The sequence below is a fragment of the Arvicola amphibius genome, chromosome 2 (assembly GCF_903992535.2).
Source record: "Arvicola amphibius chromosome 2, mArvAmp1.2, whole genome shotgun sequence".
Lineage (NCBI taxonomy): Eukaryota > Metazoa > Chordata > Mammalia > Rodentia > Cricetidae > Arvicola > Arvicola amphibius.
Genome location: NC_052048.2, coordinates 185,439,792 through 185,583,970, shown reverse-complemented (window position 1 = coordinate 185,583,970; position 144,179 = coordinate 185,439,792). Strand labels below are relative to the sequence as shown.

Here is a 144,179-nt window from a genome sequence, read left to right as displayed (position 1 = left end):
TTTATGTTTGGAGGATATCCTTAATCTCACTTAAAAAAAAAAAAAAAAAAAAAAACATTCATTTGGGTATCCGTGCCTAAGAGTACTTACTCACTGCTTATGAAAGAGTAATCTGGAAATCCTTTCTTTATTCTAGATATTTCTGGCAAATGAGAAATAAAATGAAGTCAAGATTTAACCCCTTACAGTTCTCCATCAACAAATGTATCTGTGAAGGGAAATTACTCATTGTAATTTCAATCAAATTCAGAAGTTAAAGATCCCCTGTACCATTTAAAGGGGGGGGGCATGCTTTCCAAGAGACAGTTACCACCTCCCTATGAGAATATGCCTCTTGTAAAAGATTTTCTTCACCCCTCTTCAGAAGAGAAGAGGAAATAAGAAAAAGCACCTGATACAGAATCCCAATTCCTACTTAATGGGTGTGAAATACTCAGAATGCCATAACATCACACAGGTCTTCAGCCCTGCACAAACAATAAATAGCCTTGTGTTGGCTGTCACACTGTCCTCTCTGTCAGCCTAAAGGCAGAAAGAAAAGCAAGGCTTATAGAAGGATGCTAATTCAGGAGGAAGTGGCACTGAAAGTATTCTAAATCCCAACTCCATAGGGGAACCAATCTAATATGCCCATTTTAGATAAAAAATAAGTAAATAAATAAAAGGGGAAGAAAAAATACAAACAAACCAAAAAAATCCATTGTTGGCCTAGCTTTCTGATACACATCTATGATTCAAGAACTTGGGAGGATGAAGGTCAAAAGTTCAAGGTTACCAGTTTGAAACATCAGACACTGCCTCAAAAAACCAAAAACAGCCAGGCGGTGGTGGCGCACGACTTTAATCCCAGCACTCAGGAGGCAGAAGCAAGTGGATCTCTGTGAGTTCGAGGCCTACCTGGTCTACAAGAGCTAGTTCCAGGACAGGCTACAAAGCTACAGAGGAAACCCTGTCTCGAAAAACCAAAAAACAAACAAACAAAAAAACAACAACCAAAACAGTCGAGCAGTGGTGGCATGCCTTTAATACCAGCACTCAGGAGGTAGAGATAGGTGGATTTCTGAGTTTGAGGCCAGTCTGGTATACAGAAAGAGTTTGGGGACAGCCAGGACTATATGGAGAAACCCTGTTTAGAAAAACCAAAATACAAACAAAAAACAACCAACCACCACCATCACCACAACAAAATAGCAGAGAACCTGGGATGTGCCTCAGTGGCTAAGTATGTACTTAGAATGTGCAAGGTTCTACGTTCATCTCTAAGACCAGAAGAAAAGAGAAAACAAGAATAACAAAACCAGTAGAAGAACGGTGGGGAAAAATGGAAAAGACAACTACTTCTGTAAGGAGACCCATTATTGAAATTAAATTATCAGTGGGAATAAACAAGCAATGAAAGGGATGCAAATCTTTTCTAACACTGTTAAAAAAAAAGTAATTTGACAAAAATTAAGAGTTTACCAAGAACTTCATTTTTGTAGCACACTAGTAAGTAATAAAACAACTTAACCACGTACAGTTCCAGAAAGGACATCATGGGGACAACAGTTGAGAAGGTGGCTCTTGCATACTCTGTCATCGCTGAATTTGATTCGTTGTCGAGTAGTATCTCCTGTAATATAGGAAAGTTAATAATACTCAAGGTTAGACAAACAGTGTTTATATTCTGAAAGTCCTAGTTATTACTAGCTTTTGGTGTCTGACTATCTACTTACAGACACTTATAAATCAACCCAGGAGGGATTAGTTTTTTATATGCCATCCTATAGAAAAACTATTTTAGACAACATGCAATTGCAGTATATGTACTGCAAATGTAATTCAAATAGTCAAAGTGGAAAAGCAAAGCATTCTGTTAAATAAAAGTACTTCAGAAAAGCATAGAATTTTAGAGCAGGAATGGACTTTACTTATAGGTTATCAAGTCCAACTCCTTTATATTGCAGATGAAAAAAATGAGGCCCCAATAGGTTAAGCAACTTGCAGCAGACCCAGCAAGAGTTTCTACTGGTATACAATGGTCTCTTGACAGTAAACACTAATTTATTTTGTAATTATTTACATTAATTGAAAAACATAAAAAAATAATCTTGCAAACATTGCATACACACTGCGAATCCCCACTGAACCCCAGACGCCATTTCTTCCACTATTTTGTTCCAGTTGAAGTGTCTCCCTTTTGCTGCTGGGAGGAGTTAGAGGGTAGAATAAGGTGTTTAAGAGTGTACAAACCTGGAAGAAGGACTTACACACCAGTCAAACAAAGGCACATTGCCTAAATGAAATGTTAACTTTAATACCTCTAAAGATTCCATATTCCACGTTTTATGTGGTCTGTGCTACATTGCCAAACCAGGCAAAATAAAATACATTCTGTGCTCACATAAAAGAACACAACTCCTAAACAGAAGCAACCAACCTGCTTATCAAGTATAGCTATTTACTCAAAACCTTAAAGAGTCTAAGAAAAGGAAAGGTAACTAGCTAGAGTACAAAATACAAATGTTAGTTACAACTTTTTTTTTTTTGCTTAGAATCTTTGAAGAAATAAAAGAAAAACTCACAGGGTCGTTTCCTTTATGTAGAATGATAAGCCCTAAAGAATGTGGTTTAGCCTTAAATTGGTATCACTGATAAATGAAAACCTACTGGTGAATTACTGAAGCGAAAACTGTTGAAACAAACCAAGAGAGATTGTAAATACCTCTGCAGTTCACATGATACCTAAAGTACTCCAAACATTGCAACTAGGAAGCAATTCTTAAATTAAGTTCTGTATTTTCATATGTGAATACCAAACAAAAAAACTGTTCAAACTTTACCCCCTTTAAGTGGTCTTATATTGAAGAGCTTAACTTAAAAGTCAACTAAACACTATGGGGTAAGATTTTGTTCAGATTGTTTTAGCTTGGTTAAGAAGATGTAAAGAACATTCTGATTTGCAACTAGGACACATACATTTTTAAGAAAGATAATTTGCTAAAATCATAGCTTCAGAGCATTTCAACAATAGGTTTTCTGAGGCTAATCTCGAGTATGTTATTTGTGACACAATTTGGAATAATCTATTTAGTGTTCAAGCCTGCTACTATAATATATTACTTTGATGGACTTTTATTTCCTTTTAAACACAGCTGCTGTTCCACATTCATTAACACATCTGAAAAGTTAGTGATAACTCACGGCTCGGCGAATGCGGGGCCTTTCTGAAACTCCCTTGCAGATTGAAGTAGGCAGGCATAGATACATTGAACCTTTACAAATAAAACAAGGGGCCAGATTGTTCAGTTTGTATAGAATAGACTCTGCCAGCAATTTCAATACAGCACCTAGAAGTACATGTTGACTGTAAAGATTCTTGTATATGAAAACAAAAGTGAACAAAATCAGAGTGTTCATTTTCTGTTTTGTTTCTACAATACTGACTTAACAAGTATAAGCCCAGAAAAAAAAAAAAAAAAAAAAAACATTACTGAAGATAGCTAAAGCCCAAGACTGGAACTCTACAAGTGGACCTTGGGTTACATGAGAAATGTTTCTTTCAAAGTATGTTTCAAGGAAGACAAGTTGAGTGCCTCAAGCTCATTCGAGAACCAAACACCACAAGCTCACATGAGAAAGCTAAAACTATAATAGAAGCTTTTTGATCCTAGAAAGGCTTTGCTTAAAACTCTACTGTGATTATGTTAAGAATTTTTAAAGTAATAAACGTCTAAGGGTGGGGGACTTACTAGGACTCACCCACTACACTATCTAAGCTCTGGCAATGAAACAGCAGTGGCAGTTCAGTCTATTGCCAAACATGACTCCTGGGTACAAGGGGTAAAAATGAGGTCTTAGACTAAGTTAAAATTTACAGATGTTTTATTAATCAAACGTCTTATTTAACAGGGTGCCCATTTTTGCTTAAGAAATCACATTAGGTGTATTAACAAGGGATACATGCCCTGAAGAACACTATCAGAAAAACATGAACAATTACAAATATATAAACATAGTAACAGTAGCCCTGGTGAGCTTTAAAATAAAGAAATCAATTTCTATAAATGCCAAAAAAGCATCTAAAATATTCCATTACAAGTAATCAGGTATTCCATTAACACTTGGTAACTGTAGAAAAAAATATCAAATATAGCTTTCAAATATTAGCCATTATAAAAATCTTTTTACTAAAATAATAAAACTAACAGTTCAAAATAAAACAATACTCTGAGAAGGAAATGTAAATGAGGATCTTTCTATTGATATTTTAAAAGTTCTACTTAGGACTTTATGGCTAATATTTTCAAACAATTTGGCTACAAAAATACAAAGTCATGCAGCATTTGAATAAATTTGGGCTTATGACATAGTATAATTTAACTACACAATTTTAAAACAGAAATGCTTGTATTTTTATCTTTGTCACAACATCTGGCCCAAACCATGTTTTTCAAAAGAAACTAGGTAAAAAACAAACCACTTAAGAGAAAAAATAAAGGGAAAAAAAATAAGACTACAAAGGGAATGACAAAAGATCCTTACAATACAGGATTTTATCAATTTAACATGCTTTATGTTTGTGTTTCCTGGTCATTGAATCATACAATAAAATATGACTTAATTCTCCCAATAAATCTTCACATGTTTAAATCTAATAATAAATTATGGGGGAAACTATCCTGTCACAATGATACTAGCTAGATCCTAATCATTGAATCAAGCCTATTAGTTACTCTATCCTCTGTGCTACAAAATGGAGTTCCAGAGCCCACATTTTCACTAGAGAAATAGAAAATAAGTAACAATAACACAAAATAACATGATTCAAGTGTCACAGGGATATTTTGAACATACTAGAACTACCATGTAAAGGTTGGAGAAACTGGGAAAGGCTTCAGGGAGTAAGTAGAAGCCAAAATCTAAACGCAAGACTTAAGAGGAAAGAGGAACATTCCAGATCAGAATAGTATCTTTGACAAAGTTTACAAGGGCTTGAAGGTTTGGGGAACAGTAAGTAAACCATAGTCAGCTTTGGCAAATAGCAGAGTATGTCTGGGAATACAAATTGGAGCCAAGGGTACAATTTTGGGAAGGTGAAATTTGGTTCTTAAGATCTTTCTTCAATATGTATTTAGGCAGAGACAGGCAAATCTCAGCAACATCAGTCTGGTATACAGAGAAAGTTCCAGTAAGGCCATGGTTATACAGAGACCCCAAACCCTTCCTTGGAAGAAAAAAATTTTTTTATGAGGCAGTGATTAGATCAAGTATAGTTAATAACAAAAACAAATTATTTTACCTATAAAAACATGTCTGTCTGGCCCATGGCCTCCACAAAAATTAACTAAGCTTAAATTAAATTACGTATAACCACAATGCAAGATTTTAGAATGAGGAATTAGGCTTTTTATGCTTAAGTCAGAGTCTCATGTAGCTCAACTAAAATAATTATATAGATAAAAAATTATTACAATTCTGATGCTCCTGCCTCTACCTCCAAAATTCTGGAATTATATATAGTCATGTAACACCACATCCAGTGAGGATTCTGATTTAAAATTTTGGGTGTCACAAATTTTTCATTTGAATAGAAGCACCAAAAGTTCTATTAATAATGTCCACCAAACATCTTCAGAATTACAACTTCATTGCCTTCTTTTGTACAATCCCTTCTTGGGTGTTATAAATTGTAAAACTTGAAAACAGCTGGGTCACAAGTATACAATAAAACTGAAATGCATGCTACTTAATTCTCTAGTTAGAAACTGAACATAAGGTGATACTGAAGCATCAGTTTCACAGGGGGAAATAGAAAGAAAGGTCTCTTCTAAAACCAGGGTTCCCATTCAAATGTATCCAATATTGCTCTCAAAATTCCCTTCAATCTGCTGTGAAGGAAAATGAGCCCCACTCCAATACCCAATATTGAATTATGATCCTATGACCTGATATAGATTTTATTAGTAGCACATAAAACCTTGGCCTAAAGTGGTATCTGACATTATATACAGTGCATGCTATTTTCCCAAAACCCACCCCTCCCCCTCAATTTCTCCCACCCTCTCCCTCCCTTACAAACAATAAACCAAATCAACTTTCATATATTTAGGTGCTATTTTAAAAACATCAAAATTTTACTTTACCCATTCTCTCCGATGCTCCCTGTATTTTTTTAAGCTGTGAGTGGATGACCATGCTATGTGATCAACAACTGTGAAGTTAGCAAAAGTGAACTGAGTTTAGTATGGTAATTTCAAAAGAACCTTAAAGTTTGTAATACTTGACATATTTAATGGTATGCAGAATCCTATCTTACTGTATATCATCAGGCATTAATGGCAAGCATTATAAAAGCAGTCAATATTTCTTTGTACAGATTTAGCTCAGAGCTCAGCTTAGGAAAAACAAAGAGTATAGCAGGAAATGCATCAGCATACAAAGCAATGAAAGTATCCCAGGTCTAATAGTAAAGGCAGAGGCAGAGACAGGAAAGTTCTCCCACATTTTCTAGTATAACAAGCAAAGTGTTCACCACCACCATCTGTAGGACCTTTTATCACTCAGCTTGGTACACAACAGGCTCCTTCCTTCTGAAATAAGACCTACACTCCTTCAGTGATAAGAAAACTAAAGCTAGAAAGAAGTATAGTTGAAAATGCTTAGCTTCTTGTTTGCCTACCCTCTTTTGAATCCCCCAAACACAAAGAGAAGCTATTAATACTCTTTCTTCTAATATAAGCTGCACATTCACATTAATAGTGTAAGAATTACATAAAAACCTATATTCAGTTTCTCAACTATTCCAGGGCAAGGAGATAATTAATTTAAGAAGTGCACAATTAAATAAAACCTTGCATCTTCCCACGAGCAAAGCTAACTACTATCTACTATATTGAAATCACTGATCACTCTTATAATTCAGTCCTCCTTGCACCTTACAAATCTCATTTATCTTTAAATCCTTTAACATTCACTTATATAAACCTTTTTGCAACTGGTTTTTGCTTTTAAAACAGAGAAGCTAAGTTAGTGCCTCAAACTATAGCTCATGATCCTTCTGCCTCAGCCTCCTCATGTGCTGGGATTATACCTTATAATTTATTACTTGTGCTCTTACTTTTATGTGTATCTATGTGTATGAGTATGCATGTATGTATGTGTATCATACTTGTGCCTGGTGCTCTTAGAGGTGAGAAGAGGACACAAAATCCCCTGAAACTGGAGCACAGATAGTTGTGAGATGTTATGTGAGTACTGGAAACTGATACAAGAGCACAAGAGCAGCAAGTGCTCTCAACCAGTCATCTTTCCAGCCCCTAATTACTTGTTTGGGGTCTTCTGGGGGGCTGGAGAACAGTCTCCTGTAGCCCAGATGCCCAGAACTCATTATCTAGCTGGATGACTTTGAATTTCTGCTCTTCTTGCTTTCACCTGCCAAGGAATTACAGTGTGCATCACCATGCCCAGTTTTTTTTAGCTACTTTATAAAATATGTTTTTCCCTACATGCTACCTTAGTAAATGTATTCAGTCTGAACTACTGTATATTTAAGCAATTTACATTATGCTTTATAAAAGGACTCACGACATCTAAAGAACATCATATATTTTATACAAAAGCAAATAGTCCCAAGTCTTCCAATTGAATGTCAAGATATTTGTTTCTGAATGTATAGGTCACACTTAGTAGTAGCAGCATTCTCTCTTCAGAAAATGTAAACATAAGGCTATTTAGAATTTAGAAAAGGCTTTGATTAATATAGTCCTACACTTTATTTTTTTTTTGGTTTTGCGAGACAGGGTTTCTCTGTAACTTTTGGAGCCTGTCCTGGAACTAGCTCTTGTAGACCAGGCTGGCCTCGAACTCAGAGAGATCCGCCTGCCTCTGCCTCCGGAGAGCTGGGATTAAAGGTGTGCATCACCACCACCGCCCGGGTAGTCCTACACTTTAATAATCACCAATAGCTACTAGTATAATTCCAACCATAATCCTCCTGACAAGCTTAAAAACTTTCAAATAATTGTATTTGAAGGAAGAAAAAAAAAAAAAAACTACCAAAGTAAATATTTGTGGGAGTTGGCGGGGAAGAATAGGGGTTAGAAATAGAGTTTAATTATGCAGCCATGGTTGGTCTCAAACTCACACTTTCCTCCCCAGTCCTCCAAATTCTGGAATTATAAGCATGTACCATGCCTATAGTAATTTCAATGCTGCTGTATATGATCAAAGACTTCTGATGTTTTACAAACTTTAAAAATCCCAATCACTTATGTATGAAAACCCATGTAACAAAATTATTTTAAAAACTGAAGTTGGGTGGCTGGAGAGATGGCTCAGTAGTTAAGAGCAATGGCTGCTCTTCCAGAGGTCCCAAGTTCAATTCCCAGTAACCACATGGTGGCTCACAACCTCCTTGCCAGCAGTACATTGTATGCTTAATAAATAAATAAATCTTTAAAACAAAGCAAAACAAAAAACAAAAAAAAACCTGAAGCTGGTCAGGAGGTGTGACACATGCCTCTAATTTAGGAGGCAGAGACAGGCGGGTCTCTATGACTTCAAGGCCAGTCTGGTCAACAGAGCTGAATTCCAGGACAGCCAAGGCTACACAGAGAAACCTTGTGTCAAAAAAAAAAAAAAAAAAAAAAGGTAAGAAGCTGTAGAAGCAAATTTAAGATGCTAACAGAAGCCGGGCGGTGGTGGCGCACACCTTTAATCCCAGCACTCGGGAGGCAGAGGCAGGCGGATCTCTGTAAGTTCGAGGCCAGCCTGGTCTACAAGAGCTAGTTCCAGGACAGGCTCTAAAAAAGCTGCAGAGAAACCCTGTCTCGAAAAACCAAAAAAAAAAGAAAAGAAAAAAAGATGTTAACAGAACAGTAATGATGGAAATATAAGAACAGGAATTCTAAAGAAACTAACTCTATTCCGGGTTTGGAGAGATTGCTTAGTGGTTGTATATTTAACACTGACTGTTATTCCAGAGGTTCGGTTCCCAGCAACCACATGGTGGCTCACAGCCATTTGTAACAAGATCTGGCGCCTTCTTCTGGCCTGTAGGCTTACATGCTGACAGAACACTATACATAATAAATTTATAAATCTTTTAAAAAAAGAAACTACATTCCAAAGCTACATTTCACCTACTGCTCCAATCTAGTCTTCTCTCATTTATACAAATCAAAGGGTCTTGCCAAATAACAAAAATCAGTGCCATTATATTCTTGGGGACATCTACTTTAAGAGCTTTTTATCAGCGTACTTCTCAGATTTAAGAGACACATTACAAAAGCCTAAATTGTTACCTAATTAAACTATCAAGTAGATTAATACACAGCCAGGCATAGTGCCTCATGCCTGCAGCCTCAGAATTTGGCAAGTTGATGCAGTAGGACTGCCATTAGCTTGAACACAGTGATATTACATAGTGAGTTCTAGAGCAAACTGAGGAGCTACAGAGTAAAATCTTGTCTCAAAATAGTTTAAGCTTATACAGAATTAATATACATAAGCACATGTCAAAATTTGCAGCCTACTAAACTTTTTTTGATCAGAACTGCAGTTCATTTCTGATACAGCAACACTTGTACTCTGATTATTTGGTGTCTTCTATCTAGAATTTTCTACATAAAAATTAGAAGCAACAAGCTACCTTTTCACATTTTTAGTATCTTTTGAGACAAGGAATCTCTCAATGTAGACCAGGTTAGCTAGAATTTGTGATTCTTCTGACTTAGCTTCCCAGCTTCTGGAATTATGGGTGTATAGCATATCCAGATTAAAGGCTATTAAAGAAATAGCTGAAAAGAACCAAAAGATGATGTGATTGGCTGATTTATCCATTAAAAAGACTCCCAAAGAGCTGTGTATGCTGGGGCTCACTTCTAATCCCAGCACTCCTGAGGCTGTTTCAGGCTATCAGGGCTACTTTTGAGACCTTGTCTCAAAAAAAAAATCAAGCTCCCAAATGTTCGAAATAACTATAAACATCCCCAAATCAAAAATCAACAAAGGAAAGAAGAAAAAAAAAAAGAGTACTGAAAAACAAGTGGCAACCTAAGGACGACATAAATTGAAAAATACTGCCATCAGGAAAGAGGTGAGTCCTGAAGCTAAAAAACAGGACAGCAGAAAAATTGTGTAAATCATATTCACAAGGGTTGTCTCTGGGGACTCTGCCATTCTTTTTATAATATGACCAAAATATGCAAAGTATTACTTGTTTATTAATGTAAGTGCTTGTTTTCATGCCGGGCGGTGGTGGCAGGCGGACCTCTCTGAGTTCAAGACCAGCCTGGTCTACAAGAGCTAGTTTCAGGACAGGCTCCAAAACCACAGAGAAACCCTATCTCCCAAAACCAATTAAAAAAAAAAAAGAAAGAAAGAAAGAAAGAAAGAAAGAAAGAAAGAAAGAAAGAAAGAAAGAAAGAAAGAAAGAAAGAAAGAAAGGAAAAGAAAAGAAAATGTGTTTGCCAGATGGTGGCGGCACACACCTTTACACCCAGCACTTAGGAGGCAGAGGCAGGTGGATCTCTGAGTTTGAGGACAGCCTGGTTTACAGAGTGAGTTCCAGCATAGGCACCAAAACTACACAGAGAAACCCTGTCTCAAAAAACAAACTAGAAGCCGGGCGATGGTGGCGCACGCCTTTAATCCCAGCACTCGGGAGGCAGAGGCAGGCGGATCTCTGTGAGTTCGAGGCCAGCCTGGTCTACAAGAGCTAGTTCCAAGACAGGCTCCAAAGCCACAGAGAAACCTTGTCTCAAAAACCAAAAAAAAAAAAAAAAAACAAAAAAAAAAAACAAAAAAAAAAAAAAAACAAAAAACAACAAACTAGAGTGTTAAACATACATGTTTGTAAATATTCACATATTAGATTTTTGGTCTTTCTAGGATTACTGGTAGAGCTCATTCCTATGATCCAAGCACTCAGGAGACAGAGGCAGGATCACCACCTAAATTCAAGGATAGCTTGGGGGAGAGACAGAGAAACAAACAAACGAATGAATCAAATACACCTCAAATTTCTAGGAAAAAGAATTAACTTGAAGAGAGGCAGGCAGGTCTTTGTGAATTTGAGGTTAGCTTGATCTATACGGGGATTTCCAGGGCAGCAAAACATCACAGAGACCCTATCTCAAACAAAACAAAAACACAAAGACAAAAGCAAACTGGGGAGACACCAAGCAAAGTAGTTGAGATTCTATTGCTATCAGTGAATTATATCCTAAAGTTTGTCGACCAACGATCAATTAAAACACTACTGTGGGGCTGGAAAGATGGTCCAAAAGTTAAAGAAACTTGAATGTTCCTGAAGAGAAAACCTAGCCTTGTTTTCCCACACCCACATCAGGCAGGTCACAACTGCCTGTGACTCCAGTTCCAAGGGATGAAATGACCTTTTCTGCTCTCCTCTGGCACTGCTCACATGATGCACATACAAACAGGCATACATACACAAATAAATTTAAAAGCAAAAAACAACACAAGTATCAAAAAACCACCAGCCATAAGTATTTCCTCTAATACTACAAATTAAATTGTGACAGGGATTATCATATTATTAAGTTTCTAGTGTCTTAGATAAATCATCTCTTTCCTAGGAAGTGTGTCCCTCTGTCCTCTTCCATAAACCACAATCACGCTCTCCCCGGGGTTTCTATTGTCGTGTTCCTATTTCACATTGCCACTGTTAGTAACGTCTTAAGAAATGATGACTCTCATGAACCAAAACAATGAAGAAAAAACTGAGAAGCCAAGTTAAATAAAGTGATTTCATTCTGCAGGTCTAGATGACCTATAACTGAGAATGCTCCATTTCAAAAGTCTGTCATTTCTGGTTAGTCATTCCTACTCATGGGCCAGGATATACGCTGGATATATACTGACAAATAACTTTACATCTTTTTTTTTAAAGTTATAAACTGACTGGCCCATTAGCTCAGGCTTCTTATTAAACTTTACATCTTATATGAATACCTAGAACAGTATTTTCCAAAATATGGAGTTGGCACAAGATGATTTGGGGTGTTTTTCAATTTTGTCAACAAGATACTTACCACACAGAAAGAAACATTAACTCAACAAAGAAGTTTCTACTTGGCAACATTATTCTATTTCATATACCTGACAAATTCTAACCTTTAATATATGGAATTCTAAGTAACAATTTAAGCATGGTAATGTATTCCCTCAATCCCAGCACTTGGGAGGCAGAAACTGGAAGATCTATCTCTGTGTTGAGGCCAGCCTGTTCTGTATTGAGTTTCAGGCTAGTGAGAGCTACATGGTGAAACTGTCTCAAAAAGGGGGAGGGGGGAACAACTGTATAACATGCTTTTTCATTTGTATTTATTTTTACGGCAATACAAATATCTTTCTATAAAAATAAAAAAAAAAAAAAAAAAAAAAAAAAAAAAAAAAACAAATATCTTTCTATAATTAACTTAAGCAGGGGTTTGAGGCACAGGCTTGTAATGTCAACTGCTTGAAGAATAAGTACAATTTAAAAATCTGCCTGGAACTACAGAGGATGATAAAGGCCAATGTGGTAAACACACTGAAACCTTGCCTTAAAAAGTAAATAAATAAACAAATCCAACCAGCCAGCCAGCCAGCGGTGGCGCATGCCTTTAATCCCAGCACTCAGGAGGCAGAGGCAGGCAGATCTCTGGGAGTTTGAGGCCAGTCTGATCTTTAGAACGAGTTACAAGACAAGCTCCAAAGCTGCACAGAGAAACCCTGCCTCAAAAAAAAAAAAAAAAAAAAAAAACAAAGCAAAACAAACAACAACAAAAAAAAAAAAAAAACCCTCAAAAACCAAGTGATGGAATATAATACAAGCAGTGCAGTGTTCTGAGTTGAAGGGCAGCCAGATCTACATAAGGAAAACCTGTCTTAAAAACAAACAGAAAGAAAAAAGAAAAATTATTAATACAAAACAAAAACAAGCAGTAAGGGTGGGAAATATTTATCTACAATAGGATTTCTTGAATTTTTAGTTACATCAAAACTGTAAGAGCAGAGAGAGGCAGCCTGTAAGTTCGAGGCCAACCTAGTCTACAAGAGCTAGTTCCAGGGCAGGTTCCAAAGCAACAGAGAAACCCTGTCTTGAAAAACAAAAAATTTTTCTTTTAGAGGCTGGAGAGATGACTCAAAGGTTAAGAGCAACAGCTGCTCTTCAAAGGGTCATGAGTTCAATTCCAGCAACCACATGTAGGCTCACAACCATCTATGGTGAGATCTACCGACCTCTTCTGGCACGCAGGCATACATACAGAACACTGTATACATAATAAATAAAATCTTTTTTGAAAAAGCAAAAACAAAAACTTTAAGAGCCAGGCATGTTATTGCATGCCTTTAATCTCAGCACTCAAGACACAGGGAGAGTTGGATCTCAGTTCTAGGCCAGTCTAGATTACATAACGAGTTCCAAGGCCACACAAACTCAAGTCTCAAAAAAACAAAACAAAACAAAAAAAAAAAAACTTAAACATAGATTTCTGGCCCCCACCTCAAGGTAAGAATTTGAGATTTGAGCTGGGCGGTGGTGGCCTGTGCCTTTAAAGAGGCAAGAGGATCTCTATGAGTTCAAGGACAGCTTGGTCTTCAGAGCAAATTAGAGCTACCAAGAGAAACTATGTGGGGGGGGGGGCGGCGGCGCGGGGGGTTAACTGTGTATGTAACTGTGGCTAGTCTGAGACCAAGAACAGTAGCCAACAACTGTTTTTGATTTGGGGGGTTTGGAGTTTGAGACAGTCTCACTCTGTAACCCAGATTGGCCTCAAACACAGAAATTCTGCCCAGCCTCCCACTAGGCAGGATTACAGGTATGAGCCACTATATCTGGGAAATGAGTGTTTATTTGTAAAGTGCTTGCCGAGGATTATAAGAATTCATACTTCTAAAAATAAATAAGTTTAAACCTTTATTTAAAACATCTTTAGGCACTAACAGCAAAGGGCATAATATATAAACAGCATGACAGTTTACAGTACAAAACTTGGTACAATATGCATCCTCCATAACTATCCACCCTCCCTACTCAGAAGCCAAGCGTAAATAAAATTGAGGCCTACAAAAATGAGGTCTCAAGAAAATAAAAACAAACAATTTACCATATTCTTGAGACAGGACAAAAGATTCAGCAATGGCAGCTGGGTAAATTCTTTTCACGATGAGTCAAATAGGTCAAACATCAGTTGTACATGGTTCACAACTAAATTAAAACATATGGGTCAATAGTGTTTTCTACAAAAAAAAAGTTCTTTTTCTGATCAATGTTAAGAAATAAAATATAACATTTAATCAATTGACTGAGCGGTATGTATGTCACTTTCTGATGCTTTTGACTTGTTAAGTTATTCAGCTAAATCAAAACCATGATGTAAATTTTAATTTTTAAAATATTACTTCCTCTATATCCTCAATAATACTACAAAATTAATCTATTTTAGACTTGCCTTCCCATTTCTACCCAAGCATTCACTAGTAAATTAATTATCATTTAAACCCAAAAGAACAGGAGTAGAACAATGAATGGCACTTGCCTCTCGTCCCAGCTATTTGGGAAGCTAAGGTTAGAGGATTGCTTGTGTCTAGGAGTTTCAAGACCAGTATAAAACAAACAGCTGGAGCAATAACTTCATTGCTAAAGTGCTTTTCTTCAAGCACAGTTTGATCCCTAGAACCCATGTAAACCAAAGTTATCCATAGTGGTACACACTTGTAAATAAATGCCAAACTGCCTAGAGAGACACAAGACAGGCCAGTGGTCCTGGCGACAACACCAGAAGTTTTCTCTGACCTCTACACATACACACCTGCATGCACAGACACATACCCACACATACCAAAAAAGGAACAGATTTTTGTGTGAGAGAGGCCAGGGTTAGGGTGTTAAAGTGGTAAGATTCCTATCAGAAACTTACCCTGCAGAATTCTCTCCCTCATTTTTTTCACCAACAAGATGTTCTAACTTCTTTCATCTTCTTGCCTACAATTTCTTCATATACTGATTAGGGTGAGCAGAACTGTTTATGTTTCCTCAAATTCAGCACTGACCTGCTTCAAGCATCTTTTTAATTTTTTTTTATTTGTAACCTAGGCTAACCTCTCATCATCTTCCTGATTCAGCCTCCCAAGTGGTAGAGGATTAAAAACGTAATCCTTCCAGGTTTACAAGTTCACCTTTTTGGGGAAGGGGGATTTTGCTTTTTGTTTGTGACAGGCTCTCACTCTGTAGCCCAGCCTGGAATTCTAGGAACTCCTGCTTCAGCCTCTCAAGTGATGGATTACAGGTGTGTGTCACTTAGTCTTGCCACACTTCATTCAGTGTTAAGCCATCTATGTACATGTTCGGTTTCACTGCTTGTCTGAACCCTCAGCAACTTCAGGTCTCACTCTTAGCATGTTACTGTACAAAGATTCAATCAGCCTGAGCATGATAACACATACCTGCTTTTGTAGTCCCCATTCTAAATACTTTTTAACCTTAGTTGACATCCTTCTTTACCTAAAAACATACTTGCCACTTACAGTGCTTGCACATACACACAAAATAATCTTTCTTCTTTTTATTTTTACCTGAAATATTGTCTCAGAAACATAGGCTTACTTGAGGACTGCTAAACTGCAGAGTTCCAAGACAACAGTTCTATAAAGTGAGACTGTATTGTTTTCTGGGCTGTTCTGTAGATAGAAATATTATTTAGAATTCAAAATGCAAAATGAGGGGTGAAACTTTTAACTGATCAATGTTTTGGAGATTCCTGAACACTGACAAAATCAGTTACAGACACTGGAAAACTGGCCTTAGGTTTACTAAATTTTTTATGTTAAAAAATGAACATGCTCTAGACTATGAAATATTCTATGATTATTGTTTTTTAAAATGTGTACTTGGACAGTAAAAGGTGTACCTCTTTTACTTAAAATGAAATGAACCAAGTATAATAAAAGGATGGCTTACAACTGACCAAGATATGATTCATTAAGATGAGAAAAAAATTAAGAGAGTATGTGTGTTGATAACAAGAGAAACTCATATTACAATAAAGATGATTTTACAATGAAGATAACCCACAGGAGAAAAACACTACAAATCTTTAATTCAATAATTTTGCAAAGGTACTGTTCTATCGACACAGATATAGATGCATTAGTTAAGTATTATTAAGCTTGTGTTAAGAACAGGTAAGTTACTTTCTGCACAGCACTTTCCAAAGCATATTACCTAAAATGACTATCCTTTCGATTTTATGTTATCACACAATTTTTTATATATATAACTGAATAGCAGTTAAGATTAACATCCTGTATTAACTGAAGTGTTATCATACAACTCAATAAAATTACTACCCCAAATAGTTAAAATTATCTAAATTTTTTATATGTTTTTGGTGCTATGCTGATTTGGTTTTCTGAGATGGTGTCTCATGAAGCCTGGGGTAGCCTCAAATTAAGTATGTAGCTGAGTCTGGAGCACTCCTGATCCTCTTGCTTCTGCCTCCCAAATGCTGGGATCAGGAGGGCCCCATGCATAGCAATCTTCATCTTCTACTCCAAGAACATTGCCTTGACAGGAGAGCCTGGTGGAGTCACAGAGCCACTGGAGCACCCTTTGTCCCCCAGGGGACGATTGTTGCACATGCTAAGAAAGTACTCCACCACTGAGATACATCCCCAGCTGAAGGCAACTTTAGTCTGATCAAAACAGTCCATCATTATGGATGATACCACACAATTCTGTTTCTATGATCTATACTATAGGCACAGCTAAAGATACCTCACCATTCCTCATTCATTTTAACCCTTCAGAAATGGTTTGTGCTCCCTTTTAAGCCAATTTTAAGACATGGTACCTTCAGAATAACCTTCTGTAACTTCACACTTCTACATTTAGGATGTAATCTAGGCCCAGGTCCTAGGCCTAAGGGTACAGTTCAGTGGTTCTGAGCTTCCCTAGCATGTGCAAGGCCCAGAGTTTGATCCCTATCACTGGGGATGTGGGTGGTATTCCAGTCCACCTCAATTTTGTTTAGTTCTCATTAATTGTACCTTCCTAAGTCTTTCTGGAATCATGGCCAGAGACTTATAACCAAACTATGTGCTCACAAAGAGACTTTATGCCAAGGGACATTCTTGCAGTTAATTCTATCTAGTCAAAATGACTATGGTCTGTCTGAGGGCACTGGACTGTTTTCTCTCAACTGCCACAAAACAACTCTCAAAATGTTCCTTTAAATTTCCTATGTGGTCCCTCCTGCTAGCATCTGGAATAAGTTCAGGGAAAGCAAATTATCTCTTTTCTAAAAATGAGATTTTTAAAATATAATTAATCTTAAACTTAAGGTAAAATATTAGTAATGGTATCCGCTTGTGACTTTTTCAAAAAAATATTTATTCAATATTTTTTAGTGTTAACATAAGAAATTATATGGTTTTCCATATAACAAATCATAGATTTAACTTGAAGGAAAAAGGTTATGTGACTTACCCAAGCTTCTAATTAGAAACCAGGTCTCCTGAGTCTCAGACCAGTGTTCTTTTCCTTAACTTATGATGTATTATTAGAAAACTCCAAATATAGACAGACCCCCAGTTACATGGGTTTGAGTTACACTGATTCACATATACAAACTTTATATAGTGTGACCAATGTTTCAACTCACGCGGTACCCTGCTTCCATTTATGCAGTATGCCAGGCATCGGCACGATTTTCAGTGGCACACAGGCGGTTGCCACCACCAGGGCCCTAGGCAAAATTGCAAAGAAGGCAAAGTTTGTCTTTGGCCCTCCCATCTCCCTTATGCATTTCTTTCCCACCTCCTGGTCATCCCCCTGCCCAACACCTCCCAATGCCACCATGCTGCCCTTCTGACTGTCCAAACCTCCCCCCACTCACCAAGGACTATCCTTTCTTGAAATGCCCAGTAATCCAAGTCATCTATTTTACTACCACCATAACTCCTATTCCTGATATGCTAATAAGGTTTGAGTCACCTAAGTGATTAACTGATTTAAGTAACTGAAGATGCACTTAACCAAGAGTTAAAACAGAATTAAAAACTCTTTTAGAAAAGTGAGAGGGAAGAAATCTTTGCAAAGGGGGAGCAACATTTTTCCAGAGACCCAGGATTCCTTTACCATTTTAAATTCCTTCATAAATCCAAAACTAAAGGATAAGGGGGTAACTGCCACCTTAGGTACTCTACCCAACTGCTCGTTTATAGTTAGGCTACAGGGACAAACAAAGCCAAAGCGCCTTTAAATACCCACCCTCACCTACCTTTCCATCTCTCTCCCACTTTCTGGGTCCCCAGACCAAACACACAAACAGCATTTTTGGTAAGCTGTCCGTGTATATAACACAAATTTTCTACTAGATGGTTCAAATTACATGATACTATTCAGTGATATAGTTCCCACTGAATACCCCTATACTTCCCTATCCTTAGATAACTTTAAGTTTATTGTATGACAAAACAAAATCATGAATTACATATTTATTAAATATGCAATAAGAAGGAAATGTAATATATTATCCTGCATATATGAAAGAACAGGGGTATCTAGAAAGTCTTTTTCGTTTTATTGAGTTATGGCCTCACTGCACTACCATACCTGGCTAAATATTCAATCATTTCTTCCCACTTTTCCATACATATAGTTTGCTCCTTTTTTGTTGTTGTTCAAGCAGGGTTCTGCCCTAATTCGGACTAGACTGTAGCTATGTAGCCTAGGCTAGCCTTGAACTCACTGAAATCCTCCTGCCTCAGTTTCCCATCAGGCCAGAATTGATGCTTCTTCTGAATCAACACAGCACTGAAAATGGAATCATTTCAACTAAATACTATTGTTTACTCATAAACATGAGTTCATCCATAAGTTCAACTGGTCTGGAGAATTAAAAAGATATCCAGGGACAGAGACACAAATGTAAATTTAAATACAATGAATTTTAATAATCCAACTTCCTGCCAGTACTACACAGAAAGAAATTTATACATATACATACATATTGTATTCAGTTTTGCAATGCTAGAGGGGCTGTTATCAGAGAATTGTTACCTTGATAGTTCATAGTTGCCTTGCTCCAACTACCCTCTGGAGTAATATAAGGGAATCCTATCTATGCAAAAGATACCAATAATGGCATCGATCCAAATTAAAAAGGACTGCAAAAAGTAAGCCTCAAAGTTTCTAAAATGTTATTACAAAGATGAATTGTTAAGATCCTATATGAAGCTCCTTCTAAACACCCTCACTCTGGATAAAAGAGGTACAGGTTACGATGTTAAGACATGCTGCAATTACAAGCATTCTTACCCAAATATGAAAAATTAGGTTATTCCAGTGGTGTTTTTAATTAACGTTAACTTTCAAGGGATTACTTACTAAACACAAATAATTCTTAACTTTCTTTCCAATTATTCCCTCCTTTATATAGAATAAATCTGTTATCCACCTCATTCATCTTAATGTTCTAGTAAGAAAAGTTCCCAGTGAGTTTTATTAAAACTTAACCATTCACTGAAAGCAGTGTCAGTATTGCTAAAAAAAAGATTTGAAATAGGTTTTATCTTCTTCCGTATTTTGCGGCAGAGCACTCAACATGATTTACAACTAAGCTAAATATATATATATACTTTTTCTGGTAAGTCGAACAACTTATCAAAATATATTTTGATTGCTAAAAAAATTTGCCCAAACGAGTTTTTAGAAGTCATGATTTGGATTGGTTTTTTGTTTGTTTGTTTTGTTTTTTGAGGCAGGGTTCCTCTGTAGCTTTGGAGCCTGTCCTGGAACTAGCTCTTGTAGACCAGGCTGGCCTCGAACTCACAGAGATTCGCCTGCCTCTGCCTCCCGAGTGCTGGGATTAAAGGTGTATACCACCACCATCCCGCTTTTAATTTTTTTTTTTTTTTTGAGGGGAGGTTTCAAGACAGCATTTCTCTGTAGCTTTGGATCCTGTCCTTGAACTTGCTCTGTAGACCAGGCTGGCCTTGAACTCACAGGGACCTGCCTGTCTCTGCCTCCTCAGTGCTGGGATTAAAGGAGTGCACCACCACAATTTGGCTTTGGATTTTTAAGTACTGAACTTTGACATTTTTGAAAATACGATACTAATTATCCCCCAAAAGTAACATTTCATCACTTTAGAAGTTATCTAAAACAAAGAATAATTCAATGCGTAGATGACGCAATATAAAAATTCTAACCTAACTGCATTTTTAAAAGCCCTTTGTTTCCTTCAATTCTACTTCGGTAAGCATCAAATTTCCAAAGTAGCTGTGTTAAGGGCACATGTAAAATCTGTCAATATTTACTAAAAAAGCTGCTATTAAGTTGTCTAACAAAATGGAGGTCTCCCGGGAAAAAATAGGCCTAAACACTTTCCTACTTACAAAATGGGGTCAAACACGCCCACTTTAAGAAACCATGGTTTGGGTCAGATTTTCCACCAAAAAAAAAAGGGAGGGGGGAGAAAGAAAAAAAAAGGTTGATTCTGTAGGGCTCGACGAGGCGTCCCTGGAACTGGTGGTTTTATTTTAGTAAAGGTTTCGGAGACTCGGGGGAGGGGGCGCTTCTCCGCACACTCTAAGAGGATGGCGACGAGGGGTGATCTTTCCGAAATCCCAGGGTGAAAAAACTAGACAGAGCTGGGGGCGGAGGCCTTAGCGCTCCGCCGGTCCCCGGTCAGCAGTCAAAACTGACCGCCCCACTAGGCAAGACAGCCTTGCGAGCTTCCACACCCGGCCAAGTCAACAGCAAAAAAAGCACAAACTCTCCTTTCTGCGTCCAGGCCCCGCCTCGCCCCATTGGCAGCCATTCCCGCCAATCCGCACGGACACCGCCCCCAAGCCCGCCTGTCGAGCCCTGATTGGCCTGGATGGGAGCCCGGGACCTCGTGTTACCAATCTGAGAGTCCCCTTACTCCACCGCACGCGCGCGCCCCGGTGCTCCCCCGGAGGCCTCCCCCGCCCCCCGCACCGGCCGTGTCCCCTCCCCCACCCCCAGGGCTCTGGCAGTGACTTACCGTCCCGGGAGGTGCCCATTAGCTGGTCCAGCATCGCGCGCATCTGGGCCTGCGCCGACATGGCGGCGGCGGAGCGGGCGGGCGACTTAGCGGGCGGGGGTGGGGCGCCGAGCGGGCCCTGGCGGGCGGGGGGGACGAGGGGAAGGGGTGGGGGAGGTGCGGCGTTGTCTCGGTGGCCGCCGCGGCCTCGAGGCCCTGCGAGTGGGGAGACGGAGGGGTCGCGGGAGTGTCCGGGCTGCGCTCCTCACGACGGCGTGGACGCGGAAGGTGGCAGCACCCTCGAGAGCGAGCCCTCGCGTCCTCGCTCTTCGTCAGGTTCCTGAGACAGGCGCGACACGGGCTTAGGCCGACTCTCGCCGCCTCCCGACACCGACACCCGCCAGAAGCCGTCAACCCCCCCTAGCGAGCTCTGACGCCGCTCGCCACCGCCGCCACTGCGACGGGAGCGCGCACGTCGCTCGCGCCGAGTCGTTTCCGTGAGGTTTCGGCCAATCGCCACGCAGCTGGCTTCGCCCCGCCCTGCCCCTCCCGCTAAGGGGTCCGCCCTAACGCCCGCTGGGCGCGTGCACGCGCGCTGGCCCCGCCCCTCCGAGCCCAAGTCTCGCGAGAGCGTCGCTCTTTTGCCCACCGTAGAGCCGGCTGGGCCCCGGGGAGCTGGTCTTTCGCTGCAGACTGCAGGGCGGCATGTAGGCCCTCTCTGCTGGCTGCGCTGGCGGCCCAGCCCCAAATTAGCAAGTGCCAAGCTTAGAGCGAGTCGGAGTAAGAAGTTCGGCCGAAGTTCTCAGGGTTGGTGCTCTCCTGACGGACGCTGCCGGTGTCGCGAACCCGTAGGAGGGCCCGGGCTGAGCCGAGGACGCCTAACCTTTTCCTCTGGCTTTTTGCCACTGCCCCTCATCTGTGTCCTAGCTGGGACACGTCAGGTTCAGGAAATAACACGCGAAATCAGCACACTGGAGAGCAGGCCTCCCGACCCTCTTGCTACGTTCAGGACAACTGGAAGCTGCTAGTCTACATTCGTTCGAGTCTGCAAGTGAGAACTGGGGCAGGCCTTAGTGCACAGCGGCGTGTCGGCGGCAGGGCTCTCCGGACAGCCTCGTAGCTCCCTGGCAGGCTGGCACTCTTGCTAACTGCGATAGTTGATTTCTTAATCTCACGCCTGGTGGGGTGACAGAACAACTCATTCTCGTGAGGCCCAAGTGAGCCAACGGGAAGGGAACACCTAGGCCACGACTGCGTGCTGGTTTTACAAACTGGCCAAAAAAAAAAAAAAAAAAAAAAAAAAGGTGAAACGTCAGTACTTTTTAGATATTTACAATTGCACACACATTGAGCAAATTAAGTACATACTGGACCAATAGAAACTGTAGTAATGCTATCTTAAGTAATTTGCAAAAAAAAAAAAAAATTATTGCCTGCCGTGGTGGCACACGCCTTTAATCCCAGCACTCGGGAGGCAGAGGCAGGCGGATCTCTGTGAGTTCGAGACCAGCCTGGTCTACAAGAGCTAGTTCCAGGACAAGCTCCAAAGCTACAGAGAAACCCTGTCTCAGAAAAAAAGAAAAAGAAAAAAAAGAGAACTACTTTTGAGATAGGGTGTCACTGCTGTGATTTTGAAAAGTGGTCCTCGTGAAATAAGTGCAAATGCTGGAGACTCAGCGAACATAAGAAGGAATGAGACATTACTTTTCAGTTCTGCAGAAAGCTGAACATCACCCTGATACAAAAGGCAAAACTGAGACGCTAATTTGAATAATACTTTTTTTGTTTTGGGTTCTTGTTTGCTTTTTAATTCCCTAGTTGCACGTCTCGCCATCCTTTAGTTTTCATTGGCTGTATTTTTAGGGACATAAAAATCTTCTCAAATTCTAATATTGCACCTTCCTCAAATTCCTCACCCTTTTAGTTCAAGACACAAAACAATCGGTGAATGTCTTGACGACCAAGATTTCCTCTTCTGATTTGTGAGCCCACTCAGGTAACCTACTGTAACTTTTCAACCCTGGGATCAATCAAGAGGGACCAGACAGGCAGCCAACTGCCAATTAGAGAATACAGAAGCCCAGGGCCTCCTGCTTACCCGATTCCATAACGAGCTTTATCTAAATTCAGCTCATGCTGACAGAGGACCAAATGACTTATTCCTTACACTGTGTAGCTCAATCAAGCTGCCCTGAAACTTGCCTTCCAGCCTCAGCCACACTAGGGTTAGGCGTGTGCCACAATGTCCGGTTCAAAAACGCTAAATTCTAAACAATTCTAAACAAATACTTGAAGATTTTGAAAATTGTTGTACAAAAAGGGCTGAAGAAAGCCTTAGAGATTAAAAGCATCAGCTGCAGAGAACCCAAGTTCTCAGTTCCCATCAGCCACATGGCAGCTCATAACCCTGTAACTCCAATGCCAGAAGATCTGATATTGTCTTCTGGCCTCTAAAGGTGCCATGAATACATTTATGGACATACATACACTGAAGTAAAACACTCATACATAAAAATGTTTTTAAAAAGGAAATTGATGTATAAGTGGTAGAAAACTGTACAAATTAAATATATTCTAGAGAAATGCACTGTTATGAACAGTATTATCCTGAGAAATGAATTCTTAGAAAAACCACTAAAAGACTAATTGTTTGAGGGGATTTTGGTGGTTTTTTTGAGATGACTTCACTATGTAACTGTGACAGGCCTGGAACTAACTTAGACCAAACTCAAAGAGATCTGCCTGCTTATGCCTTATTACCAGGTGTTTTGGTTTGTAGGGTTAAATCCAATTTAAAAAAAAAAATACAGGGCAGTGGTGACATATGCCTTTAATCCCAGCACTTGGGAGGCAGAAGCAGGCAGATCTAAGGGTCAGCCTGGTCTACAAGAGCTAGTTCTAGGACAGGCTCCAAAGCTACAGAAAAACCCTGTCTCAAACAAACAAACAAACAAACAAACAAAAAATTTATTTTGTGTTCTACAGTGTAGGGATCCTGAAGGGATCAGGACAATTTCAGAGCTGATTCTCTACTACCATGTGAATCCCAGGAATCAAAGGTTGGCAGGCTTGGTGGCAAGCCATCTTACTGCCCCAAATCCAGGGTCTTGAGCGTCTGAACACGCCTTCTGTCATTAATCTGCACCCACCTTCTGTTGTGTTTTATGTGTTCGGTGGCCATATAATCACTTTCCTTTTCCTCCCTCCCGACAACTCGGCCTTTCCCATTCGGGATCATTTGCTTTCGTTCGAAGATTTCTTTAGGTTCTGCAAACCTCTGCCCAGAAACTGAATACACACCACTGGCTTGTTTGGTTTGGGGTTGGGAGAGTCGCTCTTTTGGTTTTGTTGGTTGACTGGTTAGTTTAAAGTAGGGTCTCACTTTGTAGCCCTGGTTGGCCTGGCACCCACTAGACCAGGCTTCCCTCAAACTCATAGAGATGCACCTGCCTTTGCGTCCCAGGTCTTGGGATTAGAGCTGTTCAATACTATGCCTAACTGCTTTTGAATTTTGTAAGACAGGGTCCAGGCTGAGAAACCTGCTGTGTACTGGAGGATAGCCTTGAAATGGTCATGTTGCCTCCATCTGTCAAGTGCTGAGATTCCAGCTCAGCGGTACCGTGTTTCTAATCAACTTCCAGGCTCACTCTGCTATCTACACTAGCTTTCGCCCTGTAACCAAGAGTTGTAAGGGTATAAGACACTATACTCTGTGACCTGCAAGACTTATTCTTTGCAGACATTTACCTCCCCTGCTTCAAAGTTTGCTTTTGTTTTGGACTGCTAGTAAATTTCATTTTTGTTCATCTGGAAAGATGTTTATTCTGTTGCAGTATTAGATAATTTTTTTTTATTCTGCTACTCCCAAGAAGTCAGGTTTCAGGTTATCCTCATTCCTTAATGTTAGCTACTTAAATTTTGGGGGTTTTGAAGTATACATGTTTCTTCATTCTTCTAGGAGTTCAATGACAATTGTTATTGAGAATCCACAAACCCCTTTTTCCCCCTGTCCCGCAAAAAAAAAAAAAAAAAAAAAAAAAAAAAAAAAAAAAGCCAATCCTGTGACAAATGTCTGTAGCACTTGAAAAAAGGAAGAATGAAGATCAGAAATCCAAAGCCAGCCTTGGCCTCATAGTGAGTCCACCAATCCAGGTTACAGTGAACTTGCCTTAAAAAGAAAGAAAAGGAAAAGAAATTACCATCTGTGTGATGGTATCCTCCTCTAATCCTAGCCCATTTGGGAGACTGAGGCAAGATGAACAAGAAAATAAAAAATCCAAAGTGCTCTGGCATTGCCCACCTGAACTGATAGGAACATGTGTTGAAGGTGGTAAAAGTGCTTGTTGTGCAAGGCTAACAGCCTGAGTTCAACACCCAGACCCAACGGGAAGGAGCGAACCAACTCAGGAAAGTTAGCATTGACTCCAGGTGCCCACATTCACACACACAAACATAAATACAATTAAAACCAGGTGCTGGTGGTGCATGCCTTTAATCCCAGCACTCAGGAGGCAGAGGCAGGCAGATTTCTGTGAGTTTGAGACCAGCCTGGTCTACAAGAGCTGGTGTCAGGACAGGCTCCAAAGCTACAGAGAAACCCTGTCTCGAAAAACCAAACAAAAGAAAAAGAAAAGAAAATGTCCTGTATACAACAAGAATTATGCTGTCTACAATATTTATTATGTCCCGATGGGATCCTATTTTTGTGAGTCATATTAGAGGTCATACTCAACTACCTGGACCCCTGGCCAAGGGTAATCAACTCACAGATGCATATACCTGAATATTATTTGCCAGCCCCGAAGAAAAAGCTTCTAAACTCCATACAAAATATCACTTAAATGCTCGTTCTTTGCAGCACCATACTGGTTGCTTCAGAGCCACTGCCTTACAAATTACTACCCAATGTTCTGCCTGTGCTCCTTTTCATAATACACCCATTGCTGGAGTTAATCCTTGTGGACTTAAACCGAATGGCATTTGGCAGATGGATGTTACCCACCTACCCTCAGCTGGAAAGCTGAAATATATGCATGTTTCAGTAGCTACTTACTCTAAAGTAGTTTTTGCTTCGTTGCATAGTGGAGAGAAAATTAAGGATGTGATAGCTCATTGCCTGCTGGGTTTTGCTTATATGGGCTTACCTAAAATTAAAGACAGGTAATGGTCCTGCATATACTAGTGGAAAATTTCAAACGTTTTGTGTAAATAATGATATTAAACATATTACAGGTATTCCATATAACCCTACTGGACAAGCAATAGTAGAAATAATGCATATGGTTATAAAACAGTATTTCACAAAAATAAATAGGGGGGAGTATATTCTCTCTCCCAATAGACAATTGGCTTCTGTTTTATTTATTCTAAATTTTTTAACTGTGGGTTGTGAGGGTCACTCGGCCATGGAAAGACATTGGAATAAAAGTTCTCAGTCCTTAGGACGGGTAGGATGGAAAGACCTTCTTACAGGACGGTGGAAGGAGCCCACACCCCTGTTGGGGTGAGAGGAGCTGTTTGTGTTTTTCCTCCAGGAACAGACAAGCCCATTTGGGTACCAGAGCGATATGTTCGGGCTGTGGAAAATGATAAGGATCCTGTGATGAGCCTGAGAATGACACCTGTCATTCTCTTGATGAGCCTCCTGGTGAGTCCCAATCAAGTGGAAAGCACTGTGTGAAGCTTGGTAAGAATCCCTTGTATTTACCAGTGAGCCAAGCTAGTTCTTTGTATTCATCTTTCTATTCCTCAAACTATACAGCTGGAACTGCTTTAAGCAATATGGTGATAGAACAGGCTTCTATTAATCAAACCTTTTCCTTTGTGAATGCTTTACGCTTTGTTAAATTTTTTGGGCTATGAATATTACTTTAAAGGAATCCTATGCAAGTGAGTGTAGTTCCTATCTTTCTTTTATGGAGTATTTCTCTGAGAGTCCAGGCACTATTAAATCCTGTGTTTGTTTTAGTTTTCTTTCTCTTTTCTTTTCCTTTTTGTAGTATGGAATGGCACCATAGAGGCTTTACTACACAGCCGTCGATGGCCCACAGGTGAAAATCCCATCCTCTGCTCCTCTAGGCAAGGCACAGCTTCTAGTAACTTCAATTAGAAGGCTCTAGACAGGGAAGAGCAGCTAAAGGCCAGGACTCAATTGGTCCTAACAAGAAAATAAAAAATCAAAAAAGGAAAAAAAAAATAAAGACAGTTGGGCAGTGGTGGTACACACTTTAGTCCCAGCGCTTCAGAGACAGAGACGGGCAGCTCTCTTAGGCCAGCCTGATCTACAGAGTGAGTTCCAAGACAGCCAGGGCTGCAAGGAAAAACTCTGCCATAAAAAAACGAGAGGGGGGGGGGGGAGGGGAGGGGGGGGGGGAGGGGGAAGAGGGAGAGTTCCCCCTTTCAAAATAGAAACAAAACGGTAGAGCACTTGTTTAGTACTCGTAAGGTCCTGGGCTCAATCCCCAATACCACGAGAAAGAAAGAAAAAAATACTGTACATAACAAATTAGCCTAAATTAACTTGTTTATAGTTCAAAAGGGCATTGGTTTCTTTCCCCTCCACAAAATTGTAGAAGGTGAACATCTGATTTATTATACATGTTTTTATTTGTAATTCAAACTCCCTACACCAAGAAAACTAAGAGCAGCCTGGTGGTGGTGGCCACACCTTTAATCCCAGCACTTGCTTGCTTCTGTAGCACTTACACTGCAATTGAACAATACAGAGAGGATTAGCATGGCCCTGCACAAAGAGGACAAGCAGATTTGTGAAGTTGTCATATTTTTTAAATCAGGTAAAAATTATAATATATATTTCTTTCTTTCCTTTTGGTTTTTTTGACACAGGTTTTCTCTGTGTAGTTCTAGCTGTCTTGAAACTCACTCTGTAGACCAGGCTGGCCTCAAACTCGTAGAGATCCACCTGTCTCTGCCTCCTGAGTGCTGGGATTAAAGGTGTGCCACCACCATCTGGTTCAGTAGTCTATTATTTCTACACTTTTTTTCTTTTTTCATTTTTCATTTTTTTTTGTTTTTTTCAAGACAGGATTTCTCTGTAGCTTTGGAGTCTGTCCTGGAACTAGCTCTTGAAGACCAGGTTGTCTTTGAACTCACAGAGGTCTGCTTGCCTCTGCCTCCCGAGTGCTGGGATTATTTTGACTAGAGTAAAATATTTATTTATGAATGTAAATTACTATTTATAATATCAGAAACATCACGCAGTTGCATAAATATAAGTTCTTCTATGAACTATTCAGTCAAAAAATTTTAAATTATCCATTTTCCTGAAATGCTAGTTTAGTCAATCGGTTTCATTGGGATTGGTACTAGGAATACTAAAAGTTAAAATTCCTTTCTATGTACAAGGAAGATTGAATTTTAAGATACTTAAGGCATTTAACCTTTATGTGACTTCTAAAAACAGCATAGGAATTTGTACTCAGTAACATTAAATTTATATGTTCCCGTTACTGGTTCTGTTTCTCTTTATTCTTCTGGTATTGGCGTCTCAAAATTCTTTTTTGTTTTGTTTTTCGTAACAGGGTTTCCTGTAGTTTTAGAGTCTGTCCTGTGACTAGCTAGCTCTTATAGACCAGGCTGGCCTCGAACACACAGAGATCTGCCTGCCTCTGCCTCCCTACAGCTGGGATTAAAGGTGTGTGCCACCACCGCCTAGCAGCTTCTGAAAAATCTGTATTGTGTATCTTCAGTATTGGAGTAAAGAATTGTCAGTAAATAATTTTTATCAGAAAAAGGGATTCTTAGTGCTTGAATTGAGGCAGACGAGTGAAGACAGAGGAACAGGAAGGAACTAGGAGATGCAGAAGCAGATTGTGGCAGAATAAATTTGGAGAGCAAGGAGACCTATACCAAACAGGCCAAGTTTTGGATTGGGTTAGCTAAACACATTAGGACCATTGGTTCAAGTGCAGTTTAAAAGGAAGAGTAAATTCACAGTAGTAGGCGGGAGATGTTCCGGTGTTCGTGCTGTTCCCCTCTTCCTGGACATCTATGGGCTGGGGTTCAGCTGTGGCTATCATCCTTAGGAGCCATTGCTTCTCAGGCCTAAGGAAGTAATACCCCCTACTGTTATTAGCTTACTGCTTGACATTACTTAATTTTTCCCAAATCTTCACGCATCCCTTTTAACTCTTCTCAACCTTATTCCATCTGTTTCCTGTCAGGACCCTAACACATCACAGCTGTGTACTTTTTCTCCCCAAGACAGGTTTCTTTGTAGCTTTGGAGCCTGTCCAGGAATTCGCTCTGTAGACCAGGCTGGCCTCAAACTCACAGAGATCCACCTTCCTCTGCCTCCCAAGTGCTGAGATTAAAGGCGTGCACCGCCGCCACCACCTGGTTAGTTGTGTACTTTTTTTTTTTTTAAGATTTATTTATTATGTATACAATATTCTGCCTCTATGTATGCCTGCATGCCAGAGGAGGGCACCAGATCTCATTACAGATGGTTGTGAGCCACCATGTGGTTGCTGGGAATTGAACTCAGGACCTTTGGAAGAGCAGCCAGTGCTCTTAACCACTGAGCCATCTCTCCAGCCCCCAGTTGTGTACTTTTATAAAAGACACAGGGGACCAGCACGTAGGTAAAATCACTTGGAGCATAAGAATAAGGACCTGCGTTCAAGTCTCTGGATCCCACTGTGGAAGGAGACACTGACCCTAAAATTGTCCTCTGACCTCTCTGCCTGCTTGGTGGTGCACAGACACCTGCCTGCATACAAATCATACAGTAAGAAAAGAGAAGTTTGGAAAGATGCACACCCATGCAGTGGTGGCACACGCCTTTAATCCCAGCACTCGGGAGGCAGAAGCTGGCGGATCTCTTTGAGTTCGAGGCCAGCCTGATTTACAAGAGCTAGTTCCAGGACAGCCAGGGCTACACAAGGAAATCCTGTCTCGAAAAACAAAACAAAACAAAAAAAATTATAGAATTTTTAGCTGGGCGGTTTTGGTGCACGTCTTTAATCCCAGCACTCGGGAGGCAGAGGGACCTCCGAGTTCAAGGCCAGCCTGGTCTACAGAGTGAGTTCCAGGACAGGCCCCAAAGCTGCAGAGAAACCCTGTTTTTAAAACAACAACAACAACAACAAAAAGAATTCCTTAGGAAACTGCCGGGCAGTGGTAGCACATGCCTTTAGTCCTAGTACTCAGGAAGCAGAGGCAGGTGAATCCCTGTGAGCTCAAGGCTAGCCTGCAAGTTCCAGGACAGGCTCCAGAGCTTCACAGAGAAACCCTGTCTCAAAAAACAAAACAAACAAAAACACCCAGAAAATTCCTTAAGACATTAGACTTGCATTACTTATTATTTTTATATTTTAAAATATTTATGTTCAGAGCTCAGCATGGTCGTACTTTAATTCCAGCACTCTGGAGGCAGAGGCAGGCAGGTCTCTGAGTTCAAGGTTTGCCTGGCTTACATAGCAAGTTCAAGGCCAATCAGAACTACATCATGAGACCCAATCTCAAAAATAAGCAAAAGCAAAACAAAAAATTATTTTTAGATTATGTATATGTGGAGGCAGGACAAATGACTCGGTGATTAAGAGCACAGATTGATTTTCCAGAGGTCCTGAGTTCAAGTCTCAGCAACCGCTTGGTGACTCACAACCATCTATAATGAGATCTGATGAACTCTTCTGGCGTAAGCGTGTACATGCAGATAGCATTCATTCATAAAATATGTGTATGTGTATGAGTGTGCACACATGCGCGCAGGTGCCTGTAGAGCGCAGAGGTCCTAGATCCCTTGAAACTAGAGTTAGACAAGTTGGTTGTTAGTACCTGACATGGGGGCTGCAAACCAAACTCATCTCACTCCTGACCACTGCGCCCATCCCCATTTGTTACTTTAAAAAAAGAAGAAGAGCCGGGCGGTGGTGGCGCACGCCTTTAATCCCAGCAGTCGGGAGGCAGAGGCAGACGGATCTCTGTGAGTTCGAGGCCAGCCTGGTCTACAAGAGCTAGTTCCAGGACAGGCTCCAAAAGCCACAGAGAAACTCTGTCTCGAAAAACCAAAAAAAAAAAAAAAAAAAAAAAAAAAAAAGAGGAAAAAAAGAAGAAGAAAAGGAGGAGGAAGAAGAAGAAAGAAAAGAAAAGAGAACCCTGGGTTATAAAATTAGACCAAGCCCATCAGGGCCGACGGGATAGGCTCTCTGGTTAGTTTGCACAGATCCCTGGCACCCTCGTTAACAGTCATGTTAGTGGATGCTTCTAATCCCCAAGCTGGAGAGCAGAAAGGATCCTGATGACGTGCTAGTCAGTCTCTGGACCGACAAGAGTGAGCTCTATTCAGTGAGAGAGACTGTCTCAAGAAATAAGGCGGGGACGTACTTGAGGAAGGCATCCTCTTGTCAACCTCTGGCCTCCACATGAACCTTCATGTGCAGAGCACCGACACCCACAACATCAATTAATACAGTGTCAAAAAGTTCAGCAAATTCATTTGCAGACCCCTCCAGTTTTATCTCCCTAGCCACTCAGTCAACAAAAAATACAGGACAAAACAACAAAAAACTTAACAGTTTAAAAAATATTTAATGATAAATACATATTGGTAGAAATGGTTCAATTCTTGAATGAAGGGACATCCGAGGGCTCTCTCCATCACGGCTCCCAGCCCTTCCCTCCAGGCTGACGGGGCAACTGGAGGCCCACCAAACCAGCAGACTCCTCCACTGAACGCTCACCCTTGCCATGAAATTCCTGATGAAGAGCTACATGCTGCCGGATGCTACGTAAGAGGCAGAGATAGGTGGCCGCTTGGAAGTGAAGCTCATGTTGGGCTCGGCACAACTTCTCGCTGGTGACCTAAAAAGTAATTAACAAAGTCAGACGTCTGTTAACACCCCAAAGTTTCCACAAACCCACAGGGGAAAGTTAATACATGAGCTTTTCTACAACATAGACAGAAAATACAAACATGCTTGTATGTATAGTCAATGCCATCATAGGCGCACTGTGTAATTAGGAATGCTTTTGTCGTTGTTCTACCACATAAAGAACACATACATGCCTAGGGTCTGGCTCCTACTACATGTTTTTATTTGTAATTCAAGCTCCCAACACCAAGAAAATTAACAGCAGCCTGGTGGTGGTGGCCCACACCTTTAATCCCAACATTCAAGGCGGCAGAGGCAGTTTGATCTCTGTCTGAGTAGGCCAGGCTGGCCTGGAACTAACAAGCCTACCTATGCAGGCATTCACGGCCATCACAGGACTTATTGTATCATTTTTATTGTGAAAAAAGAGAGAAAATATTCATCTGGAAGAGTCCATAGCAGAGAAAAAGATGCAGTGGGCTGAGCATGGCCAGGACCATGAGAGAGCAAGAGATAGTGGGTTGGAAGGAGAATGAATAGCTGGGGGAAGGGAACAGAGTGAGCTGGAACATGCATGGGTGGGGGGGCAGTTAGCAGGGCCAGGATGCTAGCTAGCGTAGGGGCTTGGAAACATACAAGTACTTACGAATAGGGACTGTGAAAGCCAAGGGCTAGCAGGGACTTTGATGTGCAATCACAGATGCAATTAAATGGAGAACAAGTCTCACCTCCCAAGAGCAAGGGAAATGACTCCTTTGCGGGGTAGAAAACCCCGGTTCACAAGTTTCCGAGGAATACTGGCTTTTATATAACGTACAAAAATCCTTCTGTAGCCCAGTTTGAGCTCATTTCTGGATATATGGACTTCCTAAAACCTAACACCTTTTACTACAAAATCAGAAACTTATCTCAAAAATAATGGCTTTGTATTCAACAGTAGCAACATAAAGATCATATGTATGGGGCTGGGGAGATGGCTCAGAGGTTAAGAGCACTCACTGGCTGCTCTTTCAGAGGTCCTGAGTTCAATTCCCAGCAACTACATGGTGGCTCACAACTATCTATAATGAGATCTGCTGCCCTCTTCTGGCCTGCAGGGATACATGCTGGCAGAACACTGTATACATAAATAAATAAATAAATAAATTTAAAAAAAAAAAAGAAAAAAGATCATATATATGTGAAGTATGTTTTTATATTAAACTTGTTTGTACAGTTTAACCATCTGGAAAATCTGGATTCTAATGACTTGAACAAGCTAAAAGGTCCATTATCAATGTCTAGAGTAACTCAATAGCATGCTTGTTCTTCATAATACTTGATTTTTAGTACTCCACCCTTAACTATTTGGGATTCCAAAGTTGTGAAAAAGGAGCGGGAACATCAAGAAATTGTGTACGAATGGAGATGTGTTTTACCCCTGTGAATATCCACAGTTAAAATCTGAAAACTCAAGCCCGGCATTAGTGGCATAAACTGTTAATCCCAGCACTTAGGAGGCAGAGGCTGGTAGAGCTCCATGAGTTTGAGGCCAGCCTAGTCTACAAAGAGAGTTCTAGGGCAACCAGAGCTGTTAGACAGAGAAACCCTGCCTCAAAAATAAATAAATAAATAAATAAATAAATAAATAAATAGAAAATCAGAAAACTCAAGCATGTAGTATTTAATGTACTACCAGCAGCACTCACCTGCTAGAATCGGAATGTTTTTAGAGACAAGGTCTTACTATGTAGCATGGACTGGCCTGTAATTCCATCTTCTTCCATGGGTTTTACAAATGCTGAGATTTGCAGGTATGTGACACCATAATCACACTGTCAAACTTGGTGTGTGTGTGTGTGTGTGTGTGTGTGTGTGTGTGTGTGTGTGCATGCGCGACTGCTTTTTGAGAAAATGGTCTCACTATGTATCCTAGCTGGCTTGAAAAATGACTGTAAGAAGCCAGGTGTGGTGGCGCACACCTTTAATCCCAGCACTCAGGAGGCAGAGGCAGGTGGGTTTCTGTGAGTTCCAGGCCAGCGTGGTATACAGAGCAAGTTGCAGGGCAGCCTAGGCTACATAAAGAGAAACCCTGTCTAGGAAAAAAAAAAAAGACAAACAAACAAAAATAAACAAAAAACACACAAAAAAAGAAAGAAAAAAGAAATTCACTGTCAGTAGGTAAGAATACTTGCTGCCAAACCTGGGGCCCTGAGTTCAGTCCCCCAGAACCCACACAGCAGAGAATAAGGACTGACTGCCCTACAAATCGTTCTCCAGCCCCCACATGTTTGGCATGCACACCACCCCAAAAAGTAGATATATAAATATATTAAAAGATGAAGGTAGCTTTTCCTCCTACTGGGATGCCTTGCCCAGCCTCGACATGAGGGTTTGTGCCTGATCTTATTGTATCTTGTGCCGTGTTCAGCTGGTGACCCAGGGAGTCCCGTTCTTTTCTTTGGGGAGACGAGGCTATGAGTGGATCTGGAAGAGACGGGAGGGTAGGAGGACCGGAAGGAGTGGAGGGAGGGGAAGCTGCAGGTGTGATGTAAAAAGAATAATTTATCAATAATAATTAATCAAGGTAGAGGAAAAAAAGAGAGGTTCCTAATTTCATCATTCTCCCTAGGCAACAGAAAAGATGAGCACAGAAAGCTTCTGTCAGCCCTGAGCCAGGAGGAAATAGAAATCATCCCCCATAGTCTATAATATGCATTCGTTTAGAAATAGCATGGGATTTCTTTTTTGTTTTGGTTTCTGTTTTTTGAGACAGGGTTTCTCTGTGTAATCCTGGCTGTCCTGGAACTATTTCTGTAGACAGGCTGGCATCAAACTCACAGAGATCTGCTTGCCTCTGCCTCCCAAATCCTGGGATCAAAGGCATGCGCCACCACCTAGAGTTGATTTTCTAGTGGCCTCAGACAAGTACTTTCCTGCCGCCACTTACCATCAGACTTGACATTTCCGAGGCTTGTTTTTGTTGTTGGTGTTTTGTTTTGTTTGCTAGTTTCTTGAGACAGGGAAGCTCTGGTTGGCTTGAAACGTTTTTTCATAGATCAGATTGGCCTGAACTCAGGTATCTGCCTGCCTATGCTTCAGAAGTGCTTGGATTAAAGATGTGGGTCAGCCCCAGAGCTTGTTGTTGTTGTTTGTTTGTTTTCAGACAGCGTTTCTCTGTGTAACAGTGCTAGCTGTCCTGGAAGTTGCTCTGTAGATCAGCCTACCTCTGCTACCTCTGTCTCCTGAGTGCTAGGATTAAAGATGTGTGCCACAACAGCCTGGCCAGCTGTGGAGTTGTGAGCATAAATTTTTGGTGTTTTTCTGAGGAGTTCTGCTGTTACTGTTTTGTTTTGTTTTGGAGACAAGGATTCACTGTGAAACTATGGCTGTCCTGGAATTCAACTCTAGACCAGACTGGCCTCAAACTCAGGAGTCTGAGTGCTGGGATGAAAGGCATATGTCACCACTGGCAGGTGCAATCTTACTCTAAATATTTGGTCCAAGTTCTTAATACACACAGTCCCTAACATTATGACTTTCTAAAAGCTAAGCGACTTTAGTTCTAAGGTTTTCCACTGCTCAGATTCAGCAGTTAGATGAAGCTCAAGGACATTAGATTTTCTCCCCTAAATTCTAGTTCTGCTTATTCTTATGCAGGTAACTATCCTGAGCCTTAGCTGTCCAAAGGCAGAGAACTGACTTGGGAAATGAACCACCTTCCTTTCCCTTCGTACTAAGAGGAAATGGAGTGTGGATTTCACAGTGGTACCTAAGGATCACATTCTGTGTGTTTATGTTTGTTACAGCAGGGAAACTTTTAACGTGGGACTGTAGGTGGCTCAGAGGTTAAGATCACTGGCTTTTCTTCCTGAGATCCTGAGTTCAATTCCCAGCAATCACAAGGGGGCTAACAACCATCTATAACGAGGTCTGATGCCCTCTTCTGGCCTGCAGCTATGTATGCAGACAGAAACACTATATACATAGTAATCTTTTAAAAAATACATCTTGTTATATAGCAAAGTAATTAGTAGTGCAATCTCTTTATAGAATACAGGTCATTGATTTTCTCAGTGGTGAACAAAATATTACATTAATAAAACATAGTGCCACACATGAAGAACTCGTCAATATTCCTCACTTCCTTATCTTAAAAATTGTCTTTGTCTAGCCCGTGCCTTCCTTTAATCCTTGAGCTCAGCAGAGGCAACCTGAGTTCAAGGTCAATCTGGTCTACATAGCAAATTCCAGGTCGGCTAATTTAATAGTGAAATTCTGTCTGTCTGTCTGTCTGTCTGTCTGTCTGTCTGTCTGTCTCTGTCTCTCTCTCACACACACACACTCCCGCCACACAAAAACATTGCTTCCTATAAAAACTTAATGCGGAAAGTGTGAGGAGAGGGGATGTTTGTGCCCTTGTGCCTTTAAGGGTAACGACCCCTGGGGCCTACTTCGTACAATGCCCGTCCTTTAATCCCATTCCATAACCGCCTGTACCAGACAAACAAATGAAATCGTCAGAGACGGCTCCATCCTGGTGGGTGGCAAATATGAAGTCCCTAAGAAGGTGCACCCCACGTGGCTCTGGGGTCAGTAGGGGACTGGAGGCACAGGCTAGCCCAGGGCCTGGGTTACGTGGTGAGAACCGCGGGTGGAGGGCAGGTCATCTCAGACACGCTTGCCCTAAGACCTCGCCATCACCCTGCCCAGACCCACCCTCGTCCGCCCTTCCCGAGACCCGCACGCGGCTTCCGTACCCGATGTGCTCGGAAGGCCTTCACCAGGTACCGGTAGGCCGCAGTGTCGCGATACGGTCGCCCGGTGGCCGCGTTCAGGTAGCGCAGCTCCCGCAGAAGGCCTCTCAGAGTGCGCGCCGGGGACCCCAGGGCCGCCATCCTCCTGTCCTTGGCGAGCCGGGTCCCTCGCGGAGCGGCGCTCGCTGGTACGGGCCGCTCCTGCGCGCGCGCTCCACAGCGCCGTCTACCGACCGCCTGCGAGCGAGCGAGCGAGCGAGCGACACGCCAGGGGCGCCCTGGGAAGAGGAGAACCGCAAAGGTAGCGACTCCAGGGGGGCTTCGGACGGCGTCGCTTCGGACGGCGTCGCTTCGGACGTCCTTTAGCCGGTGGCCGCTGACACTCAGGAGAAAAGCGGCTGGCAGGAGACAGTGTGGATCTGACTCAGGTCATGTGAAAAAGGTCTAACCCATTTCTACCAGGGATGTCACCTCCAAACGCATCGACCTCCAAACTTCCTGACACCCGCAGCCCAGGGGAAGAAAATGGGCTTGTATCTTGATGTGGCAAACCGCAGCCCCTCAGCTTCACTAGCTAACACCAGTTTCTCTAGTTTTAAAACAAAATGGCTGGGTGATGGTGGCGCACGCCTTTAATCCCAGCACTCGGGAGGCAGAAGCAGGCAGATTTCTGTGAATTCAAGACCATTCTGGTCTCTACTTAGTTTGTTCCAGGACAACCAGAGCTATGTAGTGAGATCCTGTCTCAAAAATAAATACATAAAACAAAATGAATAATAGATTTGACTCGATGTTCATGTTTTAACTGGAAGGTGCAACAGAAAAAAAAAACAGACCACCCCAGATGGGACTCGAACCCACAATCCCTGGCTTAGGAGGCCAATGCCTTATCCATTAGGCCACTGGGGCTCTCTGTATTGAGGCGCTGAAACACCATAATCAACTTATTTGCTGTTTCGTACGTCATCCCCCTAAAGTTGTCTTTATCCTATCCCTGAACCAAATCTATTATCTGTATGAAAGTGGTGCCTGCTGGGAAATGTAGTTTAGAAACCAAGAGCCAACGGTTTTACCCTGTAAAATAATAGGTGCAATGAAAGCAGAACCGGCTCCTGCCTTTGCTTACGTGTTCTTGTTGCTGAGCGTAGTAGAACTGCGCCTGCGCAATAGAGGGCCTGAGGGGATGCCGTGCCAAATCGGCGACCGAGAAAACTGGCAGGTTCTTCCTCGCTCTCATTTCATTCTTCGTTAAATTTTCCCCGGAAAGCCAGGCCCCTTCCGACTGGGCTATTTTTCAGGGTTTGCCTTTGCTCTAGCCCGTCGTTAGGTGGCGTTTGTGTTGTGGTCAGTTTGTTTCCGGTTGCAGTGCTGCGACCATTTCCGCCGCCAGCAATGTGTTAGAATGATTGTTTCGAAATTTCAAGCTGGCTGTAAATATAAGGCGGCGGACAATTAGTAGTTACTATAGAAGGAACTAATTAGGGATAATTTGGAGTTAGCTTTTCTGCTGGGTTTATTCCTAATTGTATACCTTGCCGAAAACCACTTTTTGAGGTCATTTGGCTCTCCATTTTCTAAGAGACAGTTCTGTCTACTTAAGTCGCCAAACTAGACCCTGTCTCATTAGCTTCTTATGTCTTAACCTTCATCTAGCATCGTAACTTCTTTATACCCGCTGTTCAGGTGTCTGAGCTAGGTAGACTCTTCCCCCAGCCCAACACCACCTGAGTCTGGATCTTCAGCACCCATAACCCCAGCACTGGGGAGGAGTAGTCAGCAGGATCTCTAGAGCTCACTGGCTGCACAGTCTAGCCAAAGTGACAAGCACTAGGTTCAGTGGAGCAAGCCTGTCTCAAAGATAAGGTGTAGAAGAGACTCAGAGTCAACCTCCGACCTCCACTCATGCACACACAAGTGAGCATACTGACACACAAACATGCCAACACACAACTTCCCCCCCCCCTCTCGTTTTGTTTTTGAGATATGATTTCTCTGTGTAGCTCTGGCTGTCCTGGAACTCACTGTGTAGACCAGGCTGGCCTCGAACTCATAGATCTCCCTGCCTCTGTCTCCCAAGTGCTAGAATTAAAGACTTGTGCCACTGTCGCGTGGCGCACACATTTTTTTGAAATAAAGCAAACATGGAGCTGGAGAGATGCCTCAGTTGTTAAGAGTGCATACTGTTCTTCCAGAGGACCTGAGTTCAGTTCCCAGCATGCACGTAAGGTGGTTTACGACCTCCCCTTAACTCCAGCTTCAGGAGACCTGACTTGGGCACCTGCATTCACATGTACATACATCTAACACACACACACACAAGCACTCAATTAAATATAAGATAAATCAGCTGAGCATGGTGGCACAAATCTTAAATCTCAGCACTTAGGAGGCAGAAGCAAGAGGAACCCTTTCTTGAAAATAAACAAACAAATCTATCATCTTAGTTAGGGCTTCTATTGCTGTGATGAAACCTCATAACCAAAACAACTTAGAGGCAAGGTTTATTTGGCTGACACTTTCACAGCATCTTTCATGCTCAAAGGAAGTCAGGACAGGAACTCAAGCAGGGCAGGAACCAGGACTCAGGGGCTGATGCAGAGGCCACAGAAGAGAGCTGCTTATTGGTTTTCTCCTCTTAGCTTTCTCAGCCTGCTTTCTTGTGCAGTTCAGGACCACCTGCCCAGGGATGACACAACCCATAATAGACTGGGCCCTCCTCCATCAGTCACTAATGAGGAAAATGCCCTACAGACTCACCCACAGCCTGATCTCATGCAGGCATTTTTTCATTTGAGGCTCCTCCCTGTCTGGTCGCTCTAGCTGTGTCAAGTTGACATAAAACTAGCCAGTAAAAAAAAAAAAATCTTTAAAAATATACACATAAAACAAACAAGCTGGGCGGTGGCGCACTCCCTTAATCCCAGCACTCGGGAGGTAGAGGCAAGCAGGATCTCTGTGAGTTCAAGGCCAGTCCAGCCTACAGAGTGAGTTCCAGGACAGCCAGAGCTGTCACACAGAGAAACCCTGTCTGGAAAAACCAAACCCCCTCAAAAAAGTGTTATGTCCAGAAGCAGAAGGTGGAATAAAAGGGACTAACACGTGATTTGTGCAGTAACATGAATAGATCTCAAAATCATCACCCTGAGAAAGCAAGAAGCAAAACTTGTAGACATTTGTGTAAAATGTAAATGTGGTGATAGGAGCCCAGTCAGATGACCAAACAGGTAAAGGCACTTGCTGCCAGGCTTAAAGACCTGAGTTTGATCCCCAAGACCCACGTAGTGGGAGTTGTCCTCTGAGCTCTGCACACACACTGTGGCACACACACACCTTCTGTCTTTGTAGTGTTCTATTGCTGTGAAGACACCGTGAGCACGGCAGCTCTTATAATAAAAAACAAAACAAAACAACAACAAAAAACCATTTAACTGGGGCTGGTGTTCAGTTCATCATCATGGTAGGGAACACAGCAGCATGCAGACAGTAGCTGAGAGCTATGTCCTCTCAAAGCAGAGAGAGAGGAGAGAGACTGGGCCTGGCATGGATTTTTGAATCCTCAAAAAAGAAAAAAAAATCCACCCCCAGTGACAAACTTCCTTCAACCAGTTTTAAATAAGAGTTCCTCTCCCTGGTGACTAAATCATTCGAATACCTGAGCCTATTGGGGCCATTCTTGTGCAAACCACCACACCTATACCCCACACATAATAATACATGTAAAAATCTATAGTGACAAAACAGTTTGGTTTTTGATGCTGGTTTCATGATTCTACAATTATCAGGAACCAATGACTAATTCAAATAGAGGACAGTAAATTTTATATAATTTTTTGGTAATTGTAATTTTACTATCCCAAACACACAGGGTACTTGCTAGCTTGTAGTAGGAGAGGCCTCAAACACATAGTGACTTTAAAAAAGAATCTTTTATTCTTTGACAATTTTACATATGTATATAATGCATTTGACCATATGTGTCCCCAGCTCCTCCCTCTCCCGGCTCAGGAGTCCCCAGCTCATCCTTCCCACTTGCCCCAGGAAGCCCCCACACTCCATGTTCTCCCCTCCTTTTTCATCATTCATAATACAGAGTCCGGGCTGGAGAGACAGCTCACAGGTTAAGAGCACTGACGGCTCTTCTGGAGATCCCGAGTTCAATTCCCAGCAGGTTCACACGCATCGATAAAAAGAACTGGTGTCCTCGTCTATTGTGCAAGCAAAACACTGTATATATAATAAATGAACAAATCTATAAAAAAAAATACACAGAGTCCAGCCTGCTGGGATGTTGGCAGCCTTTACTTGGGTTTCGAGGCTGCTGTGAGTTCACAAGAGCGTCTGTCCTCGTCTGTCCACAAGACGCCATTTCATATCACATCTTCCAGACCCAAATTCTTTCCAGTCCTTTTCTGAGATGTTCCCTGAGTCTTAGGGGGACAGGGTGATATATAGGTGTGTGAGTGGGGTGTCTCTGCAACCTTCCTAACCTAAGCAAGCAGAGTGGCATCAGCAGGCAGGACGAAAGCAGCTCATTTTTTTGTTTGTTTTTGTAGCCCAGGCTGGCCTCGAACTCATGATCCTCCTGCCTCTGCCTCCTTCAGCAAATCCTACTCTGCGCCACCACAACCGATGAAGGCAGTTCACTTTAACATGACTCAGTAACCAGTATTGGTTCAAACTTCTGGGGTCTGACCCTGACTAGTTTATTTTAAGTATATTTAAGCACCAATTTGGTTGAAATTATTCTGATAATGATTTATGCAATCACACATGTACAACAAAACAGACATAAATCTTTTCCAGGAACAAAGTAAATATATATCAGATGTGACTACATTGAAACTCCTTGTGAAGGAGTAAAACAAATTTATGATAAAGGATCCAGTGCTGAAAAGGTCTCTGGTCACATAGATAGTGAGGAGGTCGCCAGGGTGGTAAACACATTTGCTCTCAGTCTTCTGAGCAGATAACAGGTATTTCATTCCTTCCCTTGAAGAAATAACACTATGTGCTTAATGTTCCAAGTTCCCTTAGTGTTTATATGTGAGCATAAAGGTATACATATATAGCTGGGCGGTGGTGGCGCACACCTTTAATCCCAGCACTTGGGAGGCAGAGGCAGAAGGATCTCTATGAGTTAGAGGCCAGCCTGGGTTACAAGAGCTAGTTCCAGGACAGGCTCCAAAAGCAACAGAGGGACCCTGTCTTGAAAAACCAAAAAAAAAGTATAGATATATAGATAGAATATTGAGCACTCAGTAGACATATGTCCTCATCACTTTGACCAGCTATAAGTCTCTGCATTAATTGTGGAGCACTGCAGAGAGGAGCTTTTCTTCCCTGGGTTGAGGGCAGCATGACTTTATGAATGCAAGCAAAAATACTTAGGAACTGGTTTGATAACATGTCATTTAGCCAAACAACAGTACTGGTTCCTCCGTATGGCCTCTGACCTTCCAAGCCATTGATCAGGTTTACAGTGTCAAACCTGAGTTCATTCCAGGGGAACAGGCCTCAAATTCAATCCAAAAGCAGTTGGTGCCTAGTAGGTTTTCTGTATCACGATAATAAGTTTCTCCGCCGATGCAGTAAGTCAGATCAAACTGAACTGAAAAGTAAAAGAATGGGTTTATTTAGGCAAAGCAACTCCTGGGTGGGTTCAGAGATCAAGGCTGGAGAAGTCACGTCTCCAAACTAAAGCAGGGAGCTTATACAGCCCAGAGGCGAGGGGTGATGGCATTGTCCACCACAAGTCAGGTTTGTGCCCAAGTGCGGTCAAACCCTGAACATTTTAGTCTAGGACTTGGGCTACTGGAAACTTCAGGGGAGGAGCTGCTACAGTGTCAAGGGAGTGGGGAAAGGACAGACATACAGGCACATGGACCAAAAAGCTTATTGGGCTGATGGAGAAGATGGAGAAGCAACAGTATTCCAGAAGCTCAGCATGTTTATCATATCATATGAGAACAAAGAGACAGAGTCAGCTAATCCTGGTAGGGGCAGTCCCTGTAGGGAGAAAGGCGGTGGGGGACATTTTCTGCACATACTGTCAACATCCACACTTGCACCCGAGGGAAGGCTCCGCGATCCCACTGAGCCTCACTGGAAGTGTGGAGGAGTTCCCAGTTTCCCACAAGGGTAAGGCTTTGGTTCTTGACATGGCTGTGTCAACAGAAGACAATACTCGGGACTTCATTTGTTCAGGGTTTCCTCTTCTCCCCACAAATAGGGTCTTTCCATTTAGTTTCAGTGGGCAACCAAGAGCAACAGCAATAGACTCCTTTCTTTCTTTCTTTCTTTCTTTCTTTCTTTCTTTCTTTCTTTCTTTCTTTCTTTCTTTCTTTCTTCCTCTCTCTCTCTCTCTCTCTTTCTCTCTCTCCTTCCTTCCTTCCTTCCTTCCTTCCTTCCTTCCTTCCTTCCTTCCTTTCTATTTTTGTGGGCCTTTGTGGCCTCCCTGACCAATACTGGTAGGGAGGTAACCTATACATGGTAATGAAATTTTTGTTAGTAACGCATGTCTTCTGGGGAAAATCACTGTCCTCCCATTCAGGATCACAGTAACTTAAACCGTAAAACATCCTTTCTTCCTTAAACAATGGTCAGCCCACTCTGGGGCCAGCAAGGCTAAAGCTCTGCGGATCAAAGAACATTACAAACACCTGCATGGGGTCCTGGGGCCTCCAAAGAGTAGAGCAGAGAACATACTTCTCATTTTGATTATTAAAGCAAGCTAAACATGATGTGGCATTTACAACTAGTTCAAGTACATATAAGTGCAATGAGAGACTATACCTGGTGTTATACTTTATCATCTTTGGTCATGTGAAAAGAGCCAAGAATATTCTTCCCAGGCTTTTGCCTTTCCCACCGAGATAAAGTGGAAATGCCAGGACAGTCCCTTCATGCCCTTGCTTTTAAGAACACTCAGTTATCATAGTTTGTGGGATTCTTTCTAGAAGGCCACCTGTAGGAAGAACATGCTGCACTCTGCCCATAGTTCACAGTATGTTCACAATTCTCTTGCACAAACTCCCACGCATGATGGTCTAGTGATGTGGGATTCCCTTCTGTATTCTGTGAATACCATTGGTTAAAGAAACTGGTTTGACCTGATAGGGTAGAAGAGAACAAGGTGGGGAAAACTAAACTGAATGCTGGGAGAGAGAAGATGAAGTAAAAGAGAAGCCATGGAGTCACCACCAGAGACAGACATGCTGAAACCTTGCTGGTAGGCCATGTAAAATAATGGAAATTAGTTAGATTAAGATGTAAAACCTAGTCAATAAGAAGTTAGAGCTAATAAGCCAAGCAGTGATTCAATTAATACAGTTTCTGTATGGTTATTTTGGGAGTCTGGGTGGCCAGGAAACAAACAAACAGCCTCATACAACAAATTGGCATTGATTAAATCCATGTAAAACCTAAGAAAGCTTGGAAAGAAATTTTAGACACTAAAAAGCAAAATTTAGCTCATTTTCCCCTCTGAATGGGCTTTGCTTGTGGGCAGCATGCTGCGGCTCCTTTAAGAGAGGTCTTATTGATTCAATGGTAGCAGAAAAAAAGCCATGCAGTTTTTGAACCGACTTCCTGGGACATGCTGCCAGTACAAACTTTGACTCTTTCTGGAGGTCTGGCTATGGAACATTTAAGTGGGGTTTGTGGGAAGTGTGTTGTAAGTTACTTGGTGGCAGCGTGGGCCAACTGGATATCAGAGTTGAAGTAGTGAGGACAACTCCCACCCAGCAGTCTCAGAGGCAGTGAACAGACTTCCGCCATGTGGGACTGGGTAGAGCAAGGAGGCAGGGACATATTTAATTTAACAATGCTGCAGCTTATGATTTTAAGAAGTGGTTAGCATTTTAATAAGCAATCCTGGTCAGAAAATAATTGCAGATACACAATAAAGACATATTCAGATAAAAAAAAGACCTCTAAATGGATCACAATGTTTAAAAAAACGTATGTAGGCTTGGGAGAGAGAGGATAACGAGTATAGAGAATCATAAAAGGAAGTAAATGGTTTAGAAAAAAATATAAAACAGAGTCTTTAAAGAGAGAGGGTACAGATAGTCATCTATTAAAGGAGTAAAGATAATAAAATAAATATTAAAAAGTAATAGAGTAAATAAAATAAGCCACATAAAGATGGAAAATACACAAAGAGTCTGGATTATGTATATTATTGTGTTTTCCTTGAATTTTTTGACTATGAAGGAGTTAAGTAACCAACATATATACTTTAAAGGTATCTTGATTTCAAAATATGGATCTAAGTATATATTGCTTTGGAAAATAGGTTCTTCTTTTGTTTCCACAGAGGATGAGAACCTGTGGATTCATTCCAGGCTAATGTGGTTTGATGGACCAAGATACCCAGAAAAGTTGCTGTGAACACCCTCAAAAATTACTTCATTCAACAAAAAACAGGAAACGGTTTTGTAGAGTACTATGCTCAAATTCTCAAATATTGTTTATAAATGTTTGTTTATATTTAAAGGGGGATATGCTATAGAGATTTGTGTTGGTATGGATCTTGGTTTATTGATACAAATTTAAGGTCAATGTTGTTATATTGTATATATATGTATTTCTGCTCTTGATTAAGGTATTGTGTTTGTATAGCTCATTTAAAAATGTAATGTATAATTAAGAAATATATGTTAGCCAGGTGGTGGTGGCACACACCTTTAATCCTAGCACTCGGGAGGCAGAGACAGGCAGATTACTGTGAGTTCAAGGCCAGCCTGGACTACAGAGCAAGTTACAGGACAGGCTCCAAAGCTACAGAGAAACCCTATTTCGAAAAACCAAAAAAAAAAAAAAAAGAAGAAATATATGTTAATAGATAATCATCATACTCAAGCTTGTAGTCATTTAGATTTTCTAGATTGACAGATATGTACTTTAGAGGGATAGGCATTCTACAAACCTTTCAAAGACCTTCAGAATCTGGCATTTAAAATGTTTAAGAATTTAGGACTTTTCATGACTGTGAGACACAACTCCTGGCAGCACCAATTTCTTCAAGAGGAAGATGGGCACTGAAGAGGCTCCTTATAGAGTTTACTAGCCATTTGGAGAAGAAACTGCTCTTGCCTGGACTGCTTGATTTGCAGGACCCACAGAGAAATGACGCTGAACCTGCCTTTGAGATGGTCCTTTGGGGTTCCTGCTTCATGAAAGAGTCTGTCAGATATTCTGCAGGACCAGAAGAAAGTGACTGACAAATTGCCAATATAGGCGGAACTGTCTTTGAAATTTCCTGCTTCATGGAAAAGTCTCCTGGACACTATAGGACTGTGGACTAAAGATGGATGCCCCAGTGATACAGAAAAACTTTAGGTGACAGTCCAGGCAGTGAGATGTCTCTGTCATTTCTAGAGTTTTGGAAGTTGCTAACAAGGCACTTCCTGTTAATTTAGGTAATATTATAACCTTCTGGAGTCTTTGATGGAGTTGAAGAGTAGATAGTAATAATATAATTTTCCTAGTTATGATAAAAGATAAAATAGATATAAATATTGTAACTGTAATTCTTGCTTGATAACTGTTTTATGTAATTTTACTATGTTAAAGTTAAAACATTCCTTTTTATTTAAACAGAAAAGGGGAGGTAATGTGGGATTCCCCTCTGTATGCTGTGAATACCATTGGTTAATAAAGAAACTGGCTTGGCCTGATAGGGTAGAACAGAGCTAGGCGGGGAAAACTAAAGTGAATGCTGGGAGAAGAAAGGCAGAGTGAAAGAGAAGCCATGGAGCCGCCACCAGAGACAGACATGCTGAAACCTTGCCAGTAGGCCACGATCTTCGTGGTAAAATATAAAATAATGGAAATAGGTTAATTGAGATGTAAAAACTAGCCAATAAGAAGTTAGAGCTAATGGCCCAAGCAGTGATTTAATTAGTACAGTTTCTGTGTGGTTATTTTGGGAGTCTGGGCAGCCGGGAAACAAACAAGTGACCGCATACAACAGTCTAGACGTTTTTCTAAGTTCTTAGGGCAACTCTGCCCTAAAACGTCAACATGGAATTCACCTTTCTTTGGTTGTTGCCCTCCTCACCTACCATTTATCGTACGGTCAGAATTGTTTGGTTAACATGTCTACATATCACGTCAAGGGAAGAGATTTCCTTTTGAACAAGGTGCAGAGAGCTCACATCATTCTTATTTTCTCTTTCTTTTTTTAAAAACAGGAGAGGGGCAATGGTGGTGGACACCTTTAATACTAGCACTTGGGAGGCAGAGGCATGTTCTGAGTACGAGGCCAGCCTGGTCTACATAGTGAGATTCAGGACAGTTAGGGCTACACAGAGAAACCTTGACTCAAAAATCAAATAAATAAATAAATAAAGCAGGAGAGGGTGTGAGCACAGTCCTCACCACCACAGATTCTGAAGTCGAGTTTTCCATGTTTTGGGAAATCGCAGGGATCAGCACATCAGAGTACAATGGAGAACTCTCACCCTGGGAGAATCACCTTCGTAGTCATGCTATTGCCCCTGCCAGGCAAGCATACATCATTCCTCTTTTGTGAGAACAAAGTTACACTGTCTCACTCATTAGTTGCACATATAATTAGTATTTAGTAATGGCTAGCAAATGTAGTGACTTATACTTGTAATCTCAGCTCTTGGGAGGCAGAGACAGGAGGATTAATGTGATTTTAAGGCCAACACCCTGTCTCAAAACAACAAATATGGGAGGGTGGTGGTGGTGCACGCCTTTAATCCCAGCACTTGAGAGACAGAGGCAGGTGGATCTCTGTGAGTTCAAGACCAGCCTGGTCTAGAGAGCGAGTTCCAGGACAGCCAGGACTGTTATACAGAAAAACCCTGTCTCGAAACAAACAAACTAACTAACAAAACCAATCCTCCACCCCCAACCAAACCAAACCAAACAAAACAAAACAAAAAACCAAATATTAGTAATCACTAAAGTGCAGCTATTATGGAGGAAAAGGTAAATGTTAGGAATATTTTCTAACAGAGCCTCTCTGCCGGTGCAAAGGAATCCAGTCAGACCAGATTAAACCACATTAAATACCCGAGTTTAATAGACGGCAGACTACCGGGTGGCCGAGAACATGGCGGGGGTGGGGTGGGGTGGGGGAGACAGAGGGAGTGGCACATGCAAACCCAAAACCACGTGTTCCTTGGTCCAGTGCTACCCTAAATACCCTGTAGGTTCTTGGGGTCAGTGCTTGGCAGGCTGGCAGTTGGAGTCCAAGCGCTTGGCAGGCTGGGGTGACACTTTCAACTCAATATTACAGTAAACTAGAATGCTGTTTTGTAAACTTGGCTCCTTGCCTTCTCTATATTTCCAGCCTCCTTTGTTGCCTCTGAAGATCTCAAATTTACTCTTTTTGTTTTGTTTTTGTTTCTCGAGGCAGGGTTTCACTATTCAGCTCTGACTGTCCTAGAACTCACTTTGTAGACCAGGCTGTCCTCAGACTCACAGAGATCACCTGCCTCTGGGATTAAAGGCATGTGCCACCACCACCTAACTGTAAATTAAAAAAAAAATAAGTATCTGATCTTCTTTCCTTTCCCCTGCTTTCCTTGTTTTCTGGTTCTTTGCAGTATGGGGATTGAATCTAAGCCCTTGAGCACACTTGGCAAGAGGTTTAACACTGAGATGTGTCTACAGTGCTCTTTGCACTTAAGAGATTTTTAAATGTATTTATGTGTATGTACACACGTATGTACAAAGGCCAGGAGAGGCTGTCGGATCAGCCCGGAGCCGAAGTAACTGGTGGTTACAATTCAGGCATTGTGCTGGCCTGTCACCTGGCAGGATGCGCTTGCTAGTACTCAGGCAGTACTCTGACCTGCTCAGGGTTCCTGATAGCGACCTCACTACACCAAAGTCCTCTCATAAAAGGCATCCCCGCCTGCTTCCTCTCTCTGGCCTCCCTTTCCTCTCTTCCGCAGCTGCTTCTGGTCTCCAGAGGCTGGTTTTCTCCCTCCTTTCCTTCCTCCTTTTCTCATTCCCTTCTCCCAACAAAGCCCTCCCCATGAGCTCCATTACATGATGGCGTCTGTCCCTCGCCCACCATTATTTTTTTCAATTATAACAACAGGAGGCGTGAGTGGGCCTGACATGGGCGGTGGGAACTCAATTCTGGTCCTCCGTTAAAATCAGCAAGCCTCTTTACCTCCGAGCCAGCTCTCCAGCCCCCTCACATTCTAAGACAGGGTCTCACTAAGTTGCCCAGGTAGGTTTTGAAATTGTTCCTGCCTTAGCCTCCCAACTGACTGGGATTACAGGTACAGGTTTGGGTTTTTTGTTTGTTTGTTTGTTTGTTTTTCCTTAAAACTTGGCCTCGCCAATCCTGCTATGACTGCTCGCGGGCACCTTTTGGACCCGTTCATTACTCTTGTAAATCTGTCACATTCTTCTTTTTAAAATTTATTTATTTTATGAGCATTGGTATTTTGCCTGTCTGTCTGTCTGCTCTGTGTGAGGGGTGTAAGATGTCTGTCTGTCTGTCTGTGTGAGGGTGTAAGATCTTGGACTTACAAACAGTTGTGAGCTGCCATGTGGGTGCTGGGAGTTGAGCCTGTGTCCTTTAGAGGAGCTCTTAACCACTGAGCCCCAGGGATGACAAGTTTGACACTAGTCCCCAGATAAGCTACTTTTACATGATAGTAATCAGATAAAAACATTATCAAGATACCAGGAGTTTTGTTGGTGGTAGGTTTTTTGTTTTGGAGACGGGGTTTTCACTCTCTGTCACCCTGGCTTGTCTGAAACTGTGTAGTCTCACCTGGCAATCAGGAACATTCTTCCTCCTTCTCCTCCTTCTCCTCTTCTTCCTCCTCTTATTTTATTTATTTTGAAGACAGGTGTAAATGGAGTTTCTGAGTCATACCCAGTCAGGCAATTTTTAAAATATTTAAGTTGGTATATTTTATGTCTCTCTTTCGATCCCAGGTCTCAGCAGCTGTCTCTCACCCATTAGCCATCAAAAAATTCAAAATTCAGGATCCAGACTTCGCTGTGTATTTTCCATCTCTAGGCAGCTTACTTTTATTTCATTTGTTTCATTAAAGACTTTATGATTTTTGACTATTCCTTTCTATAACTGTAGATACCCACTTTTTTCTTAAGCCTATGCACATTGTAAAGCAAATTAGAACCTGTTTAGAGGTTTTTCTGTCCAGACCACTCTTACTTTTAGCCTTTTTTGACCGTGTGAGCCAACCTTTAAAACTGCTAAGCAGAGCGATTCTCTGCCCACGACATTGGTGAACTGACTCTGCCACTTTTTGGGTACTGCAAGTCAAGCCTAAAGCTCACAGCCCCAGTCGGAGGTTCGGAAGAACTGCATTACCCTTTCCTAGAGCTCTGGAAGGCCAATGCTTGCGCTGTGGCAGGCAGTTTTTACTTAGTTTCTACTTAAACATATTAGCTGCTCACGACTCACTGTCCCACTAAAACTCTTGAAGAGCCACCTCCTTTCTATTTTAAAAGTTTTCTCAGGTTCTATGGAAATTCGATAGCTTCACGTGGTACAATCATTTGTAATCTGAGTCTCTCTACACCTGCCAGTTCCTGAATAATCACTCAGAGGCTTATGTTAATTTAATGTTTTACTGACGGCTCAGGCTTTATACTAGTCAGATCTTACATTTAAATTAACCCATATTTCTTACCTATGCTTGTCACAGGTTCATGGCGTATTACTACCTCATTTCCTACATGTCTTACTTCTCAGAGGCTGGTTGGCATCTCCCAGACTCTGCCCTTCTTCTCCTGTATCTCTGCTGGATTTTTTCCACCTGGCTCTATCTTGCCATAGTCAAAACAGCTTTATTATCAATGAGAACCACACATACTCAAGCATACAGAAAGACCAATTCCACACCAGACAAGGCTACTCTGTGGTAGCTCTGGCTGTCCTGGAACTCACTCTGTAGACCAGGTTTGATATTTGAATGCAGCTGGCCCCCATAATCTCATAGGGAGTTGGCCACCTATTAGGGAGGTTTTGGCTTTGTTGGAGAAAGTGTGTTACTGTGGGACAGGCTTTGAGGGTTTCCTGTGATCAGGGATACCGCCCACTGTAATCAGTCAACTTCTTGTTTGCTTGCAAGATGTAGGACCCTCAGCTCCCCTCTTCAGCTCATCTGCATCATGCCACCATGCTTCCCGTCATGATATAAACAGACGAAGCTCTGAAAACGGTAAATGAGCCACCCCAATTAACGTTAACCCCAGAAACAGTTTTCCTCTGGAGGTATTGGACCTTTGATACTTTTGTTTATGGAGCAGTGGAAGCTTTAAGAGCTGCCTTATGAGCCACCCTAGTAGGAGCATAGAACAGGGGTGCTAAGAGTCATATGAAACCGTTGGGGGATTTCACTCAAAGGGTTTCAGAGGAGAAGAATTTTAATATGTTGCCTATCGATAGTTTATTGTGATATTTTGGTAAGGAAAGTGTCTGCCTTTTGCCCTTTCTGAAGAATCTGCTAAAGTAAAGAGGGTTTGATTAATTCCATTGGCAGAAGAAATCCCCAAACAGCCTGGTATAGACTCTGTCATGGGGTTATTAGTGGTAACTCTAATGAAGATTTATAATAAAAAGGAGCAAGCTGAACAGGGTAAATTACAAAATGTAAATTTTGAGGAGAAAAAGAGCACCAGGAAGTGGAACGGAGCTCCTGTGTTCAAGGAGATAAACTAAGAAATTACCTCAGGGTAAGATCTCACCCAGAAGCCGGGCGGTGGTGGCGCACGCCTTTAATCCCAGCACTCGGAGGCAGAGGCAGGCGGATCTCTGTGAGTTCGAGGCCAGCCTGGTCTACAAGAGCTAGTTCCAGGACAGGCTCCAAAGCCACAGAGAAACCCTGTCTCGAAAAATCCAAAAAAAAAAAAAAAAAAAAAGATCTCACCCAGATAAGTTTCCAACTTGTGAAAAGGAATTAAAGAAAAATTTAGAGCAAGGTGTGGTGGTGCACACCTTTAATCCCAGCATTTGGGAGGCAGAGGCTGGCAGATCTCGAGTTTGAGTCTAGCCTGGTTCTACAGAGCAAGTTACCAGGGTAAGCCATTTAGCCAGTAAAGACAGAAAGCTAGTGAAGATGTACTTGAATGAGGGGCCATGTTCCAGTCCCAGCGAGCAGTGGAACTTTACAGCTTCAGCTATGTGGTTCTGGCTTAGAGTTAAGGACAGAAGAAAGGAATGGAGTTATGAACAAAGTCAACTGAGGCTAGGCATGTCATGGGTGTCCCTGAATGGAGGCCTACTAGAGAGGCCATTGTGTGAAGCTGTGAAGTTGAAGCCTGGATTACCCTGGACAACCCATGATGTTAGAGATTTCCAGAGTCATGGGATACTTGCTAAGGAGCACTGCTAATAGGGGGTGGAACCAGCCCAAGAGAAAGAAGTGTGTGGCAGTCAACAAAGCTGAGAGGAGTTGGAGAACTGGAGTGTTTTGACATCAGACATGGGTTTTCGAGACAGGGTTCCTCTGTAGCTTTGGTGCCTATCCTGGAATGAGCTCTTGTAGATCAGGCTGACCTGGAACTCACAGAGGTCCGCCTGCCTCTGCCTCCTGAGTGCAGGATTAAAGGTGTGCACCACCTTTGTGCAGCTTTGCTTCAGTCTTACAGGTGCTGGGGATTACCTGTGCAAGGCACCACACCCAGCCGAAAGTTCTGATGATACTTAATCAAGCTCAGAAGCTACACACACCAATAACTGACGACCTACTGTGGATCATAGTCCAGTGGAAACATCCTAGGCGTAGTCATTGCAGTTTTCAGGGCTGACTCGGGGCACTGGCAGCCACTGGTCACCTGCTGCCTTAGCTAGGGTTTCTCTATTGTGCTGATAAAACACCAGGACCAAAATAATCTGGGGAGGAAAGGGTTCATTTCATCTTACAAGTTTAGTCCATCACCAGGGAAGTTAGGACCGGAAATGGAGGCAGGAACTAGAGGCAGGAACTCTAGCCAAAACCACCTATCAATGTTACTTTAGGCATGATGTCTAGTCGTCTTCTCAAAGGGCTCTACTTTTAGTACATCATTTAATATGTAAATAGGCCAAGTGTGAGGGCTAAACCTTAGCCTAGCCTTTTTTTAATAGCCCGCTTCTTATACAATCTAGAACCACCAGCCCAGGGGGTGGCACCACCCATAGCAAACTGGACCCTCCCCATCAATCATCAGTCAAGAAATAGGCTTCAGGCCAGTCTGATGGAGAGGCATTCTTTCAATTGAGTCCCTCTTCCCAAAGGCCACTAGCTGTGTTGTTACATAGAACAGCCCAAACACCGTCAGATACCCAGGGACAATGGCTGAAGCCGGCTTCTCTCAGAATAAAGTCCTGATCCTAAAGTCACAGCCTTGATGGGAGCTGTCAGCTGCACTGACTTGGGTCATGTGCTCATCTTGGTTGGGGCGGGGATGAATAGCAGCTATGTTGATGAATTTTATTAAGCAACCGGCTATGGGTCCTCTTCCGTTTCGTAGGTGCTAAGGAAATAAAAGCAAGCAAGTAGCTCCCCAGCTCTACTCACCAAGCTTTCTGCTCCAGTCAGAGTGTTAAACCTTCCTAGTGACAACTTCCGCTGGCGATGAAGCTGGGGTTGTTGGGATCCGGGGCTTTGCAAGGTGTTCAGGGGTCTTTACTGACAATGTGATGCTGAGCACAGCCAGCCCCCCCTGTGACCTACCCTACCTGGTGCTTTCAGCGTGCGTGTGTGTGAAAGAACAACGGCCCACACTTCCTTTAAATTGCTTTTCCTTTTGAGATTTTATAATCACACAACTTTTCGTCCTTCCCTTTCTTCCCCTCCCACAAACCCCTCCTAGTGCTTTCAAATTCATGGTCTCTTTTTTTCATTATTGGTGTGGTGCATGTGTATGTTCCTAAATTCAACTCTGCTTAGTCTGTATAATGCTACTTGTATGTTTTCAGTTATCCAATACCGTTTAGTATGGGAGAGAGCCAACTGGTGGGTGCTTTTCCGCAGGGAGCACAATTGTCTCACTCTGAGCTCTCCTTGCTTACTCCCTATAGTGTTGAGGCCTCATGGTTGTTCCCACCCCATCCACTCTGGTACGTTTCTTTTGTCCTTGTTCAGCTCATGTTAGTGGGGCAGTATGGGTGCAGTTTCTGACATTACTGGAAGAGACAGTCTCGCAGTTGTAGTCCTTACTGTTTGCTTCTTCTTCCCAAGTCTTTACTGAGCTGGAGGTGAGGAAGTGGCTAGTAGACAAGGCTGTTGGTACTCTTCAGTAGAGGCCCCCACTTGCCGTCACCACGGAGAGCTCATGTCCATGTCTCCATCCAGCTCTCTATAATGGGGTTCTGCACTATCAGCTTCCGATGCCCTGAAACTAGGGAACTAGGCCATTGTAGGTCCCATCCCTACTGTGTCCAACCATGGCAGTGACTACCTGTCTACACGTTCAAGATGTGGGGGAAATTGTACACAAGAGCGTGAGGGGCTACAGGGAGTTCAGCTTCCACAGCGACAGGTAAGTCCAACTGCAGGGGAATCTGTCATCCTCTCTGGCCTCTGTGGGCATCCACACACGCGACACACACTCACACATACACACAAATGAAAGAGAAACAAGAGTGTAAACACACCTTCCTCTGACTGCGGTGCTGTCTGCTAACATGCACCCTACAACAGGCAGTTCTAAGACTTTCTGGGTTGTGTGCCCAAGTCTTGTACCCCCCTTCTGTAGGTGCTTGTAGTTTTAAATTACAGATGTGTAGTAAGTACTGAACCAACATAGTATGGCTATTTTAAAGCATTCACAAAGCAGAAATGAGGGCTACTTCAGAAACTAAACAATATTTAGAAAATACTTTTATTTACTAACAGTAAAAACTCCTATTTCGCGCAGTAAAAAGATTGTTTTATTGAAAACAATGTAATCAGTATGTTTCGGTATTTTGAAAAGTCATTCTTTAGCACATTATTTGGACAACAAAGTCACATAGTGATAAACATTTCTAAACATCCATTGTCAAGTTCTCCTCATAGCATTTTCTTTTAAATGTCAGCATCTTATAGCTTTAAAAAATCACCTTTAACTTAAAGACAAGTACATTTCTTCTGTGCATCAGCTAGGTAGCTGGATCAGTCAAGGTTATGAGAAAACAAGGACCACTGCAGGACTCCAAAGCTGGGAGGAGCTGCGTGCAGGGCACAGAGGGCTGCAGGGTAGGGTTAGGGGGGTTTGCAGCCACACAGGGTTCCAGAGTACAGGAGCATGGTTGTTCTGTCACCTGGACAGAAAAGTGCACGGATTCCTCTGTGGTTTATCTCAGTGGCCCAAGTTATGGGAAACGGGACAGACAGATGGCTTGGAGGCTAACAGGGAAACGGTATGCATATCACAGTCCCCACTTGCACTGAGTAGCCAGTGACACACAGTCTTTTCCCTCTTACCGAGGCTTTGCTTGAGTGCACTGGAAGAACTGCCAGCCAGACCGTGACGGCAGAAAGCTTGGTAAGTGGAAATTTCTATACTGTTAGGCTCTTTTTAAAAAAATTTATTATTTTATTGGTGTTTGCCTGTATATATTTTCAGTAAGGCGTTGGGATCCTGTAGTTATAGACAGTTGTGAGCTGTCATGTGGGTGATGGGAATGAACCCAGGTCCCCTGAAAGAGCAGTCAGTGTTCTTAACGGCTTGAGGCATCTCTCCAGTCTCTACTTTTGTTTCTATGGTATGCAGGGGAACCTGTAAGGACACGGGAATGAAAGCTGGTACCCAAAGCACAGAACTACACTGCAGCATCCCAACAGCTCTGGCATTGAGGGTGGGTGGAGAGCAGTCTATGTCAAAACAGCTTGTCAATTTTACACTGCCAGCTCGAGAGGAGAGGCTCGTGCCTATTCTCATCCTATTACTTAAAGGTCCTAATTCTAATTAATTTTGTTTTCAGACACGCTGGCCTGGAACTCACTTTGTAGGCCAGACTGACCTCAAACTTAAGGATTCTCCCGCCTTAGCCTCCATGTTACAGGCGAATGCCATCATACCCAGATAAGGTCTTTTAACCAAATCCATTCTGTTGATAGCAAACCTGTAGCATCCAAATTGCGGCCATTATAATCAGAAGAAAATGTGATGATTAACTAGCAAGCTGGACATACTAAGTGCAAGCAGGGACAAAGTTATTCTTTCCCCTCAGCCACAGGAACCTCCAAGGGGATTCCTTCCTCTCCTGCTATGAACTGGAGGTGGTTCACACAGCTCCTCTGGAAATGCCGGACCATCTTTGGTTCCTGAAAAGGTCCAGTGTGTACCTACTGTAACACCAAACCTAACTGGATGAGATGTTCCCTTCGCCCGCAGGGGTGCCCCAGGCTGCACTTGCAGCCAGCAAGCTCTGAACACAGCCAAGCTGGTCTGCTGACAAGCTTCCTGCTGAACAAGCTCAGGACCAGCGGAGAGCATCCTTCACTTCTCAGCAGGGCTCCCATAAGGCTGCTGCATCAGTATATTCTTTTCTACACCTGGATGAAATTCAGCTCTCTCTTCTGGGTAAGCACACAGGTTTTGTGATTTTTTTTCCTATTATCATTATTAAAAATCTCTTTTTCTAGGTATCAGTCTCAGACACAGTCAAATCAAAACATAAACTGGTCATTGTCACTGAAAACTCTGCTGTGTCGGCCGGGAGGTGTGTGGCAGAAGGGCCATTGGTCAGCGCGCTTTCTGTTTCCCACACTCCCCTCCTCATGCTTCTCTAGCTTCTGTGCTAGGAGCAGAGGCCAGGTCTCCCTTGGTCATTGGAGATGGACACCAGTGAGCGCCATTTCTAGCGACTGATTTGAGAACGTGCTTTTTTTCTTGTAGCGCTTTTTCTTTTCACGGGTTTGCAAAAGCTTCTCCGGGTCCCTAGCCTCTGTGGGGGGGGCTCGCTAGTTGCACGCTGGGGTTTTTGTCCAGACCTTCATTCCCAGCATTCTCCCTTCTATTGGGCTATCCCATCCCTACTGAGTCCTCCCTTTGTGGATTCCTCCCCCCACCCGCACCCCAGCAGTGCGTGGAACTGGATCCAGGATCTCATATGAATTTCTTCTTGAAAACAGTCAAATTGGCCTCCCTTCCTCAGTGAGGCACATGGAGACTCTGATAATGCCATGATCCATGAGCCTGCTCTGTCTTCTGCAGGTGCGGCCCCGACTGTTCATCTGGAGACTTTCAGGACTGCGTATGATAAAACTTCAAGTCCCCTCAAACTATAGAAGGTGTGCTGGTCACACTGTCAAGTCTCTTGAAGGTCCCTCACTGGGTTTCAAGTGAAGAGGAGCTGCTGCCAGAGAAATCCTCTCCTGATCCATGGGGGCAGCCCCGATGGTAGATGCAGTGTCCTTCCGGACAGAGCTAACGGCTGCATGTGTTCATCCAGCTCCCTCCTCCCCCTTAGAACTTGGAAGGACACCTATTGCTTTGTTCTCAGCCTTTGGGGGTCTCTGGTGAACTGACACAGAAGGCCCCACTCTTAGTGAAGTGACCACGGTTAATCTCTCTCCTCATGAACGGCCTGTTCTTGAAGCACGTTATCGGATGAAACCAGTGGGTGTCACACAACAGTTGCCTGTATGAACTGTGCTGTGTGGAGATAGTTAAACAGAACTATTAACTGTTTTTTATATTGTATTCTTACATGGGCATTTCAATAAAAAAATACAGAGGATGTATAGGTTTCACATTATATACAATTAGCTGTGGCAGAGATTTCTGTCAATATAGAACACCTTTAAGTATTTGTGAAACTTTAACATAAAACCACTTTTCTGGCTGGGCAGAAGGTGCGCACACCTTAATCCCAGCACTCGGGAGGCAGACAGGCGAAATCTCTGTGAGTTCGAGGCCAGCCTGGTCTACAGGGTGAGTTCCAGGGCAGCCAGGACTACACAGGAAACCCTGTCTTGAAAAACCAAAACCACCCCAACACAACAACAAAAATTAAAACCACTTTCTGAGGCTGATTCAGCTGAAAACAAGTGGGAAAGGAGACCAGAACACAGAGGCCGGAGGAGGGACGGGCTAGAGACCCTCCCTGCTGCAGCATTTCCCGACAGTCTACACTGAGGGGAGGGAGGGCTGGACTGTGCACTTGAACTTGCCTCTGGGAACAAAGCCTCAGTCTGGCACAGCAGGAGGTCAGGCCAAAGAGTCCTACAGAATGCAGGGCTGGAGGAGGGGCCTTCTCGCTGAAATGAAAATATCGAAACAAAAACAAAACAAACAAAACAACAAAACTGATTATCTTTGGCTTTTTTCTAGGATTTTTCGTCACTTGAAAACTCTCGGGTGATTAAAAAAAAACTCCCACAAGAGTTTTTAACCTTGCACATACCATGCACATACATTAAAATTCACTCCATGTGGTACTGAAATCCTGAGCTAAAAACTTAGTTTGGAGTGGTCTTAGGTTAGTAATGTCCCTAAAGCCTGGAAGATGCAAACTCAGATATTCTTTAAAAAAAAAAAAAATAACGTATTTTGGGGCTGGAGAGATGCCTCTGTGGTTAAGAGCACTGACCGCTCTTCCAGAGGAGCTGGGTTCAATTCCCAGCACCCACATGGCAGCTCACAACTGTCTGTAACTCTAGTTCCAGGGGACCCAAAACCCATGGCAAAACATCAATGCACATAAAATTCAAAACAAAACCAAGCTGAGCAGGTGGTAGCACACGCCTTTAATCCCAGCACTCGGGAGGCAGAGGCAGGCGGATCTCTGTGAGTTCGAGGCCAACCTGGTCTACAAGAGCTAGCTCCAGAACAGGCTCCAAAGCTACAGAAACCAAAAGAAGAATAACAACAATCAACAACAAAACACAAAAAACCCAAAAACAAAAAAAAAAAACCCAAAACTAAATTGGACACAAAACAGTGAAATTTGAGAGCACCAAAACAAAGCATTAGAATGAAATTATTTTCTTGAACAGAGGCCCCAGGAAGGGAAGGAAAGGAATGAAGTTACACTTTTCAGTGAGAAACGAAAACATAACGATCACAGTTTCAACTGTGTTTAAACACTAGAACTTAGAAAGTTTAGTCCACAAAAGCCCATCTGGAAAACTTTCTGAAATACATAATTTTATGATAAATTGGGAATATACAAATATCTTACCCTTAATATACTACTTAACAGGCACACAAAAAGGGAAAGGTAAACATGAGTAATAAGATGCCATTTATCACTGTGAGGATAGGTTAGATACTCACTAAGAAAAATGAAAACGAGGGGCATAGAGAGGCGGCTCATCAGCTAGGAGCACGCGTGGGTCTGCAGAGGACGTGAGCACAGTCTGCAGAGCTTCGACCACCTACTGCAGGCCCAGCTTCACGGGCATGCGGTGTCTTCTGGCTTCCGTGAGTAGCTCCTGCATGTATGTGGTGCACGTAACTACAATCAAGAAAAGCACTCATACACATAGATACTTTAAAAAAATACAACCACAACGAGCATGTTACCCAGTGACATTCAGAATTTTTTGAAAAATTCGTAGGGAGGAATGACAAGATTGAATAAAAGCGAAAAGATGATGTGCATAAGCAAAACAGAGTGTGGAAACTGAGAAAGAGATATAAAGCATGATACACATAAAGGGAACTGTGGATGCATGTCTAAGGACTTTCTGTGAGTGTTGCTTTATGTAAACCTTAGAAAACATACTTGAAATAATTCAGTTTCTGTGTGCATATGATCTACACTCCCAAGCAACTTTATTTCATAAATAGTATACATCAAAACTGCAAGCTGGGCGAGATGGTACTGGTACACGTCTGTAATCCCCGGACTGGGAGGTGAAGGTGGCCGAGTTCCAGGCCAGCCTGAGCCCATCTCATAAAACACAACTAAAATCAGAATAAGCCCCACACTTAATAAAGTCATGATGGACACCCAGTCTAGGGTTCCCAGAACCAAAGTTCCAGATCTAGATGAGGAAATAAACCATTACTGTGTTGATATGTGGTCTGGGGCCAGAGATGTAGCTCAGCGGCACAGCGCTTGCTGAGCTCTGGCCCCTGCACTCAACCCACAGAACCCCAGTTCTGAAAAAGTAACTCTTGGGTTTGATTAGATTTCACTGGACAGTAACAGGAATTACTAGAGCATGACAGTTTAATGACAGGATATAGCTCGTGCGTTGAGCTCATACTTTCTGTGTGTGAGGTTCTGGGTTCAATCCCCAATACTACTACCATCAAAATTAAAAATGTTTAGCAAAAAGTGCCGGGTATATCATCAAATTTGAAAATTCATGGGCATTTGGGTGTGGTGGTGCAAGCCTGTAATCCAGCACTCGGGGAACTGAAACAGAAAGACTTTCTACTCAAGGCCAGATACCGCCACACAGTCAGCAGCGAGGGGGATGTGAGGAAAGGGAGTGATACGTGGCAAGCGCTGGCGCGTCGGCTCAGTGGTATCTGGGCCCTATTTCTAGCCACAGCGAAAAACGATAAGAGAGAAAGAAAGAAAGAAAGAAAGAAAGAAAGATAAGAAAGAAAAAGAAAGAAAGAAAGAAAGAAAGAAAGAAGAAAGAAAGAGGAAGAAGGGGAAAGCAGAGGACAAGGAGAAAGGAAAGGACAAGGGCACATTTGCAGCATTGGGAGGAGGAAGGAAGATGAGGGGTAGGAAGAAGACAGTGCAGCATGGACAGGAATCAGTAGTAAACTGGCGAGGGTAGCCGCAGTCTCAGCGATCAGGGACTTGAGGAGACCAGCATGAGCTCAGTCAGGAGCTCCATTTTAAGTACCATGCATACAACTCTTTCTCCTTATCTTTCCTAGGATTATTTCCATTAAAAGAATTCTATCCTACCACCCTCAAGTCTAATACTTTAAAAACACACAATAATCAAAGGACTTTAATTTTTATTTTAAGTGTACGTGGGTTTTGCCTGCATGCATGTCTGTATAGCATGTGCCTGCCTGGTGCCAGGGAAACCAGAAGAGGGCGCTGGAATATCCTGGAAGTTGCAGATGGTTATGAGTTGCCATGTGGGTGCTCGTAATTAAACCTGGGTCCTCCGGAAGAGCAAACAAGTGATCTTAAGCACTGAGCCATCTCTCTAGCCCCCCTACTAATACGACTTCCTTTTTTTCCCTTATTATTTTCTCTGGCCTAACTACCCCCTTCAGCTCCTGCTTAGGACATTTGACAGAGTCTCTCTGTGAGGACAAGTTGATCTCAAAACTCAAGATCCTTCTGGCTCAGCTTTTTTTTTTGAGAGCTAGGGCTACAGAAGTGTGTAACCTATGCTCGACTAACAACATTCTTTAACACAAGTAACAAAAATCAAAGAATAGAGACTAGGATATTTTCACGAACTATACCATCAGTAAGTTAAACTACAGTATGTAAGACCTTTACAGAGAAAAGCATAGAGCACAGAAGGCAAAAACCATCTGAAAAAAATGATCAATTATACCACAAAGAAATTTGTATTCTATTTTTTTGTTTTGTTTTGTCAAGACAGGGTTTCTCTGTGTAGCTCTGGAGCCTGCCTGGAAAACTGTCTTTAGACCAGGTTGGCTTTGGAACTCACAAAGATCTGCCAGTCTCTGCCTCCGAGTGCTGGGATTAAAGGCGTGTGCCCCACCACCCGGCCCTGTATTCTATTCTTAAACCACTTTATAAATTTAAAAAAAATTCCAACTTGTGGTGGTTTGAATGAGAATGGCCTCCATAGGCTCATATATTTCAATGCTAGGTCCCTTGCTGGCAAAACCATTTTGGGAAGGAAGATTCAGGAGGTGGGTCTCGTTTGAAGGTGGTCACTTGGGGTGGGCTTTGAGGTTTTAAAAATCAACACCAGGCCCAGTTTTCTCTCTGCCTTATGCCTGTGGATCAGATGTGAGCTTCTTAGCTACTGCTCCAGTGCCATGTTTGCTTGTTTGCTGCCATGCTCCCCTGCCATGATGAAATGGGCTAAGCCCCTGAAACTTCAAGAAAGTTCCCCAATTAAATGCTTTAAAAGTGCTTTGGTCATAGTGTCTCTTCATAGTCAACAGAAAAGTAACTAAGGAAAGTTTAATTTTTAAAAAAATGTGTATAGGTTTCTTGCCTGCACGCTTATTTGGCACCATGTATGCGTCTGTTCCACAAGGAGGCCAGAGGACACTGGGTCCTCCAGGACTGGAGTTACAGATGGTTACAAACTGTCAAGTGCATGTTGAAAATCCCACCCAGGGTCATCTGGAGGGAAGAAGCCAGTGCTTCTTAACTAACTCCTAAGCCAACTCTCTATCCATTCAGTTTAATTTTTTTAATGCAAAGGTGGTTTCTTTTCCTTTTATTTTGGAGAGGGTCTCATATTGTATACCTCTATCTTGGAACTGGATATTTTAGATTAGGGCTGACTTTGAACTCACAGAGATCCACCTGCCTCTGTCCACTAGAGTGCTGGGATTAAAGGAATGGCTACCCGTACCAAGTACCAATTGTGATTTTTTTTAAAAAAAATATAAGATTTCTACACTTTTATGCAAATAAGTTGTGCTTCCCATGTATGTCTGTATACCTGTGCATTTCTCGTGCCCACCACGCTAAGAAGGAAGCATTGGATCCCCTGGAGCCAGAGTTATGGATAGTTGTTAGCTTGCAATGTGGGTCCAGCTGAGTCCTCTGCATGAAGAGGTGTTTCCTAACTACCAAGCGACCTTCTCCAGCCCCACACAATGTGAAATTTATATGACAATAAAAATCAGCTGGGCAGTGGTGGTGTACACCTTTAATCCCAGCACTTAGGAGGCAGAGGCAGGCGGATCTCTGTGAGTTCAAAGCCAGTCTGGTCTACAAGAGCTAGTTTCCAGCTAGGGCTGTGACACAGAGAAACCTTGTCTCAAAAAACAAAACAGACAAAAAAAAAAAAATCAGAATTGGCTTACTCAACCCAAGGCGGGCTGTGGACAACTGAGACTCAATGGAAAGCGGTGACTCTAAGGTCTCCAGGAATGGCAAGCAGTATGGTGCTGGTGCAGACGTAGCAAGTCTCATCGAGTTTCATATTCTCAGAGCTCAGAAGCATGCCCTTCTGTACATGGAAACTGGACAGAGGACAAAACTGGCACATACAAATTGATGGGGAGGATTACTAGGTGGCCTGCCAGGAAATGCGTTATAAACAAAACCGACAGATGAGTGACAGAAGAGAAAATAAGGCAAGCTTTATCTCAAGGGAAAAAGATCGTGGTCTAGAATAGGAAGCATGTTAGAAGCAACCCCTGAAACACTAGATATTCTCACTCACCCCCTGCCCCAAGCCTTGTGACCAGGTTCACTATGTAGATTAGGCTTAATCTACAAACTCATAATTCTCCTGCTTTGGCCCTCCCGAGTGTGTGCTGCAATACTTGCTAAATTCGACTATTAAAAACCAAGGATTTCTGTTCAGTAAGGACGCCATACACAAAGCTAAAAGACAGGGAACGGATTATATATAAATATGACATCTAAGACTGACAAGAGAATAGTGTCTACAATGAAGACAGAACGTACAACTGACCAGCAGGCAAAGATAGACAAGTAATTCCCAGAGAGACGACCTACAGCTTTTGTGGTTGTTTTTGCTGTGGGTAATAAGGAATTAAGGGTGAACTAGGGTATCCGCCTCTAGGGATGAGTAATTTAGAGGGGGATAGGATCACGCTCAGGAAAACGATGCAACAGACCTCAGAGGCACAAAAGTACACAGAACAATGCAGACTGACCCAAACAGAAAAGGCAGGAGACATTTATAGCATAGCATCAATTGTATCATTAAACCTCTTGTGTGCGCAAAGCAAATGCTACTTACCAAGATGCATTGCAACCAAGGGAACATGTCAAAAAAGGGACAGGTGCTTATACGATTGGGCAGTACTGGGTGAGGGATTAAAAGGACGGCAGGACAGAGTGCATAATCTGGGAAGAGAATGCTTTGGATTGACACATTATAAGCCATAAATGCTTACATTTAGTAGCCAACAGGCTATGAAGAAAGGCCAAAGGTCAGCAGAAAGCAGGAAACCTGTGAAGAGGTGGACTTTAGTGACCACTAGATAAAGCTTCACCTGTACCAGGTGGCTTCTGAAAGTCTGCTCAGCTATACAAGATTCCCCTCTCTTTCTAAGTTAGGAGTTTCTGACACCCTGCCATAAAAGCATTTAGCTGGTTTCTTTCTCATACCTGGGTGCTAAGCAGTGATCAAGATTTCCGTAAGGCTATTCCACTTCTTTGTTTCAGAGGGACAGGAAAGAGGAATCACGCGCTGAGAAGCAGACAGAATGACTGCAGTAGCTGCCATTAGTATGTACTAAACCCAACCATTCCACGGCGGGGCAGGGGGCAGGGCAAGGATAGCACATCTTCAGCCAGGGGTTTTCCCGTCTGTCTAACGACAACTTGTTCTCCTTCATGTATGCCACCCTACCAGTAAAAACATTAGTGGGAGGCAGTGAAGGCACACATGCCCAGGACACAAGAGCGGTAAACACACACAGAAAAGGACAAGCTACATCAAGGCACATGTGAATGACACACAAGTTTTTGAAATGACAAAACATACTAATACACACACATACACACATACACACACCTAGGAGAAGAGGCAACTTTCACTGTGCTTGGGAAAACACAGGGGTTTCCCCTACTACTCTTACTCTTTTTTTAAAAAAAATTTATTTACTTATTATGTATACAATATTCTGTCTGTGTGTATGACTGCAGGCCAGAAGAGGGCACCAGGACGCCACTACAGATGGTTGTGAGCCACCATGTGGTTGCTGGGATTTGAACTCAGGACCTTTGGAAGAGCAGGCAATGCTCTCCTCAACCTCTGAGCCATCTCTCCAGCCCCTCTTGCTCTTTTTTGATATCAAAATCAAACCAAACCAAACCAAAAAACCATGCTATGAAGTGTTAATCTGATTTATATAGCCAGTCTTACCATGTTAGACTGTATTCCTACACTGCTGCTGTAACGCTAGAAACATAGACACAAATCTCTACACACTCCCCACTGGAATATGTAAGAGCAAAGTACCTTCGTCGACAGTTTGTTAAATCTGACTTGAAACTCCATCTTGACCCTTTCCTAAGTCGCTTTCCATTTTCTTGCTTCCATGTTGTAAGATAAAACCCGCATAGAGTTTTCTTCCTTTTGAGACTGTGTCACACTATATAGCTCAGGCTGGCCTGAAACTATAGATGTAGACCAGGATGGTCCCAAACTCAGCATCTTTAATCCTCTGTTGGTGTTAGAAGCTTACCCTAACACTTATTTTTCCAGTCTAGTAATACTTCCTTCTAGACACCTGGTCTCCATTCAGGTCCACATGACAGAATTGGTCTAATATATATAATATGTCTTGCTCTCTAAACTATTAGCTTATTTGGAAACCCTTTAGTTCTTTGGATGACTTTCTTCAAAAGGTTTTCTGAGTTTCACTTTTATATACAGAATACACAATGAAACAAGGTTATGCCAGAAACAATAGCGCACAGCTGTAACCTAGCATTAAGGAGTTTGAGGCAGGCGATTGCAAGTTCAAGGCTAGTATAGGCCACAAAGAGAAACCATGCCCCCCCCCCCCAAAATTAGTTCATACGAATAATAGCAAAGCTATTACTTATTTATTGCTTTGTGGAAGACAAGTGTGTCAAACCAATAATGGATTTTTTTAAAGCTCATTTTATTTAGACAGTGAGTGTGTGGGAATGCATGAAATATGTAAAGGTCAGAGGGATAACTTTCAGGAGGTTGGTTCTCACCTTCCATCATGTGGGCGAAGGATCACACTCGAGCTACTAGGCTTGGCAGCAGCCACCTTTACTCACTGAGCCATCTCGCTGACCCACTAACAGGTCTTTTAAATACTTTGACTGATGACAATGGCATCTTTAGGGGCCCAGAGAGATGACTCAGTGCCTAAGAGCACATTCATTCCTCTTCCACAGGACACAAATTTAACTCACAGCACCTGCACACATGGCCCACAATTGCCTGTAACTTCAGCTACAGAGGATACAACACTCTTTTGGCCTTTATGGGCACTTACATGCGCACTCACATACCCACAAGTGGACACACATACATAAACAAGAATAAACTCCTAGAATAATATGCAGTGGTGCCTTTAATACATCAAAGTTATACACTGACAAAAGATGACGTCATTGAGTAATTATGTCAATTTTCCCCCCCAGACAGGGTTTTCTGTGTAACAATCCTGGCTGTTCTAGAACTTGCTCTGTAGACCAGGCTGTACTCACACTCAAGAGATCCACCTGCCTCTGCCTCCCGAGTGCTGCCAGACGCAACCGCCTGGCATGTCTAATTACTAACTCAGGTATTTTGGAGGTTTGGGGAGGTGTTAAGAAGTGCTTCCAAGGCCAACAGGATTAACAGGCAAGAACAGACACAGCTAATTGGTAGTTCAAAGTCGCTGGTGCTATTTGAAATTCTTAGAAATCCTTTTCATCTTCAAGAAACCAAAAATGAAAACAAGCATTCAAACTACTATTCTTATTTGGGTGTGTGTGTGTCTATGTCCCTGTCTATTTTTTTCTATGCGTGTTACATATCATTCAACACACACCATGCTGTTGCCTACAGGAAGGACCTAGGGAACCTCCATTCTAGGGCTCTCCCATCCACCTTCCTCAGCTACTCAAATGGACATCTCCCAGCACACCTATTTGCCCCTTCTTCCTGACCTGTCCACCTAAAGCTTTCTCTACTCCTCGGAGTCTTCCCATTGCTCTAAAACAGAACTCAAATATCCATTGGCAAGGGAGCACATTTTTGTACACAAAGTTTGAATAATTCTTGACAACTGTATATTGTCAAGTGATTGCAAACTGTTTAGGAACACAATGAGCAAGCTGTGCCCTTCCACTGCCCATGGTTCCCAGGTACAGTATAATACAGAGTCTCAACCCCTGCTGACGGTGGAACATTTAAACCCAAATTAGCGCAGTAACACAAGAGACACAGGAGTAATATTTACAGTCCTTTTTATTTAATACAACAAACATATAACATATACAAAAGGAAAAAACCCACTCATGTAAAAGGTCCTGTCACAAAGGATAGACAGGAAACAACTATTCTGAATCAAATAAGGCTCCTATTTCAAAATGGGTTTGCTAGTTACACGTGGAATAATGAACAAGGCTGCTGCAAGGTAAGATGAACAAGAATCCCTGCACTGAAGGGGGTGTATCATGGGCCAGGCTGGCAAGTCCACATTTAGGAATGTTCTCGCATATCCCAAATTCATCAGGGGTCTTATGAAATGTGAGGTTCTTTGTTGTTGTTGTTTTAAATGTGCCCTTTTTTTCTTAGAAAAGTTGAGTTCTAAACCAGGAATCAGTGAAGGGTGGAAACTTTCATACCCAAGTTTAAAGGGTGCCGGAACTAGATCAAGATCACAACAGCAAGACAGCTGTGGAGAAGAGCTTAGGTTCTAACTTACTTCCCATTTACTAGTACTGCGCAGACAGACCACTGGAAAGGCAGGATGAAGGACATCCTCCTTGCTCAGTGCAGGGTCAGTAGCGGCAGTTTGTCCATATTCCTGCTGAGCTTAACTAGAAATTCAACAAGCACCAGTTTGTCTTAAAAGAGCCTTATGCACACACACTCACACATACAGACAAACACATACATGTCATCACCACCCCCTTTTATTAAATTTATTTATTTATTTACTAAAATAATACAAAAAAAGGGAGACAGGTATATTTACAAAACTCCATGGCTGGTACAGTACATAATTTTTAAGACACACTAAATGCTACAATCTTTCAGGTCCTGAGATTATTACAAATACCAACTCAAAGCTTGTGTTCAGGTCTAGTTTTTAGAGGAAAAAAAAGTCTCAAAGTATTAAGTCACACACTTATTTGAAATACAGCATATATTCCTTCAAGTTAGCAAACACACACCTTCCTAAGAGTAGATTCAACACAGTAATTGGGGCATCTCCCCTAAAGGACCATCGACTCTGTGCAGGGTGGAGCTGCAGAAAGGACTGTCTCCCTGGTGGGAGCAGCTCAGCAGAGAGGACACTCAGGAATAAATAATTGTTTTCCTTCTGCTACTAAAGAAAAGTCTCTCCTTTCTAAATTTTAATGAGGGTTGGAAATATGTTTCAGCACACTAAAATTCAGACTCTTGTTTTCCAGTTATAGCAAACAGATCTGCAATCCCATGGTAGTTCTTGCATTCATAAATAAACCTTGCTCACAAGCAAAGAGAGAAAACACCCAACTCTTAGCCACCTTGGTTATACTTTATTTCATTATTTGGAGTACAAAATTTTCACCCAGATAGAGGTTTCTTTTCCTCTCCTTAAAGTTTGATACTGTTTAACAAGAGAAAGCTTGGGGAGGCTCAAACTAACGCACTCTCCTCCAAGAACGGTTTCAGTGCTCCAATATTTTCTAGAATAAGATAGTTCTTCTATTTCAGTTGACAACAGGTCACTGCAAAGCATGGGCTCTCTTTTCTGGTGCTGCTATGAATTGGAGGAAGCTGTGGTGGAGAAGGCCCTTGCTGACCACATGTCAGAAGGTGTGTACTATCTATTGTGGAGGAGAAGGCCCTTGCTGGCCACATGTCAGAAGGTGTGTACTATCTATTGTGGAGGCGGAGCTGAAACATCAAGAAAGCTGTCCCAAAGCCGGCTCAACTTTCTATTTAAAACAAGTACCTTTGTCAACTGACAAAGATTTATTTCCCTTTTTATGTTTCTAGCTAAAACTGGGCAAATCCTTGGTAATTTTGCCGGTGTGGGAGAAAAAAACAATTTTCTGACAGGCATAATGTTTCTGCAAGCAGTAGAGGTAAGCAAGAAAGGAGGAAAGTTCTAAGTACAGAAAATACAACATGGCTGTGAACTTTTAAGCACAAGTTGTCATACAGGCAGACAACGGCTCCTCTTAGTTGTTGATTCCTAAATGTACTTTGAAGACAGAGGAAGCCACTGACTTTCACATTCCCTCAAGGAAGCCATTTTATCTGACGTCAGTCAGAGCTCTACTGCCAAGCATCCACCAGTGAGACTCAGGGTAAACCAAAATTATGTAGCAACATGGGGAGCAAATGATAGTTTTCCAAGGAACTTAAAACTGGGACTAAGGATTTAAAGGTCGGCTTGGCTCAGATAGACCTTAGCAAAAGAGCTCTGTTCTAGGGGAGGCATGGAAACAAGGCAGGCTGTTATGAGCCCTAATGAAGACTGTATTTCCTCTGATGAAATCTTGAAAGGTACTGGTATATAAAAATGAGACCTATTTATTGTTATTATGGACCTGGACCTCCAGGCTTTGCAAATGCTGGACAAGAGCTCTACCACTGAGCTACACCCTCAGCCTAGGAGATCTATTTTTTAATATAAATGAGAAGAGGAATATATTCCAATCATCAGTAATCCCCAAGTTCTGGACTATATACAGAATCTTAATTGTACTACTGAGACTTCAAAATGTGTTCCTGACCAGTTTGGATAGCAGTGTTAAAGTATACAAAGTTTGAATACCAACTGCTATGAAATGGGAATACATAGGAAACGCAGAGAAGCAGAAGCATCACAACACAAGGAGATCACAAATAAACACCTTAAAGCAAATGGTACTTAGAGTGTGCATGAGAAGTGTCATTTAGCATCAGGTTGTTAAAGGCATTTCCACTAAACTCAAGATAACCTATGCTTGTGCCCTCTGCTAAGATGCAAACTATCCACTTATACTATCTTTGTGTTGGAACACAGAGAGCAGATGGAAAAGTGGGGGGAAGAGGATGTGGAAACAATCTGCCTTTCCTCCCTAGATCTAACAACAAGCAACTTATAGTGTAGTGGAGCAAGTGGCTAACTTAAGAGCTCCACACCAAAGGCAAGAATAAAGATCAAAAGAAATGAAGAACTCAACATTAATATTTGAAGCTCTTCCATCAGTCTTAGCCATCTTTTCAGCTCTGTTAAGCAAACATTAAACTTCTCAGCAACACACTGGGTGACTTCATAAAAGCACAAACATGCTCCACGACACTAACTCCAGGTCTGCACAGGTAAAGGGTCTTCAGCTAGCTTTTTATGTGAAGTTCACATTTTAGGACAGATGAACACAGACAACACATCTATTTTAGGCTGCTGTTATTCTTCCCCAGAGGAAACATACACACATTCGACAAAACCCCTAAACCTTATTACTTTGGGTTGAAATCTTAACATTTTTTATTGAATAAGGAACAAGAAGGAAATGCAGAAAATAAAGACTATGTTTATCTGCATAGCTGGTACTTAGAGGTTATGAACTAAGGCCTTATCTGGAGCAGAAAAAAAATCAACAAAAATGCCAAAAGGGATTTTAGAAAAACAATAACAAACACCTAGGACTTAGAGACTGACCAGGTCCGAGCCAGTTCTGGTGTCAGCCCAGATGTGCTGGCTGCTTAGGCCTAGTGCTTTCTCTGAACTCGTTTGAGCTGTAACTGTCCCTCAACACCCGGGTCGATCTGCTGACCCTGAATATATGCTGTGATCTAAACTCCTCACACTCACTCTCTCTCACACACTATTTTAGCCCCAGCAAAAACTGCAGCATCTATTTTCTTCCTTTGTTTTAAAGAGAAACATTTTATGTATTATTACTTAGTATGCACGAATAGAAGGTGAGATAAAATTATCTTAATCTCCTCCTGGGAGCTAGGGAAATCATGTTTCCTTCTACTCTGACCATCCCTACCTCTGCTCCTGGTAGGAAATGAATCCTGTCTTCTTTCTCCCATTTTCCTACAATCTGAGCAGCTGATGGCTCCGACTTGCTTATGGGCTGAAGAAGCATGAACTGCAAAGTTAAAAGTACACGCAGCACCCTCCCCCAGGGCAAAGCTGGACAAACCTACATAAACAGGAGCAGTGTGAAGGGTCTGACTTACTATTAGAAACGCAAAACCTTAGTTTCCACCACCAAGCAGGTACTACAAGTAAACTAAATTCAGAAGGTGGAAGAGGGAGCTATAACCTGTCAGGATCATTTATCTGTAAACCAGACTATCTTGAAAACATCACACAAGTAATAACATCATAAAAGCTTAAAAAAAATCAATTGGTAGTTAAGAAACTTGGTATCATCCCCTTTGATTTAACCTGAAACTAGTAATTCTACCACACTATAAATATGGTAGCTTAAATATCAAATATGCATCTAAATTAAAATTCCAATGATTTTTTTAAACATAAAGACCATAGGGTGCTCTTTATATCCATTTTAAGGAAAACATTTGCTTTTCAACTTCTGCAGCAAGATAATACTATTAATTATATAGGATGTTCTAGAAAAACTCAAAATATTTTTGAAATAGTAAGGTCTCTGATATCCCTGGGAGGTAGGCAATTATTATTATACCCAATTGTCTCATGGGTAATGTGAGGCACAAAGGTTAAATGACATCCCCCTAGATAAAGTTGTTTAGGAGTTCACACTCACTACTGATCCTAGCCAGACAGCAGCTCTGCTACCAGGAGCTTCTTTTTTTTTCAGCCACAAGTATCCTTTTCCAATTAAAATTTTACTTACATGGGGTACTTTGTAGATATATTTGTACTGTTTAGAGAATTGGTTCAATTTAGTCTCTTTCAACATGTCACATCTAAAATAAATAAATAAATAAATCTTAGATTCTGGAAGCTTTGTTATTTTGCTCAAGAAAGATCTTTAAATTATGAAATCAGATCAAAATCTAATCATCTGGAAAATAAAGAGATTAAAAATCTCAAGCATGTTGCAGATTATGAGTGTTTTTTCACTATCTAAATTCTAAGCTTATTGAGTTTTAAAAGGTATTCAGCTATATAATTTCTTAAAGATTATTTTCCAGAAGAAAACACCTTTTAATATTGACATGAGTGCTAACTTCCTTCAAAGTGTATTCAGATACCACTGCATGGTTCTAGCTCTAGCCACCCATGTGTTTGTCTGTGTAGGGCACCATCTCAGATTGGCCAACAAGATGCTCTTATTATTCTGATGCTTCCTTACACACTACGTCTGCCAAATTTGGAAGGGTAGAGAGAAGTGGATTACATCCAGAAAAAGTCAATGAGTCCACCGAGTTTATTATGCTTGCAATAATCAACACATATATGCTATATATATATTATCCTATACACACACACACACACACACACACACACACATTTATTAACTTCTACAGATATTCAGAAGGGGAAGCCAGCATCATGTGCAGACTACTTCCCAATCTGCCCATCTGAATCAACTCAAACCAATGGAACAAACAGGGCAGACGTTCTGCAATGTCAAAAGGGCAGTGTAGAAAGATTGCCACGAACAGCTGTTCCTGGTTTTAGACACACACTGCATCTCATACTTGTGTCCACACATACAAAGCAGAGGGAAGAGTATTATAACATGATATGATCTTGGCAAGTCTGAGATTCTTTCTCCTGAATCCCTTGACTTTATCAGTATGTATTTGAGGGTGTCTGAAAAGTTTCAAAAGAGGGGAGAAAAAGAAAGAAATAAAAGGCACTTAACAAAGACAAAGGCCTGAACTGAGCATGGTTTAGAGTATATAAGCATTTTTACCAGAGATAAGAAATTATTTACAAGGAGTTAAACTTTTCCCTTAAAACTTTATAAAATAAAATTGCATAACATGTTTGTGATCATTTATCTACTACTGTACTTTTTTTCTGCTTTGTTTTTACAAAACCAAAGCACCCCCAAAGCAAAAACAAAAAGTCACACATGTACAACTAAAAGTCAAAGTGCCCCTTCAGAGACCATCAGGTCAGCACAAGTACTCGTGCTGAAGCACAGGACAGTTCTCAAGTTTGGCCTGCAGTATAGACTTTTGTCATTCTTCTATTTTCAATTTGAAAAATAAAACAAAACAAAATCCAACAAACAAAGGAAACAAATTCAAAACCTAGATAATAATAACAATACAAGGACCAGTGTGCTTTTGTAGTACACTCCTAAAATAAAGTACCCTAGTTCTACACTGGGAGCAAAGCACATGACAAAATCTCCTACAAACAGAGAAGTTAAAGTCAACCAACACAGGCAAATTCATTTCCAAATGTAGCAGCAAGTAGGACAGATAACAAGTTCTAGAGACGATCCCAAAGGACAGAGTTCTTATAACCAATGGCAGTTGCAATAACAGTAGAATTTTCATTTCAGAAAGTCTTGAGCCAAGTAGAGGTGGAAAGGGTTGTGGGAGAGGGCATCTGGAGGAGAGAGAATAGGAGTGCCTGCCCTTTCCATCTCTGCATAGTAAACAATTTAGATCTGCTTTGGGAAAAAATATCCTGGGTTAAGATCAGTTCCAATAAGCTGTTTCCAAGCAGGTGTCAAACCCACAGTTTTCAAACGGGTATATGCCCGGTTCTTCCCCCAGTGTTGGGACCCAAATAAGCCTTATTCATCAGCATCTATGACACAAAACAATTTGGGCTAATAACATCCATCAAAGGGGTGGTGGGCATGAAAGAATGTACTAATTAAATCTTCCTGATTTCTTCAAAGTATAAGGACTTTCTTACTATAGATTAACTTGGCTTCTTTCCCCCAAATCTTTTCTCCAGATTGTTTTAAAATCATGATTTCCCACTCTGTTCTCAGAAGCATGAGAAGAATTATAATTTAACTTTAATAGAAATTATTGCTTGCATTTATTTTGGAGGCTCTCAATGAGCTTGACACTTTGCTCCCAAACAGTCTCCAACTGAGGTTCAGCAGTGCTGTCCTAGGACAGCTCTGCTGACTGTTATTGCTTGTGAATACTGAGGATCACCTTGTATGTACAGTAACAGCTTATACATCAGTGAAGGCAATTTCAAATATAAGACAGTTGGAAACAAATAGCTTAATCTTCCTGAATCAAGTACCCCATGAGTGGGTTAAGTGTGCTGATTTACCTCTGCATTTGGATCTTGCTAATGCTCTTTAGCGATACACATTGCTCTACAGATATCCTTTCCAGTTATTCACCATTTTAAAAATAACATAATTTGACTTTAAGTGCAAAAATACAGTATGAGTCGCAAGTCTCTGTTAAAAAATAACCAACTTATATGCTTGTTTTTAGTAATAAAAACTGTAAAGACAGGTAACTATAAAGTATGGAGACCATTTTCAATGTTATGATATAGAAAGAAATGTATTTACATGTAGAAAGGACTCTGATTTCTGTATAACACGAGAGGGTTGCTGAAGTAGTGATCTCACAGCAGTCCTTAGGGAATCAAGACTGACAGGAACAGAATATACTTTACATCTTATATTTTTAGAGCCCAGGGCTTCAGGGAATTTTATAAAAAGACACAGGAAAATGAATTACTAATCTTGTTTTCTAATGATGGCAAAGAATCATCAGAGCCTTCGTATAGTATGGTTCAGAAGTGATGGATTTAAGAAACTACAATTATCATTATTTGACTTTTAATAGCATTTGATTTATATGAATGGGTGTGTCTATGTAAACACACAAACACACAGGTATCAGCAGGAAGAGACTAAAGTACTGACTTCTCCTTGGTAGAGGAAGTGAAGCCTAAGGCCGCCTTCCTAAGCATACCCCCAGCACAGCAGCCCAGGCAGTATTAGCAGGCATGTTTGAAAAGAAGTCACCCGGTATTATAGTAAGCCAAGAGCTGAGCAAGTTCCTCTAAGAGACCTTTTAAATGAAACTTAGCATGCTAAATTCAAGTCAAAGCTCTCTTCAACGTCCCTGTATCTTTCCAAAATATCTACTGGGCTCATGTAGCATCTGTATTTGTTTTATTGATAGACTAAATTACTATAGTCAAGAAATTATACCAATGATTCCTTTTCTTTTTTTTTTTTTTTCTTTTTTGAGACAAGGTCTCATTGTTAGCCCAGTCCAGATTAGCCTGGGACTCACTGACATATACTCCAAGCTGGCCTCAAACCTGAGATCCTCCTGCCTCAGCCTCCTGAGTATTGGGATTACAAGCACTGGGCGGCACACCAAGCTTCAATGGTTCTTCTGAACAATCATTTTCCCTTACTGTAACAAGTTCTTGGAACTAAAGTTTTAAGTTATTTATTCATCATTATTAATCATTGGTATAATTTCTTTTGGTTATAAAGCATGCCAATGTGACTTAAGTCAAATTATAGGCATTAAAAATCCGAGTAGATCTGTGGTTGGTTATTATAGTCCTAGATGCTTCTTGGGACTTCTGCTTATTAAAGGAAAATTGGGCCTGGTTAACACTCTTATCTGTATAAACTTAATCGTACATGGTGACATGTAACGAGAATATAAAAGCAACCTTGTTATGACCAGGCTAGTCTGTCATCATATATAAACAAATCTGTCATCATATATAGACTAAAGTTACATCACTTAGAGCTACTCTTAGTCTGAAAATACTCAGAAGTTTAAAATTCAAGGGACACCACAATGTAATTGAGGCAAAAATAAAATGTTTCCAAATAGAATTTTATGTTTTCCCCTTTACATCCTTCACTGTCTCTATTCACATACAGAAACCAGAATTAAAGAATCTTAATTATCTGTAGGTTTACTTGAATATCAGCATTCTGATTAAATTCTAGTAAAACTTCAAGATTCCAAATGCTTGAAACATTTTTACTGCACTGGATATAGGGCATAAAGTTTCACTGTGATAGGAATAAAAGGTGATCCCTTGTGCACATCAGTACTCTTACCGGGATTCGTCCCTTTAAAACAGTGTACTATTATGTGTATGCTATTTAGTTGGCCCACAAAGAAACAGATGCTATGCACACTGTTTATATCAACAGCTCTAATCACCTAAAGTACGACTAGTAAAGAGCACTGTGCAGTGAGGGAACTGGGCGTCTGCAGTTCTTGGCAGGCTACAAAGGAGATGAGCAGCAAAGCAGCAGCCCAACAGCAAAGACCCCACGAATCAAGAGAAAATGCGAGCACTCACTTCTGCACATCAGCAGTAGAAATAAATACTAACCAGTCCAGACCGGAGGACAGTCAGCTGCACAGAGGAGTTCAGTACCTACTCTGGAAGGAGGATGAAACAGACCCTTTCACAAAAAGGGTCTACATTTTGTCTGTTAAGAGCAACAGGCTCACTTTCCTTACTTTAAAAATCTAGAAGATATAGTAATATATATATATATATATCACTGTGCTACAGCAACTTTGTTTGCTGAAGCATTCCAGTCTACTGACTTACACTGTGAACTGCTACATACTGGAGAAGATTCAAGTTTGCTCAGGACATTTGAGGGTACAGTACTCTTGGGCTACTGTCTGGAGAGCATCATGCAACTGACTGTAGTAAATCTGTCCACTACATAGACATGACTGATTCTCCTCAAACTGGGTTAATTCTACTTTTTAGTTGCTTTTATTATGCACTTATATGTAGAGTGTTCAGATCCAACCCCCAGGATGGATGGCCATTTACCCAAATCCTCTCAACTTCCTTCTTTCTCCCCTCCAGGGTTAAAAAAAAAATTAAATTGATACTTCTGTGGGTTTGACAGCTGAGTCTCTTTAAAGTACGTTACTATGGGAACTTTAAGAGACCAAAGGTCACTAACTTTGCACAAAAGCATTTCTTCCTCCTGCACCTGGCTTTGCTCAAGTAACATTTCCTTTCCTTTTCCTCCTCACCACAGTGCTTGGGACAAGAATGTAAACATCGACAGAAACAGCAGCCCTGTGACCACATAAGACTTTCCCATCAGGTAGGTCCCATCAGCCAGTCAAATGATTCCTCTCTTGATTGCTGGGAAGTCACTGAGATTTCCGTGGTAACTTAGTGTCCCCTTTACTTTGGCCTCCATCTGAGAAAATAAACAAATTGATATGGTTTGGCATATTGTACAAAAGAAAAAAAAGGAAAAAAACCAGAAGAATCAGTTTATTGTGAATTACATTTCTAAAAAGATAACCTTTATCTCACATGATGATGGCATTATAGAAGTTGATTACACATACGATGCAGAAACTCAGTGACTGAAAACTACATAAAAACTATTCCAGCAGATGTTTACCATTTATTTACCTCATAACCATGTCCAATGCTGGATTACAGAGAAACCAGATCACACAATGCTCACCTTCAAGGGACCTACCACATCTTTTGATTTCTTTGGAAGCCTAGGTCAATTTTATTTTCTTGTAAGTGAAATTGAATACTTTGCCATAACATGACATGTGGTAATTCCCAAGCACTATAAACATATCACACTGGTAGTAAAGAAAGTCCAGCTATGTCTCTGTGTAGGTCCTAGCCTTGAGGTACAGGATGCGAGGCTGATGCTGGGCAGCTTAGTTTCCACATCTACTAATGCTATTGTCCTTCACTATTTACAAAAAATATGGACCCACTCCATGTGATCCTCAGCCAAATAGTTCTAAAGTAACTGGTAGGAGAGAAAAAGGGGTTACCCAGGCAAGAGTAGGACCCAGTGACCCAGAGGGCCAACAGAATAGAAAGTCTCCATAAGTGCAGAACCCTAGTAAGGAAAAGAAAGACTCAATGACAAGCCAGGCCTGAGAGATAACAACAAGGGAAGGAAACTCTTCAAAGGAAGAGAAATGAGTAGGGATCATAAGTCACATGGCCAGATTCACTCATATCCAAGAATCTTAGAAAATATTAAAAAAAAATTAAAACACTGTCCTTAGAAGAAAAACTGTATCAATGTTAGTGATTATTATAAAGTAACTTTGGTTAATTATTGAAATAAAACAATTCTATCAACTAGACTGAAATTCTTTAAACGAGCGTTTAGTGTAGCATGACCCATGGCAAAATCTGGCCCATCATCTGTTTTTGTTAATAGAATTTTATTGGAAGTCAGCTTTACTTGCTTGTTTATAAATTATTTGTGGCTATTTTACATGACAATGATTTAAGTAGTTGTAAAAAAAAAAAAAAAGAATAAATGACTTTAGTGCCTGCAGACCACAAAATATTTATTATTTGTGCCACTCACGCTCGGTGGCACACAGCACATAGTGAGTTCAAGGCAAGTACGATCTATAAAGCAAGTTCCTGGGCAGCCAAGTCTACACAGAGAGACCCTGTCTCTGAAAACAAAAGCAAAGAAAACCTTTTTTTGACCTCTGTTTACCAGCTGAGACTCTTTCAATCAGTTACTGTTATTAGATTCCAGTAGGACAGCTATGAGGACCTTTATCTTCAGTGTGGGGTGAGAAAGTGATGGTGAAGCCTTTCAAACTGGCAGCTCTAAAACTGGAAATCCAAAAAGTTTAAGGCCTTACATCGAATTTTTTAAATGAATAAACTTCAGTAATTTGGAAAACACTAAGTCATCTTTTTCCTGTGCTGGGAGGGTGGGGTTGACCAAATAAGAGATAGTTCCCATAGAGCTGGAACAATGGGGTCTTTTGACCATCAAGAATCCTGGTTGTCTACTTCCTTGTAGGCAGTCACATTCATGACAATCATCAAGAGCTCCTGTCCCCAATTGGATCCCAGAACGGGAATATATTCAAGCCCAATCAAGAGCAGGAAGGTCAGATGGGGTTTATGTTCCTTCTCTCAAGGATGAGTCTTGGGCAGCTGACCACAGGAATGACCTTGAAATTGATGATAGCCTATTGCCTCCAGACTGATGCACAGCTCCAATTTCTGCCCTATGCTCAAGAGTAAACCAGTGTAAAGACAGTTTTAGTTTTTCTTTCACTTGTATGGGTATTTTGCATGTATGTATGTGCCTGGTGTCCACGAAGGCCAAAAGAGGGCATAATATCTCCTAAAGTCACAATGGCTATGAGATGCCACGTAGATGCTGGGAACTGAACTTGGGTCCTCTGTAAGAGCATTAAATGACTTTAACTGCTAAGACTTGAGTATGACTTCAAAACACCTTGTATGTATACCTTTGTGGAATTGGTCCCTTTACCTTTTTTTGTGGGTTCTGGGGACAAAACTCAAGGACTTTAACCTGCTGAACCTTCTTGCCAACATCTATGACTTTGGATAATTACTTTATGAATTCTTGATTAGGCAACATGTCTATATAATAAAATCCTTTCCCCATGTGTCTAATAGATCTCATTTATCCTTTTTTCTTAAGAAAAAAGTGTCTGCTGCCACTGAGGATCCAGGAAGCCCCAATATTTTGTCATTTCATTCACACTGTTTGAAGAAACTTTAATCAGCATCTATACTCAGTTATACACAACAGGAACAAGCAGCTTGCTTACCATTAAATGCTTGCTGTAAGTGTGTAGGCAGAGGTGAGTGGGAAAGTGTTGCTGCATGCGGAGTTCCCGGCTGTAAACTCTTTAGTAAATCTGAGAGGGAAACAGACTTGTCAGTGATCTTTACCACGTGAGCCCCGTTAACTTAAACTCAGCAAGACTCTGTCTTCTCTAATGCCGGCCTAAGCCCCAGCTCCAGAGTTTTCTAGCACTACAGCACACACATGTAAAGAGTTGACTTATGTAAATACAGCCATGAGTATGCTAAGAAATTCCCCATGTTGACTTTCTCCTACATACTTCATAACAGAAATGCGGATGGACGGTCCATTAGTTCATCTGAAACAGAGCCCCACTTACTCTGAGTTAGGCTGTGATGGAAAGCGGCTGAGGTAGATCCCGAGGTGGTTGTCACTCCAGCTGTGTCCGTTCCAAAGCCAAGTAGCTCCAAGGGAAACTGGAAGGGCATGGTCACTGGAACAAGGCCACCCAGCATCCCAAAAGGAGTCACAGTTTGATTTGTTACAGACAAAGGTGATGTCATGAGAGTCAGAGGTGAGGCATTAGCCAATAATGATGCTCCTGTTGTGGACTGTGTAGAAACCAGGGGTCAAATAGATAAGAAATAAAGCATTGCACCTAAGTTGATTTAACATCTTCATGGATGTAAGACTGTGTCTTTATCTGTTCTAACAAATGAGAGAAAAATTAAGACTGAGGTGAAAAATATAATCCAGAGTTACTAATAATGCTTCTGAAAATCTGCAAACGACATTTGGAAACTTTTGATTATACAGTTCTTGTATCAGCACTGTAGTTTGCTTCTTAGCTGTTCAATGCCCATTCTTGCTTGTAAGCCTCAATCTCCCTTTCTCTACTTCTCCTTCCAAAACTACAGATATGGATCACAGGGAGTAATTCGAGTCAACGTCCCTGGGACTCTGCAGACTCTTTCCTGGCACAAGGCCTACAGCTGCTGCTCCCATCTTCTGTGCTTTCGTCACAGCACCTGACACAGATGAGGCCCCGAGCACTCCTCATCCTTGGTCTTACCTGTGCTGTGCTTCCCCAGAGCTGCACACTTCCCAACCTATACCAGAAAGGGCGCCAAATGAAGCCTCCCACAACATTCTTTCTCTCTCTTTCTTTCTACAACTCCACTGTTATTTCTGCATCGTTCCCATCTCCCAGTCATAATCTAATCTTATTTGTAATCCTTTTAAAAAATCAATACTGAATGACAACCTTCATTTTCCACACTATCTCTCCAGAACCACTAAAACTGGTTTTCATTACATCACTTTTCTGAAATCAGACTTTTAAAGTATAAAGCATTTTCTCATTTCTTTATGTGAGTTTTGAGGCCCTGAGTGATGAATCAGAAATCTGCTAATGTCGGTGTGCTTCTATGGAAAACTACTTAAGTATACTCAAATAAATATATTTGAGCTAATTCAGTATTTCCAATGACTTTCTATGCGACAAGATTTTTTCCACTTTTGATATTTCTTCATGATGGGCACTTATCATTATCAACATTTATTTAAACACATCCAACTTTCTCAGACGCAAACATTACACACTACAGTCCTGCCACTGTAGTTTTCTTTTGTAGACTATAATGCTTCCTCAGCTAAAAAATTGATAGTTTCAACCGTGGTCAATAAAACAGAATTTTATTTCATTTTTTTTTTTTTAAATTTAGAAACTAGAGAGATGGTCAGTGGAGGTGTCACATGCCTTTAATTCCAGCACTTGGGAGGCAGAGGCAGGCGGCTCTCTTTGAGTTCAAGGCCAGCCTGGTCTACATAGCAAGTTTCAGGCCAGGTAGAATTTCCAAAAAGCCTTGTCTTTCTTTTCTTTCCTTCCTTCTTTTTTAAAGATTTATTTATTTTATTTATACCCAGTGTTCTGCCTGCACACCAGAAGAAGGAATCAGATTTTATTATAGATGGTTGTGAGTCACCGTGTGGTTGCTGGGAATTAAGTTAGGATCTTTGAAAGAGTAGCCAGTGCTCTTAACCTCTGGGCCATCTCTCTAACCCCAAAAAGCATTTTTCTTAAGTTAATGATACATATTAGATATTGTTGGTTTGTGTGCCATTTCTACCAAAAACATCATTAATTAAAGGCTTTATTTATTTTTCAAACAACATCTCATTATGCAGCTCAGGCTGGCTTGGAACTCATTATGTAACATTAAAAAAAAAAAAACAAACAAACCCTGAAATCCGAGTCTCCCAGCCTCAGCCTCTTAACTACGATGATTACAGGCATGCCTCAGATACCACCACACATGGGAAAGGCTAAAGGTTTTATTTCGTAACATGTAAGAAAATATATGTAACTTTCCCATACATATGTGGCACCCCAGGGTTAACACCACTGCTGAACAAAAAGTGAAGTCACTCTCAAGAAGTCATCTTATTTAGGTTCCACAACTTCATTTCCCCGCTTTCCGCATCTCCTGTGTTATCACTGATATTTATAAGCTCAGTTCTGACCTGTCACCTTAATTTGAATCCTGTGAACCAGAGTTTAGTGAGTATCACCACATGGGTTTCCAGCACTCAGCTAGCCTGACATGTCCAAACTGGACTCACCTGGTCCCCACCCTCCACTGTCTTGCCATCAGCAACCACTTCTTTTTCCAGGAGTTTGGGACATCAACCTTAGTCTGCAGGCCTCATAAACTAAAGGAGTTTCTTCTTCACCCAACCTTCTCTTTCCACCCAAGCAGTAATCCTCAACACTTTGTTAAGAGACACTTTGAAGGGGGCTGGAGAGATGGCTCAGCGGTTAAGAGCACCGACTGTTCTTCCAGAGGACCTGGGTTCAATTCCCAGCACCCACATGGCAGCTCACAACTGTCTGAAGACCCAGTTCCGGGGGATCTGACACCTTCACACCAATGCACATAAAATAAAGTTAAATAAACTATAATAAATATTTAAAAAAAAAAAAAAAAAAAAAAAAAAAAAAGAGACACTTTGAAGAGTTGCCAGCCCTTTTCTCTACTATACCTCTTATGATACACAGTGGGTACATTTAAGAAAAAATATCCAGTTAGAAACAATACTGTTTTAAAGTGACTAGGATAAAAAGGATCCTATATCAGTTTAAAAGTATGCAAGAATGCGGGTTGGAGATATGGCTCATTGGCTAGGGGCACTGGCTGCTCTTCCAGAGGTCCTAGATTCAATTTCTACAATCATATGGTGTGGTGGCTCACAAACATCTCTAGTGTGATCTGATGCCCTCTTCTGGCCTGCAGGTATATATGCAGGCAGAACACTGAATACATAATTTAAAAAAAGTTTAAAAAGTAAGCAAGAATGGTTCCTTCATTTTAAAGATAAGTCTATTGTAGTCTCAAGATAATCTCCAAGGTTGTGCCACAAATGGACTCTCAGTGAGAAACAGTAAATAACGCAAATGATTGAACCTTTTAAAGCCTTTCTCCAAGAGTCTAACTGAAGCATTACAACAGATAGAGAACATAAATTAGGACAAGTTCCAAATTTTAAAAATAATTTGAACACCAGCAATTAAAAATATGCTATAACTAATGTTTTATACTTTTTAAGATTTTTTCAAACCTAATTTTGTTTATGACTAAGTTAGAATTGCCAGGTGACCTCAATGTTAACACTGACATTTAGGCGTTTCTCTAAGAGGTACTATCAGAAGTAGAAAATCCCACTTTTATAATATTCGGGAGCATAGAAAGGCTGTCAACATTGGCTAGATAGACTATATAGTGTCCATAATCAGACATGTTTTTTTTATGAATGGAAACTGCTTTTCTCAGGTAGGCACCTGATCCTATAACGCTACTCGTTCTGTTTGGTGAGACAGCTGTTTCGTGTTCACCTAGAATAATATTCTGATATGTAGCCAGACTGTTCTTCTGGTCAAAACCTTCCAACAGGTTCCCTTCTTCACAAAATAAACCTCAAATCCTTACTGTCCCTTATAAGGCCCCCTTGACCTAGTGTAGGTTTATCCCCACAGTTAGGTCACACGCACATGGACTTTCATCTCAGGCTTGTTTTATATTCATTTCAGCATTTTTATATTGCTGTTTCCTCTAGCTAATACCAATTTCCTGTCTTCTTTATGCATGGCTATGCCCTGTTATTTCAACTCTCAGCTCAAATGAAATAGTATTTCCTTTAATAGGTCTTCTGTAGTCCCTTATATTAGCAACAATCAATTTTTTAACATTTTTTTTCATAGCACATGCTTCTTTCTTTTTAAAATAAAACTGGTATTTAGCTTATCTAGAATATATAGTCCACGAGAGCAGATGTAGTGTGTTATTCACCCTGGTTCCCCAGCACATAGAACAGAGCCTGGCACATGGTACTCAATTTGCTCACTGAATGATGGCTTTTAGAGTTATAAAGTAACAAATACAAAGTAAGTTGAAGCGCAATAAAGAGGAAGACCGTTCTGTAAGGAAAGTAGACAGAGCCTGGACTTAGGAATATTTTCACTTTCAGCCTTTGTTAAATGACCCATCTTTTCCATTGTGCTGTGGCTAGCACTGCAGATGCCTCGTAGACAGGAAGTGCAGGCTTCTCGAGACCGGACACCAAATGTACTCCCCTCATGAAGGAACACCGCTTTAAGCACCTGTGTTTAATACAGCTGAGAAGGGTCAGAGCTGCTATGTCATATGAAAACAACTACCAGTGGCAGAGGCGACGTGACATTAATCAACTGTTGACTTTTTTTTTTAGTCAAACCAGTAAGACAGAAAAACAGACCAAAGAAAGCAGGAATCTTGGGGTTTCCAAGTCATACAGTGACTCAAGAGTGGAAGAATACCGGGAAGGAACTTGTCAGGAACATACATTTTTGTCATGCAGCTTTCTTGCTGACAGATCAACTATTCTTTTTTTTTTTTTTTTTTTTTTTTTGGTTTTTCGAGACAGGGTTTCCCTGTAGTTTCTAGAGCCTGTCCTGGAACTAGCTCTTGTAGACCAGGCTGGCCTCGAACTCAGAGATCCGCCTGCCTCTGCCTCCCGAGTGCAGGGATTAAAGGCGTGCGCCACCACCGCCCGGCTCAGATCAATTATTCTTAAGACAGTGAATGGATTCTTTTAGGATAAATGATAATCAAATACAAGATGGTCAGGTAGATTTTAGAATTGAGAAAAGGTGAAGGACAATTTATCCAGACCCTTGAAGGCAATGACATAAAAAACGACACAAAGCCAATTTTTAAGTAGAGAAAACTCCCTTACTTATAAGAAAGTAAATGAAGTCAACTCTGATAATGGAACAAATACTTATGTCATGGGAGATTTAACCAAAATCTGATTACCATTTCAGCAAAATGGTACAGCTACAGGAGAACTGTAATTCTTATTTTCATAATGAAAATGACAAGATAACATAATGGCGACATTCATGAAATTAAGAGTTTATCATTCATTTCTTCATTCTTTTTTGAGACAGGGTCTCCCTATGTAGTCTTGACTGGTTGGGAACTCACTATGAAGATAAAGTTAGACTCAAACTCACAGAGATCCACCTGTTTCTGCCTGGTATTGAAGGTGAGCCACACCATACCTGGTTGTTATTATATGGTGGTGCATGTTTATAACCCCAGTAGTGGCCTTGTCAAAAGTCTTGTCTCAGAAAGAACAAAAGTATGGATAGTAAGGAGGTATGGGGCCAGGAACTATCACTTTTTTTTTTTTAGAATTCCATTTCTTTTTTTCCTTTGACCAAATTAAAGGTTAATTTTAGAAAGGATCGTTTTAGCAAGTCTGAACATTAGTAAAGACTAATTCCCAAATTATCTGTAAGGAACAAGGGTAAGCGACACTCCCCACTATCAGCATTTGAGCTTCGCTTTCGCTGTTCACCTCTCCCCCTTTGTCTTTCCCGCTCTTTGAGACACAGTCTCACTATCTTGCCTAGGTTGGTCTTAAAGTTACGGGCTCAAGTGATCGTCCTGACTCCTGTGCTAGGCTGCAAATGAAGAACACTCCACTCAGCTTTATTTCCTTATTATGAAAAAAAATTTTTAAGAGACTAAACATCCATATGTTTAGTAAACTGAACTTGTTCTACATTAGTATGCAATCCTGAACCCATGTGAGTAGAAGAATGATAACTCAGCATTATTAATGTGTATTCAACACCAAGTCTTACACTATACTAAACTGCACGAAGACCCTACAAATAGTAAGGGGAAAGCTTTTCATTAAATTCCTAATGCACAAAAACTGGAGCAGCATGAAGTTAAAGCCTTGCCTTAGACAACTCACTGTTCTCAAAGACTTAGGACCTAAGTACTTGTAAATCATAAAATATAATATACCCTACATATGAAAGGTGGTGGGCACAGATAGTTTTTATTTTGTCTCTAAATTTGCTCACAGTGACTATATATTACTTCCAGGAGGGAAAAAAAAAATCACACATCATTAATGTGAAGAATTAAATTTTTGAAACCCTCAAAATATAGTGAAGGTAGAGAAATGAACACAATACAAGATGGCATAGAAGTTAGAGCCAAGAAACAGATGAACAACAAATTAGACGTGCTAGTCCAAGGCTGTCACCCAGCAGCTGACGCTGCAGTAGCCTGGGCTGCAGAGTGAGAACAAAGTTCTCAGAATAACCCTTAAGTGGGGTGTGGCAGCACATGCCAGGAATCTCCGTTTCAGAGACAGGTAGGGGTACAGCAGGTCCTGGCCAGTCTGACCTATATACAAATGTTCATTGTCTAAGCAAAGCATTGTATCAGAAACAATTACCAAATATAGAATAATATAGTCTTTGCCTTTTTTTTTTTTAAAAAAAACTTTCTTAAAATGACATTTCTTCTTGAGTTGGGAGAACTGTGTTACCATGTATGTGCACATAGGCCAGAGGATAACTTTCAGGAGTCTGTTCTCCTTCTACCGCCTGAGTTTCCAGGGATCAAACTCAAATCATTAGGCTTGGCAGCAAGCACTGTTACCCATTCAACCATCTCGCTGGCCAAGAATAAAACATTCTTGAGCTGAAAAAATAGCCAGGTCTGAGGCTCATTATGTTCTAAGTACAAAAATTAATGAAAACTAGATAAACATAGCTATAGTCTAAGAATACTGGGGTTTAAAGGTAAATTTTCTAGCTATTTCAGCAGACAAAACACATTACTTACATGGAGAATAAAATAATCCTAAACACTAAGCAATGTATTTGAAGTGGAAGTCTACCCTCGTGTGTTACAACACAGAAAGGAGAGATTAAGTCTGAGAAAGCAATGGTGAAGTAAATACCATCTATACCCCTTCTAGCAGAGACCTTGGCTAACAGAGAGGCATGTTTACACTAAAACTTTTTTTTTGTTGTTGTTTTGTTTTTCGAGACAGGGTTTCTCTGCAGCTTTAGAGCCTGTCCTGGAGCTAGCTCTTGTAGACCAGGCTGGTCTCGAACTCACAGAGATCCGCCTGCCTCTGCCTCCCAAGTGCTGGGATTAAAGGCGTTGGCCACCACCGCCCGGCTACACTAAAACTTGACAAACCACTGGGAAACTGTGGTATGCAGGTATTCCATCATTGAGTGGACAGAATTATACATGTATAACTAAAAAGTTAATGTAAAATAAAAATTTGGATAGGATAAAATTTTAAAGAAAAGACAAATGTATAAATTTGATTAAATAAACAAAAAACAGCTGGATCAATGGTTAAGAGCACTTGTTCTTTCAGAGGACTAGAGGTTGCTTCCTAGCACTCAAGTCAGGGCTGACACCTGCCTGTTAACTCCAGCTCCAGGGATCAGTCGCCCTCTCTGGCCTTCTTTTTTTTTTTTTTTTTTTTTTGGTTTTTTTCGAGACAGGGTTTCTCTGCAGCTTTTTTGGAGCCTGTCCTGGAGCTAGCTCTTGTAGACCAGGCTGGTCTCGAACTCACAGAGATCCGCCTGCCTCTGCCTCCCGAGTGCTGGGATTAAAGGCGTGCGCCACCACCGCCCGGCCCCTCTCTGGCCTTCTTAAGCATTACACCCAACATGCATATCATGCCCCCATACACATTTATAAAGACAGAAGAAAAGGTAGGGAGACAACCGAATATGTTAAATTTCTGCACTAATTCTTTTTGTTCTTGCTTTTAGTAAGAGATAGAGATTGTGAAGATTTTTTTACCCTCAACAGGGTATCATACAGCCTATGCTGGCCTCAAACCTGACTGCGTAACCAAGGGTAACTTTGAACTTCTGGTCATTAGGCCTCTACCTCTCAAGAGTTGGAATTGTAGGAGTGTGCCAGCATGTCTGGCTAAGAGATAAAGTTTTAAATATAAACTCAAGTTCTGTTTTCCAAAACAAATGTTAAGGTAAATGTGAGTCTTTCCCTGATATTGGGGACTGAACCTGGGGTTTCACACGTGTTAAGAAGACACTGAGCTAACAACTTCAAGCTCCAATCCTACCTTCTAAAGTTTTTATTTTTAGCAAGATTTTGTTGTGCAGCCCAGGTTAACTTAGAATTCCTTGTATATAGCCCAGGCTTGCCTTCAACTTGAGTTCTTCCTGCTCACCCTTCCGTGCGCTAGGATTACAGGTATATGGCACCATACACAAAGATTAATATGATACTTGGCTGAAAAAAATAAAAAACACACATCCCAACAAAAACCTCACCCAGCACTATGATGTCAACACTGAGAACAATCCATGGCCATAGCTGTTATCGGCCTAGCGTAAACACATTATATATATTGTGTATGTCACATGGGAAGTCATTAAGGTGGCTTAGAAAGCTTGCTCAATTTTACATTTATCACATGAATGCACATCACATACATACCTGCACACTGGCTGTTACCACTGAAGACCCTGAGGCAGAGGTTGGTCTATGTGGAGTAGACAACGATTTAGTAGCACCCTGTGTTCCACTTCCTGTTCCCCCAGATAGACTAGTCCTATTAGCTCCACTTGAGTTAAGGTTGCTACCTCTGCTGGCAGGTACATTCATTGGAATTCCGCTCAAGCTGTTCTTCCCAACAGTTCCAGTGGATGATGAGTTTGTTAATTTAGAAGGGGTCTGAAGAGTTTTTGTAGACGGAAGGCCAGAAGTGCGATTTGAGGGCAGCAAATTCAGAGTGGGAGACTGTCTGCTGATGCTCACTCCACTGGGCTGTTTATGGACGGGGTTGTTACTTGAGGGATGGTTACTCTGGGCTACTAGTGTGTTTGGACTGGAAGAAGTCGGGCATACAGCAGGCTTGGGAGCTGGGTTGGATTTAGAAATAAGTTTAGTTGATACTGAAGGCTTAGCTGACAGAGAGGGCTTGGGTGAGGCAGAAGGCTTAGGTGAGGGCAAAGGTTTGGGGGATGTGGCAGGCTTGGGAGATGCGGCAAGTTTGGGAGACGCAGCCATTGAGAAGGGAGATTTGAAACCTTGGGTAGAGATTTGTGACACCATAGCCTTGGCTAAATAATTACTGGAGGTAGTGGTGCTCGGTGCTGTCCTAGAAACCAGGGGGTGGGGCCCCTGAGAACCATTTCCAGGTGATGGGGTAGACAAAGGGAGGCGATACATCAGTGGCTTATCTGAAGTCTTGAGTAGTTGGGACGAACAGGAAAGCTGGGGGTTATTACTTAATTTCACCACTGGGTTGGTCTGTGATTTACTAATGGTGGCTTGTAATGGAGACACATAGTTCTGCTGGACAGCTGAGTGCTGGTGCATCTTTGTTGCTTGTGTTAACGGAGAAGCATCTTGGGCCTCTGATGTTCCCAGAGCATGAGAGGAGGCAGCAACTTGGGCTTGGGAGGAGGAGACATGAGTCTGAGAAGAGGAAGAAGCATGTATCTGGCTTGACCTTTGCAGTCCTTGCTGGAGTAGCCTGGCTGGCAAAGGTTCTAAGGAAACTTTAGGGTTCTGAATTGAAGAACCAGCAATAAGGCCTGAAGAAATGCCCGTATGAGCTAAATCCTGGGGTTTCTTTGGTACTGGCCCCGTGTGACCAGCAATAAGACTTGATGAGTGTGCAGTCTGAGTAGAATCTAGTTTTTTGGGAGTAGCCAGTGGTAACTTACTCATGATACTTGCTAGTTTTTCTTCTCTCAGTCCTGGACGAGGCTTTGTAGTTGGCACATTTAGCCTTGAGCCAACTGAGGGGCCCTTGTTCCCATTGTTGATGGCAGCTAAAGCTTCAGACACAAGATCCAGTGAAGGTGAGTGGAAAGGAAGGTCTTCATCCAGGGAGTCATCGAGGCAGATGGTTTCTTGGGCTGGTGCTGAGCTAGAGCTGGCTGAGGCAATGATGGATGTGCTGGAGCTCGTGGAAGGACCACCAACTGAAGCCACCAAAGATACAGGAGGAGCCTTTGGGTCTTTTTTCGGGCTACATTCCTAGCACAAGTATCATTATATTGGAAAAAATACAGAGAGTTAATTATAAATTTTTTTTTTTTTTTTGGTTTTTCGAGACAGGGTTTCCCTGTAGTTTCTAGAGCCTGTCCTGGAACTAGCTCTTGTAGACCAGGCTGGCCTCGAACTCAGAGATCCGCCTACCTCTGCCTCCCGAGTGCTGGGATTAAAGGCGTGCGCCACCACCGCCCGGCTTATAAATTTTAAACTTAGTTTTTACAAGATTAAGAAATTCCTATGATGACTAAAATTACTTTTTGGCCTTTTTTTTTTTTCCTGACACAAGTTTGTTTATAGCCCTGTCTGTCCTGAAACTCCCTACATAGATCAGGCTGGACTTAAACATACAAAGATCCATGTGCCTCTGCCTCTTAAGTGCTGGTATTAAAGGCCTGTGTTACTGTACTGGACCTCTTTTTTTTTTTAAGCTAGAAATCTTGAGAAGACTACTGAAAACAAAATTATGTTGAGAAGACGGTACTCTAAGCAGCTCTCCTCATAACACAGTGTGTGACACACCATGCCATTATGTCCTGGCAAGTCATCTTACCAGATCCTGAAACTGGGGCTGAAGGGCAGCGACTGAGGGAGACATCACTCGTTAACTCTACCTCCATCAAATTCAGAACCCATTTCAATCCCAGCTTCTCAGAGCTTTTACTTTCCTGGTGCTCAGGAGGGACTTCGCCTTCGTATCAAGACTCGAACTCTTGTCTAGTAAGGTTTGCTGATGTGGGTTCTCGTTCCGTTTCCTTGCATTTCTATAGCTACCTACCACCAGGACATAGGGAAACTACTGAACTATCCAACCATATTTAAATCATATCGCTACTCATTATGATGAACATTACTTGTAATTTATCAAATATGTGTTTTGTGTCTCCTATGAGTTAAGGCTCTAACTCATAACTTTATTTCCTAAGGAAATAAAGATATTAGTAATTAAAGTGCTAAACATCTAGGTGAATATTGTCTGTTAAATTAACTGTCTTGCCAGGCGGTGGTGGCGCACACCTTTAATCCCAGCACTCGGATCTCTGTCAGTTTGAGGTCAGCCTGGTCTACAAAGTGAGTTCCAGAATAGCCAGGGCCATTACACAGAGAAACCCTGTCTTGAAAAACCAAAATAAATAAATAAGCAAATAAGTAAATAAATGAATAAATTTTCTTAAAATTCGAGGAAGAGTTAAGAGAATTATAGTTTTAAGTATCAGAGTAAAAGAAAAACATTAGCAAGTCAAAGAGCAACTGTTTATTTGTTGGGAGTAATATAAAGTACTAGACTAACTTTATGTTTAAGATAAAAACAAAACTATTACACAGATCAATACATCATTTCAGGGGCTCTACTAATTCCTTGGAAAGAAAAAGTCCCAAACCCAGAATCTCATATATTGATGTGTACAGCCACATCACTTACCTTCAGCATAGTGGGGAAAGAACGAACAGGAAGGGTCTTTATCATCACCTCCTAGGGTGTTACAGTAAGTAAGCTGTTAAGCATGCTTTACACTCCACTTGTTCTAAACCTCCATCCTAAGAACTCCATTTTGCAAACCTCACTACTGATATAGAAGCATGGGTATGATCCCATTAGGGTCCCTCTGCTGGCTAAAATGAAAGGGTAACACATGACACATATGTTTGCACATGTGGACAATACAAGTATACTATTACTCCATCATTAGATAAAGTACAGGACTGAAGTGGGGCAGTAACAGCAAAGGTATCACCAACACAAAGTTTCTATTTCAATTATTTTTAGGGAAGGCAGAGTCTCATATATTCCAGGTTAACCTCCAACTCCCTATCAAGCCAAGGATCATGCTGATCATTCAATCTTTGCTTGAACTTCTGATTCTACTGCTCTCTCTACCTCTTGAGTACTGGGATTATAGTCATGCACTACCATGACTGTTTTATGTGATGTGACGGCTTCAAGCATGCTAGGCAAGCACTTATCAAATGACCTATATTCATAAACCAACTATGCCTGCTTTTTAGGGATATTTTTATTACATTTTCCACTTCAAATATTAATTTTGGCAGTGAAGGAATGGAGGAAGGCTCACAATACAGCTTCTCCTGAGCACTGTTAAAATTATCCTATATTCCTTGTTTTGGGGCTAGGAACAGAGTTGAGACAGGGTCTATGATTCCCTGAGTGGCCTGAAGTTATGTTTGAGACTGGCCTCAAACTTGCTGCAATTCTTCTGCCTCTGCCTCCAGAATACTGGAATTACAGATATGTACCAACACGCACGTCCAGGTACTTTATGTTCTAAACTAACAAATCTACCACCTATTTATGGTGGATTTGTTTGTGATGTCCACTGACTCTAACCTGTACTAATAAATCCCCTTACATATTGTATATTTCAGACAGTAAGCTCTTGATTTTTTTGGTTTTGTCTGTTTATTGTTGTTTCAGGCTTTTTTTGTGGTGCTGGGTTTATGCCCAGGGCCTCTGACATGCTGAAAAACCCTACCTGTTATATTCTGAGAAGACAGTGAAAAGAAACCATAAGGCGATAGGCAGTCTCTCCAAGGGCAATGAGGGCTTCAGCAGTGGGCCATCACTTTCTTTGTATTTATATTTTTAGCTATATTTTTTGGGAGGGAGACAGGGTTTATCTGAGTAGCCCTGGCTGTGCTGGAACTTGTACTGCAGACCAGGCTGGCCTTGAACTTAAGAGATCCACCAGCCTCTGCCTCCCAAGTGCTAGGATTAAAGTCATATGCAACTATGCCCATTTATTTAAATGTTATAAAGAACACTTGTTACATTTTATCTAATATTTCTTTTTTCTATTGTTTTTATTGAGCTATACATTTTTCTCTGCTCTCCTTTCTTCCTCCCCTCTTCCATGATCCCCATGCTCCCAATTTACTCAGGACATCTTGTCTTTTTCTCCTTCCATGTATGTCTCTCTTAGGGTCGTCTTTGTTGTCTAGGTTCTCTAGGTTGTGGACTGTAGGCTGGTTTTTCTTTGCTTTAAGTCTAAAAGCCACTGATGAGTGAGTACATATGATATTTGTCTTTCTGAGTCTGGGTTACCTTACTCAGTATGTTTTCTTCTAGATCCTTTATCCAATACTCCTATGTAGAAATAATGAATGCAAATCTCCACAGCTCCACAACAATCTACTCCTCAAATGGACTTTTATGAAGTCGAAAACAAGCAACATAGCATAGCACCTATTAATATTTGCTAAATATCATGTGTCCTTTCCTCTAAGAATTTATCCCAACACTCACCATTAAGGACCAACTACAGATTTGCTGGATTCTTACCTTGACTTTGGGTTTTGATGCAGGAATCACCTTTTTCTTTGCTCTAAGATAAAAGATTAAAACAAAGGTCATTCAGAAGTAGTTATATATTAGGAATTAAAGTAAACTACCTTAATTCTTTCCACTATTTAGAAAACTCTTTGAAGGAAGTAACTACTCAGTTTGCATGGGGATAGTCAGCAATATTTTTTAAATTCTAAATTTAATTTAATTCTAAATTCTAAATATTTTTTAAATACTAAAAGGCCAAATAATTACTAAAGAAAGAAATATAAATGGAAAAATAAAAGCCACATATAAGTACATAAAACATAAAATGACTCAAAACAGGTTAGCCTCAGGAACTCATTTCAATGGAATGGTAAGAACTCACAATTTATTTGTAGGGAAACATCTTCAGGGCATGGCATACTCAAATCAGGGCAATGGGTTATTAATGACTTTTTTAAGGAAAAAATTAAGGTTTTATTAAAAATTATTTTTAATTGCAAAAATAAAAAAATTCTTAGAGTGATAAGAAATTAGCAAATTAATTAAAAGACAAGAAGGAAGCTTTGTGAGTTTGAGGTTACCCTGGTCTACATAGTGAGTTCCAGGCCAGCCAGGGCTACGTAAAACAAAAACTTTGAACACTTAGGAACCAGCAGAAACACCTGTCAATATGCAGTTTCAGGAAAGCAACACTAATTCTCCATGCCTTTTTGGGAGGAAGCCATTAGAGCATTAAGACTTATTTGCTAGGCGGTGGCACACGCCTTTAATCTCAGCACTTGGGAGGCAGAAGCAGGTAGATCTCTGTGAGTTTGAGACCAGCCTGGTCTATAAGAGCTAGTTCCAGGACAGCCTCCAAAGCTACACAGAGAAGCCCTGTCTTGAATATTAAAAAAAAAAAAAAAAAAAAAGTCAAATTTACCTATCCTGTTTTCTGATTAAAGAAATAATAAAACACCGAGATAGCAGTAGCGATGGACTATTTTTGAGAGCTGAGGAGATGACTAGGGTGCAGCCATGGCGGGACACTCGTCTGGCAAATATAAACCTAGGCTCAGTGCCCAGCACTGAGGAAGCCAGACACAGTGGCAGGCACTCATGATCTGAGCTACTTGAGAAGCAGAGGAAGGAATACTTGGAGGCCAGGAGTTTAAGACCAAACTGGGCAAAAGCAAGATCTTGTCTTAAAAGAGAAAATGAAGACTAATAACTGAAACAATAGATCTCTGATGATATATTAACAAAATGTCATTTCTAAAACGAAAAATATCCATTTCTTCTGTGTACATAAAAGGAGGATAGGAATTTTATAATATCACTCCAAAATGATAATCTGATACCTTAATAGAATTAAAAGTACACTGAAGTGCTTAAATCATTTATAACTGACTAACTTTATGTTTCAGTAACTTCTTTTTTAAATGCTGGAAATGGAACCAAGTGCCTTAGTGCATGGTAGGTAAGTCCTCCACCAACTGAGCTACATTCCAGTGGATCAATATGTACTCCCCAAACAAACACTAACAAAACATGGCATCTTCCAGTGTATTAGGAGAATAAAGGTTCATTCTTTAATAAGTTTCATGAGGCTGGGCAGGTAGCTCAGTAGAAGAGTGCTTGTCTAGCATATGCTGGACCTGTGTTTAATTCCTGGTATAAATATTTTTTAAAATTTGATTTTGTGAGTGACTGTATGTGTGTGTGTACAGGTAGAAACGTACCTTAGGGCATATATAGTGATCAGAGGGCAACTTTCAGGACTTGGTTTCTCCTTTTACCATGGGTTTTAGGGCTCCAATTCAGATTTACATGGCAAGTGCTTTTATCCACTGAACCATCTAGCAGATCTAGAAATCTGCTTTACATTTTTACTATAGCCAGTTGTGCACAGAAGGATGAACACTGTAAGCTTGCAAGGCGCGCGGGGGGGGGGAGGGGGGAGGAGGGGTGTTAATGCAAGTGTCCTGTAAGCTCAGCTCATCCAATGCAATTGCCCATGCAGACAGTAAGAACAAGGGGAGCAAACCTGAGCTCCCTGCTGGATGGCTCCCTATAGCAGAATCCCTTGGGACTGTTTCCAAAAGCAGCAGTCAAAACAATATAAAAACAAAACAAAACAAAACAAAAAGGTGGTAATACAGAGATGACCTAAAAGTACACTTGTCTTACCTATGTCAAAGGGCATTTTTAGTAAGTAATATTTTTATTTTTAAAACCATAACATGGATGGGTAGTGGTGGCACAACCTTTAATCCTAACACTTGGGAGGCAGAGCCAGGTGGATCTCAAAGATCCAGGCCAGCCTGACCTACAGAGTTCCATGACAGCCAGGGCTGTCATGATAGAAACCCTGTCTCAGAAAAACAAAACACCCCAAAGAAGCCATAACATGAATAAAACCACGTGTAGAAATCTAGAGCCAGTATTTACTCACGGAGCAGAGGTAAGATGATTATGTACACTCCGGCTTTCCTTAAAAAGCATTCTGGAAATATTAGAAAGACAAATTATTTTTTATAGCAGATAACATGGTAATTGCTTCACTTTTTTTTTTTTTTTTGTTTTACATAAAAGATCTTGCTGTGTGGATCAGACTAGCTTCAAACTGAGTATTATAGCTCAGGCTGACCTGAACTCAAAGTCATTAGCCATTTGATTTTTACTTATTTATCAAGCAAAAGTAGTAACAGCTTTATTTCTATGTATTCAGAATTTTTAACAAATCAGTGGAAAAGGTTGTTTTTGTTACTTTAAGGATGATAGGTTGATAGCCTAGTCTCTTAAAATTTCTCTAGCCAGGCATTGTGGCACATGACTTTAATCCCAGTACTCAGGAAGCAGAAGCAAGCAGATCTTTGTGAATTCAGAGTCAACACGGCCTATTTAAACCCAGCTGGCTTTGAACTCACAGAGATCTGTTTGCCTCTGTTTTCCATGTGCTGAAATTAAGAGGCATGCACCACCATGACCAGCAATTTTGTTTCTTAAAGTGGATTTCACAACATAGTCCAAGTTGACCTGGAATTCTCTAGTATAGACTTGCCTCAAACCTGCAGCCCTCTGTATATTCTCACTAGTGCTAGGTTATAAGTGTGTACCACCACATCTAGTTCCTTTCTATCTGTTAAAACCCCCTCAAGTTTATAACCATTATCTCCAGTCCTTTCTCCCTATTACTCAACTTAGAAGCAAAAAAAAGAAGTTTGAATTAAAAACAAAACAAAACAAAAAACATCTTTATACCCATCTTATTTCTAGTTCCACAAGATTTGTTTGGTTAAGTGCTGATGATCTGAAATACTACACACACACACACACACACACAAAATAGTTGGGTTTTTTGGGGGGTTTGGTTTGAGATGGGGGTCCTCTTGATATACCAATGTTAAACATGTATGCTCATTTAAAATATTTCTTTAGATTGTAACTCCCCCCTTCTCTTTCCTCCCTCTAACCCTCCCCATGTAATACCCCCCAAAAATAAGTTCTTAGCAAAATCCATCTGATGTATGTTTGTCTGCAAATATATCTTTATAACAACAAAAGCACATTTCTTACCTTGCCTGCATCCAGCCCTTAGGCCAAAGTGGCTTCACCTCTGTCTCCATGAAGGATTTAAGATAATCCTCAGCAGATTGGCTTTTATTTGGCTCTAATTCATAGCATCCCAATTTGATCTCAACAAGGTTACATAACAAAGTTCTAAACAAATTAAAAATATATACTGATATAAAAATGAGAATTGTAAAACTTAAAAAATTAAGATTGAAAACAGTCATTTTTGAAGCACACAAATCTGGTGGCAATAAAGAATGTTAACTGAAGTATTCATGATAAGAGAAATAAGTTCTAATATTGATCATTCACTGCACTACAATCAACTCCCACCATGAAACAATAGCCTTTGGTACCTTTCTTTAGTGACCGAAGACTGAAAGGGATAGTTGTCTCCCTGGGGTAAAGCAAGCAGACAGTTCACACAAGTATATCACATGCTTGTACTTATGCAAACAGAATGATTTCAGTCCACTATTAGAGCAGCTGATAAAATGTATTCTATGAAGACCAAAGCACCAACCCCTGAGGCCATTACACCAGAATACTCTTCTTGAGTATGTTTTCTTAGACACTAATCTTTGGTTACTTCTAATCTAGTCCTCCACTTCTGGGGATTCTTCTCATTTCTTTGCCTATAAATGAAGACTAAGAAAGCTCACCTAATGGTGTCATCCCAGTGGAATTTCTTTCGTGGGCCTATGACTCGTTTCCCTGGTTTCTCATCATCATCATCTTCAGATCCATTTTTTTCCCGTTCTTCATCTGCTTGCACCCTAAAAAATGAATAACACTTTATTAAACAGTTTTAACCCAGAATCCACGAACATATAGCCCTTAAATACTTCAGTTGCTCATCCAAATGTTTACTTGAGACAGAACAAACAGGGAGCAATATTTCCACATGATATTGTGAATGTAGAGCCAGCATCAAGTGGATGAGTAAATAAGGCCTCTGAACTATAATATAGAGGGGCAAATGCTCAGCCTTTAGATCAAACGTTTTGTGTCCAGTCCTAGCTTAGTATAATTGCTCAAGATGTGAAATGCCTTAAGCAGCATTAGGTTTTAGCTTTTTTATTTTTTATTTTTATTTATTTATTTTTTTGAGACAAGGTCTCAGCATGAAGCCTAGGCTAGCCTAGAACCTTGATCACTCTGCTGAAAAATCCTAATTGCTGCTATTACAGGCACATCCATTATGCCTCCCTTGGCTCTTGTTTTGTTCGCATCTATACACTAACCAGACAAAGCCTTTTGCTTTTGACAGCAAAAGCAGTTGAGTGGGAAGTGACACATCACTCAGAAAATATTTGATTACATCATTTTAACTGTATACATGGTGTCTAGAGAATGAGGACTACTTAAGAACAGCAACTAAGCAGAGTACACCTTTAATCCAATGATCAGCAGGCAAAGGCAGGTGGATCTCTGTGAGTTTGAGGCCAGCCTGGTCTACACAGCTGAGTTCCATGACAGCCAGGTCTGCACATAGAAATCGTGTCTCAAAAAAAGCAAAGGGCCAAAAAAAAAAAAAAATGACAACAAACAAAACAAAGCAAAAAAAAGAATATCAACCAAATGTCACTGTCAATTCTAAAACCAGCCCAAAGCAGAGGTACATACTTGGCACACTTGGCTTGACTGCGAGCCTGGCAGTCCTCCTGGTATTTAAACAGCTGTTCGGGCATGACGTTGCTAACAGCCAACTTCAATTTTTGCAGAGGTTCCCTTAAACGATCATCCTGAAGGGGGGGGGAATATATTTGGAGGGTTTTTTTTTTTCAAATATAACAAAACTTACTCTATAAGTAGAACTTCAATAGGTAAAATCACATTTTACATACTGATTATAGACCTGAAATGTTATCTAACATGACATTTCTTCTACAACCCCGACTTGTCAAAGGTACACTGGAAGAAAAATTATATTGACTGTGTTTTCCACTACACCAAGCAGAGTCCCAGTTTTTGCCTGCTGCCCCAGAAACAGTGTTCCTTCATATTCTTAAGAATGAGTCCAAGTTTTGGCCAATAAGCTTTATGAATGAATTATAATAAAAATAGAAAATGGGACTGATATTGCCCAGACTACTGTTTAACTCCTGGTGTTGAGATATAGCCAAGGAAGACACTACTCTTAAATACTACAACACGCAATCTGCTCTGGTGACTACCAACAGGATGCGGGCATCCTGTTCTCCCAGTTACCGCTAGCAATTATTACTTATGATGCAAGCAAAACTTAAAGTCCAAAAGAAAGAGGAAACTGAGAAACTCTTTTCCATATGGGTTCAACATAGAAAGGAAAATAAGAATTTTTGTTTTTTGTTTGTTTTTTTTTTGTTTTTTTCGAGACAGGGTTTCCCCATAGTTTCTAGAGCCTGTCCTAGAACTAGCTCTTGTAGACCAGGCTGGCCTCGAACTCAGAGATCCGCCTGCCTCTGCCTCCCGAGTGCTGGGATTAAAGGCGTGCGCCACCACCGCCCGGCCCGAAAATAAGAATTTTGTATCTGACAGCTCAAGTCAGCCAACAGCATTTTCATCTTACAAATAACATATACTTAAGTGCTTAAAACCTTCATCATTGTCATAGGCCCAGAAATATCTTAATTCTTTCTTCACTAAAGCAAAAGGATTTTGCTTTTTATAATGTAGATTGAATTCAAGAGATTCAGACATACTAAGCAAGTCTTTACCTAAGCTATACTATACCCCCAACCCTTAACAAGTCATTACACCTTTTGATAAAAGATGTATTTAGAACATAAAAATTATGACTAGAAACCTATGCCATAGATACTAATTAATAAACTAAGCATGTAATGGTATCTGGAATAAAAAAATCTTAACACTTATTATCAAGATTTCTTGAAGAATTATCTAGTTAAGATGACCCTGGGAAATTTCAAATATCCATCAACAGTGAAACTGAGAAACTAAATGAGACACACTTATAAGGTAGAGAGCTATAGACACATCAGTAGAAATGGATTTCTACTATATGTCAACATACAGCTGAAGTACAACATGGTGTTAGAAAGCAAGATAGAGAAGAGAACAGTTTGTTTATATTTCTATGAAGTTCCTAATACCATGGATCTAAGTGGGGTGACAGAACTTATATAAAGACAACAAAGACAAGAAAGATGATGCCTTTTTCTCACAGCCAATGGGATATTAAATAACATCAAACTTGAAACCTCAGATGTTTCTCTGAAAGTATTTTATTTTGTTGTTATTTTTGTTATCTTTTTTTGAGGCAGGGTCTTACTAAGTAGCTCTGCCTATCTTGGAGCTCACTATATGGACCAGGCTGGCCGCAAGCTGCCAGATCTGCTTGGCTCTGCTTTCTGAGTGCTGGGATTGAAGGAGTGCACTACTATAGCTGGCCCTAAATATTTTATGATCTGGTGCTGGGGATGTAGCTCAGTTGGTTGAAAGTTTGCTTAACATGCATTAAGTCCTAGGTTTGATTCCTGGAAAAACATAAAACCAGGTGAGGTGAGGCCAATCATGGTTGTGCATGCCTTTAATCTCAGTACTCAGGAGGTAAAGGCAGACAGGCCATCTAGTCTATATAGCCAGTTCCAGGTCAGCCAGGGCTATCCAGATTCTGTTTCCAGAACCCACATGGAGCTAACCACAATCCTTAACATCAGTTCCAGGGGAGCCAATACCCTCTTCTGGCCTCTGTGAGAACCATGAACAATCATGGTATACAGATGTACATATAAGCAGAACACCCAAACAGAAAATGAAAATTAAAAACATAAACCAACGAAAACAGGCAAGGTGATGAAGGCCTACAATCCTAGTACCCAAATGTAAACCCTGCTCTATTTGGGCTAGTCTAGGACAAAATACCTCCTCAAAAAGGGGGGAAAGGGGGCTTTATACTACACAAAATGGTGTTTTTCTGGGCTGGTATGATGGTGCATACCTTTGCACTGCTGGTGGATCTCTGAGTTTGACAGAAATCTACTGTACATTGTGAGCTCTAGGCCAGTCAAGTCACGGCCACAAAGTAAGACCCTGTCACAAAACAAAACAAAACAAAAAGCAAAGAAAACACCCACTAAAAAGTTTTTCTACTTCTAGCTCTATTTTATCAGTTACCAATTTTTGTCATTTGAATTTTGGTTCCAATTGTCAATATCTAAAGTTGCCAGGAAAGACACAAAATGAGACAGAAACACAATTTTTTTGTTCATTAACCTGCTTGGAATCAAGAAGGAACTATAATTTTTCAACTCAAAAGAAGTCTTTGTTAACAGATATTGGTGCCTTAATAAAGAATTCTGGTTTTTGTACCCACTACATTGACTTTATAGACAAAGAATCCATCCCTTCGGAATCAGTACTTTTCATCTAAAGCTATCAACTGTTGATGTAATTTTTTTTTAAATTGTGTGTTAGGGTTATCTATGGAGTTGTTTATGCTGTGGAAAATTTCTGGAATTCAGAGGACAATTTTATCAGGCTTGCTCAACAAGAGCTGGTTGAACCGTTTCGCCAGCCCCAAAGAAGAGGCTCTTAATCACCTTTAGTAATAAATACCCAATGGTTATTAAACACATATAACAGGACTACAAAGTGATGAATGTGCAAAGATTCTGAGCAAACATGTTTACTGGTTACAAAATCGAAGATCTAGGTACTATTCTTCCACTTACCTGGACATTAAGATGTAGCTTCTTTAGACGTTTTACCAGGGTTTCCTTATTACATGGCACAAATGCTTCAAGATGGGAGTAGACACCACTACGAATGACAGGGCCTAGTTCTTGTAGCTGTAACTCGATGCTGACCACAAACAAAACAAAACACACAATAGTAAACATCATAAAATTCTTTTTATATAGCACCTATATATAAGCCAGAAATCAGCCAGGCGGTGGTGTCACACACCTTTAATCCTAGCACCTGGGAGGCAGAGGCAGGCAGACCTCTGAAATCGAGGCCAGAATAGTCTGCAAAGCAGGTTCCAGGACAGTCAAGAATACATAGAGAGAAACCCTGTCTTGAAAAAATAAACAAAGCAAAAACAAAAACAGAAAAGGAAGAAAGCAAACAAGCACAGGCAGGTATTTCTGAAACTATAGTCCCAGAGTTCCTACAGCACTCTCCTTTAAAGTACCCGAAGGGCAAGGGCCCTCTACACCAGCTATGTGCACATGATAATTTCTTCATCTTTGTTTCCCTTTTACGCCTGTGACACAGCTGTTATTTAATAGTTTACTTATTTATTGTAAATGATTAGTTCTCACTTCCCTTTTGGGGGTAGAAAACTAAATGTTAAATCTTTGTCTAGTAGCAATTTCTTTTTGATACTTCAGCCTGACTCCATCTTAAGTTTGGAATCTTGCTACAGGGTCAAAATAAGTTCCTTCTTGTTTTCTGTAAAACTTAAATTTGAGCATGTCTTCACCCTTTTCTGGAATTTGACATGTTCCACACCTGACCTCCACCCTGATTAAGATGTTCTGCCAAATAATTTTGAGACATTCTACCAAGTTCCTATGTAACCTAAAAAAACCCTTGGAAACTCCCTAGCCTTGAAGTCTTTTGGGCTATATAAAGCCCCACTTTCTCCTATGTTCGATGCTATTTTTCTCAAACCTGGCTTTAGGGAGACAGTCCTGTCTGACAAAAGTTAAAGCTTGCTTAATTTGATCAAAAAGAACACTAAAAAAGACTAAGATAGATTTAATCTACATGGAAAGTAGAAAAAGACAAGGTCTGCTGAGTAAATTGGGAGCATGGGAACCTTGGGGGAGAGTTGAAGGAGGGAGGAGAGAGGCAGGGAGGGGACCAGAGAAAAATGTAGAGCTCAATAAAAATAAAAAAAATTGACCAAAAAGTTTTGTTCATTGGTCTTTACTCTCATTTAGTGGGACTAACATTTTTCTCTTCTCTATCTCAATTCCTCTTTTAAAAGTAAAGAAGTGCCAGGTGGTGGTGGCGCACACCTTTAATCTCAGCACTCGGGAGGCAGAGGCAGGCTGATCTCTGTGAGTTTGAGGCCTGCCTGGTCTACAAGAGCTAGTTCCAGGACAGGCTCCAAAGCTACAGAGAAACCCTGTCTTGAAAGAAAAAAAAAAGTTAGTTGAAACTGAAGATAAAATACAAACTCTCCAAGTACTAAGAGAAGCCACAAAAGTCTAGACTGACTCAAGGAGACAGTTTTAAAAGTTACTGGTTTCCAAAAAGGTTAACTCAGATGCGGGAAAACTGACTTCCTGAGGAGAAATCAACTGCTAAGTCCTCTGTATACTGCTATTCAAGTCAATGCTCATTCAAAGAGCATCAAGGAGATGGCATGGAGGTCTCTCTCATAGGGAGTGTTCAGTAAACAGAATCATGCCCAGTACAATCTGAGTGGACCAGAGGCAGCCAGAAGCTCGTTCTCTATTTGAAATGCCTGCTTCAGGGAACAGGGAAGAAAATCAAGTGAGCATATTGTAGACTTGTTCATTCAGGTCAAATTCAACTATGGAAAAAAAATGGTGAACCAAGAAATTTATCTTTTTCTCCTCAACAAAAGGAAGAAATGGTTAAGGCCAATACACCTGGGTAATGCTATGGGATTACACACGCTATTTATTACAACAGGTACTCTGTCCAGAAGAGGAAGGAATGTGGATTTAGGGTAGAGAAAAAAAGGCCAAAAACAATAAAGTGACTCTAAAGGAAAAACTTCAACTCTGTAGATGGTGTGTGTGTGTGTGCGTGTGTGTGTGTGTGTGTGTGTGTGGAGAGAGAGAGAGAGGGAGGAGAGGAGAGAGAGAGAGAGAGGGAGGGAGGAAGGGACGGAGGGAGAGAGAGAGGGGGGGAGGGAGGGAGAGAGAGAGGGAGGGAGGGAGGGAGGGAGAGAGAGAGAGAGATGATTCAGCAGTTAAGGGCAGTGACCCTCTTCCAGAAGACCAGGGTTTGATTCCCAGTAACCATATGGTGCCTAACAATTGTTTGTAACTCTAATTTCAAGGGATCTGATGCTTTCTTCTGGCCTCCTTGGGCACTAGGCACATGCATGGTGCAGTTACATATGTGCTGACAAAACACCCATACACATAAAATAAAAATAAAAACATCTTCTAAGAAGAAACCAAAGTAGATGGCTCCGCAATTCAGAGATTTGTTTGTGGCAGACAGGGACAGAACTCTAACAGTGTTTACCTGTGCTGCCAGAGTACAGGATGGGGCTCCTGACTCTGGGGGGAGGGGATAGAGTGAAATGGAAAGAAGGGAGCGAGGGGAAGAGGGAGAGGAAAGAGTTCATCTAGTGCAAGGGGAAAGAAGAAAATGGCTAGTGAGATGAGATTATGGAATCTGGGACAACTCTGATGAGCAACAGCTGCACTGTCTGGTGTTTCTGGAGCTTAAAAGCAGCCATCAAGGTGGCAGCCGATAAGAGTTATGCACCTCTTTCAAGCACATGCATTCAACTGAAAATCAGGGCCCAAACCAAGAACTCTTGCGCCACTCCACGGGAAACACACTGCTCTGTTTGAGCCTACTTTTTAAGTATAACAGATTATAACTAGCTGTAAGTACTGAAAATAACACCCTTTTATATCAAATATCTCTATTATGTATTTAGAAAACAGGAGTCACAGCAACACTATTTGCTTGTGTCTTCCTGACATTATAAAATGCCAGAGCAGACCTATTATTTTCATTATACATGTAAAATCTACTATCACATTTTGCCTAGTTCTGCCTGCATTCAACTCCATTCTTAAATCCTATAACCAACAGTTTAAGCCTATGAGACATCCATTTACAAGTACACTTTATTTGGCTACAACCTTCAAAAATGCAGCTTTATTAATATCAAACTCTGAGTGTAAAATTGATAAACCTAAAAATCTGCTCATTTAAAAATAATTCAGGGGGGCTGTAGAGTTGGCTCAGAGGTTAATAGCACTGGTTGCTCTTCCAGAGGTCCTGAGTTCAATTCCCAGCAACCACATGGTGGCTCACAACCATCTGTACTGAGATCTGGCGCCCTCCTCTGGCGTGCGGGCATACATGGAGGCAGAATGTTGTATACATAATAAATAAATAAATCTTTAAAAAAAATTCATGTCATATATGAACCTTGATCTTTTTCTCCTAATCTGATTTCTATAGTTTCCATATAAACATCCAAGATTTCTTTGGTTTTTCAAGACAGTGTTTCTCTGTGTAGTCCTGGCTGTCCTGGAAATCACTTTGTAGAGCAGGCTGTCCTCAAGCTCAGAGATCGATCTGCCTTTACCTCCCAAGTGCTGGGATCAGGTGTGCGTCACCACCATGCCTGGGCTCCATGCCTGGATCCAATATTTCTACCTTGAACTTTTGGGGTTTAGGCCAGCTTGGCCACACATAACGGAGCCCAGGGCAGACTGGTCATGCATGGGGTCCAGGCAGCACTGGGTCCCCAGAAAAGCCATAAGATGGCACCACCCAGGAGCAGACCATCCAAAGGAAATTCCTAACACTCCAGCCACTGTAGATAGGATCACCTGCCAGCATAAACCCATCTCTTTTCACGCGGACACCCCTAGACAATAACAATAGCTTGAATTCTGCATGAAAATGGAAGGACCTAGAAAACATTATTTTGAGTGAGGTAACCCAGACACAGAAAGACAATTATCACATGTACTCATTCATAGGTGGTTTTTAAACATAAAGCAAAGAAAGCCAGCCTACAAACCATAATCCTGAAGAATTTAGACAACAATGAGGACACTAAGAGAGACTTACATAGATCTAATCTACATGGGAAGTAGAAGTATAAAAAGACAAGATCTCCTGAGTAAATGGGAGCATGGGGACCTTGGGAGACAGTTGAAGTGGGGAGGGGAACAGAGAAAAATGTAGAGCTCAATAAATACCAATTAAAAAAAATTCAAAAAACAAAAATATTTTAAAATATTACATGTGTGTGTATACATACGGTACCATGAAGTACCCAAGGAGGTCAGAGGGCAAATTGTAGACTTGGTTCTGTCCTCCAACCATGTGGGTCCCAGGGATCAAACTCAGGTCATCAGATTTGGTGGGAAGCACCTTATCCATTGAACCATGGATAATGATTTTCACAGGTCAACTGTGTGTATGCATGTAGCTTTTTTTTTTAAAGAAAAAGTTTCATATAGCCCAGGCTAGTCCATAACTCTATAACTTAATATTATTCCTGAGGATGACCTTGAATTTTCTGGTCCTCCTGCCTCCATCTCTGTAGTGCTGGGAAAATAGGTACCATATCCAGTAAGTTTTATGCAGTCCAGGGTAATCTGATCCAGATCTTGTAAATTAAAGGCAAGAACTGTACTATTTGAACTCTATCTTCAGCCCCTCCTAATTCACATACTTAAACTTGTAGTTCTCTTGACTCAACCTCTTGGTGCTGGGATTAGAGGCATACACCACCACCCTCTACAAAATTTGTATTATTTGTTTATTAATTCATTTGAGATAGAGTGTCAAGTAGTCCAGGCTGGATTTGAACCCACAATGTAGCTGAGGATGATCTTCAACTATTCATTCTTCATCTCCAAAATGCTGGGACTATAGAGGTGTACCAAATCACACTCAGTTTATGCAAATCCAGGGCTTCCAGCATGCTAAGCAAGCACTCTACCAACTAACTACAGCCTCAGCAGCCTGTGAGGTTTTTTCATTTGTACTCTTTTATTTCAAAAAACGACTTGAATTTAGGACCTCACAAATGCTTTGCAAGTATATTATTGAGATTAAAAATCACTTACTCCAGAAGAATATTATTCATATCTTGTGTGAAGAATTTTTTTCTTCCTTCTTCATCAAAAAGTTTGGCAGCCTAGAGAAACATAAGGAAAACAGACAACACAATTCACAATAAACAGTTACTGACATAAATTATCTAACAACAACAATACTACTACTACTATCAGTAGTATAGTATTTTACTATTATTTTATTTTATCAGTAAAATACCACAAATTTTGACCCAGTCAGGCAAAGCCATTTGAGATTCAAATCAAACAGGCTATCACGTATGTCTGCTGCAGTTGGTAATAACTAACACACACGTGTGGCTTGAAAAGCACTTGGACACTCAAAATCAGTGCCACTGGGCTAAAGTCAAGTGACAACAGGGCTAGGCTCTTGTTCAGAGAAACAAAAGGCAAAGTGAGACCCAAGAATTTTTTCAAAAACAAAGCATACATTGAATTAGTATGGCATGATGGCACATGGAACTAACAGTACCACTTGAGATAGCACAGTTTCCCAAGAGCCATTTAACTAATAACCACAGGGAAATACTATACTTAAAAAGAGAAGCAATGTGAAAATGCATTAGCGCTGCCTATTTCTAGACTTGATCGTCATCAGAGGCCATGAAAAGTATAAAGCTGGAAACTGAGTGTCAATCTTGTGATAGATACAATGCTTGCCAAGAAGCCTAACGTACAAAACAGACATGGCCTTTGAGTGAAATGCATAAAGATCTTTCTCTCATTCAAACACACACACACACACACACACACACACACACACACACACACACACTTATTTATTTTAAGCCATAGGCTCCCCATGTAACCCAGGCTATAGTTTGAGTGTGGCAGCCCTCCTGAATCAGATTCCAGATTATCACCCCCACCTAAAGATTTCTACAGAATCCTGTTATTATGTCCATTTTAAACTTTATAATCTTAAATGCTAAATGTGATTCAAAATTAGACTTAGGCAAAAATCAGACTTAATATTCAATGTCACAAATATGTATCTTTCTAAACAAAAATGCCAGGCAATAGTAGAGCCCACATTACCTTTCCTGTGATGAGTGAAACCAGGATGCTTTACATGTTAGGTAAATTCCCAAACACTGAGCTAAACTCTTAGCCCTCAAAACACAATTTTTAAAAACAAGATTATTTCTGTTTCCTATAAAGTCCTTGTTGGTAGGGTGAGTCTATAAACCTTCTTTGTATTCTTCTACTCTAGTCTATACTTTATACTCATTATCATATAGAATCTGCATAAATAGCCAGAAGTTGGTAGTACATCCCCTAATCTTAAAAATAAGGAGCTGCAAACTTAGAAGGGTTATGCAAAATGCCCCCAAATCAAATTGCTAGTAAGTTATGCAGCCAAGGGCTGGAAAGATGGCTCAAAGGTTAAGAGCATTGCCTGCTCTTCCAGAGGTACTGAGTTCAATTCCCAGTGACCACATGGTGGCTCACAACCATCTGTAATGAGATATGGTGCTCTCTTCTGGCCTGCAGGCATCCACGCAGACAGAACACTGTATACATAATAAATCAATCAATCAATCAAAAAAAAGTTATGCAGCCAAGATTTAGATTAAGGCCTTTGTAAACTGCAAAACTGCCACAGAGCAGACACTGGATGACAGCAGTAGTTTGGTTTCTACATAATTGAGAGCAATGAAAAAAAATATCAAGGAATAAGCACAAACTATAAGCTTGAAAATAACATTGCCACACAGTATTTCCTCTTAACTTGGTGACCAGAGGCAAAGAGTTTTTAACTTGGAAACTCTGCCATCACTTATGATAAATAGACTGAGGAAGTCAAAGACACAGTTCCATCAGGAATCATAAGATGCACACTGACTGGCTGGACAGAGCTGATACAAGAACGTAAGCAAACCAGAGTCATCTATACCAAGCTATCTAAGTATTTGACATGCTTTAGATAGAAAAGTCAAATCTCCAAGAATATTTCTAGAATGAATATTAAGCATATTCAGAGGAAATATTCATATACAAAGAAAGCCAGAATGAAAATGAAACCTGAGAAAAAAGGAGAAATTTAAGTCAAAAGGTTTATCATAAAAGGATACTTACTCATTACAAAGCAAAAAATGAACATCAAGAAGCTATTTATCAGGAAAACACAAATGTGTGAGCTCAGGAAAAATTTTATCTCCTGAAGAAAAAGCACTGTCTAATATTTCAAAGTAAAGCACAAAGAACTCATAGGTATTGTAAAAAGCTTTCTTTTGGGCCACCAACCAGCTCCCAAATCGTGTATTATTAATTATGAATGTGCAGCCTTATCTTATGCCCATTTCTAGCTAGATCTTGTAATTTAATTAATTTAACCTGTTTCTCTTCATCTACGTTTCGCGCCTCAGGGCTTTTTACCTTTGTTTCATTCTGTATGTCCTACACTGTACCTGGCTGGCTAGCAGCTGCCTGGCTAAATTTAAGCAAAGTCTGCCAAAATTGAACACAAAATATTCTATACCTTAGATAAAGGTGGTATGTGTGAGACTGGGTTTGTAGCTAATCAAACTAGCAAATGAGTTCAAGTATGAGGAGAAACCCATGACAGCTATCACGGGGGGAAAGAACTATTGCTTACTATAATTGCTGATTAGCTAGAAGAGTAGATCATAAAATAACTAGGGGCTCGTAATGTCACTCAGTAGTAGAACTCTCTCTTTTTTCCTAAATAGGTTTCTCTGTGTAGCCCTGGTTGTCCCGGAACTTGCTCTGTAGACCAGGCTGGCCTCAAACTCAGAGATTTGCCTGCCTCTGCCTCCCGAGTACTGGGATTAAAGGCATGAAGACACCACCACCCGGCTAGAGGTAGAACTCTTGCCTAGGATATATGAAGTCGAGGACTTGATTCCTTGGAACTGCAAAAATAATTAACAAAATAAAACTATGTGAAAATAGTTTGAAGCAATCAAGTCCAAGTACATGTCCACAACACAATATTCACTCCTTTCTCTACACTGTTTTCTTTGCATGTGTCTGCAGCTAATAAAAATTTTATTAGGAGGGACTGGAGTAGTGGCTCAGCAGTTGAGAGCATTGGTTGCTCTTACATCAGACTAAGGTTCAATTCCCAGGACCCACACAGTGGCATGTCATTGCTGCCTATAACTCCAGTTCTTGGGGATCTGTGGGCACCAAGAATATACCTAATATACAGATACACATGTAAGCAAAACACTTCATACACATAAAATAAATCCTAAAAAATTTTATTATGAAATCTATATAAAATGTTATTTGTAAGGTTGGGTTTGTAAGATGGATCAGTGGTAAAAGCAATTGCTACCAAGCCTGACAACCTGAGTTTGATTTCCAAAACCCACATGTTGGGAATGAATGGATTCCTGCAAGTTGTCCTCTGACCTCCACATGTGCACTATAAACATATGGGTGCATGCGCACACACACACACACACACACACACACACACACACACACACACACACACACACAAATCAAATATGAAGAAGAAATTTATAAGGTAAACTGAAACAAAAAGAATCAACTACAGAGCTTACAATGAGTAGTAGAGTGACCATCTAACAAGCACACAACATTAGGCTCTATCCTTAGCACTAGAAGAAAACAAAAGCAAGTGTATAGTATAGCCATGTTAAAACTGAATCTACTTAAGCCAGGTGGTAGTGGCATACACCTTTAATCCCAGCACTCAGGAGGCAGAGGCAGGCGGATCTCTGTGAGTTTGAGTACAGCCTAGTATATAGAGTGAGTTCCAGGACAGGCTCCAAAGATACAGAGAAACTCTGTCTTGAAAAACCAAATATATATTTGGATAATATATATATCATATATTTATAATAATATATAAATATTATATATTAATATATATATATATATAATCCAATGTCTGTAAGAGTCTATGGAAAATAAATTGTTGTGACTGTGGGTTGTTTTTGTTGAAAACTTTAAACTATATGTTTGTTCAGTGAATAAAAACCAAGAGCATCATTACACTTACTACACGAAGGTCCTCAATGCGTTTCTCAAGGAGCACAGGTAGACCATCTGGAAGTGTAGGTACCACCTTGGGTAGAACCTGAGAGGTTAAGGTGGGTTGAGTGGTGTTTCCATTTTCTCCCCCTGACTCAGAGAGCGGGCTACCATCAGAAGCAGCATCCAGTAATCTGTCAAAGTCAAAGTCGTCTAGCATCTCGAGGGCATTCTCAGCTTCCTGAAACAATTCATGTTCATTTGTGCTAACAAAAATAGGGAGGTCTGGATCAGCACTGTTCAGACCTAAGTCCGAGATGTCATCCCCCAGGGCTGTAGCAGCACAAGAGGGCTTGGTCAGAGAGGAAGTAGTTAGGGTCACAGGGACTTTAGGGGTAGATTCCTTCTTTAATGCATCCTTCTCTTTTTGAAATTTTCGTATCATGGCAGCCAAAGAAAGGGAATCTTTATATCGCTTCTTCTTTTTTTCAGACTTGTGTGAATTGAGAGCCACAACTCTGTAAAGGAAAAAGACCAGTTAGGCTGTGTCATTTTAAAAGTTAATCCCATATGTCAATGAATAAAATAATTAAAATAATCCAGTGAGAGATGGCAGAACAAAATCGTCCTTTTAGTTTTGTATTAGATTACACTTTCATGATAGCACCGTCTCCAACATCTTCTGGATATGTGACAGGTTTCACACAGCCTATGCTGGCCTCAAACCCTTACATACACAGTTCAGGACGGCCTTCAACTACTGCTTCAACCTCCCAAGTTCTAGAAATACACATTTGTGCCACCTCATTTGGTTTGAACTGGTTCTTCAAGATTAAAAACTTGTAATAAACAAGACAGCCAATGAAAAATCTGTAAGTGCAACTGAAACACCAAGTCTCTAAGACGACAAAGCCTCCTGTTTATTAATAGTACCACAATATTATTAAAATGCAGAAGGTCATTATCAAATTAGACAACTAAATACATTAGTGGTGAATATATATTTCTAAAAGGAAACCATAATATTGTGATGCTAATTTCCTATTAGGCTTAATTTAGCATACCCCAGTTGTTTGGGCACTTTTTTCCTTGGCTTCTTCTCTTTTTCCCCTTCCTCTTTCCGCTTCCGCTTCTTTACCTCAATATCATCTTCTTTTATTTTGGGAACCTGCAAAACGATAAGAGAATATGTCATTTATCCGGATTTTTCCCCTTTGAGGTTAGCAGTAGAGTACAAGGCAGTGGTCTGTTACAGTGTCTGCTAGAATTCCTTGGTCAAAGTATAAGGTCTTGGGGCTCGATGTTTTCGGTGCCACTGTTGTGTGTGTGTTTCAGTGTGTGAGTGATGATGCCTGTGAAGCCAAAGGGAGAACATGGGTGTCTTCCTCACTGTTCGCTATCTTATTTCAAACAGGATTCTCATTGCACATGGAGTTCACCAATTCAGCTAGACTGGTTAGTGGGCAAGCCCAGATATCCTTTTGTCTGTGCCTCTTCAGTGTTTGAACTGCAGATGTGTGCCTCCATGCTAGACTTTTAGATAGGCACTGGGAATCCAACTTCGGGTGAGATGAGTTGAGCCATCACCAGTCTCTCAACTGTGACTTTGATTCAGCTCACTGGGGCCTTAGAGTTTACAGTTTAAATAAGAATTTTGATTATTCTGGTACAAATAAAGTCTCTGACCCCACAGCAGAAAACACCTATGAACAACATTCATTTCTCAGCTATAGTACAACAACAGAAGTCTTTACAAATTAAATCTGAGGGAAGTTAAAGGTTATGAAAGGTTCTTCTATAGAAAATCCTACTTTCTTGTTTGTTTGCCTGTTTTGTTGTTTTAAGTTTTGGAGACAAGGTCTCACTATAGCACTGTCTGGTTATGTAGACCAGGCTGACCTTGAACTCACTAAGATCCTCATGCCTCTGCTTCTCAGATGCTGTGATTAAAGACTGTGTGTGTCTGTTTTTAAATAGTGTAGTGATCAATTCCAGGGCCTTGTACATGGGAAGTAAGCACTCTACCATTAAGCCATAGCCCCTGCCCACAGCAACATAGTTTTAAAGATATAATTAAGTAAAATTTCACTAAACAATAGTATTTTACTTTTCCTTATGTCCACAGTTGTGGCACAAATAATATTCAAAATATCTAACCTGAGGCCAAGTGTGGTGGTACATGCCTTTAATTCCAGCACTCATAAGGCAGAAGCAGGTAATCTCTGTTAGTTTAAGGCCAGCCTGTGTAATGATATTTCATTTGTATTTTAATAAATAGGGCTTGCCTGAAGACTAGAATGCAAAACAGCCACACTAGTCAGCCATACAGGCCAGGCAGTGGCACACCTCTAATCCGAGCAGCCATACTAGTTAGTCATAGAGGTGGTGTTGCAAGCCTTTTACTCTAGAGAGGACTATAAGGATGGATGGGACGGGAACTCACTCTCTTTCAGTCTGAAGATTTCATAGAGGTTAAGAGCTCTCTAGTGTCTAGTGGTTTGGCTGCTTTGCTTTGCTGATCTTCAGATTGAACCCCAATATCTGTCTCTGGGTTTTTATTATTTGTGCTACAATCTTGATTTATACAGCGAGTTCCAGGACAGCCAGGGCTATAATGAGACATTAAAAAAAAAAAAAAAGGATCTTTTTGGGGCCAATGTTCAGCAGGTAAAACTGCTTGCCATGCAAGCCTAATGGCTTGAGTACAATCCCCAGAGCTCACAGTGGAAGGAGAAATCCAATTCTTAAAAGTATGGTATGGTATACATATGCCCATACTCATCATATATACACATATAATAATAATGAAAAAGGAATAATCAAAAAATATCTTGGTCTGGTGGTGTAACTTAGAAGAATGCTTATTTAGCATATAAGAACTCCCAGAACGCCCGGCTAACTCAGTCGGTAGAGCATGAGACTCTTAATCTCAGGGTCGTGGATTCGAGCCCCACGTTGGGCAGTTCATCTTTTCCCTTTATTTCTTGGGGGTTGGAGAGATGGCTCAGCGGTTAAGAGCATTGCCTGCTCTTCCAAAGGTCCCAAGTTCAATTCCCAGCAACCACATGGTGGCTCACAACCATCTATAATGGGATCTGGTGCCCTCTTCTGGCCTGCAGGCATACACACAGACAGAATGTTGTATATATAATAAATAAATAAGAACTCCCAGGCTCAAATTTTAGCATAGCAAAAATATAAACAAAATAAAACAAAAAGTATATAACATTAATTCTATGCTCTCCTTACTGATGAGACGTCAAACTCACCTTGGGAGGTTTGTGCTTTTGGTTATCTGTAATATCATCTTCTTCAGTATCTGACGTTTGGCGAAACTGAAGAGTGCCAGTGTTGATATAGAAGCCTCCATATTTTGTTGTTAGAGAAGCAGGGACTAATTCGTCATACTAGAGCAAAAAAAGTTTCAAATATATTCTCTTGTCTATAATTATAAAAACATGTCAAAGAATAGCATTTACTGACAATTTCCTTAAATACTAACTGCAAATGCTGCAATCCTACTATAGGGCACACTCCCAAAAGACATGAAATCAGTATGCCAAAGAAATGTGATGCTTCTGTGCTTACAGCAGCATCATTTGTAAAAGCCAAAACACTAAGCAACCTAAGTGTCCATCAGTAAATGAATGAAATATTAAAATGTGATATATTTATTTATACCACAAAACATTATTTGACACTGTAAAAGAAAGTCAGAGCTGGGCATGGTGGCATATGCCTTTAATCCCACCACTAGGGAGGTGGAGGTAGATGGATTCTCTGAGTTCAAGGTCAGCCAGGTTTATATAGTGAGTTCCAGGACAACTAGAGCTAGAGAGCAAGACCCTGTCTTAAAGAATAAGACACTTGCAATATGTAAGGAAATGAGCCAGCACAGAGAGATCAGTATCACACACTATCCTTTGTATATGGACTCTAAGTATGTCAGGTTCAAAAAGGTACAGAGTACAATGTTAGAGGTTTGGGATGAGGGCAGAAAGGAATGAGGGAGATACTCGTTAACGATCTTTGTATTTCAAAATAGCTAGAAGGAAGTTTTTAATTTTTCTTACATGGAGAAACTCCATCTTGAAAAAAACTAAAAAAAAAAAAAAATGTTTGGTTTTTCGAGATAAGAGTTTCTCTGTGGTTTTGGAGTCTGTCCTGGAACTAGCTCTCATAGACCAGGCTGGTCTCAAACTCACAGAGATCCTCCTGCCTCTGCTGGGATTACCAGCTTTGTTTGTTTTTTCAAGGAGAGGGGGCGGTCCTGGAACTTACTCTGTAACACCGGGTTGGCCTTGAACTCAGAGAAATTTGTCTCTGCCCTGATTGCTGAGATGAACTAGGTGATTTTTAAAAGAGCAAAGACAAAAGGTTACTAACTGTAGAAATCAACTTATACCTACAAAATTCATTCTTATTAAAATAGCAGCTTTCAAATTTTCTGTACTCCAACCTGGGCGGTGGTGGCGCACGCCTTTAATCCCAGCACTCGGGAGGCAGAGGCAAGCGGATCTTTGAGTTCGAGGCCAGCCTGGTCTAAAAGAGCTAGTTCCAGGACAGGCTCTAGAAACTACAGGGAAACCCTGTCTCAAAAAACCAAAATAAATAAATAAATAAATAAATAAATAAATAAATAAATAAATACATCTCAAAACCTAGCATGTACACACACAATGAAAATGGCATCATCTATGTTAGACCCTTTTCTACTTGATTTTGTTTTCTTTGAAATATAGTCAGGCCTGGAGAGATGTCTTTGCAGTTAAGAGCACTAATGTGACAGATCTGATCCCCAGGACTCACATGGTGGCTCACAACTATTACTGTGGTCCCAAAGGATCTTATGTCTTCTGACCTCCACAGACATCAAGTATGCATGTTGTGATACACACAGGCAAAACACTCATACACATAATAATAAAATAACCTCTAGTCACATGGTCTAAATTGATACATAATTCATGTATTAGTTGCAAATTTAAATCTGAATAGTACTTTATTTAAATACTACAAATGATATTAAAACATTATTGATGAAAAGTCTACTATATGGTTTCCACTATAAAGTAGTCTTAAATAAAAAGTCAAAACTGAGCTGGCTAGTGGTGATGTCTTTAAGTCCAGTACTTGGGAAGCAGAGGCAAGAGGATCTCTGAGTTCAAGGCCAGCCTGGTCTACTGAGCAAGTTCTAGGACAGCCGTAGCTACACAGAGAAACCCTATCTTAGACACATTCCCCCCCCCCAAAAAAGTCGAAACTGAAGACATTAGAGGTTGCCAGAGATCAGGAGGATGGGAAGGATGAACAGGCAGAGAACAGAGAACTGTTAGAATGAAACTACTTTGCATGGTACTATAATGGTGGAGATATAGCAGTAAACATTAGTCTCGATCTACAGAATCTATCATACCGGCAGACACAAACTATGAACTTAGGTGGCAGCAGTGTATTGGTGTAGGTTCATCAACTCTAACGGGTGTACCACATTGGTACAGTATGTTGATAGTAAAGGAATGTTTGTGTGTTTTTGTCTTTTTAGGGTGGATATGTTGGGTATGTGGTATGTGTGCGTCAGGGTGGCTATGGAAGTTTTTTATACTGTCTGTTCAGTTTCGTTGTAAATCTAAAACTGTTGAAGCTGGGTGTGGTGATGTAGGAAGATCTCTGTGAGTTCGAGGCTGGCCTGCTCTACATAGTACCATAAGACCCCATCTCAAAACTAAAAAATAAAAACTTGTTCTAACAGTTTATTAACTTAAAAAAGCTATTATGAGTACATGCAATTTCCGTTACTGAATTTCCTTTTGGGTAAGCCAGAGTTTTAAATCTACATATTAGCATTATTATGAATGTTTGATACTTGTTAAAGCTCTTTTCTATATTTAAATTCACTTTATTTGAATCTCAAAGTAATTCTGGGAGATAGTAATTGTACAGAAAACTGGGTGACATTAACGTATGTTTTCTTAATCAAATGTCAAATTAGGAACTTATATAAACCTAGAACCTAGGACTTCTACTCTGAGTTCCAAATAACAGTCAATATTCTAGACAGAAACATTCCAGTCTTAATTTGCCAATTGCTTACAGTTTTAGTAAAGGCAAGGCCTCTCTACTCTAAAGGACACTGCTAATATGACTTGCTAAGATACCACAAGTGAACATGATATACAGTGTGCATCATGCTGACAATCATTCCAATCACTCTCTTACCAGTTTAAACTGTCAGTTACCGTCTAGGCAACCAAGTACTGACTGTATCACCATGTGAAACCTATACTAATTTGCGAATCATGAAATTTTAACTAGTATCATTGTCTGAATGCCCCAAGTAATCACTGCACACTGCAGAAGATATCATAATCCTAGAGTCATGTGGAAATCCCCTCTGTGTGTTGTGATTACCATTAATGATAAAGAAACTGCTTGAGCCGGGCGGTGGTGGCGCACACCTTTAATCCCAGCACTTGGGAGGCAGAGGCAGGCGGATCTCTGAGTTCGAGGCCAGCCTGGTCTACAAGAGCTAGTTCCAGGACAGGCTCTAGAAACTACTGTCAACACTGTCTCGAAAAAAACCAAAAACAAAAAAAAAACAAAAAAAAAAAAAACAAAAAACTGCTTTGGTCATATATATAACAAGGCAGAACTTAGGTAGGCAGGGAAAGCTAGGCTTAATGCTGGGAGGAAGAAGGGTGGAGCTAGAGAGACACCATGGTGCTGCTACCAGACTCAGACATACGAAACTTTGCTCGTAAGCCAATGTTACGTGGCGATACACAGATTAATGGAGATGGGTTAAATAAATATGTAAGAGTTAGCCAATAAGAAGCTAGAGCTAATTGGCCAAACAGTGATTTAAATAATACAGTTTCTGTGTTTTTATTTCGGGGTTAAGTGGCTGGGAACCAACAAGTGACCTCCTGCTACGCTAGAGGATATCATAATCCTAGACATTAGAGTAATCTAATATCCAGATAAAAATGGAATAACATAGACCTGACCAACACGACAAGCCTTAATTCATGTGCTACAAGACAGAGTAATAATAACTCTTATATGGTGTCCTAAATTCATCTTCTTTTCATAAGAGAAAATAGATGCTAGAACCAAAGTTACAAAATTTGATCAAAACATACCGGTGATAAAGGCTGTTGCTTAAGATACCATCATTGTAGTAAGGTATGCAACAATAACAAACTAAGTCTGTCTTCTAGGGATCTGCCAAAAAAACTACCTGGCTCCCGTTTTATAAATCATTTCAAAATATACGTCCCAAAAAAGAAATTCAGTATATGATCATTACTAACGAATTCCATAGCTAGCAATCTGCCTCAACCATATATTTAAACTCTATAAAATACCTAAATATACATTTATTTAAGTAGATGAATGCAACGGAAGATGATCAACCACTACTACCTGCAAACACATAACCCTGAGAATTAAAATTACATTAACTAAAATCAGTTAAATAAGTACACATTAAAATCAGCATACCTATGAGCTAATGTATAAATACCATAAAATGTTGAATTGCAATAAAGAATATTTAAAATACTAATATTTATTTTTTTACAAAGATATACATGTTGAATGTTTATTAGATACAGAATTTCTTGACTACAAAAGAAGTTTCATGTTTACTTTCTGATGGATGACATTTGGGGAATATTTTACCTTGTACTTCATATTGATTTTGTGCTTTATTGCTGAGTTATAAGCATAACTGATTTGTTTATGTATTGTATACTGTATATGTGTATATGAGGGTGCACTCGCCTGTGCATGAGTGTATGGAGACTAGAGCTCTATGTCAGGGATCTTCTTCAGTCTCTCTTCCTCATTTTTTTCAAGACAGGGTCTCTCACTGAACCTGGAATTCAGGTTTGTTTCAGACTGGCTGATTGGTGAGTCCCCGAATTTGCCTGTCCAGTGCTGCGCACTGCAGTGCCTAGCTTTTATGTGGGCGCTGGAGATCCAGATTCAAGTTCTCATGCTTTCATGGGAGGTCCCTTTTCAACTGAACCATCTCCATAAATAATTCTTTTAAAAACTATAAAAATAAAACCAAAGAAATCCCAATAACAAAAAATTTACTGTTATAGTCTTATATCTAGAAATGCTAATTCAATAAATCGTAGTTAAGCATATCAGGAGGCTGGAGAAATGACTCAGTGTTTAAAAACACATATTGTTCTTAGAAAAAACCCAAATTCAATCCGTGGCACCCACATCAGGCAGCTCATGACTTTCTGGAACTTCAGTTTCAGGAAGCTCACACCTCACTGACCGCCTTGAGCACATACACAACACATAAATAATAAAAATTTTTAAAAATTAAGATAAGCATATCAATATTTTCCATCCTTGATGCTTGCCCAGCTCAGCTTTTTTTTTTTTTTTTTTTTTAAAGTCAGTGTTTCTCTTTGTAGCTCTGGCTATCCTGGAACTTACTCTGTAGACCAGATTGGCCTTGATCTCAGAGATCTGCTTGCCTCTGCCTCCTGAACATGGGAATTAAAGGTGTGTACCACCACTGCCCAACAGTGTGCTCGTGTTTGTACACAGGGGCTCATATATTAAACAGGTCCCAAAATGTCCTCAATTTGCTATGTACTCAAGAATGATCTTGAGCTTCTCATTTCTCTGTGTCTACTTTACCACACTGGGACTGCAGTGTACAACACTACGCTTTTATACTTTTTTAAAACTTTACTTCTTGCCGGGCGACAGTGGCTCACGTTTTTAATCCCAGCACTCAGGAGGCAGAGTGAGTTACAGGACAGCCAGGACTATACAGAGAAACCCAAACTAGCAAAACCAAACCAACCAAACAAACAAACAAAAATTATTTCTCAGTTTTGGCAAGAACAATGATTTCTCCAGGAATTAATGCTAACTATGTACCTGCAAATAAGCAACTATTAGTCTCAAAGATTCTCACAGGACCTGAAAACACAGAAAGCTACATGTAATGGTCTACTACTTTATTGGCAAATCAGAACTAGCTCAGCCTAACAGTTTGTTACCCCAACTGCCAGAAATGAATTTTGCATTTTTTAAGTGGTAGGAAAAACATCAGATTAAGTATTTTATGATGCATGAAAATTACATGAGTTTAAATTTCACAGTCTATCAGTAAAGTTTACTCTTAACACTGCCACATTAATTCACTTAAATAGTCTCTATGACTGTTCACATGCTACAGTAGGAAAATAGCTGTAACAGATACCAGATGGCCACAGTCTAAAATATTTACCACATGGTCCTTTAGAGACAGTTTGCCAAAACCTGGCCTATGATAGCATATGTAAATCTATAGTATTTAAAAAAAAAAAACTTCAAGCTATAAAAACAGCTTTAAAAGGCACAAATAAAGGTATGTTGAAATATTTTAAGTTACTTTGTCTTGACTTCTACTGCCAAGAACTTACTGCTATATTAAAGATATACTACTCACAGCCTCTGAGTTATCAATAAATGGATCTGTTTCATCATAGCCAAAGCCTATATCAATTAAATCTTGTAGCCGATCCTTCCGGTGTTTACGGGCTTTCCCACCCTGCAAAGAAGAAATAGATACATCAGACTTATTCAATACCTGTACTGCTTCCATAAATTTAAAAAAAGACCTAGTAGAAGAATTCACATTAATTTTCATAGAGAAACCTTCTGTAGGCAACTGGGTCTCCCCACACCTCACATGCATATTGCACTTAGTGACTGCTTCCTTGAAGTACAAGCCAGACAAAGTGGTTATATGGTGGGAAACTGTCAACCACACAGTCAGCACTAACAATGGTAAAACAAATAGATGACATCTATCTTTGACACAGTGAAAATTACCTTCCAACTCTGTAGTCTTCCTTTCAAAAACCTGTAACCCTTTTTCAGTCGTGAGGCTACAAAATAAATGATCAGTGTTCTTCAAAGCCAAAGAATATATCAAAAAACAGTCACTCTTGCTGGGCACAGTGGTACACGCCTTTAATCCACATATTTGGGAGGCAGATTCAGGTAGATCTCTGTGAGCTCAAGGCAGCCTGGTCTATATAGTGAGTTATAAGACAGATAGAGCAACCCTGTATCCAGAAAAGCAAAGAAAAACAGCTAATCTAGATAAGGAGAGAATTCACTCTCAGAGTTATCCTCTGACCTCTGCATTTGCCACCTGCTTGTGAAGGTGGCTCATGTGCAGACACTAAATAAAAATTAATTCTTTAAAAATAATTTTTTATCTTACATGTATGACTGTCTTGCCTGCTTATACGTATGTGCACAAGTTCATGCTTGGTTTCTGGCAGAAATCGAAGAGAACACTGGATTTCCTGAAATTGGAGTTAATTATGCATGCCAAAAACCTAACCTGAATTCTCTGTAAGATCAACAAGGGATCTTAACTAACCACTTAGTCATGTCTCTCCAGCCCTCTTATTTTTTAAGACTTCCTTTTTGTTTTTATGTATATTTGCCTGTGTGTGAATATGTGTGTGTATGTATGTATGTATGTATGTATGTATGTATGTATGTATGTATGATGTGCAAGTGCCCTCAGAAGCCAAAAGAGGGCATCAGATCCTCTGGAACTGGTATTACAGAGTCGTGAGCTCCCTGATGTGGAAGCCGGGAACCAAATTCAGATGCTCTGCAAGAGCACTTACATGTTCTTGGCCACTGAACCAACACTTCAGTTCCCAAAAATTACTCTTAAAGTTATATCTAAATGTTAGCCGGGCAGTGGTGGCGCACGCCTTTAATCCCAGCACTCGGGAGGCAGAGGCAGGTGGATCTCTGTGAGTTCGAGGCCAGCCTGGTCTACAAGAGCTAGGTCCAGGACAGGCTCTAAAAAAGCTGCAGAGAAACCCTGTCTCGAAAAACCAAAAAAAAAAAAAAAAAAAAAAAGTTATATCTAAATGTTATATAATTACACACATAAGCACCATACAGGAATATGAAAAACAAGCATGTATGGGAACTGGTAATTCAGATCAAGATCTGTTGTCTAGCCTATTCTCAAGTGTGCTGTGCCAAGATCTATTCTCCAGCTTTGATGGCAGTTATGTGAGTATCTAGCTGGGTGATGAGCATAAGAGTTTCTTCTACTGTATTTGAAACTTGTGAACCTATAATTATTTTTAAATGAAATGTTTCTAAACAAAAACAAACCAGTTCTTAGAGATTGCATTATTCAAGTTATACTTTACTTTGACCCCAGCTGATCACAGCATAGAGTTCATTATACCTCAAATACAAAATGTTACTTGAACTCAAAGTTCCATATAAGCTTGGGATAAGCAGTTTCAACAGGAAGCAGGTATTCTTCTAATACCATGAACAAAGTATGTAAGTTCTGTTTCCAAGCCTCATTTTGGATATTCACATTTACAGATTTAAATTTAACTATGATTTTTAAGCATCCCTGCACCATCTCCTCATCCTGTCTCTCTTTGTAGTCAGGGATAGAGGACAGGAATGCATGAAAAGGAAGCGGAAGATGACACTGTTGACAAGGGCCTACACATGTTCCTTCTAAGCCGCAGTGGGCTGTGCAGAAAGGATGGAAGGAATACGTGAATCTCTATCTACTGTCACTCAGCTCCAGTTCTCACAGTGCGGACTTCAATGCAAATTAAATGTTTAAAGATTGATATATTTTTTAAAAATTTATTTATATAGTGTTCTGCCTACATGCCTACACACCAGAAGAGGGCCCCATATCTCATTACATATGGCTGTGAGCCACCATGTGGGTGTTGGAAACTGACAACCTCTGGAAGAGCAGCCAGTGCTCTTAACCTCTGAGCTGTCAACCCAGACCCAAGATTGATACATTTAATGCAATGTATCTTTAATAAAACCTAAATGCAAAAAAAATGGTGCTTGAGGGAGAAAGGGCTACATTGGAATAATGAGCAATGCCTCTAAGGCAGTGCCCTCCCTTCAGGATAGCTTCCAAACGTGATTCTAACTAAATGCTGTTTGGCATACATACTGACACGGAAACAATTAAACTGTTAAGCTGTAGTTAAACGATACTTCAATAGTTTGACCTTCAAAGTCTGTCATTGTTCTTTTATTTTCTTTCTTCTCTACCTTCCTTATCAATCTCTCCGTTTTAATTTTTTAATTTTTGCCAGAACTGGGGTAAAACCAAGATTATTTCTGCTTCAAGAATAGTATTTCTACTTCAAGTCTCTCTTAAGAGACTTTGTTTAAAAGTTGAGTCACACCTCCAACTTCCTTCCCATTCTGTCCGATCTAAAAAGCTGGCCATTGTTTTGACCCAAATGTATTCAATCCCTTGGTTTGTCTCATTTCCCTTAAGTTTACCATTATCACATCTAATGACTATTTCAAAAATACCACTTTCTATAATCTCCTGCCTCAGAAACAGCCTTATTACAAGACAAAAGTCTTTCTGCATGTTAACTATGACTGCCTACCTATCTTTCTTTTATAATTTTCTGACATGTGCTTTTTGGTCCATTGAAATTCCCGTCCTAAGCTCATGTGCTCATCTTTCCTCAGGCTTTTACTGTATATGGCCTCTTACTCCTTAATGAATCCTGCTGCCTCTCACAGCTCAGTCTGAGTTTGAAATTTTTCTCTAGGACACTAATTAAAATCATAACCACTCTTTTCTGCTCAAAGAATACTTTCAGAGCAGGGGAATAAAGTACAACTATGTGACAACAATTTGCCTGAAGAAATCAAATCAAGCCAGGCAGTGGTGGCACGCGCCTTTAATCCCAGTCCTCGTGAGGCAGAGGCAGGCAGATCTCTGAGTTCGAGGCCAGTCTGGTCTACAGAGCTAGTTGCAGGACAGATTCCAAAGCTACAGAGAAACCCTGTCTTGAAAAACAAACAGAAAAACCAAAACCAAATAAACAAACAGAAAAAAGACAAACAGCACAGTCTGTATGCGATGAGCAAATACAAAAGAGCAAACATCTTATTGGTAATTTAATTTAGGAGCATGCATGTCAAGGTTATCAGCTTATTCCAACTAAAAATGATTGTTGTTAGTGCTCAATGGAGCAGAATCATAGTGCTATTAAAAAGGTGTCAATTATTTTCATTTTAAATGTGAATCTTAAAGAGGTTATCAAAAAGAATTAACTAAAGCCTTGACTATAACATTAATTTGTAATCTCACCAAAAATTCTACCAATAACACCATCAAATGGCATAATTATAAATCTTATCAACTATGGCATAACCATTCAATGCTATTGATCATTGAAAAACCAATATGGCAAAAGACTGTAAATACAGAGAATAAGAAAAGCAATTTGTTAAATCTTATTTACAACTTAGGTTATTCACAGAAACAGCATTAAGAATATTCATTAAACTTCTGAGGGCCAATAGTGATGGCTCAGTGGGTAAAGGCATTTGCTGCCAAACCAGAAAACAAGACCTACATAAAAAGAGAAAAAAGATAGTTTTCCTCTGACATCCACACATGTATGTGCATGTGTGTACCCAAACAAAAAAATACATATTTTAAATTTAAAAACAGGTAGCTGTAGAGATGGTTCAGCAGTTAAGAACACTTGTTGCTCTTGCAGAGGTTTGATTCTATCACCCACAAAGCAGGTTACACACATCTCTAATTCCAGTCCCATAGCTGGAACTTGCTATGTAGCCTAGGCTGTTCTTAAAACTTGTTTTCCCTACCTCAGCATTCAAATACTAAGATTACAGGCATGTAGCATCATGAACAACATATTCAACAGATGCCCAAAAGGAGCATATACACTGTGAATTTAAAACATTAAAATGTGACCTAAAGGAACTCATGACAGACTGACACTGTGTCCTCCCTTCTACACATACCTATTGTGAGTCACTCTCTTTTTCAGGAGACTGTTCACTGCAATACAATCAGTCTTACTCCATAATTTTCTAAATCCTTTTATACTGTGCAATTTACACATCAAGTAGACCTTATAAAAATCAGATTTGTATGGAAATAAATTCTTTTTTATTTATTTATTTATTTATTATGAATACAATATTCTGTCTGCGTGTATGCCTGCTGGCCAGAAGAGGGTACCAGATCCCATTACAGATGGTTGTGAGCCACCATGTGGTTGCTGGGAATTGAACTCAGGACCTTTGGAAGAGCAGGCAATGCTCTTAACCTCTGAGCCATCTCTCCAGCCCCTGGAAATAAATTCTTAAAATCTTCCATTTTGAGCCAGGTATTGGGGGCACACGACTTTAATCCCAGTACTCGAAGACAGAGGCAGGTGGATCTCTGCCAGTTTAAGGCCAGCCTGCTCTACAAATCTAGTTTCAGGACAGGTAGGGTTGTTACACAACAAAACTTCCATTTTGCTCCATCGCAAATGAAGAGCCCTCTTTAAAGCTCTTTGTCCAAGCACTCCACAATGACTCAGACTATTCCTGAGTCATTAGTACTGGCTTAACCTGATAATCAATACATCAGGCCAATGTGGGTTACAACATTAGTAACTGAAACACAAACAAGACATCCCTAGCACGGGACCCCACTGCCATTGTGAAAATGAGTGACATTCACTGATCACTTATGGCAGACAGGGCAAGCAGGACATTAATTCATAAGAGTCAAGTTTTACAACCAGAAGAAAACACCCTGTTTATAATTATAGTTTCTCAATTTGTACAAAGCCTCTACAATTGCACCTTTTTATATCCATGCTGATTTCAACCTTCCAATAAAAGGGCATACAGTTTTTAAATCAGTAGAAACAGTCAACAGTACAGAACACTAACACACACTTTGATAACCATCACTCATGGGTGCAAGATATTACACATGTACTAACTGCTGTTTCACAATAGGTCTGCTGGGAATAAAAGATGTTGAAAATTTATTTAGCTCAAGAGGCCATACAATAAAATGGTTCAACAAGTAAATGATCAGAATTAACATTTACTGTTTCAGCATGATTTAGTATCCTTTTAGACTGCACACCTTCAATCCCAGCACTCGAGAGGCTGAGGGCGAGTCCGTCTCTGCATTTGAAGCCAGCCTGGCCTACAGAGCAGCGCCCAAGATAGTCAGGGCTACATAGAGAAACTAATGGAGGAGAGGCTACCTTGTTCCTCAAGTTGTTTTTAAAAGGTTATTTATGATTTTAATATACATTCAACCCTTTACAACCTGGTTTGATTCCAGGACCCCAACAAAATCTTCAGATGTTCAAATATCCTATATAAGATGTAGTATTTATATATAGCCCACTTTATCTTGCTGTATACTTAGCTCTAGATATTTATGAATATTCAATATAATATGAATAGCATATAGTTATGAACCTGTATTGTTTAAGGAACAAAACTAAGAAAAAAGTCTTCACATGTAAAATACATTCTTTCTTTCTTATTTTTTTTTATTTTTTATTTTTGGTTTTTCGAGACAGTGTTTCCCCTGTAGTTTCTAGAACCTGTCCTGGAACTAGCTCTTGTAGACCAGGGCTGGCCTCGAACTCAGAGATCCGCCTGCCTCTGCCTCCCGAGTGCTGGGATTAAAGGCGTGCGCCACCACCGCCCGGCTTCTTTTTATTTTTTAACTGTATCTATATCCGATTTTAGTTGGTTGAATGCATAGAGACAGAATCTCCCACACTACTGTTGTTGTTGTTGTTGTTTCATTTTTGTTCTGTTTTGAAAGACAGAGTCTCTCTCTATGTAGCTCCGAATGTCCTGGAGCTTGTGATGTAGACCAGTTGAACTCATAGAGAGCCACCACATCCAGTCCATTGCAGGCCAATGTTACTCTATACTAAATTCACTGGAATCCATGTTTTATGAGTAGAATTCATTTTGTAATGATCTCAAAACCTGCCCAAACTCTTTCTAAAACTTTACCAAGCTGATCCTAGGGACCATATATAATAAAAATGGAGGAAAAAACAGACCTGGGGAAGCTCCCCAAGTGCCCTAACTTCTCAGGAGTTATGGCTCACCAATGAGTGATACAATTCTTAAAATGATTGCAGGTTTTTACAATATCTACTTCCCACTATCATACCCAAGGGGACTGTTGAAAATATTTCACGACTGATTGTGAAATCACTCAAGAGGATGCATACAATTATTTAAATCAATCAATATAATTATTTTTGCTGTGCATGGTGGCATCACAACTTTAAATCCAGCACTTGGAAGGCAGAGGCAAGCTAGCCTTTGAGTTTCAGCCCACTAGAGCTATACAGTAAGATCCTGCCCCCAATAAACAACAAACAAACAGAATAATGAATAGATAGAGAATACTTTTACATGTATTTAATTATTTTGAGAGAAGAGGCATATGCATATGATTCAGATGTGGAAGTCACAGGATACCATGTCAAAGTCAGCTTTCCTATTATGTGAATTTCAGGAGGCAAATGCAGGTCTGTCAGCTGGGCAAAAATGAGCCAGCTCATCAGTCTAACATATGTTTTACAATCAATGCCAAAATAAAACCCATTTTTTTTTTTTTAGAAACACACACGAAGAGAGAGAGACAAGGTCTCACCAGGATGTGTCCCTGACCTAGAACTCGCTATGCAAATTAAATCTGCCTTGTCTAAAACTTGTAGTGGCCCTCCTGCCTCTGCTCTCAAATAACTGGATTACAGACATGTTCCAGAGCACGATCACTTGAACTATTTCATTTATATGGCTTCTCAGAATTACTTTTGAATCACCAAATTCATCACTGTCCCTTAAAAAAAAAGTGACGCTCTTAGGACTCTGGTTTAAGCATGAACACTGGTATTCCAAATCTCTAAGGCAGAGGAAGCAGATATTTTCGTTTAGAGGACTTTAAAGCTGTAATTCATTAGTGGTATAAATGCTTGGCAAGGAGTTGCTCAGAATCAAAGTTTACTTTAACTGATTCCCATGTGAAGCACCAAGCACAGTGCTGGACACCTTCACACAGTTTATTGAATTTATACCCAATTCTAGTCATAGGAGTTTTCAAGACATGTGGGGTAACAGAGCTGGGAAATCACCAAGTAATCTTCTGAGCATCACAGGTTATAATACTGTGTCCTATCAAACTAAGAGAACAAGTCAAAATCCATTAAGATGAACCTTGTTTCCTGCATGACATACATCATCTAGAAACTACCTTAAAACACAGCCAGAACCTTCAACATCTGAAACCTTAGTCAGAAAATAGAGACAGGGAAGATCATGGGCTTCAGGTCACCCTAAAGCTTTGTTTGTTGTAAAACAAAAAAACAAAGTGCCAGAAAAAAAAACTCAATACAAATTAGTCTGAATTTTTTGGTATCTTTTCTTTTAAAACATCTACCATTTCATCTGTTTTAGTGAAGAGTCACAGAACATATACACCCTGAAGGATTCTAAAAAAAAAAAGTCTCAGTTTACAGATATGAAATCTGGGGCTTCAAGAGCAAAATAATGGGGCTGGAAGATGGCTCCACAGTTAAAAAGCACTGACTACTCTTTCCGAGGACCTGGGTTCAATTCCTATCACCCAAATGCAGATCACACCTGTCTGTAACTCTAAGATCTGACACCCTCACACAGACAAACATGCAGGCAAGACACCAAAGCAAAAAAATAAAAATAAATTATTAAAAAAGCAAAATTACTTCACTCAAAGAACACAATTTGTTGGTGGCAAAAAGTAGCCTAAATAAAACCCAACTGAAACTCCACTGTATTCTGATATTTCTCTCACGCAGAAGCCAACCAGTGTCAACTCCAATTGAGTTTTACTTGAAGGCTAACAGGAATGGCAAGGCCAGTAAACACTAACATTCTATCTCTGTGAAGCATTTCTTATGCTCACAGAGAAACCAGAAGAGAAGCCTCATTCTCCACTCACTCAGGTGGTTAAAGTGCCAAGAGTAGTTAACGCCTTAGATAACAGGGCAATAGGAATAGGAGGCGTTCTATGGCCATTTATACTAAAAATTGGAGAAAAATACTATAATAAAAACTATATTTTTATAATATATTATTTATATATTTTCTATTAAAATAAGAACTAATGTGTTGTTGCATATAAACAGGATATACATGACTATTTAAGGTAAATATAACACAAAAAGGTTTCATACTGATTCTCTTAGGGAGGAAGGGTGATGAGCTGCTCCACCAAGAGAACAGCTCCCCACCGAGGGGAGCGGAGCAGGGTTAGAGCTGAAGCACAGCTGGATGTGCTGCCTGTTCTTCACCATGTGAGACCATGGACCTCAGTCACATAACCGTGGGCTTAAAGCCTCCTTTGTTCATCTGTGAGATACAGTAAATATTTCTTACCTTAATCACCTTTTATTGTGAGATTTGTTAAGCAAACTGCCTAGATTCTAGAAAGGGTTATAATGAATGCAGCCTACTAACACCGTCAGTCACACTAGTAAATCTGTCTGGCTGTCAAAACCATTCATTCAGCTTCAATTTGTGAGATCAAGATAAGAAAGCAGTTGCTATTTATAGGCCCTCCCAACTAACTGCTCAAAGAAATCAGGCCAATAGGGTAAAATGACCTAGGTGAACACTATACTCACATATTTCATTTCAAACTTCTTAGCCAACATTTCCACTTCTTGCCTCTCCTTATGCTCATCATTAAATGGGGTCTTCTGCATTAACAAGCTTCTTCTGATTCAAAGGAAACGGGGAAAGAACAGAAGTATTAGAACTATTTCAACTAGACCGGCATATACTAATCACATATCAACTACAGTTCAGTATAAGTAGCATATCAAATAGATATTCAGTATTATATATTCCATAACTACATCCATTATATTATTTTTCAGACTGGAATCTATCTTTAAATTTCAATGAACATAAATAGGTTAGAAGTATTAAAAGCATCTTCTTTTTTAAAAAAAATGATAGCTCATAGAAGGAAAGTATCTACAGTTGATAGACTTACACACACTGTACAGTAAGAATTCAACATCAAAACTGACTCCACTTGCAAAATGACCATATGACCATCCCATCCCAAATAAAGCAATCTCTCCCCTTAGTCCAACATAGGTAAAATGAAAATATGAATTTTATTTTGATATTATCCCAAGAAGAGCTAACTGATTTAGCCATGAATATCCCTAAAAAGTGGTATCCAAATTATTAGAGATTCATCTTATGCCTACAAGTTATTACTTGAGTATCTGCAAGGGGCCCTGGCTTTCTGCTGTTTTCTTAAAAATCAATAACTTCTTATATTGCCTGTCTCCTGTTAATGGATACCCATTCAAGGAAAAGACAAAGCTTAAAAAAAATGCAAGAGCTGACCGTGGATTCCTACTAACAGTGTAGAATGAAATGTCATTCTAAAATACACTTTAAAACACAGACACACTCACACACTATGAGCAAGGATCCTATATTCACCAGCCACTCACCAAAACAGATAAAACTGTATCCTTTCCTGACTTCACTATGTTTTAAAAAAAAAATTAATGTATTATTATGATGTGCTGCATGATGGAGGTGGGTGGGGAAGTGCACACATGTGGAGGTCACAGGGCAACTTTGTGTAGTTGATTCTCTCCTTGTACCTTTCTGTGGATTCTGGGGGTTGAACTCAGGTTGCCAGGCTTGCTCTGACCTGACATACTGTTTTAGCAGTTATGTTTTATATATATGATTTTTTAAAAAAGGCAGAGCTACTTTTAAAGAAATACAATTTTTATCCAATTTCAGAAAATTTATTTTGAAAGTAAATTTGGTTTTATTGTTTGCTTCTTTTACTTTTTTGTTTTGTTTTGTTTTTGGTGACGGGGTCTTACTGTGAAGCCCAGAATGACCTGGAACTTCCTAACTAGACCAAGCTAGCCTCGAACTCAGATCCTTCTGATTCTCCTCCTGTGGACTAAACTATGTATAGACCATACCCTCTCAAAGTAAATTTTAGACAGGGGTTTTGTTTGCTTTGTTTTTTTAAGACAGGGTTTCTTTGTGTGTAGAGCCTGGCTGTCCTCAAACTCACTTTGTTGACACAGACTGGCCTTGAACTCACAGAGATCCTCCTGCTTCTGCTCCTTGAATTAAAGTTCTGAGGATTCATTTTTTAACCTGATGTAGCAGCTTCAAATAATTACAGTATATTACCACCAAGACAAAGACCTGAAATTTAGTACTAAGGGTGCTTCATCCTAGATCTAAGACCAACACACATAATCAACCTAAACATGACAGGGAAACATGGACAGGATGAAGAGAGAAGGGTTCTCCTTCCAGCATATCAAAATAAAGAGGGGGGAACTCCGTAGATTTTAAGGAGTTGATTTTAGATTTCTAAATGTAATAATAATATAGAATATCTTCTCCTAATTGGCATTATGAATGAAATATATATATAAATAAAAAACAATTGAAACCAACTAGCAAAGTGAGATGGGTAAGGAGGTAAAACTGCTACATTGGGGGTACAGCAGTCCCCCTGACACTAATGCACAGAAACTGCAAGCAATCAGTATCTGTTGTTATAAACTGTCCCCTCCCACCACTGAGTAGTTCAAATACTAGATCCTTATTATCAGTGTGTCAGGATTTTATGACAGTTTTATTGAACTCAGAGCCTTTCACTTGCTGACTTATTTTAATATGCAATACAAACACAAATTTTTACTAGGAATCACTTTGTTTAAAAAAAGGTTTTTATTTTTTATGTACATGGGGGTTTTGCCTGCATATGTGTGAGGATGACAAATCCCCAGAACTGGAGTTACAGTTGTGAACTGCCATGTGAGTGCTGAGAATTGAACCTGGGTCCTTTGGAAGAGCAGCTAGTTCCCTTAACCCCTCAGCCATCTCTCTATCTCACCTTTAAATATTATTCTAGAATTTTTTTCAACACAAGATTTCACTACAGTCTAGACCTCAAAACTCACAATCTTGCTTCAGTATTATGAGTATACTATGCCCAGCTTAATCTAAAATATTTTGTGTATTTTATACAGACATTGAAATCTATCTCTTGTTTACATGTAGTCTATAAAATTAAAATAAACTCACTTCTCCTTTACCTTTAATGCCTGCAATCCAAGCACTCAGGAAGCTGAGGCAAGAAGTCTGACAGAAGTTTGTGGCAAACCTGGCCTACACAGTGAGACCTTACCTCAAAGCAACAAAGAATTATCTCTTAAGTACAATCTTCCACCCCACTCCACCCCCACCCCTGCCAGGTGAAACAAATTGCAAATTATCAGCTCTCTATGAGTAAAGTCAATGCAATGGTTTTCTCCCTTGATCTCAGTAGCATGCTCAAATCTCTCATAGGTCTTACCCGACACACCACAGACGTCTGTGACAGCAGCTACATCACCACCATTACCACTTGTTTTTCTCTTCACAGGAAATATTTAACTCATTATGTTCTCAAATGGGTGCTCAGGTTATCTGATTCTTGGTTTGCAAAGAACTGAGCTTTTCTCTTATGTATTTATAAAGTCCAAAACTTACTCCACAATGCACTTTCTCCAGCAATGGCGAACAAACTAATCTTTCAGGATAGGGATGATTCCAATGTCTCAGTACCACCTAAACCACCATATTATGGCATAATACCACACAGAGAGCAAGGAAAAGGGCTGACCTAATCTGCAAGGTGATTTTGCTTTTTAGAGTTAGCCAAAATATGCTTTTCCTCATAAATACAGAAAATTCCAACTGTATTTCCACTAATTGGGACTGCACTCCTCATTTAGCAGGTCTGAAGGGGCTCATTTACATGCACCCCAGTACAGATGGTGTTTACACATAACATTTTCAACAGTCCACAGCTACCAACTTTCAGTTAACAAATTGTGTTCACAAACACAGCTATTAAAAATCTGGAGACTTTTTCTTCTAATTCTGCTTAGCCAACTACAGGTACATTATTCCAGTTCCCAGCAATTTTAAAAATTAAATTATTTTGGAAAGATTATACTCCAAAAATAAAATTAATCTGAGTCAGGCCTGGTGGTACAGACCTGTAATCCCAGTGACTCAAAAGCTAAAACAGCAAGATCATGAATTCAAGGCAGCTTGAGCAACTTAAAATTACCTTGTCTCAAACAAAGAACGAGGGTAGACTTGGAGTCCTGTCAATAATCTAGCATATCACTGACCCTTGGCGTGATTCTCAGCATTGGAAAATAAAGTGAAAGATTCCTAGAGGAGGAAATTTGGGGCTTCCTACTTCAAGACATTCTAGTGCTCTTTTGCTTCCCAGCTGGTCACTCTTCTACGATTTCCCTTTATGGAGCCATCACAATTCACTTACAAAGGTGTTATTTATACATTAGTAGGTAATAAATACATCAAGTAGGACTAATCATAGGAAACAGTAGCAAACTCCTGCTACAAAAGTATACAGCATTAAAAAACAAAATAGAGCAAGTTCCAGGGCAGCCAGGGATACACAGAGACACCCTCTCAAAAGACCAATAACAAAAAATAAAAATAAAAGATAAAATGTTTAAAAAAAAAAAAAGTTAAGAAAAGAGAAACCTCCCCCCCCAAAAAAAACACCAGGATAAATTCTTTTGTGGAATTATAAAAGATACATGCTTGAATATATAATGAGAAATCTGAATCACTAAATCCCTAAATTGACATTATGTATGAAACAAACGCAAAAATTAAGGCCAATTTATCTGTCTCCTAGGACATGAAAGTATAGCCATGTACCATGAACCATGCTTTCAGGTTTGGGGAAAGATCACAATAGATCACATACACAACGTAAATACCACGAGTCTAACTATATAGCAGGTTAAATGGTTAAGTACTATATAGCTAACTATACAGCTGGTTAAAACACATAGGTTAGCTGGGCGTGTATCCAACACCTTTGATAACCAGAACTGGGGGAGGTAGAGTCAGATGGATTCTAAAGTGGAAGTCCAGCCTCATCTACAGAGTGATTTCCTGTACAAAATTGCTACACAGAGAAACCCTGTCTCAAAAAAGCAAAACTAAAGCAAGCAAACAAAAAAACTCACCTAGGTTAAGTGAAAGTACTTTCTACAGTGTTTGCACAATGACAAAACACTAACTAGCATTAAGTATTTTTACCTAAAGATGGTTTTTGTCTTGCGTTTTGTTATACTATTTGTGTGTATGTACACCCTCCAGAGGATAATGGTTCTCCTTCCACCACGTGGGTCCGGGGATGGAACTCAGTTACCTGCTGAGCCTTTTGTCACCCCAGTTTCGGGTCTTTTGAGTCAGGTATCACTATGTGGCCCTAAACTCTCCATCCTTCTAACCCAGCCTCCAGAGCGCTGAGGTCACAAACTAGCACGCCCTCTACAAAATGTTTTGATCGTAACTTAGCAAATTATAAAAAAACCGAACACCTTATACTAACAAGTCAAATATGAATTTCTCTGAAAAATGCTTCAATTTTTTTTTTTTTTAAAGAGCTCTGGTCGGGCGATGGTGTGCACGCCTTTAATCCCAGCACTTGGGAGGCAGCGGCAGGCAGATCTCTGTGAGTTTGAAGCCAGCCTGGACTACAAGAGCCAGTTCCAGGACAGGCTCCAAAGCTACAGAAAAACCCTGTCTCGAAGAAACAAAAAACAAACAAAACAGAGCTCTGAATGGAGTCTACAGAACAAAATGTTACGTGAAAGTGACCAAAATGGTCTCTACCCCCCAAATTTTATTTTGTCTGAAAACATTTAGTATGATAGCTGCACAAATACTATAACTAGCCATCAAAGATTATCTGGTACAAAAATGAAAACAGCTAATGAATATTATTCAACGTGAGACTTTTGATAAGAATCCTTCATTGCGAATAACAAAGATAGTTGATGAAAAGATACGATGACTTATGGAGTCCATTAGACCTGCTAGAAAGCCCAGCCTAATAAAGAGCATAGTCGCTAAACTAGAGGACAATTTGTATGTCTGTCTGCCTCTGCCTCTCTCCCACCTCCCCCCTCCTAAAGATCACCAACCCACAACAATAAAATTCCAGTCACCGGCAAACCGCTGTCCTAATCCATTGTTCAAGCGCTTTCCTCAACGGCATACCTATGTATTTCCTAAGTTTTCTTTTTATAAATTCAAAGCCAAGGTTTTTTTCCAATCACTCTCCAAAAGACTGCACCAGACAAATAACCCCGATTCGAACTAATAATAACCACTCAAATAATATGATCAGACAGCCATCGAGTAAGACAGGATACTTTCCATTCAAGACAATATGCACAAACTCAACACACACACACACAAAGCTAACAATATTTACCAACACGAGTGCAACCACATTAACCGAATCCACTTTTTCATTCCTAAGGGTGGAATCTTAGTTTCTGAAAATGTTTAAATTCTCTTAATCCCCTTCAATCAAGGAAAATAAACCACCCGGCACGAGCCCATCTCAGCAGCCCTGGCGCCCGGTACAGCTGGGTTGAGGAAGGAGGAGATGAGCCGAGAAGGGGTCACACAATCTCTCCGCTCAGACCGGGGGGCGGTCCCCAAGGTTTTTCGCTTCCCTTCTACCGGAACGACAGATGGAGTGCCACAAGAAGCTAGCCGCCCGGGCTCGCGGGGCCTCGGGATTTGTGTGTGGGGAACGAAAGGAAAGGAGGAAAAAAAAGCTGAGGTTTCGAAAGGTGCAGAGGAAACCGGCTCGGCACGGGTGTGGAAGGGGCAGCCTCGGCCACCCAGGTTGGGCCGAGCCGCACAGCTCCCCGCCCAGGTCTAGCCGCCCGGCCCCGCCACCCCCACCCCCGGGGCGAGCGAAGTGCAGAGCAGCCCGGGCAGGCGGGCCGGTCCGGAGGCAACCCGTTAGGGCAGCCGGGAGGGAGGGGACCCTGTGTAACCCGTGTTCTCCGCACAGCAGCAGCTCCGGGTAGCTGAACTCCACGCAGCTTTCAGTCCGTGGGGTCCTTGAGCACCAGCTCCAAGCGAAACCGTCTCCTTCGGCGGTCGCGGCGGCGGCTCCGCCCGGCAGCCGAGTCCCGCGCGGGCGGTCCTGCAGGGACAGCGGCGGCGGCGGCGGCTCGTGCCGCGGGGGCTCGCGCTGCAGCGCCATGGGCGGCTCGGCGCGGCTGACCTCGCGCTGGGGGAGCGGCTTGTCGCGCGCCGGGTGCTGCGCGTCAGCGCGGGGGACCAGACTCCGCCCGGGCCGGCTCGCGGTACGGCTGCGGCGGCTCCAGGCGGGGGGCTCGCGCTCGGCGCCCGCGAAGTCGGCCTCGCGACGCCGCACCGTGACAGGCTAATGAACGCGACTCTGCGCGGCTCCGCCATCCCCACTGTTCTGGCCTCGGCGCTCGCTCGAGCCGGCTCTCGCTCGACCCCGCCGGCGTGCCTGCCCGCCTTTCCTTCCGCTCTCCGTCGCTTTTCTTCCCTCCAGCCACCTCAGCGCTCTCCGCGGGACGCCACCGTGAGCGCGAACCGGGTCCCTGTCCCCGCTACTATACGTTCTGATGAGCTCCACCGCCATCGCCAGGGTCGCCGCAGCCGCCATGTTGGGTCCCCCACATAAATAGAAGCAGCCGCTGAGCGGGCGCATGCGCACACCGGAGACGCTCGCGTCCACAGTCGGGCTTGTTGCTCAGTTTTCCTCTTTTCCTCCCAACAGTCTGGAGTGCCGACAGCTCGGCGGAAGTGACGTCCAGGTGGCCCTGTCTCCGTGGCAACGGAGACGCTATCTCTGCTTTGGCTCCGAAGGAGGGGTTTGGGGTTCCCGGAGTGATTTCCTCCTCTGCTCGCCCGGAAACCGAGGCGCGCTCGCGGATCCCTCAGGGTGAGCGTTGCGATGTGCCTGGGAAACGACCCAGACATGGCGCGCGTCGCCCCGTCGACGGCCTTTGGCTCTCGGCCCGGGGAGCAGGGTTGTCAGCTGAGGACTCCGGGGGGACCCTGGAAAGGGTGAGGGACTCGCGGCCAGGGGCCGCGGATCCTGCCCGCCCGGTGCCCAGTCGCCGGAGGTGTTCCGGGTAGAAGGGCAAAGACTAGACTCGCCCAGACCCCTCCCGCGAGCGCCACGCTGCCTCCCACACCGCCGCCCGCCTACACTTCTCCCCAGCCGCTTTGCGGCACGGCGGGGAGACGCTCGGTGACGCGCAGCGGTTGGGAAATTGAACTTGCAAACGAACAGTTTGTGAAGACTTGAACGTCTTAGCAGGGTTCGGTTGTTATTTTAGGAGACTCGTTCTCGGGGGGAGGAGGGGTGACGACTTTGAGGCTCATTTCTGAGTGGAAGGAGCGCTGATTAGGCTTCGCTGTATACCCGTGGGAACCGAATTGTGATTCGGATTTTAAAAGATGAGAATTACTGACCGTTTTAATCTATTCAGTAGAAGTGAATTTGAAGACTCGTTTCCCACATCCTCAAGGAAACTCAAGCTTGTTAATTGCCTTAGCTGTGTTAGATGTTGAGGAGCTGAGTCAAAGTGACATCATTTTTTAACAGGCTGGTATTGACTCAGAATTCTGTTCCTTTCCAAAGACGCGCCATTTGATGATGGAATGAATGTTCCTCCCCAAAGTTCCTCCTCGTTCTAATCCAGGCGTGGAGGGCACAGGAAGAGGCAGGCCCTGCGACTTCAATATACTCTACATAACCAGCTCCAGTCCAACTAGCACTTCTTTTTGGTTTTTGGAGGCAGGGTTTCTCTGTGTAACAGTCGTGGCTGTCCTGGAACTCACTCTGTAGAGCAGGCTGGCCTCGAACTCACTGAGATTCACCTGCCTCTGCCTCCCAAATGCTTAAAAGTGTGTGGCACTCCAGACTCAGGTGGATCTCTATGATACAAGGCCAGCCTAGTGGACTTAGTGAGTTCCAAGCCAGCCAGAGCTACATAGTGAGACTTTGTCTGAAAGGGAGGAGGAAGAAAAAAAGGAAAGAAGAAACAATCTAAAATCCTAGCTGTAAAATGCTGTACTATTTCCTGGACACCATCCTTTACCTACAACATTCCTTCCACCACCACCCCCTATTTTGATTGAGATCTCTTATTTTGGACTGAGGCACTTAAATGACTTTTCTGTCCCCAGACACTATTTCTGCCAGTCTTACAATAGGGCAATTAATGTTTCCGAAACACTTTTTGTTGTATCATTCTCTATTCCAGCTCCAATTGACCTGCAAAGTGAACTCTGTACCTGTGTTCAGTAGCTACATTTTATCCCAGAGCTTTCTGTCAGTCTGTCCTTGAGCCAGCTCTTCTGTAGGTATACTGTTCATCCAACATTATCATCTGCTGGGTGCTTTCCTGGTCCACAGGAAGAAATAGATTCTAAGCCTTGACATAAACACTAAAACCAGCACTCAGGAGGCAGAGGCAGATCTCTGTGAGTTTGAGGCCAGCCTGGTCTACAGAACGAGTTCCAGGACAGTCAGAGTACTAAGACTCTGTCTCAAAAATCAAAACAGAAAGAAAGTTCTTTGTAACCCAATGTCCACATCCACACAGCTGACGTGCAGTGTGCCTTCCTGTGAGGCACAGAATGGAAACAGCGATGGAGGTCAAAGGACGATTTGTGGAGCCTGTTCCCTCCTTCCAGGTGGCCAGACTCGCATAGCAAGTGCCTGTATCTAATGAGTCATCTTGTTGACCTAGAATTATTTACATGCTAATTTCTAGTATTGAATATATTTTGTTACACAGAGTAATAATTATATAAAACTGGTCTGCTACGTATATCTAGCATTAACAGTGTTCTGCACCTTTTCATTCTAAATGTTCTATAGTAATAGTTTAAGATTGTAACATCACCAAGAACAAGTTTTTTGTTTGGTTGGTTTGGTTTTTTGAGACAGGATTTCTCTGCGTAACCCTGGCTGTCCTGGAACTAGCTCTATAGGCCAGACTGGCCTCAAATTCCAGAGATCCCCTTGCCTGTGCCTCCTCAGTGCTGGAATTAAAGGCATGTGCCACCTCTACCCAGTCCCAAGAACAGGTTTTTGATTTATTAATTTATCAAAAAAGTTATGTGCCACATTCACCATATCCACCAATGCTGAATAAAGAAGTTGTTTTTATTTTGTTTTTCTCTTTGAAACAAGGTCTCACTATGTAAACCAGGTTGACCTTGAACTCAGAGACCCTTCTGCATTTGCCACCCTAGTGTTGGGAATTAAAGGTGTGCAACAGTATGCCTGGCTGGTTTTCAAACCTTAATATAAGATCCATTTTTCTTTTCCTACATCAGAAGGCAATTAATACTCTTTCCCTAAGATTTGCATTAACTGAGAAGTTATGCCATTAACTTTACATTTTAAGGTCATATGTAAAGTGCTTATTGACTGTTTAACCCTAGTGAAGTTTCAGATGTTTTATTTTCAAAGTCACATAGCTAACACTGTCCCTGAACTCCTGACCTTCCCAATTCATCTCAAGTTAGTCAGTTATTATAAGTATGTCCCTTCACATCCAGCTATTTTATGAATTTTGAAAGTATTAAGCTTCACCAGGAAAGGCCTGGTAGCCTGGCTTCTGCTGAGGTGGATGGAGTTTAGGAGCAAAAGGACGCTGTTCCAGGAATGACCAGGAGCCTGACAAGCAACTACTCTGAGGCCCATAACACAAAACTGTAGGACAAAATTGCCCATAATGCCTTGTGTTTAAAAGGTGATGACTTTTTTACTCACAGAAGAAAACATAAATAAAACATAACTCATGAAAGGAAAGAAAATTTAAGCCAAATCAAGAATTATGTTGCTGGGCAGTAGTGGCGCACGTCTTTAATCCCAGTACTCGGGAGACAGTCAGGAGAATCTCTGTGAGTTTAAGGGCAGCCTAGTCTGCAGAGGTAGTGCCAGGACAGCCAAGCCTACACAGAGAAACCCTGTCTTGAAAACAAACAAAAAATGATGTTAAAGAGCTGACCTCTCAGAAAACAAGACAGACCAGCAAAAAACCAAGTCTAGAAACTAGACAGTTTCATGGGGGAGTTCAGTCAAATGTGATAGGAAAATAGGTTTCATAGTATTTAAATTGGTGCAGTATAGAACAGGAAGTGTCTGCTCCCCAAAACTTGGCTCTTTTCAGGTATCAAGTGAAATGCTGCTTCCAGCTCCAGCATAAACCGATGGTAACACTAGAGGAAAAGCTGTCCTGAGATGCTCTTTGATCTGCTAAGTTGATGAAGGAGGTAGAAATGGGTGGTACTGAGTTGCTGAGGATGTGAAGAGATAATCACTTCCTTTTATTGCTGGAATAACCTTTGCATGTGGCAATTTAGAAATACCTGTCAATAGCACACGTGCTTTAACTCCCAATTCTGTGAATTTATCAAAGAGCTATATTTTATTACATTTTATTTAGGTGTGTGTGTGTGTGTGTGTGTGTGTGTGTGTGTGTGTGTGAATGGAAAGCAGAGGACAGTTTACCAGAGTGGGCTCTCTCAGTATGCTCCTGGGGGTGGAACTCTACGTCCTCAGGCTTGGGGCAAGTACCTTTACCCTTTGAGCCATCTTTTTTTTTTAACTTTTTTATTTATTCTTTGTGTCTTTCACATCATAAATCTGATCCCACCTATCTTCTACCCCCCTCATCTGCCCTCTGCCCCTGCAGCCTCTCCCCCTCCACACTTCAAAAAGAAAGAAAACAAAATTTTAAGATAAAGAAGTAAGAAAGGGAAACTTGTTATGGAAGCTGCAGTGTGAATTGTACAGTCAACGCTTTATCCATACACCTTTACATGCAGGTGTTCATTTCAAAAAATCATTAGTTTGGTTTGAGGCCCCTGGTCTCTGCTACACCATCAACACTGGGACTCTTCCTGGACATCCCTTTGCTTCCCTGTGTCGTGGAGATCTTGTAGCCCCTTGCCCCATACACACACACCTGTGCTCCAGCCAGTCACAGATGGGGCAGATGTTGGGGTAGGGCCAACACTTAACCCTGGGTAGTTACATGGTCGCTCAACCTGCCAGCTCTCTCCTGTCTTCACCACCAGGGTGAGTTCTCCAGCAAGTTCACACCTGGCAGCAATGAGCGAGAAGCAGGGCCAGTTGTCTGACCTTCACATCCTCAGGGCTGGTTCGTTCACACCTCCATCTTCAGGGCCAGCTTACTGTGTTGTCCAGTCAAGGTGTAGGGGCCGCTCTCCTGAGTGCTGCAGCTGATGAGGAATAGGGACAGCTCTCTGGCTCTTATGACCTCAGGCCATCTGGGCTTGAGGGAATCCCCTGCCCGTGGGGCCACATGACAGAAAAGTCCATTGAGCCATCTTAGCAGACCAAACAGCTACAAAATTCTGTATATTTTTCTTCTTTCCCAACTTGATTGGTGAGATGTAAAGGGTTTTTCATTTATTTTACTGATTTAAATTTTTTTATTTTGAAATTCTTTTTCAAAGCCAGCCCCTTCACACATCGTTAGTATTATCATTTTTCTATTTTCTTTGAGACAATATCTTACTGTGTACAGTCCAGACTGGGTCCAAGCTCTCATCCTCCTGCCTCAGACTTCTGAGTGCTGGGATTCTAGGCAGGAAACACCATATGGCTTCTATTTTTAGCTTAATTAATTTTGGAGTTGATTAGTCTTTCTTGTGGAATCCTTATGCTTATTTCAGTAATCTTTTTATAACTTCTCAAGATCCCAGTGTCACCTCATTCAATTTTTCCCTGGTTTTTAGTGTGAGGTCTTAAGACCTTGACTCCAAGGTGTAACATGAATCTAGTTTGGAGAGCCTCTTTTACTTCAAGGTTAGGAAGGTTTTGTCTAGGCATTTGGTACTTTTTTTTTCTCTTTTATTTATTTTATATTTTTTAGAGCTGGAATGGTAGTTTATGGCAGGATGTCTCCAAGCATTCCAGAAGCCCAGAGTTAAGTGCCTAGCATAACGCAGAGTAAAACTTGCTGATAGCACAGTAAGTACCTAGTTTCTTTGGTTTTAACTTCTGCTTTGTATCACTGTGATTAAAAAAATACGCATACTTTCTGGGCAGTGGTTACTTCGTAGTAACTTCGTAGTTTAAGGCTAGCCTTAAACTCACAGAGATCGACCTGCCTCTGTCTCCTGAGTGATGGGATTAAAGGCGTGTGCCACCACTGCCCAGAAAGTATGCATATTTTTTTAATCACAGTGATACAAAGCAGAAGTTAAAACCAAAGAAACTAGGTACTTACTGTGCTATCAGCAAGTTTTACTCTGCGTTATGCTAGGCACTTAACTCTGGGCTTCTGGAATGCTTGGAGACATCCTGCCATAAACTACCATTCCAGCTCTAAAAAAAGTCCCAGGAGAGCCAGGACTGTTTCACAGAGAAGCCCTGTCTCGAAAACAACAACAAAATACACATACTGGGCATTTTTGGCGCACGCCTTTTAATTCCAGCAGCACCTGGAAGCAGAGGCAGGTGGGTCTATGTGAGTTTGAGACTAGACTGGTCTACAGAGTGAGTTTCAGAGTTTCCATGCAAAGAAACTATGTCTTGATAACCAAAAATAAACAAAACAATTTTGGAAGGGGGTTGCAAGGGTTGAGAGTGGATACGAAGTGACAGAAATGAATGGGATCGAAATGCATGATGTGAGAGACATAATACAAAAAAGAAAGCTTTTAAAAAATACACACAGTGGTTCTGCTGAGGTTGCTGAGGAGGGTCTCCAGTGTTGAGGTTAAAACTACAGGGTGAGAACTAGGCTGCCCAGTTGGGTCTAACTCTACTTCTGCCGCTCACTGTCATACCCTCTGACACAAGGTCACTTAAGCATTTTGTGCCTCAGTCTCCCAATTTCAAAGTGGGAAGAACAGTAATATACATAATTTAAAGCACTGGTATTAGGTAAAAGTGGTTCCGGCCAAGCCCAAGGACCTGAGGGTGGAAGAATAAGACCATCTCCCCAGCTTGTTCTCTGATGGTCACACATGTGGGAACACGTCCCCCACAGACACACAAAGTAAATGTATGCAATAATTTAAAAGTTAAGTGGGCTGATATTTGTGAAATGCTTAGAACAGGGCATGATACATTGGAAGTGATGTTTTCTTTGTGGCATAACGTGCAGTCAGTTTTATTGAATGGCCCATGAGTCCTTGAAGGAAAGGTCTGTTCTTTGGCATATTAATCTATTGATCATTCCCGACAATGTTTAGATTACCTGCTGGCTTTACTTACATTTTTATTTCACCTTTCATGGACTGCCATTGTCACATCATTTTTGCTTTTTGAATATTGGTTCCTTTCCTTTGTTGCATATTCATAACCATTGTAGTTATATCAGGAAACAGCCTTTATCATTCAAAGTGCGTTTCTTTGACTTGCTTAATGATTTTGACCCGAATCCAACCTTGTCTGATTATGGCCCCTGCTCTCTCTGTTTGCTCTCTCCCAGCTGTACCACTGCCTGTTAGTTTTTTTCCTGCAAGCGCTGATGAATTACTTTGTTCTCGGTAAGAGCAAGCAGCTCAGAGCTGGACTTCACTTTGTGATCTGATCTGCCAGTCCTTTTGTTTTAGTAGACGACATAACCCCTATGCAGTTTCGAACAAGAGGTGTGTTTGAACAGAGACATACCACTTCAGTTTGTCATTCTTTCTCCTTTACCTCTGTCAAAGACTCCTTGGTTTTTGTATATGTTGCTTCTGATAATTTGAATGCCTTATATTTTTGTGTAATGGAGTAAATTTTTAGAGGTAAATTAAAAATGACCTTAATTCTCCATTTCTTTTTTTAATAATTTATTTAACTCTCATTTTATGTGCACTGGTGTGAAGGTGTCAGATCCCCCAGAACTGGAGTAACAGACAGGTGTGAACTGCCATTTGGGTGCTGGGAATTGAACCTGGGTCCTCTAGAAGAGCAGCCAGTGCTCTTAACTGCTGAGCCATCCTCTCCAGCCCCAATTCTCAATTTCTTTGGACATTGTCTACAATGTAAATGTTTTTCTCTGTACTTTAACTTGTTACTATAAGGTATACCTATGCCTGTGACTAGACTTTTTACTAATAAATGATACTAATGTACTAAATCTACTGTCTACCCTTCTGTTCGGAATAAAATGCTTTGTTACAACTTTTACATACATGTACTAATTTTCAAGGGATAGTTTAAAAGATTTAGTTTATTTGATTTATGTGTGTATGTCTGTGTGCATCATGTGTGCAGGTACTCCCAGAATCTAGAAGAGGGCATCAAACCCCTTGAAGCTGAAGTTACATGCCATTGTTAGTCCCATATGAATGCTGGGAGCCAAACTCTGGTCCTCTGGTAAAATAGCAACTTCCTTAACTGCTGAGCCATCTCTCCAGCCCTGATCATTTTTTTTCTTTTGGTTTTGCAAATAGGGTTTCTCTGTGTAATAGTACTGGCACTTGCTTTATTGACTGACTAGCCTCAAACTCAGGGAGATCCACCCACCTCTGCCTCCTGAGTGCTGGGATTAAAGGTGTGCACCACTACTGCCTGCCCCCCCCCTGTTAATTTTGGTTTTATTACTTTTCTTTTTTCTCGCTTGTGCTCATTTCCTACAGATGCTAAGCTGTGTTGTGTTTTTGGTTTGGTTTCCCTTTGAGGAACATGCGTTTTCCTGGGAAAGTTGCTAGTGGGGCACGTGGGATTGTGTGTGCGTGTGGCAGGCATTCACCCTCTGGTCCTGGAGTTATATTTACCCTTCATTTGATAAACAGCTAGGAGATGCTCTTGTCAAATACTCTTGTATCTCTGAGGTCCTGCTGCTTCCCCAGCATCTTAGAACTCTGTCCAAGGAAATTGGATGTTAAAATGTTGCATTTGTCATATCGTAATCAAAGAGGAAGATTTTGTATTTTTTATGTTGTGTCTGTCTCTCCATCCACTCCTATGCCGTCTCCCTGAACTTCCTTCTCTTACACATACACCATCCATACATGAGGACACATCTCATCTCCTAACACAGTTGAATCCATCTTTGGTTGAGTCAGGGTTTGTTGCTTACAGTTGTTTGTTGTTTTGCTTTTCAAGATTAGATTTGTCTTATGTATATGAGTGTTCAGTCTGCATGTTACGTATGCTCCACATGCATGTCTGGTGGCACTGAGTCCCATGGAACTGAAGTTAGTAATAGTTGTGATCACCATATGAGTGCTGGGAACCAACACTGGTCCTTTGCAAGAGCAACAAATGCTTTTAACCCCTGAGTCCTCTCTCCAGTCCCTGCTTACAGTCTTGTAAACCATATATTTTATGTCTGAACCATGAAGTAGTAATATCTTTCCTCCCCTAAACACCTTTATAATTGTTTGCTTCACTTTTACACCTAACCTGCCTCCAAACTCTCTTCTCTATGTGTGCATAGGTCATGCACACTTGTGAACCTAATCTTTAATCAGTGGGTCTTGGAGCTGAATGTAGTGATGCTCGGTACAATTGTCCTGAAATCTGCTTCCGTCCAAGCATTGCCCTCAGCCTTCTCTTGTTAGAACTCCTGTTTCTTATACAATGGGTGTTTCCCCTCTGTTCCCATGTTTCCAGATGGTGCACACCATGTAGGAGATTT

At 40.9% G+C, this 144,179-nt stretch overlaps 3 protein-coding genes, 1 long non-coding RNA gene, 2 other non-coding genes and 1 pseudogene across 22 annotated transcripts in view; 2 read left to right on the top strand and 5 right to left on the bottom strand.

Annotated features, from left to right (window-relative positions):
- LOC119807772 (putative RNA-binding protein Luc7-like 2) overlaps positions 1–21,455 on the bottom strand; it is a 54,026-nt gene extending 32,571 nt beyond the window's left edge. For 2 of the 17 annotated variants that reach the window (XM_038319905.1, XM_038319906.1), the window contains exons 1-4: positions 21,024–21,455; positions 17,655–17,738; positions 3,184–3,254; positions 1,518–1,612 (exon numbers count right to left, since the gene is read on the bottom strand). In XM_038319905.1, the coding sequence (XP_038175833.1) occupies positions 1,518–1,612; positions 3,184–3,254; positions 17,655–17,692 (204 nt within the window). In that variant the 5' untranslated portion in view covers positions 17,693–17,738; positions 21,024–21,455. Of the gene's footprint in view, positions 1–1,517; positions 1,613–2,107; positions 6,000–6,125; positions 6,194–14,099; positions 14,201–15,567; positions 17,419–17,479; positions 17,631–17,654; positions 17,739–21,023 lie in introns of those variants that run through there. The other 15 variants (XM_038319907.1, XM_038319917.1, XM_038319908.1 and 12 more) reach the window with 14 other exon arrangements.
- A 187-nt stretch (positions 21,456–21,642) lies between these two features.
- Positions 21,643–27,137, top strand: LOC119807775. Its single transcript, XR_005284355.2, has 3 exons — positions 21,643–22,053; positions 22,927–22,998; positions 23,988–27,137. It is a non-coding gene; the product is annotated as an uncharacterized LOC119807775 (long non-coding RNA).
- Positions 27,138–27,688: 551 nt separating this feature from the next.
- On the top strand, positions 27,689–27,789 carry LOC119808517 (annotated as a pseudogene).
- Positions 27,790–31,536: 3,747 nt separating this feature from the next.
- Positions 31,537–37,862, bottom strand: Fmc1 (formation of mitochondrial complex V assembly factor 1 homolog). The gene is made up of 3 exons (XM_038319923.1): positions 37,703–37,862; positions 36,580–36,974; positions 31,537–31,829 (listed from the first exon to the last, which is right to left on the bottom strand). Exons 2-3 carry the CDS (start codon positions 36,715–36,717, stop codon positions 31,626–31,628), a joined length of 342 nt encoding a protein of 113 aa, XP_038175851.1. The 5' UTR covers positions 36,718–36,974; positions 37,703–37,862; the 3' UTR covers positions 31,537–31,625.
- On the bottom strand, positions 37,413–37,485 carry Trnar-ccu. Its single transcript has one exon. It is a non-coding gene; the product is annotated as a tRNA-Arg (tRNA).
- Positions 37,863–46,933: 9,071 nt separating the features above from the next.
- Positions 46,934–47,093, bottom strand: LOC119808598. The gene has a single exon (XR_005284519.1). It is a non-coding gene; the product is annotated as a U1 spliceosomal RNA (small nuclear RNA).
- A 21,084-nt stretch (positions 47,094–68,177) lies between these two features.
- Positions 68,178–135,354, bottom strand: Ubn2 (ubinuclein 2). The gene is given in 24 exon segments (XM_038321037.1): positions 68,178–76,408; positions 78,804–78,893; positions 79,161–79,392; positions 87,616–89,166; positions 90,605–90,655; positions 92,480–92,522; positions 94,905–94,955; positions 96,029–96,172; positions 96,688–96,801; positions 97,652–97,770; positions 100,702–100,831; positions 105,787–105,857; positions 109,793–110,282; positions 110,829–110,932; positions 113,034–113,171; positions 119,231–119,332; positions 128,295–128,388; positions 134,565–134,617; positions 134,619–134,651; positions 134,653–134,707; positions 134,709–134,855; positions 134,857–134,908; positions 134,911–134,952; positions 134,955–135,354. Coding segments are annotated over 24 exon segments (3,993 nt in total). The 5' UTR covers positions 134,992–135,354; the 3' UTR covers positions 68,178–76,358.
- Between the last annotated feature and the right edge of the window lie 8,825 nt (positions 135,355–144,179).

Excerpts from the sequence above, each read along its gene's own strand:
- Fmc1 (XM_038319923.1), bottom strand. The coding sequence starts at position 36,717 with ATGGCGGCCCTGGGGTCCCCGGCGCGCACTCTGAGAGGCCTTCTGCGG. Across the intron at positions 31,830-36,579 it reads AGGCCTTCCGAGCACATCGG|GTCACCAGCGAGAAGTTGTG; the intron begins GTACGGAAGCCG and ends ATTACTTTTTAG.